Source organism: Symsagittifera roscoffensis, chromosome 5, assembly GCF_963678635.1.
Source record: "Symsagittifera roscoffensis chromosome 5, txSymRosc1.1, whole genome shotgun sequence".
NCBI lineage: Eukaryota > Metazoa > Xenacoelomorpha > Acoela > Convolutidae > Symsagittifera > Symsagittifera roscoffensis.
Window position 1 is genome coordinate 17,683,962 of NC_087066.1, and position 140,139 is coordinate 17,824,100.

At 41.8% G+C, this 140,139-nt stretch overlaps 6 protein-coding genes across 9 annotated transcripts; all 6 read right to left on the reverse strand.

Moving 5' to 3' along the window:
- Window positions 1-16,494: 16,494 nt before the first annotated feature.
- LOC134845835 (glutaredoxin domain-containing cysteine-rich protein 1-like) lies at window positions 16,495-25,754 on the reverse strand. 3 transcript variants are annotated; one of them, XM_063862923.1, is made up of 8 exons: window positions 25,516-25,754; window positions 24,907-25,122; window positions 24,529-24,672; window positions 22,428-22,928; window positions 21,977-22,092; window positions 21,429-21,672; window positions 21,237-21,302; window positions 16,495-16,788 (listed from the first exon to the last, which is right to left on the reverse strand). In XM_063862923.1, the coding sequence occupies exons 1-8, from the start codon at window positions 25,591-25,593 to the stop codon at window positions 16,597-16,599; spliced, it is 1,557 nt and encodes a 518-aa protein (XP_063718993.1). In that variant the 5' UTR covers window positions 25,594-25,754; the 3' UTR covers window positions 16,495-16,596. The 3 variants fall into 3 exon arrangements, with proteins under 3 accessions (XP_063718993.1, XP_063718995.1, XP_063718994.1); XM_063862925.1 differs by having other exon boundaries at window positions 25,524-25,608; XM_063862924.1 differs by having other exon boundaries at window positions 24,907-25,753.
- A 7,501-nt stretch (window positions 25,755-33,255) lies between these two features.
- LOC134846325 (kanadaptin-like) lies at window positions 33,256-39,366 on the reverse strand. The gene is made up of 8 exons (XM_063863630.1): window positions 38,677-39,366; window positions 38,133-38,306; window positions 36,388-36,557; window positions 35,586-35,742; window positions 35,072-35,239; window positions 34,414-34,863; window positions 33,737-34,220; window positions 33,256-33,487 (listed from the first exon to the last, which is right to left on the reverse strand). The coding sequence occupies exons 1-8, from the start codon at window positions 39,358-39,360 to the stop codon at window positions 33,438-33,440; spliced, it is 2,337 nt and encodes a 778-aa protein (XP_063719700.1). The 5' UTR covers window positions 39,361-39,366; the 3' UTR covers window positions 33,256-33,437.
- Window positions 39,367-40,666: 1,300 nt separating this feature from the next.
- On the reverse strand, window positions 40,667-43,928 carry LOC134845459 (uncharacterized). Of its 2 annotated transcripts, none has more exons than XM_063862349.1 (3): window positions 43,658-43,928; window positions 43,401-43,570; window positions 40,667-40,806 (listed from the first exon to the last, which is right to left on the reverse strand). In XM_063862349.1, exons 1-3 carry the CDS (start codon window positions 43,845-43,847, stop codon window positions 40,705-40,707), a joined length of 462 nt encoding a protein of 153 aa, XP_063718419.1. In that variant the 5' UTR covers window positions 43,848-43,928; the 3' UTR covers window positions 40,667-40,704. The 2 variants fall into 2 exon arrangements, with proteins under 2 accessions (XP_063718419.1, XP_063718418.1); XM_063862348.1 differs by having other exon boundaries at window positions 43,401-43,585.
- A 155-nt stretch (window positions 43,929-44,083) lies between these two features.
- On the reverse strand, window positions 44,084-112,797 carry LOC134845460 (uncharacterized). The gene is made up of 3 exons (XM_063862350.1): window positions 112,771-112,797; window positions 50,753-51,014; window positions 44,084-44,431 (listed from the first exon to the last, which is right to left on the reverse strand). The coding sequence occupies exons 2-3, from the start codon at window positions 50,960-50,962 to the stop codon at window positions 44,189-44,191; spliced, it is 453 nt and encodes a 150-aa protein (XP_063718420.1). The 5' UTR covers window positions 50,963-51,014; window positions 112,771-112,797; the 3' UTR covers window positions 44,084-44,188.
- LOC134845458 (methionine synthase-like) lies at window positions 45,250-49,473 on the reverse strand. The gene has a single exon (XM_063862347.1). The coding sequence runs from the start codon at window positions 49,121-49,123 to the stop codon at window positions 45,323-45,325; it is 3,801 nt and encodes a 1,266-aa protein (XP_063718417.1). The 5' UTR covers window positions 49,124-49,473; the 3' UTR covers window positions 45,250-45,322.
- Window positions 59,224-60,301, reverse strand: LOC134847025 (14-3-3 protein beta/alpha-A-like). Its single transcript, XM_063864511.1, has one exon. It carries the CDS (start codon window positions 60,260-60,262, stop codon window positions 59,504-59,506), a length of 759 nt encoding a protein of 252 aa, XP_063720581.1. The 5' UTR covers window positions 60,263-60,301; the 3' UTR covers window positions 59,224-59,503.
- Window positions 112,798-140,139: the final 27,342 nt, after the last annotated feature.

Here is a 140,139-nt window from a genome sequence, read left to right on the forward strand (position 1 = left end):
TTGAAAAAATACATTATGCTGAAGCTCTGTGAAATTCCATAACAATTTATGAAAGATTTTTTTTTGATCAGACAAAACCAATTTGATTTCACTGGATCAATAGGTAAATTTTTTTTTTTGCTTGGAACTATGACAATTAAATTCTTTTTTTTTTGAAATTAGAAGCCGATCACGTTTGTTGTGACCTTTACAGTTTTGCTGTTGGATAGTTGAGTTTGCTTTTATTTTGACAAATGAAATCAATTGAGGTAAAAAAAGAAACCAAATGTGAAACCGTGAAAGACTAAATTTGAGTCTGAACTTATCCTAGGACTTTTCCTAAAAAGGCTCAAAAAATCATCACGACCTATATAAGAGTCTGAACTACGTTCATCAGCTCCTAATAACATATTTCGTATATTCATTTCTTATTTGAAATAATTTGAATTATAAACCGACTGAGCCTTTTAATTAATTTTTTTTCATTTAAACAATCTCTTTTTTAAAAAGCTACTGGAAAACTTGCCTTTATTTGGTGGTTAAATTGGCTTCTAAAAGCCAGAGATTTGGAAGCTTTCAATGACAAAAACTTTGACTTCAACTTAACTTTGAATTCATGAGTAGCACATGATTCCTTTTACTCCCTTTTACTACAGTTTTCCCCCCTTCAATTGATTTTTTTCCGGCCTTTGTTCTTCACAAATAAAACCATAATTTTAGAAAGATAACTTTGGCGCAATTCTAGACAAACTCGAAATTTTTTTTTTGGTTATAATTATTATAATTGACTGAGAGAAAAATAACCAATTACTCCATGTACGCCTTAAAATATATTCAAATAATGTTGTTCTTGAGAAAATCAGTTAAAAATTGATAATGTGCTATTTAAAAACATTTATTATTCGTTAAACTTCACGTATAACTAGAAAAAATGGGTCCAACCGACTTAAAGTTCCATTTCGGACCAGAATAATTAAATTACTCGAACATTTTGCAAAAGATGGAAATCTAAGATATCAAAAAGATTGAAAAAGTTGAACTAGTTCCTAAAAATTGTAAGTTAAAAAAATAACGGGAAAAATTCTTTGTTAATTTATTGATACACTTTCAAAAACTTGCTTTGTTCCACCAATGCCAACTCGTTGATCTTCGATCAATCATTTTTCTTTATAAACAGATTTCACATTTAATCGTTTTTTAACAGCATTTCTGCATTCTTCAAATTAGTCGATTTTTAAGCTTCCTATTCCCTATTTGATTTTGTACTACCCTCACTAGATTATCGTTTCGGGTGTATACATTCCCGCAACACCCAGTGGCTATAATAGAGGCGGGTTGGCATCATCGGTTATGTATACTAGATATCCTTGATTCAAGTGTTGTGAATTACGCAGTACTACGAAACGTTTTTATGCAGTACTAGGGTAGTACTAAATCTCCTTGGCTTAAGTTTTTCACCCGGTTGCTTTTGTGTTGCTGCATAGCAGTTAGATACTCAAACGTCCTTTTTCACAAAATTCCGCAACCAGTTTGTTTGCAAAAGTAGTTGAATAGTTTTTTGGCCGTTTTTCATTTTCACCAAGCTCATCAATGTATGATCAGCTATAATTGGAATTTAACTTGAATTGAAATCGTTTAACAGCCTCGATGGAGTGAGAGGCAGAAAGTCTTGAGCATCGTCTGAAATTTTTGTGATTGGCCTTGAGTTGAGTATTGCTTCTATCTGAAAAAAACCCTGCACATCTCATCCAAATTTGGGGCTCTTTCATTGCCGAATGGTGTATGATAAAGTTTTTTTGTGGTTATCGTAGCTCATAATTTTGGAGGCCTTGGTTGTATAGTAGTTTAGTTATTTCCTGAATCTCGAAGATGATCAGCGAGGCTGTCTATCATGCGCTTATTTTGTAGTTGTCTCTTCGTTGGATTAAGCTTGTGGAGTGATCCAGTGAAGTTCGTTCAGCTAGCGAAGAGCATCTGCTTGGGGCATCCTCGTCGAGCAACGAATTTTTTGATTACCTTCAAGCATACTTCAGTGTTCAAGGTTTTTGAATATCCAAATCAATTTTTTATGAAAAAAAGTAAAATAAAAAATGTCAAATAACACCGGCTGAATTAAACCCAGAGTATGAGAATGATTGTGATGATTGACTCTCTCACCGAGACAATCTGCCATTAACTGATTCATTAGTTTGAGTGAAACCTGAAGCAGGTGATGCAGTTACGTTTCATTACTCACGCCAGTATCTTGACTCGTATTATCCAAAATTGCTGTAGAGTGTGAGTGACATTGACAGTCTAGTTTAACAACTTGATTATGGCGAATCGAAGTTCTCGAGAATTGAGTAGTCGGAGACAAGATCATCTGAAATTTTGCTTTAACATCAGGCACTCTGCTACTTCGATTCTTCTATCAACTTTTATTCATCCAACATCGTCTGGGACGGTATGTAGGTCAAAGCGGCCTAAATTCCAGCTAGTGTCTTGGCCGTGTTTGATTTTTTGTTTCTTCGTCGAAATGCTGCTCTTGAACGTCTATTACAAGAAGGTTGAGTCCTAATTTAAAAAGTTGATTTCCATTGCCGCTGTTCTTCTTTAGAACTTTCAGGGGAAAATTTGCTACTAAGGCTTCGATGCGCTTTTTATCAAAAAATCCCCATCTTATGAATTTGAACAATTTTCCGTTCTTTATTTCTATCCTACGTATTCCTGGGTGCTTTCACTGCTTGCATATTTTCCTCCCCACTAGCTGTTTCAGTGACCAGAAGAGTTTTGTCAAATTACCTCTTGACCTCCTTCTTATTTTCATGTCTTTGTAGGTTGAACTGGAACACAAACTTCATTTGTTTGCAACAAGTAAATTACTGATCACCTAGGTCGCAGTTCAACTGCAGCTACCGGTCGAGTTGTATGATTGGTTGGGCTTTGATCAATCGGGATATGTTTGCACTTGTTGGCTGGTATCATATGTTGCCCTTTAGCAAGGCGGTTAGTAAAACTAGAGAATAAGTAATTTTTAAGCTAGTGCTACTCTTGAATTGCTCCAAGCGTCAATATCCACCGCCGATTGCAAAAGCTTGATTGACTTCAAGACACACTTCAGGAGTTAACGGCTCGGGAACCGCTGAACAAAGCTCAAGGCTTAGAATGCACACTGTCTTCTTCGATGCTAGTAGTCAATTGGCGGCTTGCAAAATAGTGTGGGTTCTGCTTCAGTTAATGTCCTGGTATCAATAGCTGCTCCATAAGCTTTCTCCATTGCATCGCAAGATAAGATGCTGGTCAACTTGCTGAAACAAACAAGGCCAAATCCCGTGGTACATTTTGTGAGGAGGAAAAACTAAAGATGTATATTCAGCTCTGAAATTGTTTTTGCTACGTGCCTCAATATCATCATCCGATCCTTTATCTCCCACCCATGTTTTTTGGAAAAGAAACCTTGGACTCATCGTTATAGGTGTTACTTGTCCTAGGGAATCAAAAAATTGTCGTGAGTTGTTGGCTATCATCCGGCGCGTGACCGCAGTTAGTCGAAAGCCTTTGGACATAGTTAATGAGTTGCTTTCATTTCAATCGACAGAGTTCTTTTTTTTCTTCTTTTTTATAGCATTTTAGCTGACCAGAGGATGATGGATAAACTCCTGATTTTTTGGAAAATGAACCAATATGGTTAACTTTTTGTCCGGAAAGAGCATCGGGCCAGGTTGAAACCCAATCAAGCTCTTATTGGGGGGGGGGGGGGGGTTGAGTTCTAGCTCATCTGGGGGTTGATTTCTAGCCCTTTTGGGGGTTGTAGTTTTTCCTTTTTAAAAGTTCCGTCGAAAATGACCCTGTTATGGCCTGTTTGAAATCGACTTGATCTTTGTAAAAAAGTTTTCGTATGAACATTTTGTACGGCTCCGGTCGATAGGCCAGCCAGTGAAGCGTTGAAAACGGTTTGTTCACAATTTCCAAATTTTACAGCTCGGAAAACTTTGCTCAATATTCGCCAGTTGTTGGGTTAAACTGATCTCGAAACTTGAACAAACTCTTTTTGACTCTGGATAATGAGATTGACGTGGGAGTTGACCAGAGTTGCTCAGAGTTTGATGTGGGAGCTCATGAAATCTTTTTTATAAAATTTTTTGCTCATGGCAAAATTCCAGGCGCTTCGTTTGGCATCTGTAGGGTTCAGAATTTCCTGAGTTTGATTCATCTGGTGTTCTGAACGTGGCCACTTTTAAACTCTTTCTGCAGCAGTTGGCATTGCTTCAAAATCAACACTCGAGACTTTGGCTGGCCTGAAAACGCTTGCTGTGCCATGGATACTGAAAACAATCAGAAACTGGATGCCAATTAAGTCCAAGAATTTTGAAGTTGTGGTACTTTTCTGCTAAACATAATTCTTCATTTATTAGAGTGTGTTTGGTAAACCATTCAAGGCACCCGAAATTGAAGCACTCCATATCCAAAGTGTTCTTGATGGCTGTTTTCTCACTACTTGCTTCACTCATATAAAATTTTATGAATTGCCAGCTTTTTTTTCGCCTTCTTTTTTATCGGTTCAAATTCCCATAATCTGTTAATTGTTGTTAACCGGCTGTAACTGATTCCAGGAAACTGGTCCAATATATCGGCGAGTGTTTTTGTTGTGTGATTTTGTGATCGGCATCAGCAACACTGAAACTGTCTAATCATGCATCCTGTCAGTCACCAGTGCAATTCGTTCCCTGACGTTCCGTGATTTCTGATTGTGGGTATAGACGAATTGTCCAAGCAGTAGGTCAATTTCTTGGGGCTTACGAAAGCTGGATCTGATACGTTGTAGTTGTAGACTTTATATATATATCTGTGGCTGCTTTTTTGCCTTTATAAATGCTCATGATCCCTGCTGGTTAACTCTATTTATGCGATCAGGAGCTGCTGTTGATTTGATATCAAGCCGGTGCTTGACCTGTAGGCTGATGACATTCGTCTGTACGCAACTGCAAACAAGCACCCTCAAATTTCGACCGCTCTGAGAACGAACTTTGACGTTTGCTATTGGAAAAACTGTAATGGTTGCAGTTTGGTTGATTCGAAAAGCATCTATTGTTGCCGTGAGATGATGACTGGGTGGGGTAGAACTCCGATGAAGAGTTGTATGGAGCTTTTTTGACATGTGTTACACAATGCAGTTGAAAAACATTGCTGGATACCGTGACTGGCAGACAAATAGTTGAAGCTCATCTGAGATGTGCAGGGTTGAGATGTGCAGGGTCTACCCAGTGGCTATAATAGAGGCGGGTTGGCATCATCGGTTATGTATACTAGATATCCTTGATTCAAGTGTTGTGAATTACGCAGTACTACGAAACGTTTTTATGCAGTACTAGGGTAGTACTAGATCTCCTTGGCTTAAGTTTTTCACCCGGTTGCTTTTGTGTTGCTGCATAGCAGTTAGATACTCAAACGTCCTTTTTCACAAAATTCCGCAACCAGTTTGTTTGCAAAAGTAGTTGAATAGTTTTATTGGCCGTTTTTCATCTTCACCAAGCTCATCAATGTATGATCAGCTATAATTGGAATTTAACTTGAATTGAAATTGTTTAACAGCCTCGATGGAGTGAGAGGCAGAAAGTCTTGAGCATCGTCTGAAATTTTTGTGATTGGCCTTGAGTTGAGTATTGCTTCTATCTGAAAAAAACCCTGCACATCTCATCCAAATTTGGGGCTCTTTCATTGCCGAATGGTGTATGATAAAGTTTTTTTGTGGTTATCGTAGCTCATAATTTTGGAGGCCTTGGTTGTATAGTAGTTTAGTTATTTCCTGAATCTCGAAGATGATCAGCGAGGCTGTCTATCTTGCGCTTATTTTGTAGTTGTCTCTTCGTTGGATTAAGCTTGTGGAGTGATCCAGTGAAGTTCGTTCAGCTAGCGAAGAGCATCTGCTTGGGGCATCCTCGTCGAGCAACGAATTTTTTGATTACCTTCAAGCATACTTCAGTGTTCAAGGTTTTTGAATATCCAAATCAATTTTTTATGAAAAAAAGTAAAATAAAAAATGTCAAATAACACCGGCTGAATTAAACCCAGAGTATGAGAATGATTGTGATGATTGACTCTCTCACCGAGACAATCTGCCATTAACTGATTCATTAGTTTGAGTGAAACCTGAAGCAGGTGATGCAGTTACGTTTCATTACTCACGCCAGTATCTTGACTCGTATTATCCAAAATTGCTGTAGAGTGTGAGTGACATTGACAGTCTAGTTTAACAACTTGATTATGGCGAATCGAAGTTCTCGAGAATTGAGTAGTCGGAGACAAGATCATCTGAAATTTTGCTTTAACATCAGGCACTCTGCTACTTCGATTCTTCTATCAACTTTTATTCATCCAACATCGTCTGGGACGGTATGTAGGTCAAAGAGGCCTAAATTCCAGCTAGTGTCTTGGCCGTGTTTGATTTTTTGTTTCTTCGTCGAAATGCTGCTCTTGAACGTCTATTACAAGAAGGTTGAGTCCTAATTTAAAAAGTTGATTTCCATTGCCGCTGTTCTTCTTTAGAACTTTCAGGGAAAAATTTGCTACTAAGGCTTCGATGCGCTTTTTATCAAAAAATCCCCATCTTATGAATTTGAACAATTTTCCGTTCTTTATTTTTATCCTACGTATTCCTGGGTGCTTTCACTGCTTGCATATTTTCCTCCCCACTAGCTGTTTCAGTGATCAGAAGAGTTTTGTCAAATTACCTCTTGACCTCCTTCTTATTTTCATGTCTTTGTAGGTTGAACTGGAACACAAACTTCATTTGTTTGCAACAAGTAAATTACTGATCACCTAGGTCGCAGTTCAACTGCAGCTACCGGTCGAGTTGTATGATTGGTTGGGCTTTGATCAATCGGGATATGTTTGCACTTGTTGGCTGGTATCATATGTTGCCCTTTAGCAAGGCGGTTAGTAAAACTAGAGAATAAGTAATTTTTAAGCTAGTGCTACTCTTGAATTGCTCCAAGCGTCAATATCCACCGCCGATTGCAAAAGCTTGATTGACTTCAAGACACACTTCAGGAGTTAACGGCTCGGGAACCGCTGAACAAAGCTCAAGGCTTAGAATGCACACTGTCTTCTTCGATGCTAGTAGTCAATTGGCGGCTTGCAAAATAGTGTGGGTTCTGCTTCTGTTAATGTCCTGGTATCAATAGCTGCTCCATAAGCTTTCTCCATTGCATCGCAAGATAAGATGCTGGTCAACTTGCTGAAACAAACAAGGCCAAATCCCGTGGTACATTTTGTGAGGAGGAAAAACTAAAGATGTCTATTCAGCTCTGAAATTGTTTTTGCTACGTGCCTCAATATCATCATCCGATCCTTTATCTCCCACCCATGTTTTTTGGAAAAGAAACCTTGGATTCATCGTTATAGGTGTTACTTGTGCTAGGGAATCAAAAAATTGTCGTGAGTTGTTGGCTATCATCCGGCGCGTGACCGCAGTTAGTCGAAAGCTTTTGGAAATAGTTAATGAGTTGCTTTCATTTCAATCGACAGAGTTCTTTTTTTTTCTTCTTTTTTATAGCATTTTAGCTGACCAGAGGATGATGGATAAACTCCTGTTTTTTTTTGGAAATTGAACCAATATGGTTAACTTTTTGTCCGGAAAGAGCATCGGGCCAGGTTGAAACCCAATCTAGCTCTTATTGGGGGGGGGGGGGGTTGAGTTCTAGCTCATCTGGGGGTTGATTTCTAGCCCTTTTGGGGGTTGTAGTTTTTCCTTTTTGAAAGTTCCGTCGAAAATGATCCTGTTATGGCCTGTTTGAAATCGACTTGATCTTTGTAAAAAAGTTTTCGTATGAACATTTTGTACGGCTCAGGTCGATAGGCCAGCCAGTGAAGCGTTGATAACGGTTTGTTCACAATTTCCAAATTTTACAGCTCGGAAAACTTTGCTCAATATTCGCCAGTTGTTGGGTTAAACTGATCTCGAAACTTGAAGAAACTCTTTTTGACTCTGGATAATGAGATTGACGTGGGAGTTGACCAGAGTTGCTCAGAGTTTGATGTGGGAGCTCATGAAATCTTTTTTATAAAATTTTTTGCTCATGGCAAAATTCCAGGCGCTTCGTTTGGCATCTGTAGGGGTCAGAATTTCCTGAGTTTGATTCATCTGGTGTTCTGAACGTGGCCACCTTTAAACTCTTTCTGCAGCAGTTGGCATTGCTTCAAAATCAACACTCGAGACTTTGGCTGGCCTGAAAACGCTTGCTGTACCATGGGTACTGAAAACAATCAGAAACTGGATGCCAATTAAGTCCAAGACTTTTGAAGTTGTGGTAATTTTCTGCTAAATATAATTCTTCATATGTTAGAGTGTGTTTGGTAAACCATTCAAGGCACCCGAAATTGAAGCACTCCATATCCAAAGTGTTCTTGATGGCTGTTTTCTCACTACTTGCTTCACTCATATAAAATTTTATGAATTGCCAGCTTTTTTTTCGCCTTCTTTTTTATCGGTTCAAATTCCCATAATCTGTTAATTGTTGTTAACCGGCTGTAACTGATTCCAGGAAACTGGTCCAATATATCGGCGAGTGTTTTTGTTGTGTGATTTTGTGATCGGCATCAGCAACACTGAAACTGTCTAATCATGCATCCTGTCAGTCACCAGTGCAATTCGGTCCTTGACGTTCCGTGATTTCTGATTGTGGGTATAGACGAATTGTCCAAGCAGTAGGTCAATTTCTTGGGGCTTACGAAAGCTGGATCTGATACGTTGTAGTTGTAGACCTTATATATATCTGTGGCTGCTTTTTTGCCTTTATAAATGCTCATGATCCCTGATGGTTAACTCTATTTATGCGATCAGGAGCTGCTGTTGATTTGATATCAAGCCGGTGCTTGACCTGTAGGCTGATGACATTCGTCTGTACGCAACTGCAAACAAGCACCCTCAAATTTCGACCGCTCTGAGAACGAACTTTGACGTTTGCGATTGGAAAAACTGTAATGGTTGCAGTTTGGTTGATTCGAAAAGCATCTATTGTTGCCGTGAGATGATGACTGGGTGGGGTAGAACTCCGATGAAGAGTTGTATGGAGCTTTTTTGACATGTGTTACACAATTCAGTTGAAAAACATTGCTGGATACCGTGACTGGCAGACAAATAGTTGAAGCTCATCTTATTGCTGATAACTAAATTCTTTCGTTCTGATGCCGAGATAGGTCCGTATTCTCACACTGCGAAATAGGATGTCTTTTTGGACAGATTGTAACTTTATCTTATGACAAAGAGAAGCCATTCTTGTGAGATTGGATCTTTTCTGTTATGAACATCACACTCAGGTTTGTGGAGTCTAGCATGAGATTCTTGAACAACCTCCCAAGATCTTGAACCACCTCCCAAAACTCTGCTGTCTAAGAATATTATGAGTCGCTCACAATCAAGAGCTCTGGTTCTATCGTTAGCAGTTTATGTCTTCTCTGATTCAAGATCGAGATTCTCAAAAAAAATAAAGTGCCACAAATCTTTTTTCTCGACCATCCGAGTACTTTGATCCATTGCGAGGTCTGTTGAAGACTGAGTTTAGCCGACGAATTTAAGATGTTTTCTCCGTTTGAACAGCTGTAAATCCATGATTCCTTGACAAGAGCTTGCGATATGTGACTCGATCAATTTTGTATCTCTACTCTAGCATGTGAAGCGCTACTTCGTAATCGTTTTTGTCGTTTTCAAGTTCCTTGTATGTTTGGAAGCATGGTTCATCAAACAAATTTTGAGGTACCTAAATGACGACAGCTTCTTATTCTCATGGACAGTTGAGCACAACTGATCATTGAAGCTTAGCCAGGCAGTGAAATCTTCTCTGAAGCTAAGAAGTTGACAATTTTGGCAATTTTGGTCTGATCCTTGTAGGTCCTATCTGTGTGCGTTGTTAGAAAAGGGTCGATAGGTTGACTCAAAGTGGCTATCATTCTCATTATTGCTTGTAGAGTTTGGCGAGGAGCTTTCTGTGAATTATGACATTGTTCAAATACTTGATCATATTCGGCATCATCAGTGATTACTTTAAGCAGCTTGTGAACAGCGGCTGAGGATTGATCAAGCAATGCTCAAGCTCTGTCTGTTCTGATGATACATTGAACTACATTGTACAGAATAACATTGATACATTGAACTGATGATACATTGAACTTTGTAGTCGGCTTAGCCAGTGTGCGTAGTTTCTTTAGGTTATGAGGAGGATTAAAATGAATACTTCGCTATAGTTGGAAAGCGATTGTGTCAAACGAAAATTGAATTTAAAATAATTTAGTAACAGAAACAAACAAAAGAAACAAATAAAAAAACAAGAGAGAAAATATGCGTTTCAAGTTGAGTTTAGATATGATTAAATTATCTTATCTTTAAAAAATGTATTTTGTTTGCTCCAACAATACTCTTTAAAAATTTCTCAGTTGGTTTACTCTGCTGTTCAAACCTTCCGTTAACTTCCTCTCTCCTCTTACATGACTTACTCTTACGGTCGCTTGAACAACTTTTCACAATCTCAAAATCGAATCTCTTAAGCTACGATTGCGCGCTCGCTAGCATGATTGGGTTGAGAAAACGACCCGGAGCTGCACAGATTCAAAGGGAGAAAAACGCAGTTATTGATTGGTTCATCCCTATTTTGGTAATTTTGTTTAGTACTTCTGATCGCCATTATGCACACATAGGTCTGCATTATAGTTTTGAAAAAAGCGTAGCGAGGAAGCATATATTGAACAATTGTTTCTGTTTTGCTACAGAACATACACTAGAAAAGCATGATCGCCAAATTCAAAAGCGCAGATACAAAAAATACCAACTTTGCCTAATTATCATGGTTGAAAAGACAGAAAATGGAATTGTAAACAAATCGAACACCTCGCGATTCGGGTTGCAAGTTTTTACAAACTTTAGCTCATTTCAAATTTAACTGGTTTAGTCCTATTTTCTGACGTTTCAACCATTTGATGAACTGAATGAATAGAGGAAACTTGTATTGTATGTTGAAAGGGGAAGGGGTGGTTTTTAGTTTTTGAAGCATTTTGCGGGACACTTTTGGAGTCCGTTGGGGTCGCACTGGGTGCATTTGAGACAGTTGAACATGTCTGTGAATCCATTGCGCACACTGCTTGACTTCTTACTCCCATTGCACTGTCTGCAGAGAATGTAGCAGTATCCCCAACACTCATTGCACACGTTATTCCCAGTGCTGATTTTCTTCAAGGAGAAACAAGCACAAAATATCAACCAAAACAAACACTTGACGTTTGGAAAAGTGTCGATGATCTTAGAGACCCCGAAAAAAAGATCGTTTCAGAAAACAAAATATATACACAGAGGCAAAGCGGATCTGAAGAATGTTGAAATAATTATTCGAAAAAATTGAGAAAAATTGAAAAAAATTCGAGAAAAATTGAAAAAAATACAGCTAAAAAACTTCTTGGTTGTATAGAAAAAAATTCATAAACAGCCTTAAAAATTGAAAATAATTTACCGAGCGGGCGGCAAAAAAACTTATTTGAGCCGAAAGCAAAAGTGTTGTCATGAAAAATTTCATGAAGCTTTAAAAAATTGTAGGAACCATCCAATCGGAAGCACATAATCGCATCTGGACATATTTGCCCTCGAAATTATGCAATTTATGTTGGCTGAGCCGATACAACATACACTGAAACTGTTTAAAAATTTTAAAAAAATGAACAAAGTGACCCAAAATGAGACTGGGTCAAATTCACAAATTATTGAACTTTCAGTTCTATTTAAAAAAATGTTTAAATTGGAAGAAAACACATGCTCGAAAAAGTAAGACAATAAAAAGCATATCAGATTAAAAAATGGTGTATAAAAAAACAGGAAACGAACGAACCGACAAAAATTAGGACGAAAACCACGAAACACAAAAAAAGTAATTACAACCTGAAACGGGCTTTACCTAACTACTAATTAAACTATAGAAGTTTTATTTGAATTTTTCAAAAAAAAAATTTAGCATGTCAGAAGATGAAAGAGTCCAGGAGATATGAAATCAGCCATGTGAACAAAGTTATTTACGGGCAAAAAGTCTAGTACCCGATTGCAATACCCTTGCTGATTATCGAACATAATGTCTCTTATAATTTGGAAAAGACTTTAATGGTTGAACATCTTTTTGGCAAAAAAACAGAATTTGAGAAAACGGCATGTATAGTTAATTTTTATTCCTCAGGGAAATCTAATAATTAAATTCCCTTTCGTAATTCCCTTTTTACGGAAATTCAAAAACAAAAGGTTGAATAGAAAATAAGGCCGAAATATTTCTGTGAGACTGAATATGAATAAATAACGTTGTTTATCCGCCCTTCTTTAATTAATGAGTCTCCTAATCAAACGAGTTTGGGTGAACTATTCCTTTTTTAACTTTTGTAACAAAAAAGAATTGCATCAGGAACAACCCAGACTGGACGAACTAGCATCAGCTGCAACAATGAACTTGCAAGTCTGGGTCATTAAAATTGCTAATTACTTTTGCATGAAAGTTTCCAGGTTTTTTCAACAAGCTAATATTCTCAGGTAAAATATTCCGGACAGAAGTAAGGGACGTCTATCGCGACGGCTTAGCTGAAAGTTGATGTACAGGTGGCCCACGCAGATTGCCTCGAACACGATTTTTTAAACTTTTCTTCAAACCATGAAGCAAACAAAGCACAAGGTTTTATACTAACTTACAATTAACTTTAATGTGCGCCGTTATTTATAAATCAGTTAAATTTAAATGATTTTTCGAGTCTGGCTAATGAACTAGTTATTTGCCCGTTTTGTTACACCCAGGCGAAGCTGCACTTTACAAAGACAAGCGAGAAAAGGGCAAAAAGTAGCTCTTAAAGGGTGAAAAATGGGGAAAAAGAGAAAGAAAACGGTTAACTAAAACTCTGATATGTGCGGGAATCGAACCACCAACCTCGAGATTAAACGCCACAAGTCCAGGCATTTGCAATATTTCCCGTTCCTAAAACCTAATTATTTACTAGGGGTCCAGCTAAAACTCGAGCAAACTGTTTGATAAATTTTTTGAATCAAGCTGATGCGAAAAAATTATTTCCAACGAATAACATTTTTGTTTCCAAAAACGAATAAAGTTTTAAAAAATGGATTTTTGCTGGGTCCAATATTGCTCATATAAAACAATTAGACCAAAATCACTACGAATAGAAGTTCCTTGCGCATGAACTTTTTTTAAAACTCTTAATCTTAGATAAAATCAAAAAGTTTTCAAAAAACTGGCAAAATATTCAAAATGGACAATTTCTATGACCAGAACATGTCTCAAAAAAATGAGCGTAGTTTTTTAAGCAATGATGATTGCCAGCATTAGCTTCTTGCGATTGAATCATTAATCTATGATTTGGCATTATAGATTTCGAGAAAAGGAAGAAGCTTCCAAAAAAAAAACGTTCAGATGTTCAAAATTTGGACAACTTCTAAGATTATAATTCTTTTTCTACCAAGATTATGACGTATCAGCGTATGAATGGGCAATCGCCAGAACATGTTGGAGTGAGTCCCATAAAACTATCACTCAATCTCAGATTTAGCAGGAAACTTTTCAAGAAACAAAAAAGTAATCCAAAAAAATGTAGAAAAAATCATTGGAAAGTTTTGAAGGCTGTAAAGCGTCGATTGAAGTGAAAAGAGACACGTGGTGTATGCAATAAGACAGGCGAGCTTTTCTTCTTTCTTTTGGTACCAGTTTTTTGAAATCAGCAAATTAACGTTTTTGTGAAAAAAGCAAACATTTTCCAAAGCTTCTAAAAAAATATTAAAGCAAATCCCATATACAGGTTTAATTTTTATGGCCTGAAAACGCTTGCTGTACCATGGGTACTGAAAACAATCAGAAACTGGATGCCAATTAAGTCCAAGACTTTTGAAGTTGTGGTAATTTTCTGCTAAATATAATTCTTCATATGTTAGAGTGTGTTTGGTAAACCATTCAAGGCACCCGAAATTGAAGCACTCCATATCCAAAGTGTTCTTGATGGCTGTTTTCTCACTACTTGCTTCACTCATATAAAATTTTATGAATTGCCAGCTTTTTTTTCGCCTTCTTTTTTATCGGTTCAAATTCCCATAATCTGTTAATTGTTGTTAACCGGCTGTAACTGATTCCAGGAAACTGGTCCAATATATCGGCGAGTGTTTTTGTTGTGTGATTTTGTGATCGGCATCAGCAACACTGAAACTGTCTAATCATGCATCCTGTCAGTCACCAGTGCAATTCGGTCCTTGACGTTCCGTGATTTCTGATTGTGGGTATAGACGAATTGTCCAAGCAGTAGGTCAATTTCTTGGGGCTTACGAAAGCTGGATCTGATACGTTGTAGTTGTAGACCTTATATATATCTGTGGCTGCTTTTTTGCCTTTATAAATGCTCATGATCCCTGATGGTTAACTCTATTTATGCGATCAGGAGCTGCTGTTGATTTGATATCAAGCCGGTGCTTGACCTGTAGGCTGATGACATTCGTCTGTACGCAACTGCAAACAAGCACCCTCAAATTTCGACCGCTCTGAGAACGAACTTTGACGTTTGCGATTGGAAAAACTGTAATGGTTGCAGTTTGGTTGATTCGAAAAGCATCTATTGTTGCCGTGAGATGATGACTGGGTAGGGTAGAACTCCGATGAAGAGTTGTATGGAGCTTTTTTGACATGTGTTACACAATTCAGTTGAAAAACATTGCTGGATACCGTGACTGGCAGACAAATAGTTGAAGCTCATCTTATTGCTGATAACTAAATTCTTTCGTTCTGATGCCGAGATAGGTCCGTATTCTCACACTGCGAAATAGGATGTCTTTTTGGACAGATTGTAACTTTATCTTATGACAAAGAGAAGCCATTCTTGTGAGATTGGATCTTTTCTGTTATGAACATCACACTCAGGTTTGTGGAGTCTAGCATGAGATTCTTGAACAACCTTCCAAGATCTTGAACCACCTCCCAAAACTCTGCTGTCTAAGAATATTATGAGTCGCTCACAATCAAGAGCTCTGGTTCTATCGTTAGCAGTTTATGTCTTCTCTGATTCAAGATCGAGATTCTCAAAAAAAATAAAGTGCCACAAATCTTTTTTCTCGACCATCCGAGTACTTTGATCCATTGCGAGATCTGTTGAAGACTGAGTTTAGCCGACGAATTTAAGATGTTTTCTCCGTTTGAACAGCTGTAAATCCATGATTCCTTGACAAGAGCTTGCGATATGTGACTCGATCAATTTTGTATCTCTACTCTAGCATGTGAAGCGCTACTTCGTAATCGTTTTTGTCGTTTTCAAGTTCCTTGTATGTTTGGAAGCATGGTTCATCAAACAAATTTTGAGGTACCTAAATGACGACAGCTTCTTATTCTCATGGACAGTTGAGCACAACTGATCATTGAAGCTTAGCCAGGCAGTGAAATCTTCTCTGAAGCTAAGAAGTTGACAATTTTGGCAATTTTGGTCTGATCCTTGTAGGTCCTATCTGTGTGCGTTGTTAGAAAAGGGTCGATAGGTTGACTCAAAGTGGCTATCATTCTCATTATTGCTTGTAGAGTTTGGCGAGGAGCTTTCTGTGAATTATGACATTGTTCAAATACTTGATCATATTCGGCATCATCAGTGATTACTTTAAGCAGCTTGTGAACAGCGGCTGAGGATTGATCAAGCAATGCTCAAGCTCTGTCTGTTCTGATGATACATTGAACTACATTGTACAGAATAACATTGATACATTGAACTGATGATACATTGAACTTTGTAGTCGGCTTAGCCAGTGTGCGTAGTTTCTTTAGGTTATGAGGAGGATTAAAATGAATACTTCGCTATAGTTGGAAAGCGATTGTGTCAAACGAAAATTGAATTTAAAATAATTTAGTAACAGAAACAAACAAAAGAAACAAATAAAAAAACAAGAGAGAAAATATGCGTTTCAAGTTGAGTTTAGATATGATTAAATTATCTTATCTTTAAAAAATGTATTTTGTTTGCTCCAACAATACTCTTTAAAAATCTCTCAGTTGGTTTACTCTGCTGTTCAAACCTTCCGTTAACTTCCTCTCTCCTCTTACATGACTTACTCTTACGGTCGCTTGAACAACTTTTCACAATCTCAAAATCGAATCTCTTAAGCTACGATTGCGCGCTCGCTAGCATGATTGGGTTGAGAAAACGACCCGGAGCTGCACAGATTCAAAGGGAGAAAAACGCAGTTATTGATTGGTTCATCCCTATTTTGGTAATTTTGTTTAGTACTTCTGATCGCCATTATGCACACATAGGTCTGCATTATAGTTTTGAAAAAAGCGTAGCGAGGAAGCATATATTGAACAATTGTTTCTGTTTTGCTACAGAACATACACTAGAAAAGCATGATCGCCAAATTCAAAAGCGCAGATACAAAAAATACCAACTTTGCCTAATTATCATGGTTGAAAAGACAGAAAATGGAATTGTAAACAAATCGAACACCTCGCGATTCGGGTTGCAAGTTTTTACAAACTTTAGCTCATTTCAAATTTAACTGGTTTAGTCCTATTTTCTGACGTTTCAACCATTTGATGAACTGAATGAATAGAGGAAACTTGTATTGTATGTTGAAAGGGGAAGGGGTGGTTTTTAGTTTTTGAAGCATTTTGCGGGACACTTTTGGAGTCCGTTGGGGTCGCACTGGGTGCATTTGAGACAGTTGAACATGTCTGTGAATCCATTGCGCACACTGCTTGACTTCTTACTCCCATTGCACTGTCTGCAGAGAATGTAGCAGTATCCCCAACACTCATTGCACACGTTATTCCCAGTGCTGATTTTCTTCAAGGAGAAACAAGCACAAAATATCAACCAAAACAAACACTTGACGTTTGGAAAAGTGTCGATGATCTTAGAGACCCCGAAAAAAAGATCGTTTCAGAAAACAAAATATATACACAGAGGCAAAGCGGATCTGAAGAATGTTGAAATAATTATTCGAAAAAATTGAGAAAAATTGAAAAAAATTCGAGAAAAATTGAAAAAAATACAGCTAAAAAACTTCTTGGTTGTATAGATAAAAATTCATAAACAGCCTTAAAAATTGAAAATAATTTACCGAGCGGGCGGCAAAAAAACTTATTTGAGCCGAAAGCAAAAGTGTTGTCATGAAAAATTTCATGAAGCTTTAAAAAATTGTAGGAACCATCCAATCGGAAGCACATAATCGCATCTGGACATATTTGCCCTCGAAATTATGCAATTTATGTTGGCTGAGCCGATACAACATACACTGAAACTGTTTAAAAATTTTAAAAAAATGAACAAAGTGACCCAAAATGAGACTGGGTCAAATTTACAAATTATTGAACTTTCAGTTCTATTTAAAAAAATGTTTAAATTGGAAGAAAACACATGCTCGAAAAAGTAAGACAATAAAAAGCATATCAGATTAAAAAATGGTGTATAAAAAAAACAGGAAACGAACGAACCGACAAAAATTAGGACGAAAACCACGAAACACAAAAAAAGTAATTACAACCTGAAACGGGCTTTACCTAACTACTAATTAAACTATAGAAGTTTTATTTGAATTTTTCAAAAAAAAAATTTAGCATGTCAGAAGATGAAAGAGTCCAGGAGATATGAAATCAGCCATGTGAACAAAGTTATTTACGGGCAAAAAGTCTAGTACCCGATTGCAATACCCTTGCTGATTATCGAACATAATGTCTCTTATAATTTGGAAAAGACTTTAATGGTTGAACATCTTTTTGGCAAAAAAACAGAATTTGAGAAAACGGCATGTATAGTTAATTTTTATTCCTCAGGGAAATCTAATAATTAAATTCCCTTTCGTAATTCCCTTTTTACGGAAATTCAAAAACAAAAGGTTGAATAGAAAATAAGGCCGAAATATTTCTGTGAGACTGAATATGAATAAATAACGTTGTTTATCCGCCCTTCTTTAATTAATGAGTCTCCTAATCAAACGAGTTTGGGTGAACTATTCCTTTTTTAACTTTTGTAACAAAAAAGAATTGCATCAGGAACAACCCAGACTGGACGAACTAGCATCAGCTGCAACAATGAACTTGCAAGTCTGGGTCATTAAAATTGCTAATTACTTTTGCATGAAAGTTTCCAGGTTTTTTCAACAAGCTAATATTCTCAGGTAAAATATTCCGGACAGAAGTAAGGGACGTCTATCGCGACGGCTTAGCTGAAAGTTGATGTACAGGTGGCCCACGCAGATTGCCTCGAACACGATTTTTTAAACTTTTCTTCAAACCATGAAGCAAACAAAGCACAAGGTTTTATACTAACTTACAATTAACTTTAATGTGCGCCGTTATTTATAAATCAGTTAAATTTAAATGATTTTTCGAGTCTGGCTAATGAACTAGTTATTTGCCCGTATTGTTACACCCAGGCGAAGCTGCACTTTACAAAGACAAGCGAGAAAAGGGCAAAAAGTAGCTCTTAAAGGGTGAAAAATGGGGAAAAAGAGAAAGAAAACGGTTAACTAAAACTCTGATATGTGCGGGAATCGAACCACCAACCTCGAGATTAAACGCCACAAGTCCAGGCATTTGCAATATTTCCCGTTCCTAAAACCTAATTATTTACTAGGGGTCCAGCTAAAACTCGAGCAAACTGTTTGATAAATTTTTTGAATCAAGCTGATGCGAAAAAATTATTTCCAACGAATAACATTTTTGTTTCCAAAAACGAATAAAGTTTTAAAAAATGGATTTTTGCTGGGTCCAATATTGCTCATATAAAACAATTAGACCAAAATCACTACGAATAGAAGTTCCTTGCGCATGAACTTTTTTTAAAACTCTTAATCTTAGATAAAATCAAAAAGTTTTCAAAAAACTGGCAAAATATTCAAAATGGACAATTTCTATGACCAGAACATGTCTCAAAAAAATGAGCGTAGTTTTTTAAGCAATGATGATTGCCAGCATTAGCTTCTTGCGATTGAATCATTAATCTATGATTTGGCATTATAGATTTCGAGAAAAGGAAGAAGCTTCCAAAAAAAAAACGTTCAGATGTTCAAAATTTGGACAACTTCTAAGATTATAATTCTTTTTCTACCAAGATTATGACGTATCAGCGTATGAATGGGCAATCGCCAGAACATGTTGGAGTGAGTCCCATAAAACTATCACTCAATCTCAGATTTAGCAGGAAACTTTTCAAGAAACAAAAAAGTAATCCAAAAAAATGTAGAAAAAATCATTGGAAAGTTTTGAAGGCTGTAAAGCGTCGATTGAAGTGAAAAGAGACACGTGGTGTATGCAATAAGACAGGCGAGCTTTTCTTCTTTCTTTTGGTACCAGTTTTTTGAAATCAGCAAATTAACGTTTTTGTGAAAAAAGCAAACATTTTCCAAAGCTTCTAAAAAAATATTAAAGCAAATCCCATATACAGGTTTAATTTTTATGAAACCTATTGTGTGTCAAACAGGTGCTGGCTGCTAAAAAACCATATGCTAAAATGTTTTGCTATGCAGCAAAAAATAAACCAAATCTCAAAATGCAAAAAGTGCCACTTTTTTGAGCACTTTTATTTGCGATTTAGGTATGAAAAAAAGTGGATAGAATGAAACAAGACTGCTCGTATCAGGGCGAAGCCCTCAATGTTCCGACTGCCTTTTAAGATTTATGGAGCAGAAAGAACATAGAAAAATTTAAATGAAATAAAATAAAATGAAAATCATCCCCCCACACGCCAATTAAAGTACAAAAGGATAGATTTCGTTCCTTGTACAAATCAATTATGGCAAATAAGCTTCGTTCAACCAATTTGGAACTATTTCTAAGACGGATTAAATCTCCGCTTACGCGTTAATAGTGCGAAATATATCGCGCGTTAATTGTCCCAAATTGGTCAAAATGGCCTAAATGGCAATCTTTAAACCCCCATAACTTTACGAAAAATAATCACAGGTGAAATATCTTTTCAAAATTAAGCTCAAAACAACAATAGCTTTCGAATGATATTAAAAAAATTCCGTCGAAAATGGCTAGTTAAAAAGTCGAAAATTGTCTGAAGAAAAAAAACCCACCCCGAGCACAGATATTCCGTTACTTTCGTATCGAAAGTCGGAACAAAATTACTACGTTGCGTTGCGTAATCACGTAGATTCACTTTAAAGTAACTCAAAAATAAGTCATTGAGCAATTTGAAGTTACTTTGACATGATATTCCACAAGGAACAAATTTCTGGTCGTATTGTTATTGTACTAATTGCATGATGATTTGTTACAAAGTTATGAGTTTGCGGAGATTGGCACAGATTTTGTCCTAATACAAATTTGGTCCTATTTATTTATATAATAGATTTCGTGTCACACAGTTTTCGTCCCATATCCAACATATTTTGTCCTATTTTAGGAAAATTACTGTAATTGCGGATTAAGTAGTTCTCATTAGTGTTAATCGCGTCCCGCTGTGATTTGAAGCATTGAATTGCTTTGATTATTTATATTGTGAAACGCATTTTTTTTTTTAATTACTTGCTTTTGAAAGCGCACACTTTACAAAAAAAAGGACGAAATATGTGTACTCCTAAATTTGTGGGACGAAATCTGTGTACGCTTTGAAATGTGACGAAATCGAATGAAATTAAAATGGGACGAGATCTGTCATAAGACGAGATCTGTCACAGCCGTTTGCGAAAGCATTTTCTTCGAACAAGAAAGCTTGCCTTGTTCGATAATAGTTTTTAAATTTTTCAACACATTCTCAAAGAAGCTAAATTGTTTTCGTCTTTGTGCTATCAAATGTTTGCTCTGCAATTTTTTTCATGGACGAGCGCTGTTATGTCCTTGATTAAGTATTATATGGGCTTTTTAGCTCAGTTTTCCGGGCGGGGTAATGTTGCATCACCCTTAAGCAATTAGAGTGGATAATGTGCACCTCGAACATCAAAGCTTTCCATCGCGAGGCTCAGAATTCTTCATTTTACTCCCGCTCCCTAAATCTTGTAAAAAGTTCGCAAAGATTAATACCAAGACTTGTTGCTTTATCATAAATACAGCGGTCGAAGTATTCCGTACTACTTGCTCTGCAACCCTTGTTCACATCTGGATTAACATCGTAGTCGATGCACAAAAGTATGCATTTTTTTAAAAACTTTGCTTCGGTCCTACACAATGCAGGGTCTTCCTTGGGAGGGAAGTGCCATACATTTCACCGTAGCCGTTCCCACCTCGAGGAGGCGGATGGCATTGGGAACCCTTCGACCTGGTTTAAAATTGGAAGGAGAAGCTTACCTCAAAGCGTTTCAGTGATTTCTTCAACTCTCCACTTTCGTTCAGCTCTTCTATCTTCTTGGCATTCTAAAATGTATAATTTCAAACAAACCAAAATTAATTGTTAACAAATATGAAAAAATAGCACGTCAGTTCAATGTTTTCAACAAATGACAAAAAAATGCATCTTTTTTTGCAAAAATGTTAACTTACTCCTAACCAGACTCCGTCGATGAACACCTGTGGGACATCTAACTGACTGCCCCCACCCACTGATGGCAGACTAAGACTATTGTTGCTCACACTTCCCCCCGTCCCTGTCCCCGTACCTGTCCCTCCCCCTCCACAGGCCTTCATCCTCATCTCGAACTCACTCACATTCTCCTTGCTCAGAAACAGATCCCTCTCCTCGAATTTCACCCGGTGGTTCATCAGGATTTTGCGCACTGCCAAACACCTGAACAAAACAGTGGGCAAGTTTTTCAGAAGAGTTCAACGGCAATTTCTTTACTGCTAGTTGAAAAAAGACTCAAACAATTTTAATCAATTTTGTTTCTGTTAAATTCATCCCTAGTATGCTAAATACCAGTTTGATAATTGTCCTGAAAAATTTATTCAAATAATTGCCGTTTCTCATAGAAACAGTACCTTCAAACCTTTGACAGAAAAAAAAGGCTAATTGACCGCACAATACAGAAAAAACGGATTTCTCCAAGTTAAAAAGCGACTAGAAAAAATTGATTTTGTTCTATTTTTCTAACCTGTTTCCGACCTCGGGAATAATTCCATTAGATGTTGTGTACAATACCACTCTTCCCTCTTCGTCTGGGAACACTAGGGTGGAGTTCTTGCCCTGGTCACTTCTGATTTTGGCCTTCTTTAAAAGACACCACCATCAGGAGTTTGGATATTATGTGATCATTTTGTATCAAAAATTCAGAGGGATTGAAAAAAAAGTTGATTCTAGAGATTTGTATTCATTCTTTTGACAGTTTTTTTTTCTATTCATAGTTTTCGAAATTATGACATTGAAGTTAAACTGATAGTAACCTGTTGTTTTTGACAACAAGAGTTGTTTTTGACAATAGTAATTTATATACCATATAATTTATTTAAATACCTTTATAAAACTAATAAAAACTTGAGAAAACCTTCTTCATGAAAATTTCAATCTAACATAAAAAATGACCACTTTTATTCATCATAGTTTACCGTCTCAATATCTGGCTCGTAGTTGAACGCAATCAGCGCCGTCCTCACTTTATTCTGCACTCCCCTTATGGTCCCCTTGTGACTCACAATCCCCTTGCCCTCCGCCGACCCAGACCCTGGACTGGTCCAGGTTCGAACCCCGCTCACTCCGGGATCCATAACTGAACTACTTCGGCTTAGACTCCCCGAGTTTAGAGACGAGCGGTCCTCTTCGGTTAAATTGTCTGAAGCATAGCCGCTGCTAGATTCAGTCCATATATGGACATTACTTCCGCTTCCGAATGAATCGGACAAATTATTCCGGTCTTTGTCGCTCGTCAGTTTTTGTGGCCCAGTCGTGGAGTTAGCTGCTTGGAAGTAAATCACAGGCGTGGAAGTCGTGTGAGGATTCTGATTGGTCGGCGGTTTGCGCTTTGTGGTGCCGGTTTGTGACTGGTTGCTTTGGAAGATCATGAAGCTGGTAGGCAGTTGGTCTGGTTTTGAATTTTGATCAGAGGAAGACTAAAAAATTAACTAGCTTTAAAATCGATAATCGATAACTTTATTTTAAAATTTTTATTTAAAATTTTTATTTAAAAAAAATTGCGTTGAAAATAATAAGAAAAAAAGGTTCGGTAGATAGGAAGCAGTGTCTTGCAAAAAAAGAACTGCTCGTATCAGGGCAAAGACCTGAATGTCCCAACTGTCCATAAAATGGTCTCGAATATTTTTGGTTATTGAATTATTGACAAACTATGATTTTTAGGCGGATAATATTACACAGAGGCAAAGCGGAGCTTCCAATCACTTGTTACACCACAAAAATAGCATTGCAAGCTAGAAGATCGGAAAACAAAAAAGAACCACTATCTTCAACGAAAATGGAAAAATTTTCAAAGAAACCACAATTAAAAACTTTAAGATGCTTGGAATGATGTTCTATTTGCGGAAAACACGTCCAGAAACATATTCAACGGCGTTTAATGAATATTCAAAAACAATTATCAGGCGAAAACAAAATTGTTGTCATGAAAATTTTGAACAATTAATTCTATTTTGAGATTTTTAACGTTTTGTGCGATCCGGCAGAAAGCATACAAGTTATGTTTCCTTCAAACGACCCAAAATTAGGTTAATAAGTTGACATAAAATCCGAAATATTTAAGGCCACAAAAATTTTTAAGCAAAAAAAAACAAAAAGAGAAAATATGCGAAGTCAAGTTTAGTAGAATTACAAATTGCAGGAGTAAATGAAAACATAGAAAGCAACTACAATGAAAACTGCATACGGCAAAAAATTCTAAGATGTGGCAACTAAGCTGACAAAGCATCAGCAGACAAATAATAGTCCGACAATTTTTTTGAAACTGAATATTTCCCGTTTGAAACAACAAGCCCTGGTCAGATTGGAACTCAGAACCTTTGCCGTCCCAGGCGTATTTGTTACCTCCAGACTAAGGATGCCGGAGACGCTTAGAAATTTGAATTCATTATGAACCAAAAGATTATGTTAAACAAGTTGTTAGCTCGAAAAAATTCTATAACCCGATTTGATAACGCTTGGTAATCACAAGTGTAAGGAGTTGTGTATGAAATTAATAAGACCAATTAGCTTGCCTTAATTGAATTTGGAACAATTTTGTGGCGCTGGATAATAAGCCACGCGTCAATATTGTGCGTAATCTTTTCAGCATCAAAGTATTACAGCGCTCGTATAGTCACGTTAGTATGGTAGTGAGCGGTTAAAACGGCTAAGAAGTCAGGGCAGAGCTAAGAACTAAGTGCGCCTCTACCTCCTGGAACACAAAGATCCATAGATCGATCCTCCGAGAGAAATATTTTGAGCGTTGGTCTCAAATACTAAGCCACCCCGAGCATACATGTATTCCTTACCTTCTTCGAAAGTCGGAACAATAAAAAAAAACGTTTCAGCAGATAAGAGGTAGTATCTTTTACCTTCTCATTTTGCAAATTTAGTTCTGTTACATTTGTATCCTATAGATAGATAAAGGCCCACCGGCGTGCCCAAAAACTTCCTGGGAACTTTTTTTCGTCGATAGACATTTTAGCGAATAAAAACTAGTTTAGTTACAAAAATGAGTAGTTTCTAAGCCCAACTGACTTTGTTATGTTGGTTTGATCTCGGCAATGTCTGGCTCTTCTGTTCTCCTGTGACCTGACTTGACCTTTGATTGGGGTCACCATTTGCCATGGTTCCCTTGAGAGGCACTTTTGTAGTCACTGTCTCAGAGGTCAACTGCGAGATCTGCGAGTGGAATCAGAGACAGTTGTTTAGGCTGTGATATGAAAAAGGTTAGAAATACTTCAATCTTCGGAAATGAACTCGTATCTTCCTATACATCATGCAGGTATGTTTATTGACCACAAAAAAAGCTGAAATATTTGTATTTTTTGTTAATTTTGCTGAACAGTTTTTTGTGACTTATTGTGCTGAAAATGACACCTGTTAAACTTTATCTTTGATAATCCAGTATTTTACCTGTACTGAAGTCAAACTCCTGTTCACGATTTCCACATTATTCGTTTTCTGATCTCCACAGCCTCCGAAGTTGTTCACCTGCTTCACTTGTTTGTTCATACTTCCACCAACAGCAGAAGTGGAAGAAGACGAAGGACTATTATCACTCTTCTCGTGCTTGATTTGGTCCACGTGTTTTTTGTGGAACTCGGCTATTTTGGCACGATGCTCCTGCAGCTGTTCAGTCGTTATTCCAGTATCAATCACCATCGTCAAAACTTAAGTTATGATTCTTATGATTTTTAAAAAACACACTAGTTATCTGGTTATTAATACTCAATATTTCTAAAAAATCAATTTCTCGTTTAAGCGTGTCTCGAAAAAGGAGCCGCTATTGATCTAGAAAGAAATATAAAATATCTGAATTTTTGAACAAAGAATTTTACTGTTTTACAAGGTTGTCAAAACCATTGATTCGTTCACCACTATAGAGGCGTGCTGCAAATTTGGAAAAATTGTAGAAAAACTGAGTTTATGTGGAAAAATGGGAAAAACGTGGAAAACTGGTTCTACAAATAGGTATCGGGGAAAAATTTGACCAGTTAGAGGAAAAGGCAGGTGACAAATAACAATCAGACTGCTAGGCACAATTAGAAAACAAGGCGAAATTCTACGGCACCAGTCGTAAAGTTCTGCCAAACGTTTCATCGCCCCAATAAACACATTGTTTGCAAAGACAGTATAACCAAAATGCTGTAAACATTATTGTACAACAAACCGCTTTCGGCGTTTTTTTTTCAAAATGCATTTTTTAAAACCAAAATCAACTTGATAGATTTCTTTTCTCACTTAAAAAATCCATATGAGATTCTTTCAACCAGAAACGCAAACTGGTACTTTAAAGTGGCAAAAAACGGAAGCATCTGACTTTGGTATTTTTAAAACCAAATTTCCAATAATTTGCTTCACAAGTTGCTATATATTTTTTTGACTATAATATAAGTATTAATGACGTTGTGGTATTGTGAGAAAAACAATGAAGGTTTAAACCACAAACTTCAATATCTGGAGAGTTCAGCAGCATTTTTTGGTTTCTCAATTTTTTTCCGAAATCATACAACTTCGATGCCTTATCAAACCTATCTAAAATTTTAATCAAAGCTGTAGCTGATAAAAGTTTTTAGTTTTTTTTCCCAGTTTTTCGGTACAACAAAAACACGTCAAATGGTGTAGTGTCAGAATGGATTCCTTTTAATTTTCATTCGAATTCAAATATAGTTTTTTTAAAAATCTTATTCCGACTACATAAGTACGTAAATGTTATAACCACATGTATTTGGGTGTCTTTTTTTCCGCGTAAACCCAGGCACTATAACATATTGATATATCCTATTGAATCTGTTCCGATAGTGAATAGATCTGCACTGATAAATTTAAATTTTTTGACTATTATTCCACAAGAGAATAGACCACTGGAGAATCCCTGTTGTGCCTATGGTTAAGATATACATGTAGTATTTGGCTATTTTTTGGGGCAGAGTTTTGTTGCCACACTATCAAGCAACGAGTACAATTAATGGTGGGCCTCAAACAACCGGCTTCTCCGTGGCTAGGCGGAGAGGTACCCGTTTCACCTCCACTAACATTTCAGAAACGCTTCCCCGATATCGCGAAAAAACGTCCGAATTATTTTTCAAAGCAATTTCAATCTTTGAAGCCGAATTTTTCTATCAAAAACTTTCATCTGGGTGCGTGAGAATTTGGGCAAAAAAAGAGAATGCGGATTTGAATGCGCCATTTTTAGTATATGTTCTGGTTTACTTTGCGTCACTATTAAATCCGTAGGCTTATTCACCTCAGCGACAAAGGAAAGCAACTATGGTAAAAAGTTTTCTTCATGCAAGTTTGGATAAATCAGAAAACCTTAGCATTGTCAAATAATCAGTTTTGACTTTTTGATCTTTAAGTAAAAATTTTACCACAAAAGCGAAGCTGCGCTTCGCAAACATTATCGAGAACACGACAAAAAAAACAGCTCTAGGATTATAAAAAGTGCAATAAGAGAACGTAAATATAGGCGACGTTTCAGACTCGAACCTACGACCTACTTCGACCTGGCAAGTATGAGTCTCACGCACTAACCACTCAGCCACGGACGCTCAAATCATCATAAGCACTAGCCACAAATAAAGCCGAGAACAGATGCTATAAAAATTCCAATGCTACGGATCGTAATCAAATGTTTAGCGTTTATGTGAAAGCTTGATTTTCCATTTCACTATACATGATTACAAATGAAATTAGAAAATTCTTCTTTTTTTGCACTTTTTTAAAATCAATTTTGCCTAATTTCTGGTCTGGTAACGTTATTCTCAGCTGGTAAAATAAGTATCACTAAGTGCAATTTAAAAAAGGGAAAACCATGATATTAAATCACTGTCCAAATAGAGTGTTCAAATTTCAAAAACTGAAAACGCTAGTTGGTTGAAAAAACTATATTTTTTAAACTGTTAATGATAGAATCAATTTGAGAAAAAAGCTGTTTAAAACAAAAAAAAATAGTTGCCCACAATAAAAAAAAACAATCCAGCAGAAAGCAGACTTTTTAGTTTTCGTTATGCGATAAAACGAACGTACTCTTATAAGGTCGAAAGCCTTCTACAACTGACATTTCCGATGGAACTGAGCTTAATTGAGAATTCTGAATAAAATGGTATTGTCTAATTCCGCTAGGGTCTACAATTTTTTAAATTAATTCCATTTTGAAGTAATTTCTGCTGCGATATTTGAGTTTTTAATATTGGTGCGCTTTTTGTCTTCAGTTTAACAAACGAATCTGTCGATTGTTTAAACTGTTAATAATAGAATCAATTTGAGAAAAAGGTTGTTTAAAACAAAAAAAAATAGTTGCCCACAATAAAAAAAAACAATCCAGCAGAAAGCAGACTTTTTAGTTTTCGTTATGCAATAAAACGAACGTATTTTATAAGGTCGAAAGCCTTCTACAACTGACATTTCCAATGGAACTGAGCTTAATTGAGAATTCTGAATAAACTGATATTATGTAAGTCCGCTAGGGTCTACAATTTTTTAAATAAATTCCATTTGGAAGTAATTTCGGCTGCGATATTTGCGTTTTTAATGTTGGTGCGCTTTTTGTCTTCAGTTTAACAAACGAATGTGTCGAAAAATTGTCCTGAAGTCAGAACAAAACACGCGACTCATGGCACTTAACATTCAGTTTACTAACTCAATTTAAAAAAGGGTTCACATTTCAAAAGTTTTCACTTTCTTAATTCAGAAGCAGCAACTTAACTTGAACTCAAATTAACTAATCCCCATTAAACCTTCTTCGGTTGAAATTTTCAATAAAAAACGGGGCATTGAAATAAGAACAAATGATTCAGCTGAAGATAATTTTGTCTCATTATAATACATTCTACGAACTGTTTTTATAATAAGTAATTTTTTAACACAAGGGCCAAGCAGCACTTTTTAGCTCTTGCGACACAAAAATGCATGCCAGAAAATCTTCTGTATGATCTGTTTTTGACATATGCTCATTTGGTGGTACTTTTCAAAAATGGGAGCTTTTTATCAGAAATTTTCTTCAAGAAAAACACAAAAATTGCTGTGAGTATATGCAAAAGGAAACAAAGAAATTTTCGCTTTCTTGACTGAGTGAATTGAGTGATTTTTTAAATTGATTTCATCAAACAAAAAGGGAAATCAAATAACAGCAAAATAAAAATTAGCATGTTGAAAAGGTGTAAATCAAAAAAAAAATGCGCTGTGAAGTTAGGCCGGCATTAAAATAGGAGAATTCAAAATCATCAGCAGAAAATTAGTCTCAAAACTTTACACAGAAGCGAAGTTTAGCTTCGCACCACTTGCGATACAAAAAAAGAAACACGCTGTCGAAGAAAAAATCTTTAATGTCCAAAAAACTAGATCTATCTAAATGAATAAAGCTGGCTTTGAAACGTGCCAAAAAATTGAAATGTAAAATTAGCATCAAAAGAAAACTTACAAGCTACAATAAAGCTAAAAATGCTTTAGCAGAAACCCATTAAGCTGAAAAAAATTCAAAATTTGAAATTTTGTATTAATTCCCCCTCAACCTCATCACACACACACAAACAAAAACAAAGTTTATTTGTAGGTGAAATGAAACAATATGATGTTATTGAGCCGATATTATATAGGCCAAACATATTACGCCGAAAAAAAACAAACATGCAAAAAAATCAAGAAAATTTAAGACTAATAAAAAGTTATTTATCCCCCTGACCTCCAAGTACACATGAACAATCAATTTTTCTCTTTGAATGACGCAAAATAATTAAGCCGAAAAAAAGGGAAAAAAGCAAAAAAAAATAAACAATTCAAGACCAATAAACTGTTATTTTGTGCCCCTCACCTTCAAAACACATACACGCAAAAAAAATAATAATTAGAGGCCACTAAGTTGATAAGAAGTTCGAAATTTATCGAGACAAAAAAAAATTTAAAAATGAAGTTTTTACAAATCGATTTGGCAAAATTACAAACGTAAAAACAATCGAAAAGGACAGCTATTTAAAAAATTAGTATGCACTTAACCGGTGCATGGTAGCATTTTAGAAGCAGTAGTTTTGTTGCTAATAGGGGTAAAAAAGCCTAGTACCGATTGCAATACCCTTGCTTATCGCAAGGAAAACAATTTACATACACTAGTTTGAGTTCTAGATATACCATGCAGTAGTAACTAGTACCCCAGAATGCGGTAGAGATAAATGAGTTTTTATGAAATTGGGAATGTCAGCATCATGATTCGACTGATTTTGTTAAACTAGTGGTTAAACTGAAAAAGAAAGTATATAAATCGATTTGATACCGCTTGCTAATTGCAAGCACAGTCAATGATTATTTTTCACAATCTACTGGAAATTTTTCCCTTGGTTCAATCTTTGGGCCCTTTCCCCGGTGAAAAAATTAAACGAAGCCAACTGACAGTTGGAAAAGAGTAATGAACGGAAAAAAACCCTATTTTCGAAAAAAAATCTATTTTCGAACTATAAAGAAAAATTTTATGAACCCTAAAGTCCTTTGATTTCTACGAACAATTTATGAACAGTGCTTTTCTGATAAAAATTCTATCAAAAGGTAAAATTTTCCTTTCGCTCTGAAATCTGATATTTGAATTCCATCTTCAAAATAAGAAGCTCATCACATTTTTTGTGACCTTTACATTATTACTATTGATAGTAAAATTTGCTTTCTTTTTAAAGAAAAAAACTGAATTGACCTTTAAAAACTATAAAAACGAAAAACAAAACAACGAAAAATCAAAATTGGGCTTGAACAATTTTTAAAAATTTTTGCTGAAAAAAAATCACCAAGACCTATAAAGTACTCATTACCTTCATTACTTGTTCAGAATGAATTACGAGTAAACAATTTTTACCCATGAAAATAATAAAAAAACACTAGTAAGCGAGAAAAGGAAAAAGAAAATGGTTTATCCATCAGAACCGCTATCCCGAAAGATTTAAGCAACTTTGCTTAACTGGTTGTTAACCCTAAAACAATTATGTCTGAATTTAGCAAGTAGGGACTAATATTTCAGTTAATTTATTTTATGAACATAGACAATATAATTGAAACAGTGTTGAGCTCAAGGCAGAAAAATTTATTGACTTTCCAAAAACTTCAATTTTTGAGTGTTCGCCAAAAAACTTTTGCGTTTTGCAGAATTTGAATGATTGCATTTTTATCTAAACTGAAACAAAAAACTGATTTAAGAAACCTCGATCGATTGATAATTATCTAAATCCGCTGAAATTTCCGAAAATTACAAGGTAGTTTTGAAACACAGTGGGAAAGCGGAGCTTTGCACCACTTGCGTTACAAATTAAATTTAAAAAAAAAATTGTCGGAAAAAAAAGAAAAAAGTTAAAAAATAGATGAACCAAATTTTTGTGTGTGTCTCGATAAAAGACAACCAGGGACCCAGCTAAAGCTGGAAGTACGTGTTTAATAATTTTTGAAAATGTTATACTGCTGCTGGATGAATTGGGTAATTTCAAAAATTGGACTTTGTTCAAAATCTTCGTTATTCTCTACTAGAATAAATGAGAATGACCATTTTTGAGGCATATGAATTTTCCCAAGAAGGTAGCATTTCTCTTACAAAAAAAAGATTCCCCATTTCTGCAAGAGAAATTCTTGCATCCTGATCTTTCCATCGAAATTTTTATCTCAGATTTGATAGGGTAGTTTTTGAGAAAATTTAAAATATTTGCCAATAAACTGTAAAAAATTCCTTCTGATTTTTCTAAGATAAATTTGTCTATAAAAATTGGGCATAGAAAAGTATCAACAGAAGCGAAGTTGCAGTTTGCATATACAAGTAAAATAAATAACCGATAACTCTACTAGGAAAAACTGAATGAGTTAAACTTTGAGCCTATAATTTTTTTAAAGTGACGCACTCAATTATGACGCATTAGCAGTACCAGCAGATTTGGAGAACAAAAATTATTAAGTCTATGGAGCAGTCATAACTTAAAAAATTAAATGTAATGAAAAAAAAATGAAATTCTTTTTTCTTTAATTTGAGATTTGTTTTTTGTGAAAATCATCTCCCCACACGCCATACTTAAAACAAAGTGATCCATTTTGTTTCTAATAACAAATCAATTCTGGCAAATGAGCTTCCTTCAACCAATTTGGAACGATTTCTTTGACGGATTTAAGCTCCGCTTACGCGGTAATAGCGCAAAATATATCGCGCGATAATTGTCCCAAATTGGCCAAAATGGCAATTTTTAAACTCCGATAACTTTACAAAAAATGATCATAGGTAAAATATCTTTCCAAATTTAAGCTCAGGACAACAATATTTTTGTTGTGTAAAAAAATAGCGTCAAAAATAAGTAGTTAAAAAGTCGAAATTTGTCTGAAGAAAAAAAACAACCCGAGCACAAATATTCCGTTACTTTCGTTACGAAAGTCGGAACAATATTAGTCTGTGTTAAAATACTAAGCATTGGCTGTACTTAACAGTTGGTTATTGATCAAAATGAACACTTTTTAGCGCAACAAAACTCGTGTCGCAATCAAACGGCACAATATGAGACGACTATACCAAAATAAAAAAAAATCAGCATATCAAGCTACAAAATACCAAAAGAGAAGTTTACACAAAAGCGAAGTTGCACTTCGCCTACACCAGCAAAAATATGACCGATAACGCAACTGGGAAAAACTGAATGAGTAAAACTTTGAGACTACAAAATGTCTTAAGTGACGCACGCCAATTATGAGCCAACATAATTGCTAAGTGACGCAAGCCAATTATGACGCATTAGCTGTACCAGTCAATTTGAAAAAATAATTGCCATCTAACACGCCTCAATTTAAAGAATGGACGCATTTCAACTATTATACGAAAAATATCATTAAGAACATTCACCCTGCCCAGGTTCGACTTCTCTCATTTTGCTGCTGGTCTCCGTCCCTACCTCTACGCTACAGATCCACGATGTCTTGAAGCTAAAGTGCTATTTATAATATAAAAGACTGTTCTAATATCCTTAGCATTGGCTGTACTTAATAGCTGGATCAAAATGAACACTTTCAAAATGAACACATTATGTCGTAACAATTGCATCGCAACAAATTTTGCTACTTAGGTTAAAAAACGTTCATACTATAACACAAGCTATGCTTGTCTTAAGATAGATTTTCAATAACCTGTTGTTTCAAGAATCAGACTTGACAAGATAGTTATCGATAAAAGTCCAAAAAACGGTCAACAAATAGAAACTTTGACATTTCCGAGAATCAAAGCTTTGTTGTAAAAAAAGTTTGGGCGTAGCCACTTATGCAGAGATTCGCGCAAATTTTAATTTCGATTGAACCCAAAAACTAAGATTTGGGAGTGTAGTTCTCGAGAAAATTAAAAAAAAAATAGAGGACAAAAACGCTCAACAAATCAAAAATGTGAAGTAACATTATAGTTGTTTACAGCACAAAAGAAATCCGTGGCAACTAAGCCACTAATATGTGGCAATTAAGCCGACAAAACTTGAGCAGTAAAACAAAAATCCGACGAATCAATTTTAACCGGAAACTTTTTTAAAATTACATACTTACTGAGAAAACAGCAAGATCCGGCTTGGATTGCAACCCCGAACTTATGGTGGAAAAGCGACGGCGTTAGCTCAAGGCCAATTACGAAGGAACCTGGAAGTTAATTAGATTCGATAAAAAAAGTCAGTCAAAAATTTGTAAGTTCAACAACACCTATATAAGTGTCTTCACTACGTTGATTGACACTCGAAAATCTTTAAATGAGACAAACAGACAAAATAGTCAATTCACATATCTTTAAAACTAAATACTGAAAAGAAAGGAAAAACAGGTACGCCGAAGCGAAACATAGTTTTGTTTTATAGTTGATTTTTCATTATCTGTAGTTTTTCGACTAGGGGATAACTGCAGGATTCCATCATCACTAGTATCGAATTCTCAGCCGACAAACACTGGAATATGATCGAACAAGTTCTTCAATAGCCAAGCAGGTCGTTTAAATTCGTTTTCCCGTCTCCTTTTTGGTCTAAACAGGCATTTCTTTGAGAAAAAAAAGGATTGCCAAAAAAATGTTTCAGAACATCAGAGAGTTTAGGTGCCTCCTTTTCAAACATTCGGTCATAAAAAAGATCCTATTGATAGACTATTAAAAAAATTCAATGTTGTCCGGCCATCTTGATTTTTTTTCAAAAGGGAATAAAAAAACAGAATCCATTCTTGAGGACATACTTTTAGTTGTCACTCAGACCTAATGATTTGCTGTAACGTATACTACCTGAAGGCGGAACCCATCCAGAAAAATCATCTCCTTCCTCCAAAGCTTCTTCTTTTTCACGCTTCTTTGGTTTTGAAATCAACTCTTTACTCCGGATCTCATTTACATTATGCTGTCTCGGTTCATTCGTTTTATCTGTTCGACTTTTTGATTCAGCTGATATGCCATTAGAATGATCTGACTTCTCCCGTTTTTCTGACAAGTTTTTCAAAATATTAGCAGTCGTTGAGGCACTTGTGGAGTCTACATTAGAATTTTCTTGTGTTTTAAAAGCAGAACTGGTTGCTTTTGACTTGGCGGCATTTGATGTTAAGGTGATCGCAACTTTGGATTGGTCAGGCTGTGTTGTGATTCCAGGTTTCTCTGCGGTACTTTTCGATGTCGTTTTGATATTGGATTCTGTTGCATTTTGTAATTTCGTTGTTGTTGTTGTTGTTGATGATTCATCTTCGTCCTCTTCGTATTCAACGCCATCTTCGCCTTCCTAAAATTCGCTACAAATTACTTTCATCGTATTTGAAAAGTGCGAAAGAGTAGATTATCTTATCTTTGCAAAATTCAGAGTGAATTCGAACTTCAGTTTAGTAACTACTTGTTAATTTTTCAACTTAAGAGCATTAAAAATTTGAACCATGTGGAGGGATTATGGCCCCGTGAAATCTTATTTAAAAACATACCTTTACAACGCATGATTCGTCAGCATTAATCGCATTTTTTCTCGCTCCAGCTAACAACGGGTTGGCTTCAGAGTTATTTTCTTGACTATTGCCGAAAGGGTTTGTATTAACTGACATCTTTTTAGCGGGCAATGAAAACCCAAATCTTGAAGTTGCACGTAAGTATTTATTCTTCTGGGATGCACCAGTTGTATTGTTCCTTAATTTAATATCGGCTGGCTCCGCCGCTTTTTTCATCTTTTCAATCTTAGCTATTTCTTTTTTCAACTCAATCGTTCTCATTTTCATTTTTCTTCTGGTCGTCGCATCAATTTCCTCGCCGCTTTTCATTCCTTGCATGTATTCGTCCAGGGTATCCAACGACGTCATTTTAGCCACATGTGATTGACTACTTTTGATTCGCTGTTCCAGCTTCGAAAGCTCTTCTTGAGCTGCCAACAAATCTGCAGTCTAAACAACAGAACACGGATTTAAATTGAAAAAAGGTTAAAAAAAACAAAAAAAACGTGACATTTTTCACAAGAAGCACAACCCAACTACTCAACGTGAACACTAAGACACATAAATCAACAACATAGATCCCCTTTGTTCCTATGAGAAGTGTCTCAAATTGTCAGTTCATTTAAGAATTCGACGCGCGTTTACTTAGTAAACTGACCAGTGACTCATCAGTGTGCACTTTGTTATGTCCCTCCCCCTCGCCCTCCTCTGCCCCCAGTCTCTCCATCCTCCTCTTCCTCTTCGCCTCCACACTCCCAGTCCTGTCCAAATACGTGTCATCATCGCTGTCGTAGAAGTCATTCTCGGCCCAATTACGCTTCTTCACCTATTAGAACAGCCATTGTATTTTTCCAGAACTTCAACATAAGAGTTTTATTTTAAACTGTTTAGGTCAATTTATAAGGAATTCAACTCAAAGATTATTATATTGAGTTATTTCAAATATTACTACATAGTACCGAGTAAAAGATCCGATAAACTTCTAGGATCATCAAACTTTTTTTTAAGGTTCCCTGCATTTTTGGCGCTATCAACATTATATAACCAAAATCAAGGATATGCGCAACCTCTATCGGTTGGTCTCCAAGTTTGCTTCTGGGAATTATATTTTTGCTTGTTTTTGTATTTTTTTCCTCAAAAATTTTATATCGTTGATTTTTATCAAGTTTTACCTCGTGTCGTTCGTGTGAGGATGCCCTGAGGATTCCATGTGCGTCTAGAATGCGACATGCCTCCAGTGCACACTGTACCTGGACGTCTCTTCGCTTACCCTTGTTCACCACTTCTGCGAACACTGGCCGCCCATCCTCTGAATCCACCATTGGAAGTCTAAACGAAACTACTTTGCCACTGAAACCCACACTAACAAATGATGAACATAGCCAACAGACAGTAGGAAAAGAGTCATGAACGCAAGAAAACCGATCAAAAATTGACTGGTTAATGAAAAAGCTTCAAATTTCCAATTTGAAAGAAAAAAATATACATGGCATTAGGGCTCTTTTGAATTTCGAAGATAATTTATGATTGACACTTTTTTGATAAAATGACCCATTTTGAGAAAACTGGATCAAATAGGTAAATTTTTTTTTATTTCGCTGGGAAATCTGAAAACTAAACTCCACTTTCGAAACTAAAAGTCGATCACATTTTCGTGACCTCTACACTTTTGCTGTTCGATAGTGGAGCTCGCCTTGCTTTTAACAAAGGAAATGAACTGAACTTCAAAAGAAATCAGAAGTCAAACAGCGAAAAAGTGGATTTGAATCTGAACGAATTTCAAAGGTTTTTCCTGAAAAAGAACGGAAAAAAATCATCGCGACTTATATAAGAAACGGAACTATGAGCTACGTTTATGGCTCTGAAACACTTCCTCTCGTTCAGTATGCTCAAAGAGCTACAACCATTCGAAATTAAAAAAAAAAACCCGCCGCAAGAAAGGCTCAAGCTAAAAGAGTCAAAATCCATACTTACTCTATTTTGCAAATGTGTGTACCGAACTGTTCCTCCTCGCAGATGTACTCTAATTCAAACCCCTCCCTTTCAAAACAACCCTTCAATGTCTTCTTCGGGTCTTCCAAGTTCAACTCCTCAGGAACTGAGAAGGGATTGACAGCTTTAGGATTTTCGTCGTCATCTTCATCCTAAAATTAAACTTCTTGAAAAGTTATTTTTGAATCTTTACAAGCATTATATCTGTATGTGCGAAATTATATTTTTTGCGCTTAATTTTTTCTTTCCTGATAACACATTTCAAAAACTTCAATTTCACCAAGTCTGCACTGCTTTTTTCTCAAATTGGGTTGACGGAAGACAAAAAAACAGTAAAAAGGTTCCTTAAAACTCACCAGAACTAATCTGAGGCAATTTATTGAAATTCGAACCCAAAACTTGACTGGGTAATTTTGGGCTCCTTTTAGTCAATAAAACTTAACCTTAAACTATCGAGTCAACCGATGGCAAAAATAGATCAAAATGAGGCTCCTATGTAGCCCAAAAAAGTTAGAAAGGATGGTATGATCACCAAACTTTGGTCAAAACGTTTCAAAAGTTTTTAAATGAAAAAATTGGTATTGAAAAATTAGAAGACTACCCTTCTTTAAAAATTTTGGGCTACATACGAGGCTCACTTTGATCGAATTTGCTCAGCAATTGACTCAGAGTAGTTTTCGATTCACTAAAAGGAGCCAAAAATTACCCATTTTTGGCGTAAGAGTTTGGGTCCAAATTGCGCAAAATAAAATGCACGATATTAAATCGGCTAAAACTTAAGTATACTTTTTTCTGATCTCTTTTGTCTACAATCAACTGAACTAAAGAAAAACCATTAGAAAACTTAGTTCAATCCATTTTTTTGAACTTCTGTTCCGACTTTCGAAGAAAACGTAATATTTATGATTGGGATGGTTTTTTGTTCCGTCAATTTTCGGCGATCAAAATAATTTTTAACAAAAAAAATTATACTCCATTGAAGATATCGACTTCTTGGAATCAAATGTAAAAAGATATTTTACCTCCGATCGTTTTTTGCAAAGTTCTGGGAGTTTGAAGATTGCCAACTGGGCCATACTCTGGACTAATTTGTGCGCGCTTTGAAAAGTTTATTCATAATGCTGAAAGCGTAACGCAAATTATGTATGCGTGGCGAACTATCCCGCACAACAAAATCGGTCCAGATTTACTTGAGGCTAGCTTATCGGTTGTATTAATTTCGTACGACTCAAATTTTCACACTTGAGTTTTAATTTTGTCCAAAATTTATAGTTTTTCAGTATTTTCTTTTCATAAAAAATCATTCGACATGGATTAAGGGACAGTCGGAACATTCAGGGCTTTGCCCTGATATACGAGCAGTCTTGTCAAGGTTTAATATCAAAAACTGCATTCGAATTTCAGCATGCCTTGAGCTCATCATTGGAAAATTCAATTTAACCGATCATGTGACTACAGGTCACCATTATAGCTATCAACTGGATACTGATAAGCCATCTTGAGTCACGAGATTATATTGGAGTTTAAATTAAGTTCATTGAAACTCAAACGTTGTTGAAATACAATGTTGGGATTGTTGAAATTAAAAGCCAGGACAAAGAAAATTTTATTTCTCTGAACAAAAAATGTCAGCTTTTCTCAAGAGTTACTATAAAACACTTAATATGACTTAATACTTAATGCCATATTCATCAATCAAATACTATTGATATGCAAAAGGTACCAACAGACTGTTCGGCGTCCTCCTTGAAACCCCAGCTGATCCCACTCTCCTTCTCCTTCTCAATCTGCTTCTTTCTCTCCTCTATCAACTCCTGCTGCCTCCTCTTCATCTCCGCATTTCTCTGCTTGATCTCCGTGATAGAGTAGGGACTGGCTGCAGGAGTGTCACTGTCCGGGCCCTGGAACGAGGAGAGAAACCAAAGCAAATTACTGTGAGAGATATTTAACTGTTGAGTGAAAACGGTTCAATGAAATGATCATGAAGTATGTTATTTCAATATTTGCTTTTCAAGGCAAGAAAAAAGTATATTTAAAAAACAGAGCTATTTGCTTTGCAGTTATCTGGATTTCGATCACGCTTTGCCCCCAGAAAAAACTGAACACTTTTTTAATCATCAACTGGCGAATTAAGATGATTGAAACAAAACAAAACAAACATTTTTACACTGAGCAGTCATATTTGAAAAAAGCTAAGCGCCTAGTATGCTAAGTGATAATGATCGCTCAAAAATACTAAGAAAAACTTAAGAAAATCATCAGTAAACTTACGTGAACAATAAACAGCCTCGTACTGTTTCCAAACTTGATCACATGGCCAACTTTCACTCTGCTGTAACAGTTGGCTTCAATTCTTTGCTTGTTCAGGAATGTACCATGAGTACTTCCGCAATCATACAAATACAATCCAGGCTCCTCGTCCCCTGATTCTCCCAGGGTAGGTCGCATCTGGAACACGGCATGTACCCTGGATATCGATGGGTGTTCCAGTACTATATCTACATGTTTAGATCTCCCAATTGATGCCATCGGTTTGTCTAGCCAAAACTTCTCGATTACCACGCCGTTTTTGATAGTTTCGACCCAGTAGTCTTCGGCTAAAAGGCCACTCCATAAGGGTTCCCTGTATGTAACTGAAGACACGTTCGACTCTTTGAGTAGTTCTGCTGGGCTCATTCTGCTAAGAGCACGAGATTTCAAATCCGAAAGTGAAAAAACTACATTCACAGACTTGGTTTTCTCTTCAGCCTGCTTAGCGTCTGGTTTATTTTCAAGGACATCTTTACAAGGCACCAAATTAGCTTCTGTTGACGTTATCGTTGGAACTGGAAGAACTGGCACTTTGAAATTATCTTCTGTTGTATTTGGGATATCATCCAAATCTGTTTGTTTCTCACTTCCATTCAGCTTTGTTCCCGACTCAGAATGAGGGTGTTCAACACAATTATCTTCCATTTTCAAAATCTAGAAACGAGAAACTTTCGGTAATTTTTGTCAAAAATCATGAAACTGATTGAATATAGCTTGCAAAAATGAAGCGCAGTGATGCCACATTTTAATGCTTAAGTCATACAAGGCAACTGCCATATGCAATATTTGAGCCAGGGAAAAGTAATTCGTAACAGAAAACAATTAGTTGACCGCCCATTTATGCATCTTGCGTTCTGAATTATTGTTTGAGTTCTCGGCCAGATTGGTCGCTCTCAAGACTAATCTGTGGCTTTCTCAATAATTTTTTTTTGGATGTCAGCCCAGACTCACATTCAGAATGCAAAGCATGGAAACATCCCAAAGGTAACAAAAAAACCTAACAGAAATATCAAGATGCTCTGCAATCAGCATGTAGAACAAAAATTGTTGACCATAGACATGTTTGCACAAAATGAGAAAAACGAGGAGCTAACGAAACATTTTAATTTGTGATTGACGGGGAGGGGACTGAAAAAAGCTATAAGAACATGGGCGGATTTATGGGAGGGGGGAGAGGAAAGACGCCCCCTCCCTCAGAGATTTGACCCCCTGCCGACCCAAAAGGTCCCCCCTTTGTACTATCTAGAGATATTCATTTTTGGCGACGGACCCTAAAAAATTTCTAAAGGCGCCTACTAATTTTGAGGGGGAGCGCGAGCCGAAATAACGCAAATAACTCTGTTTTTGGCCAACATTTTCAAAAAGTGCCTAAAATGCTATTTAAGGCCTGTTTTTTCAAAATTTTGACTGCCAAAATATTCAAAACGTGCCTAAAAATGCTTTTTAAGGCCATGTTTTTTCAAAATTTAGACTGCGGCGCAGATATCTCGGCCAAAACAGAGTCTTTTTAGTGCTTTGGGAGGGACATTTTTTGAAACCCCCCTCCCTCGAAAAATTCTAGATATGCCCCTGAATTCAATTCCCCTCAAGAATAACAGAGCTTCAATATATACAACACTGATATCCAGTTATGTATTTTCTGCAAGAGCCAATTTTCCAATTATTGTGCAATCTACACGATTCAAGTTATCGTACAAAAATTAGACTTTTTTCAATTTTATGAGTACTGATTATCCCTATGCTTAAGAAAAATTAACATGATAAACTTTTTTCGTAAAATATTAGCTACGCTAAGTTTCTTATTGGGAATCTTTGCCTAAGCTCTGATTGATGATTACAAAACAGCGGAAACAAACTGCCTCTTGACAAACTGTTTATCAAGGAGTCGAGACAAAACGTTTACTCAAAAACAACAATTAAAAGTATGAACTGAAGAACAAAACAATATGATTTTGATCTCTCTCAACTCATCGATAGATGAATAATTTTTTACTGTTCGAGAAACTTGGTCATCTGTGTTATTTGTGCCGTGAGAGTCTTCTGCATCGATTCTATTTCTTGGATCATCCCGTCGAACTGATCTTTCCACTCCTGTAAAAATAACAAAGAGAAGATCTTTATTAACTGTAAGTGCTTAATGAGTCATAATAACAATTTTAAGTCAAGAAATCTTGATACATAAATTTTGAATGTAACAATTTTTTTACTAATGTAGACAATTTTTCAACTTTTTGCAGATAACACTAATACTCCCCTCGTTTGCAATCGCGAAAATGATATACTGGGAACAAACAGTTGACACTGCTGAATTGTTAATTCAAAAAATCTAATGTGAGAGGATACTATGACCGGGTTCGACTCTATACCACGAATTCAGAATCTCAAAGACGTTTTGGTAATCATTCAAGTAAAATATGATTTTTGAGAAAAACATTTGCATTTGCATTTCTATTTGAGACTAGACTTGGACTGAATCATTTCAGAATTTTAACGTGTTTATTACGAGATAAAATTTCTGAAACAGAGTTTTTACACAGAGGTGAAGCTGTGCTTCGCAAACACTTGCGAGAACACGACCAAAAAGCAGCTATCAAGTGACAAAAGAAAAAAATAAATACGCCTCGATTTTGCAAAAACTCGAGGCTTAGCAAAAACTCGAATTAGCAAAAATCTGCGACCTAGCAAATTTGAGTCTCACGCACTAACCATTCAGCCACGGATGCTTAAAATCCCCAAAAACTATCCACCAATAATGCAGCTACATATGCTAATAAATTGCTAATTCGATGCAGCAAAAGTAGCATCAAACACAAAAAAAAATAAAATTTAGCATGTAAAAAAATCGCAAATGATAAAGCCACATTATGGATAAATTAAGCATTTCAAAAAAATTACGAGATATATTGAGTAAGAAAATTTCGGAAATCGAGATTTTAGTAGTGTTCCGACTTGCGTAACGAAATTAGCGGAATATGTGCTCGGGGTGGGTTTTTTTTCTTCAGACAAATTTCGACTTTTTAACTAGCCACTTTTGACTGAATTTTTTAGAATCATTCGAAAGGTATTGTTGTCTTAAGTTTAAAATTGAAAAGATATTTTACCTGTGATCATTTTTCGCAAAGTGATAGGGGTTTAAAGATTGCCAATTCGGGACAATTAACGCGAGATAAATTAAGCGCTCTTAACGCGTAAGCGGAGATTTAATCCGTCTTAGAAATCGTTCCAAATTGGTTAAAAGAAGCTTAGTTGTCAAATTGATTTGTTAATGGGAGCGAAACCTATCACTTTGTACTTCATATGGCGTGTGGGGTGATGATTTTCACAAAAATCTCAATTTTTATAAGAAAAATTCATTTCATTTTATTACATATAATTTGTTTCTCTATGGACCTTAAAATGCAGTCGGAACAATCAGGGCTTCGCCCTGATACGAGCAGTCTTGTTATGTTGTTTGAAACAAAAAGCTGCCTTCGGTTCACTTGATGAATTAAAAATGCATCAACTGAGTAAATTTATAACTTCGTACGTCAAAGCACATAATATCAATAAGCTGAACAAAGGTGCAACAAAATATCTTCTTGCCAATTCAAAGGTGCAACTGAATTTCAAAGGTGCAACAAAATATCTCTTGCCAATTCAATGCAGCGAATTCGATGCAGCAAATATTATTACTTTCAGTCGTAACAATGATTAAGATGACGCTAGTGTAAATAGGCCGAATTTTATTAAAACGAAAAAAAGGAAAAGAACAAAAAACATGAAATTTTAACAAAATTTTTTTCCAACAGGACAGATATTGAAAATCCCAACAAGCACAAAATATATCTCAAGTGGTAAATGACCTTTTCATCTGGACTCATTTCCATGAAGCATCCTAGCAACTAATTTACCACTAGAGATATATTTTGTGCTTGTAGGGATTTTCATGTGGCATGAAAACTTATGCGTCCTTGGGACTCATGCGGCCTTCAAGGAAATTAGTCCTGTGAACAAAGTAAAAAGTCTAGTACCCGATTGCAATACCATTGCTTATCGCAAGGGTAAAAAGCAACTGATATGAAAACTGTGTACATAAAAAAATGTCTACATGGCAACTAAGCCGACAAAACATAAGAAGACAAGTAATAAGCCGACAATTTTTTTGAAACGGAATATTTCCTGTTTGAAAAAAAAAAAACAGGTCCTAGTCAGACTCCAACACAGGATCTTTGCCGTCTCAGTCATATTAGTTACCTCCAAACCAAATTATGAAACCACTTCAGCTGGTGTCATACTTAAAAAGCTACCGAGTATTTATGTCAGTTTCAGAAAATTTTTACGTGAATAGTAAATGTAAAAGATTGAAAAATAGTAGATACTCCGGATTCGCAAAAGCAGACAACCCCATCGAATCGAAAGCAGGCAACCCAAGTCTCGCGTGTTTGAAGCTCGGATCATCTAAGCTTCAATTATACGCCTTACTGGTTGAGACCGCGGATCTTGAACTATTGTTCCGACGACCGCAAGGCACCGCTGAGCTCGAACTCAAAAACTGCGCTTTTTAGACACCCTTTTATTTTTTTGTGATTTTGTAAAATTCTTTGTCCTTGAAAAATTTACAACTCTCCTGCGGCACATGGTGGTGTAGAATGTGGGATTGAAATCGCATTTAGTTTTGACTATAAATGGGTTCTGTTACTACTAACCGCGTACGTTTGCTTCTCCTTGACCCTTCCATGGCCCATTAGCACTGTGAACTGCTCAGAATAGGCCACATAATCTGTATCCGACAATAAAGCTTCAGCATACTTCACATCAGCCTGCATTTTGTCATTAATCGAGTTGAAAACTGTCTCAAGCGTCTTTTTGAAATACCCTGAGCAAGTTACATCTACACGTTAAAATAATCACAACAAAAAAGTCCTTGAGTTATTTTTACTTGAAATAAAACATGAAATCTTACTCAATTTGAAAGACTTCGAATCGCTTCTAACAGCCTGAGCCAGTTCTTGGATAGATTTTCGAAGCTTGCTGTCAATGTTTGCATAAAATTGGTCAATTTCTTGAATCCTATTGCTATTAATCGCACTGTTGTCTTGATTGTTTTCATCAGAGGTGGCATCACTTATTCCATCGAAACATTCTTTCGGCATTTTGACTAGATTTAATTTATGAACTTAAAATGCTTGAATAGTAGGTGCCGTAGAATAAGCGGCAGTTACTGAAAAGTTACTACAAATCAAAACCAGTGAATATAATCAGGAGCTTGAAGAATCATATGCGAAGAATCGCTCAAACATTTGAAATTTGGCTGCGATTTCTTTTAAAAAAACTGGGCAAATATTTCGTTCATAACTACTTTTGGACTAGATCTAATCAAAACAGATAATTCCTGTAAACTTTTATTTGTACAAATCTAATTATGACAATGCATTTCGTTATCAAGTGCTTAAAAACAGACTCAGTTTAAACATTATTCAATGACTCGCAACTTCTACACATTGAAGATGTACGATTTGACTTCATTGGCCAATGAGCCTCGCGACTCGAATGGTCTCACTTCTTGCGTGTTCACTGCCCCCATGAGGTTGTGGGGCCACCTTCGGCTGAAGTAGTGCGACTCCCCCACCACCCAGCTGGGGTCGTCTTTCATCAAGTCAGCCTCCACTTCTCTCGCCTCTCGCATGTCCCTCAGTTGTCGTCTGCCGTTCTCGGCCATGAGCAGCGCGTGAACCGCCTGAAGTACAAACACCCTTCTGAATGTTGATTTCTACTGTACTTGTTCGCCACTTAAGGTTTCTGTGATTATTCACATTTACCCGATTGAAAACCAAGATTCAAACCTACTAAAATCATATGAAAAAAAAGATAGCTGATTGCTGCGCAATTAGCCCAGAATCTTCGGACCACAAAGTATTTCAAAAAATGTCGTTGAATTTTTTTTATCGGCTGTTAAATTAAGCAACAACACAAGAATTAGGTAAAAATCAACACTTAGTTCAGTGTAATCATATTTTCTGAATTTGGTAAGACCAATGGTTTTCGACACAATTGCTTTGATTTTTTTTTGTCATCCGAAACACGAATACAAGGGTTAATATGATACCACATTTGACCACCTATGAGCTGTTTATGAAGCAGTGAAAATTCTTCGGACAAAAAACCTTCCTAAAGTGGTCGGAACAAAAATAAACTTTCTGAAGAACTCTTTTTAAACTCTTTTACCTTTAAACTCTTTTACCTTTAAGATAATGTTCGGTTTCAAAACTTAGGTAGGAAAACGAGGTAAAAAATTTTTCAACAAATAATTGTTCAAAAACTAGATTTTGTTCCCACGACTTCCTTAAATAGTATCTAGCTAAAAAGTTGCGGCATCATTTGGCAAAAAATTGTTATGAAACAAATTTTGGAGACTTTTCCTCGCGACAAAATTGTTAACCAGTACATCTTTCTAAATAATATGATCAGACCACTTATGCATTTCATGAAGCGACCTAAAAATTTTCAAAATCTTTTTTAACACGCTACACACACATGCTTGAACAAAAAATGACAAAGAGCAGAATGTATTAATTGAAAGAAATAGAATATTTGATACAAAAAATTTATAAAATAAACCCGTTTCTTGTTAGCAATCATATGACAAGTTTGACCTTAACCATCGCTCCACCTCTTCTGTTTTCATGTTTTTCCTCGCTGCATAATCCTCGGTTTGATCTTTGGCAATTTTTCCAACTGAAAAATACTCGCTTTGAGGGTGTGCCAAAATGAGCGCGCAAACAGAAGCTGCGGGATTCATAGCCAGGGATTCCGTCAAAGTGATTCCTGTCTTTTCCTCAACTTGCATTACCCTCCACATCGTTATTTTCTCTGTGTGGTCCGGTTGTGTCGGGTATCCAGGGGCTGGTCTGATTCCAGAGTACTTGACCTTCAACAAATCTTCGCATGCCAAGTTTTCATCCAGAGAGTATCCCCAGAAATCTCTCCTCACTCTAACATGTAGGTACTCAGCGAACGCTTCCGCAAGACGATCTGCAATAATTTTGATCATGATTGAACTGTAGTCATCACCGTCGTTTTTAAAATTTTCTGAAATTTCCTCGGCACCCTCGCCTGCTGATACGGCCATGAAACCCACGTAATCTTTCAGTCCTTTGGGAGCGACAAAATCTGAGAGGCAATAGTAATTATCCGAGGCACTTGGTTTTTCGCCTTGCTGCCTCAAACCATATAATGTGCAGAGTTCTTCTGATCTACTTTCGTTGGAAAATAACGTTATATCGTCTTCGCAGCTCGAGCTTTTATTTGCAGGATAGAAACCGACAATTCCTCTTAGCTTGAGCCAGTTTTTAGCAACAATCTTGTTCAGCATATTTCTTCCGTCTTTGTAAATCCTTTTCGCCTCTTCTCCAACTTCTTTATCGTCAAAAATTTTGGGGTAATGACGGTTTGGATATTTTCCACGCAGCTGCCAGATATCGAAAAAAGGCTTCCAGTCAATGTACGGAATCACCGTTTCTACTGGAATGTCGTTTAGCGCCCTCGTGCCCAAAAAAGAGGGAGCGCAAACTGGCGGCTCAGCTGCCCAGTCAATCGCGGGAGCTTTTGATCTTGCCGCTGATATCGTAAGGTATTTTCGGTCGCGAAGGGTCTCGTAATATTCATCTCGGATTTCCTCATACTCCTCGACAATGTCTTCTACAAAATCTTCTCGTTGTTTATCACTCAACAGACTTGAACAAACAACGACCGATTTCGAGGCATCCAATACATGAATAACGGGCTGTGAATACGCAGGGTCAATTTTAACTGCCGTATGTTTTTTTGACGTTGTAGCTCCTCCGATCAGCAGCGGTACTTTGATTCCGTTCCTTTCCATTTCTTTAGCAACGTGAATCATTTCGTCTAACGAAGGCGTGATTAAACCCGAGAGACCCACAACATCAGCTTTATTTTCAATTGCGCTCTGAAGAATCTTTTCACACGAGCACATGACGCCAAGGTCAATGACGTTGTAATTATTACAACCAAGAACAACGGCTACGATATTCTTACCAATATCATGTACGTCTCCCTTCACAGTTGCAATGACAAAGGTTCCCGCATTTGAAGCTTCATTTTCAGAGCCCACAGCTCCTGCCAAACGCCTCGCTTCTTTTTCCGCTTCCATAAATGGAATCAAATGAGCCACTGCTTTCTTCATGACCCTCGCACTTTTAATGACCTGGGGCAAAAACATTTTGCCAGCTCCAAACAGTTCTCCAACCGTGCTCATTCCGTTCATGAGGGGACCCTCAATTATATTCAGAGGTCTAGGGTACTTTTCATTACACTGTCTTGCTTCTTCAGTGTCCTCGGTAACGAACTTGTCAATTCCTTTTACAAGCGCATACTCCAAACGATGCTCCACTGTTTCCGACCTCCATACATCCGCAACTTCGTCTTTCTTTCCGCTTTTTCCATACAACCTGGCAAAATCCAGCAACTTCTCAGTTCCCTCTGGATCTTTATTCAAAATCACATTTTCGGCTAATTTCAGCAAATCTTTGTCGATGTCATCATAAACAGGCAAGTTACCAGCATTAACAATTCCCATATCCATTCCCGCTTTGATAGCATAGAACAAAAACACACTGTGCATAGCTTCTCTGATTCTTTCCATGCCTCGAAACGAAAACGAGAGATTTGACAACCCTCCGCTGATTTTACAATGCGGCAACGTTGCTTTGATAATCTGACAAGCCTCGATAAAATCGACAGCGTAGTTATTATGTTCTTCCATCCCAGTCGCTATTGTGAGAATATTCGGATCAAAAATTATGTCTCGAGGATCGAATCCCAGTCTCTCCGTTAGGATTTTGTATGATCGAGCACATATTTCAACTTTTCTGTCTCGATCGGCCGCTTGACCGTCTTCGTCGAAAGCCATGACGACAACAGCGGCCCCGTGGTTCTTGATGATTCTCGCCTGTTTCACAAACAATTCCTCGCCGACTTTCAAAGAAATACTATTTACAATACATTTACCTTGTGTACATTTCAAACCTGCTTCCACCACTTCGAATTTCGATGAGTCAATACAAAGAGGCACTTTTGATATCTCCGGTTCTGAAGCGATCAGGTTGCAGAACTTCTGCATTGCAGCAATTCCATCCAACATTCCTTCGTCCATGTTTATATCTAATACTTGGGCTCCGTTCTCCACTTGAACTTTTGCTATCGTTAGTGCTTCCTCGTAATTATCATCGACTATCAATTTTGCAAACTTTCTTGAACCCGCAACGTTACACCTTTCGCCAATGTTCACAAACATACTTTCCGGTCCGATTGCTCTCGGCTCTAAGCCCGACAACAGCATGTTAGAATCGGTTCTAGGAGGCGGTGGAACTCGAGGTTTGATAGGGCGTACCGCTTCTACGACCGCTCTGATATGATCCGGCGTTGATCCACAACAACCTCCAATGATGTTCACCAAACCATCTTTAGCAAATGAATAAGCATGCTTCGCGAATATTTCCGGCGTTTCATCATACCCTCCCATTGCGTTTGGTAGACCAGCATTTGGATAACAGATCACAAACTTTGATGTATTTTTGCCGATAGCTTCAATAAAAGGTCTCATTTCAGTAGCTCCCAAAGCGCAATTTAGACCAACACACATTGGATTAGAATGTACAACACTGATCAGAAAAGCTTCTCCAGTTTGACCGGAAAGCGTCCTGCCACTCCTGTCGACAATAGTTCCGCTTATGAAGATTGGAACCGGTTCGTACTCTTCGAAAAAGAGATTCTGAATTGCATACAAAGCTGCTCTTGCATTTGCAGTGTCAAAAATTGTCTCGACCATCAAAATATCCGCCCCTCCGTCTAATAAACCTCTCGCTTGTTCTCCATAGGCGTCGACTAACTCATCAAAGGTAATGTTTCTGAGCTCGGGCTTCTCAACCGAGGGTGAAATTGATAGCGTTCTGTTAGTGGGTCCCAAAGCGCCACAAACAAATCTTGGTTGCCCATCAATTGCTGTTATGTCATTTTTCGCTTTGCATGCTAACTCTGCAGCGGCTCTATTCATGTCATAAACCACGTGTTCCAGTCCATAATCAGCCTGAGCAACCCAAGTGCCGCTGAAGGTATTTGTTGACACCATGTCAGCACCTGCTTCGAAGTATTGACGATGGATATCATAAATGATGTCAGGTCGAGTCATTGTCAGAATATCGTTATTCCCTTTCAGGGGTTTTTCGTGCTTGGCAAACTGCGTGCCTCTGAAATCATTTTCTTCCAAGATGTGTTTTTGAATCATAGTTCCCATAGCACCATCGCAAACCATGACACGTTCACGCATCGTACGTTCGAGAACGTCGAAAATATTTCCAGTCGAATTTCCATTAGTGTAGCCATTCGTGGCAACACACTCTCGAGGTGACATGATTTCCTTTTTTGTTTTCAGTTAGACAACTTTAACCCAGCATTATAGAGTAATGAACGATAGAGTTTGATTACAGCCTGAAGCCAAGTCAGATACGAACAATTATTTGATCTAAAAAAATCAAAAGTGTTTCTGATTATGATTTATTACACTTTGTTTATGAAGAGAACATGTAAACGCAAAACAGAATTTTCGGTGGTGGTATTATCAGCAAGTGTAGTGTGACTTGGTATTAAGGGCCAAACTGATATAGTGATATGAAGAAAGCGAATGCTGATAGTATTGCTGTTCTTGTTTTTCCACTCAAGTTACAATTGTCCTTGTGGTTTGTACCGCCAATATTAGATTGGGTTAGACTAAATATTTAATGGCCCCTAACAGTGGAAAGTGCCATTAAATGTGAACGAATTAGAGACCATATTTCCCCGTATTTGCTACAGAGTGACGCTGCGTGCATATGTATACTCAAGGGTGAACGACATTTTCACGATACACGTTCACATATATCAGAATCACCACTGGGATTAATTTTAATCAATCAAATCAATATTTACCAACAAAATTACATTTAAAACTAGTACATCATGTAAAATATTAAAATCAAACATACTTTTATCAGAGGGGAGTTCGGATTAAAGTAAGCCAACATTGATGACTGGCGCCATTTAGAGAGCTAGTTCTAATTTGGATACTAAATATTTCTAGGCATTCATCCGTGAGTTGACCGATTGGCTACAAAAGTAAGCTTTTGATGAACCCAGTGAAGTGGTGATAATCAGTTCACGTCTGAAGGTGAAACGAACTTTAACAATCTCGACGAAAACTTAAGGTCGCCCTTTGTCAATTGCAAATTCGGAGATTAGTTATAAGGGCTAAATGTTTTCAGGCTTAACTATTACACTAGTACTAATTAGGGTTGCTTCTTTACTGAGTTTGATGAAGGTTAACTAGGTTCAGAAGTTCACATAAAATGACTTGAATTTTGGGGAAGTCATGAAACAGGTACTAATGCAACTGCAATCAGAAATCCCCGAAATAGAAAAACTGCTTCCTGTTTACCGTCCTATCGCTACAAAGAAGTGACTCAATTCCTGGTCATTAAAACCACGTACAAGTCAGTGAATATTTAGTCGCCGAATTGTTGCAAAGAAGCTGAATACAGATTACTTAAGTTAAATTCGAAGAATGGGGAAATTTTTAATTGCAAGATGGAAACGCACTGCGATAGAAAAACAAAAAACGCCCGATTGTTCTCGAAAATTTAGACTACAATTGTCATTTTTCATTACCTTGTAGACAGAAAGAATAAGGCAACAGTAATTTCTAAAGCGACACGGGCACATTATTCATTTAAAAGACGTAACATTCATCTGTCCTTGACATTCTTGGATTCTTAGTTGGAGCAGTAGAAGTTCAATGGTTCCTTTCGAGAGTGCACATTGCCGAATAAATTAGCTGATTTGTAAATTCAGCGAATTAACATCAAAAGCGCGAGCTCTTGATTGGAACAAAACCGGGTTCATTCGAAGAGAAAAAATGAATATCAAATTTATCTTATTGGAATGAACATTTATGAAATATTATGCTTTTTTTGAAGAAAGATGAAGTATTATGCTTTATTTGACTAACATGATGAACTTCGAATTCCTCCCGCTGATACTCCTTGTACATCTGGAACTGTCTCATTAGATGGTAGTTGCCCCAGGCAGTCAACCCCACCGTCACTGCCAGCGCCTTCCAGCCCCACCCTGCTTTGGCCCACTTGCCCAGGTTGCGAGACCAGCGGAACACCGGGTAGCCGCCAACCGGAGGCATTTCCTGCTTCGAAGCTGACGACATCAGTACTAAGGGCCGTGAAGGTCTATCTCATTAATTCACCTATCAGAACTACCTGAAAGAATACACCATAATCAACTAGAAATTTGAAAAATTCTAGAACAAATGGATTTCTTTAACTATCCCCCCTATGGTACCTAGAAACGAATCTCCCCCTGCAAAGAAATAAATCAACGGCTAAGCATATGAAGTTTTGAGCCTTTTAATGAATCTCTCCTTTTCCGAAAAGGGGAAATACAGGGTGATCCAAAACCTATGACACTTTCGAAAAGGCTGTCAGTTCTAAGCTGACACGTGGATTTTTGATAATTCGTTAATCAAAACTTTCATTAAACAAACCCATAAAGTGTTTTGAGCCATTTTCTTGCTTTTCAATCATATTTTTGTGAACTATTTGTGCTAAATTCTTCAATTTACGCGCTTTCTCGCAAAAATCAAAATCAAAAATGGACAGCGCCCATTTCTTATTTGCCAGTGTGCCAAAGAATTGTTCTCGAAAAAAAATGCCATACTAGTGAGGCAAAAAGGCAAGTTTACTCTAACAGATTTTCGACGCGAATAGGAACGTTTCCGAGACAGGACGGATTTTAGGGACAGGTAACCAACAGAATTGGTGGTCCTAAGTTTCGCATTGAGAGTTTCAACACACTATGAATTCTCAGAGTTTCAGCACACTATGAAATCAAGGCGAAATCATAGGCCCCTTCTGGTTCAGAAATGAGAACGGAAGACCAAATAGGGGTCAACCAGATCGTGTATCTTAGGATGCCCAGAGACCAAGTATACACCCGCGTGTAACACCGCCGAGATATCAGGAGACTTCGGTTTCAACAAGACAGCGCAAGGTGCCATACTACCCCAGCAGCATTGCAGCATCTACCGACGGTTTTTTGTGACCGCATTTTCAGTCGTCCTTTTTAAATTCTTTGGCCCGCCCAAAGTCTTGACCTGAATCGCCTGGCTACTGGTTCAGAGTTTATGGTTGCGCTTCAATTCATCGCGAAAACCCCGGATCACTACCGAACCCATCACAAGTTTTAAAAATGTCTGTCGTGAAGTGACACGGGATCAAGTTTTATCAGCTACAGCTTCAGTCCGCGCCGCGAATGCATGATAAAATATCAAGAAAATAGCGGGAAACAAGAAAATCAAGCATCTCTTAGATTTTTAAAAAGAATTTTCATTTTCTACATCTCTTCTATAAAGATTAAAATTTATGGGTCAACGTCAACTCAATTATAAATGACAGCTTTTTCAAAAATTTCATAGGTTTTGATTCACCCTTAAAAAATTTCCGAACTATTTAATTTCAACAATTAGTTCTAACTTACAAATTGGTGCAATTCGCATTACCCTAAGACTGAAATCGAAAAACATATAAGCCAAACCACTATTACACAACAGCTTTAAGAGAAAAACTTCAAGACTAACATGCATAGCGTTAAATAAGAGAGAAAAGTCGATTTTCAAAAAATGTATCGCCATTATGTAAGCCTGCTCGCTCGATTTATTAGCAAAAATTTCCAAACGTCGTTTCTCGAAAATGAGTATTTTTCGAGAAATAATTTTAAGATTGTTTGAATTACGAATGAGAGGGCTTTAAAATGATACATCATTCGAACCATTCCGATAATTATTTGCGGTACTCGAGTCTGTGTAGAAAAAAAACTAAAGCACAACCGAAGACAAAGATCTTTCCCACTTTCAGTGATCGGATCAATAACTCGGTGATATTGGAATAAAGTTCCTGGGAAAAGCTACTTTATTAATTGAAATACTCCCATTGAAAAGCTCAAAAGCCAAATCGACTTGTCACTTGTCCCAAAATTTCTTGCTCAAAGCCGAAAAAAAATCGTGGAGGCCTTTTTTGTCGTATTAAATAGTTTATATAGCAGGATCATGATAAGAGGAAAAACCACAACTTTCCACACTGGTATATGCTAAAAAACTCAAAAATTGAATAAAATATTGATAAAAAAAACAAATTGAACAAAAACAAAACAAAAATTGATCCAAAAAACAAGGATAGCCGTTTACTGTGCAAGTAGCACAGAATGTTCCGACCATTGTCATTAGAAAACTACGGTTTAGAAAGTTTTTCTTTCCAAATTAGTGTAGTTGCTTCTACTTGGTGTGATAAAAATATCTGACGTAAAAATATGATTTAGGCATCTTAGACAGTCATAGTAAAATAGGCAAAATGGACAACAATTTTGTAGAAAAATGACTACAAAAACTATAAAAAATTGCGGAACATTTTTGAATATTTTAGTTCCCAAAAAGAGACTAAAAAAACTCAGAACTAGTTTTACTTGCTTAAAATTAAGTTTTAAGGTCTTAAATAAGGCATAATTCAGCTTTTATGAGCCTGCTCGCTTGCATTATTCGCTAAAATTAAAATAAAAAATCAAAAAATTCAAACCGGTTTTTCTTGACAGTCGGAAAAATGTTTTGGAAGTTTTTTAATGTGGTTAAAATCACGACTGAAAGGGCTTTAGTAAGATATATCACTCAACCCCGTCCAACAATTATTTTGGTGCCTGCATTTGTGTGGAAAACGAAAAGAAAAAAACTACAACACTCGAATTACAAGTTCCTCCCTATTTTTCAAACAATCGGAACAAAAATTAACTGATCGATTTGTTTTTTTTGGCGTGTCTGTCTCACACAGATAATAGCAAGGATAGCCGGTTTCCGTGCAACTAGCACAGAATGTTCCGACCACAGTCTTAAAAAATGCAAAAACTTTTTTTTTTCAAATCAGTGTCGTTTTTTTCCGCATAGTGTGTTAAAAAGTTCTGAACGAAAAAAAGAACTGAGGCATATTTGACAGTCATAGTAAAAAGGCCATTTGTAAAACAGTTTACTTCAAAATTTACGTTTATTTGACTACAAATGAGTTTTCACGGCTTAAAGTCAGCTTAAATAAGCTATTGTAAACCTACACGCTCACACCATATTAGTTCGAAATTAGACAAAAATCAAAAACTTCAAACCTGTATTTCTCAACACTCGGAAAAAAATTTTTGTCGTTCGAATCACGATTGAAAGAGCTTTAATATGATATGTCACTCGACCCGTTCTGATAATTATTTGTGGTACCTGATTTAGCGCGGAAAACAAAAAGAAAAAAGACTAGAACAAGAACCGAATACAAAAATCCTCCCCATTTTTCAAATGGTCAAAACAAATTTATTATGCAAAAACACGAAGACTAAAAACTGTAAAGACTAGGCGCTACCACTTAAATAGACACAAAATTATAGTGAGAAGAACATAAAATCTGATCTTTGTTCAAAAATGACAAAACTCACAAAGGAAAACCTTTTTTAGCTAGTTTTTTAAATTATTAGCAGTAAAACATGTTTTCGAGATAGAAATTTCTCGATTCGAAGTAAAAGGAGCTAACAGGATCAAAGGAGCAAAATTCAAGCTATCGTGACAAAAAACAAAACGATGATACATAAGCCGTTTTTTTGTGACAGGATGAGGAAGACATTGACAGAGTAACATGTTAACAGACTAATATTAAACTTGACGAACACAGACAACTGCAAAAAGGAGCATTTTAAAATTCGATGGGATACGAAAATCAGCATTGCAAGAAATTAAACTTCATTAAAACGATCGCGGACTGCCGGGTTTCAACCTAGTTCAAGCAGATTCAAAAAAATAAAACGGCAGTTAGCTGAAGGAAAAAAAAGGACGAAAGCCACTGAGACGGAAAAAAAAACGCAAAAAAATATCGAACAATTTCATAAAAATTTCCTCGAATGTGGTTCAATAAGAGAAAAAGATGTCGAGATTGCCCATGTTAAAAACAGAGCAAACAAATAGTTAGAAAAGCGCCAATAAACGCAAGTAAAGAAAAAAACAGTTATTTGTTTTTTGAAAAAATCTCAATTTTGAGAAAACCAAATCACTAGGTAAACAAACCTCTTATTTTGCTGGTAAATCAAAACTAGAAATCAATCACGTTTTCTTGCCCTTTACAACACTTTTGGCGTTCGATAATGGTTTTACTTTCGAAACTAGAAGTCAATCACGTTTTTCGTTAACTTTACACTTTAGGTGTTCAATAGCGGAGTTTGCCTTCTGAGCATGGACAATTTTTAAGATTTTCGTTAAAAAAAATACATCACGACCTATATGAAAGTCTGAACAAGTGTCGAGGTTGGAATAAATTTCGAGATGCAATATAAACTGCTGCTTATCTGGCATGAAACACGTAAAAAATTGAACAAAGCACTACTTTGAAAAACTTTTTACACTAACACGTGATTTTTTCTTGCTAATTTATTTTGGCCGATCGCTCTGGGAAAGATACTGTACTAGTGTTTCAAATAATGCACTGGTGCTTCAAATATTGCACTAGTTTTTCAAATAATTTAAATATGGTGTTTCATAGAAAAATGGAAATGGACAAATTTCAGCAAAAAATTTTCATCTACTTTTGTTTTATTCTCAAATCATTACACTATGTGCTGCTTGCACAGCAACCGTCTGACTTTGTTTATAATTTTCTGAACCTCAAGGAATCTGCTAACACATACATACATTGACAGCTCGAAACGAGGCCAGTACCTAAGCCGAAAAAATAGATATTTAAAAAAAATCAGAAAAACTTCCATTCTGTTTTCGGTTTACCTTCAAACCTACAATGAATCGCCTGCAATGTCTACAAAACACAACTTAAATCAAAACTTGAACGCACAGTACACTTTGAAAAAACAAATTTGAAATCATGATAATAAAATTTAGGCCATTGCAACCAGACCTGAAAAATGCGCCATTTCTCTGCGACAATTTTGATGATTGTTGATTGATATAATTATTTTGCAAAAACTGCCATGGTTGTTTAAGCCCAAACTTTGGCAAAAAACAAGCTGACACTAAGTTGAAAAAATTTGAAACGAAAACCACGAAGCCGAACAAAATCCGATTACCTTGATTAAACTTTCCAAACTTTGGTTATCGTTCTCGGAGAAAGGGAAAGAACTATGGATTACGTTCTTTCTTAAAAGATGTTCTTCCAGCCAACTTTGAATACATCAAGGAAAACTTTTAGGGGGGTCAAGGGTTCAATTTAAGAACTATTGGTCGTGATTTTGATTCTTAAAACATTCAAAAAAGTTCGCTCAATGTCGAGAAAAACTGGTCTGAAATCAACGAAACTTGCAAGTCAAGAAAAATACTTTTCGGCGCAAGAACATTTTTGACGCAACAAGTAGGCCGACAAAACACAAAAGACCACCAAGGCCTTCAATGCAATTTTTCGCATAAAAAACTCAATTTCAAAAACATACGCGAATGACAAAAATCAGATAGGGACGCGAACCCCATACCTCAGGCTGCAAAAGCATAGCTATAAATAAACTTTGAAAACCCGCAACAAAAGAAACAATCAATTGTTTCTCAAGTGGAAGTCATTGCTAGCAAAAACCTAAAACAAACGCAACACTACTTTGATCAACTTTTCACAGTGATGCGAAGCTGGGCTTCGCATCACTTGCGATACAAAACAAAAAAACCACGAAGCCAAAAAAACATTGAAAAAATTCAAAAGCGTTAAAAAAAACTATTCCTGCCAAGATGATATACAAAAAAACATTCCTGCCAAGATGACAAAACAACTTTTAGAAAAAACATTCCAAGACGATAGATTGTGAAATTAGCATTCAATCAAGAACAAAACTTACCAAGTGGTAACAAAGCCAAAAACACCTTAGCGGAAACTCTCTAAGCCGAAAAAATTCAATGAAACTAAAGACTTATAAAAAAAACCCGCACCCTCAAAACACACACGCACGCATACTTTTTTCGCTCATCGATAGACACATCATGTGGCCATTAAGCCAATAAACTAAAGGGCAAACCTTTCAAGCCGAAAAAAAAGCCGAAAAAAATTAGTGTCTTGGAAAACTTGAAAAATAAATTCTACACAGAGGCGAAGTTGCACTTCGCATACACAAGCAAAAACATGACCGATAACGCTACTGGGAAAAACTGAATGAGTAAAATTTTGAGTCTGCAAAATTTCTTCGGTGACGCACGCCACTTATGAGTCTACATAATTGCTCAGTGACGCACGCCAGTTATGACGCATTAACAGTACCAGTCAATTAAAAAAAGAAATTTACCAACTAACATGCCTCAGTTTATAGAGCGGACGAATTTTAACTAGTATACGAATAAGTTCATTAAAACATCCGACCCTGCCCAGGTTCCAAACCTCTTATTTTGCTGCTGGTCTCCGTCCCTACCTCTACGCTACAGATCCAAGATGTCTTGAAGCTAAAGTGCTATTTATAACATAGAAGTCTGTTCTAATATCCTTAGCATTGGCTGTACTTAGTAGCTGGATCAAAATGAAAACTTTCAAAGTGAAAACATTTACTCGCAACAATTGCATCGCACCAAAGTTTGCGGCTTAGGTTGGAAAAAAGGAAGTTCACACTATAACACAAGCTATGCTTGTGTAAAAACATCCGACCCTGCCCAGGTTTAATCCTTTTTATTTTGTTGCTGGTCTCCTTCCCTACCGCTACGCTACAGATCCATGATACCTTGAAGCTAAATTGCTATTTGTAATATAATACTCTGTATTAATATCCTTAGCATTGGCTGTACTTAATAGCTGGTTATTGATCAAAACGAGCACATTCAAAATCAACACATTTTGTCGCAACAATATTCGCATCGCAATAATATTTGCAATTTAGGTTAGAAAAATAGAGAGTTCATACTATAACACAAACTTTGCTGGTGTAATTAAGATTTTTAGCACTTTGCGCGATCCAGAGTTGAGCATAAAAAATATTTGAACAGAATAAAGCAAAAAAAAAATGAGAATATGCTACTTCCAGGCTCGTAATATAACAAACGGCACAGAAGTAAATCAAAACCTTAAAAGCAATTACAATAAAAATTGCAAGCAGCAAAAAAATCTGAACCAATAGCATTAAATCAGTCGAAATAGCAAGGAAATTAGACAATTTTTCGCGCGATACTTTGTGATATTTTTTTTTGGAAAACGAATCACAATCTAAGAGTGCGTGGAAGAAAATGTGCTTGAGGTACTTCAGATTCCTACTTACACCTGGTGATGCTGAGAACAATAGTTTATACCGAAGCGTTGCTTGATGAGCTTAGCAAAATTTAAAAATCGAAAAATTTTATTACAACCTTAATAAAGTTTTTTCAAAAGGTCCAAATCAGGTTGATTTTGAGCATTCGAAAAAAAATTTTTTTAAGGTAAATAAGCCAACAGAATTAAAGCCGACAGCCAATGCGCTGAAAATCAACCCAAATTTTTCGTGAAACTCTTATTGGAAAAAATATACGTATCCACAAGTACCATATATGTACTAAATAGAAGGTGGTAAACACAATTCGGGAAACTAAACCGAGAGCTGAATCGCTAACCCTAGAGTTCAAAAAGCATCAGCAAAAAATAATACCGAAACTCATACCCAGAAAACATGCCCGAAACTCTATAATAATACATACAGCTATATCTCTCAAAATTAATGAAAATAAGTGAAAAAAAACATGCCGACAAAAAAGGAAAATACCCTTCGGCATCGGAAGAAAACTTACCAACGGGTAACAAATCTGAAAATACCTGAGCAGAAACCCTTCAAGTCGAAAAAATTGCAAACTAATTTAAAACAAATAGTAAGTCCCCCCAAATCAGAAACACAAAAACTGGCTTGGTCCATCAAACGGCAAAATATGCGGCGACTAAGACAATACAAAATAGCTCAACCTATTGAGCTAAAAATACAAAAACATAAATTTTAAACCAATCGACTTGGTAAAATTACAACCAACTATAAAAAGCATATTTCTGAATAAGACGGATATTTGAAATGCTAACATACTAGAAATATGCCTGCTGCAATTTTTCCAACAGAGTGGACAAGATGAATGAGTCCAGGAGATGCGTCACAAGAGTAATAACAAAGTGATTGGACCCTAAAACTCTAGAACGTTCGAACTTCCTCTAACTGAGAAAAAACTTTAGACACAAAATTTTGGTGAAAAACAACGTACTCTCAAAAAACCTGATACATTGGTCAAAGGTCACCAAAGACTGCATTGAGACCAGCTGTTCATCAAGCTACAGAAGTTTGAGAGCTATTGGCAGTACAATTCACAGCCAATACATTGACAGTATCTGTCCACTATCTTCATTATTTTCCAAAAAATACCTGATTCAGAAAAAATTGCGTGCGATGAAGGACTAGTTATCTAAAATGATATCGACACTCACAGATTGTATTATCATTTAACAGTTACGCATAGTTGGTTTACAATAGTCAATTGATGCGCGCATAAATAGGTTACATTCGATTTAATTCAGTACCAGAGTCAGTTGTTGCAAGTCTCGGAGTCGTCAGGAATTGAAATCATTATTAGGTGTTTCATGCATGCAGGCGGTTGTCGTATCAAAAAAATTCTTGGTGGTAATTTTGCTACCAAGTGCTTCCAAGGTGTTGTAATGAGTTCTTTGACAAGCACTAGATTAGCGCCATTTGCATTTTACTGGTTTTCCTCCTGCTCGTCCTGAGCGTTGTCGGAAGTCCACAGAGTCAAGTTGTCTCGCAACAACTGCATGATGAGTGTCGAGTCCTTGTAACTGTCTTCCTTCAAGGTGTCGAGTTCAGCAATAGATTCGTCGAATGCTTTCTTTGCCAATTCGCAGGCCTCTTTGGGCTCATTCAGGATTTCGTAGTAGAAGACTGAGAAGTTCAGTGCCAAACCCAGGCGGATTGGGTGAGTTGAGGGCAAAGTGTTTGCAGCTTCAGTAGCCTTCTCATATGCCTTTCTGGCGGGAGTAGTAGTAGATTCGGCATCCTCGCTCTTGACCTCAGCCAAGTATCGGTAGTAGTCACCCTTCATCTTAAGGTAGAACACCAAGCTCTCTGTACCCTTCGAGTCCTCATTTTTCTTCTGCTCGGTCTCAGAGTTGGGAATGAGGAACTTATCAAGCAAGCCAAGAACTTCGTTGCAGATATCCTTCAGCTCACCCTCAATTTTTTCTCGGTATTCCTTGGCTAGGTCCGTTTTTTTCTGATCAGCGGTGTGCTTTTGTTCAATGCTGCTGATAACCCTCCATGACGCCCTTCGAGAACCAACAACATTCTTGTAAGCAACTGACAAAAGATTCCTCTCGTCAGTAGAAAGAAGCTCACTCTCACCTAGCAGCTCAGTCACCTTCTTCATAGATTCTGCCATGTCATCGTATCTCTCGGCCTGCTCGGCGATCTTCGCTTTCTGGACAAGTTCTTCGCGAGACATAATGAGAATGTTAAGATGTTACGAACGAGCAAAGATTCTAAAAAAATGAGGTACAGATAAACCCATGAATAGCATTTTTCGCGCGTCCTGTCTAGTTGAATTAATTTGAAGCTAGCAAAAACAAAGTTCAACACAGAGCTATGTTTTTTTTCTATTTTTCTTTTTTTTAAATCTTTTTTTCTCTCTTTTTTTAAAGGTAATCAGAAGGTCAAAAGTATCATAGTAACCGAGGTTACAGTCATGAGTCTCTTCATCATGTATTCCAGTCAAAATCCTTGGAATTTTCTAGATATGGAAGTGATAATGATAAAAGAAGATGACAAGTGTTTAAGTCCTTTTCAATTAAAATCGATACGGGTTACGTTTCTTCAATAAGAACACGCAACTCGACACGAGATAAAAATTTCTGAATCTGGATGGCTACTTTCTGTTTTTTCTAGAGCGAATACTACTATGACATAGACTAGCAAAGTCAGACTGAAACGAAAGTAGCCAACCTTTGGGTGCTCGTTAATAAGTGTGCCATTCCGCCGGATGACACAGTATAACCTTCCCGCGACGGAAAAAAAAGTGACTAAAGGCCTTACGAACAGAAAAGTGTTGCGACGGAGGGTCAGAATGTTCTGGAATTTTTATTTTTAAAATTTCGATTTGAAGGAGAACATTTCTGAGAAATAGAAAAAAGACGGCCATTTTGAATAAAATAGAGAAAAATCAGAACGACGCCATATTTTGTGACGAACGGTTGTATCCGAGAAGAGAAAATTACGGAGCCTCTTATCGTGGCAATAACACACGATAAGGACCTTAGTGACGGATATTTGTGGAGACGGAGGCTTCAGTGGGGGGAAGAGAAATACCACGGAACCCTCCCGGGACACGAAATATAGGAGATAAGAGTGTTGTCTCAAGAAAATCACGGGAGCGGAGGCTTGGTCCCCCAGAGACTGTTATATGTGAAGGGACTGTGTAAACTAGCCATAACAGTTGCTGTAATGTCCTAGATCTGAATTAAACACCGTTATTATTTAATATTTCAGAGCATGAGTAGATAGAGAAAGGAAAAGGTCAATCCATCTCCAATGGATTTAATATAAAACTGTCACACAAAAACATATAGAAATAGGTGGTTCGAGCCGTGTTTTTAATGACAATCACGTAGTCTGAGGATCCGAGACTCAGCTATGTGGTTGTGTTCGCATGCAAACGAAAGCTGATCAAAAGTCGTTTGACTGATGGCCTAAAAATAGTAACTTTTTACTTTGCCCTAGACAGACCAGAAAATCAACTGGCAAGGTCGAGACGGTGAAAAACGAGTGGAATTAAGGTAACTGACGCCTGCCAGTCGTCAATAGGTACTTTTTCTACGCTCCGTCGCTGTGTGATATTTGGGCGAATGTTACATAGACGTTTTTATGGCGCTCCTGGGTGGGCCTGTTAAAGGCATGAAACCATCATGATCAGCAAGCGTTTCAGCGACGTACCCTCCGCTCCGGGCGTATGCCCGAGTTAGAGGCCTTAATGACCGTTTTCGTACTAGGGGGAAGGTGCGTACCCCTCCGTCTAGTACGATTTAGCTTTTTAACTTAGTTAACACCGAAAATTCCGGGGGTCGGAGGGTTAGGTGGGAAATCTAGAGCCCGCTTGTCCTGAGGTCCCAGGACCAAAAACAATTAAAGAGAAAGCGTAAAACCAAACAAAAAATAGTGTATAACCAAGAAAAAGCCAAAAATAATTATTTAAAAACAAAAAAAGTACAAAAAACAGTAAAAAATCCAAAAAAGACCAAAAACAGTAAAAAAACATAAAGTGACAGTTTATATGTTATTTCCGGACGAGATGTGATCTGACCTTCCTATTTGTTGTTGTTTCAGATTGATTTATATCGTTTCTGATAGAGAGATTGTGTGTTTTGGTGAAGGGTTGGGTACCCTCCCTCGAGTGTAATTTGAGTGTTTAAGCACGTTAATGGTGATTTTGCCGGTGACCGGAGGGTAGAGTGGCAGGCTGATCAACGTGTTCCACACTCAACAGGGACATCAAGGACAACATCCGCAACGACTGTTGGGTATCGTTGAAGCAATTTTAGTATCGTTCGGGTACTATTTCCTTAAAACTTAAGTGGTGGGGGGCACGATTGGCGCGGTCCGATTGTACCCTCCATCGATTACAAATTTCCGAGTTAAGGGTCTTAATTCGAATATTTTGGTGCAAAGGAGGGTATAGTACTATTTATTAACGACTATTTATAGATTATTGTCCTTACTATATATTACTTATCTCCTATTTAGACCCAAGAAACACCCATTTTTGTCGAAAATTACCAATTTTCGACCAAACTGTAGACCCCCAAATTTTCGGATATCCGAGCTTTTCCGATAGGCAAAAAGCTTTCATATAGAGAGTAGCCACGTAGTTCGATCCCCTTTATTAAAGAAACCGCGTGAGCAAAGATTCAGTAGAAGTTAGGAAAACGAGAATTTTTCGACCAAAATTTTGATAATTTTCTGTATTTTGTCAATCTGTTTTGGGGATCGATTTTTTGAGTTTTTAGAGTTAGAGCAATAAAATTTTTTGCGTTAGGAGCGTGCTAGCATAACGTGCTCGGTTACTAGAGAAATTTTTGGGTAACCCTCCGAGTAGCTCCGTGGATAGAGCTAACGACTTAAGGTTTGGAAAAGGAAGGAATCGGAGGGTCCAAATTTGATAGTTTTTGGCCAAATTTTTGTTTCTAAACCAATTTTGGTCCGGTTTTTTGCATTATTCCAGTGCCGTACAGGGCTACTACGCTCATTTCAAGTATTTTTAGGCACTTTCGACCGGAATTGCGAAAAAAGTCTTTCAGATCCTACACAGGTGGTGAAAAAGGCCATTTTGACGAACGCGTTGTTGGCGATTTCTCAAAGACTAGTTATCCGATCGGGATAATTTTGGTACCATAAGTCGACGTTTTTGACCACTTTTCCGAATCGCAACCGTTTTTGGGTTGATTATTTCGGAAAAGAAAAATTTTTTAGAATTTGTTGGTTCGGAGGGTCCAAGTAACGGGCAACCCTCCGAGCGGCAGAAAATTTTATCAAAACATCTTTTTATTCAACTGGGAAGGTTGACCGTGTCAGCCAACCTAGTCTTAAGTCAGGTAGACCGCTTTCAGAGGCTTTACTGCGGTGATTTAACCCTTTTTCTTGATTTTAGGGGGAACCCTCCGAAGTGACCCTCCGGAGTCAGCTAAACCCTTTAGCAACCCTCCTTAGTGGAAAATTTCCACGAGATCACCCTAAGAAGTTGAAACAGCTCCCCCTAGAACCCTTAGCTTATTTTGACGCTTTTTGAAGCTAGTAGGAGAACCTTCCAAGTGAGATCAGAAAATTTGAAAATTTTGGAGGTACCCTCCGAAGTGACCCTCCGGAGCGTATTAAGCATCTTATTGACCCTCCTTAGTAAATTTAAGGGGACCCTCCGAAGTAACTTGGGTGATTAAGATACCCTCCTAAGTAACTTGAGTGATTGAGGTACCCTCCGAGGTAACCCTCCGGAGTGTCTTAAACCTTCTAGCGACCCTCCTTGTAAGAGACTTGAGTAAACCTTCTGTGGCAATTTGGGAAACGGAAAATATCCATTTAATTAGGATCATATTAGGATATTAGGCGTGCTTATCAGGATCATAAGAATCCATTCTGACCCGGAAATTCGTGATCAACTTTGGATTCTATATTGGGTGTATTAGAAGTACCCGAACAAAATTTTTTTTTGATTGTGATTTTGGTTGAGTGGTTGCCTTGAGCTACTTAATAGGAAAGTTCGGGCAATCCGGGAACAAATAAAGGAAGACCTCGGTGGGTGTATTAAGCAAATACACACCCACTTGAGAAGAAGAATTGTTCCCTACTCTCGTGCACTTGGAGCAGTCCGAGTGTGGGAGAGCTTTTTCATAGATTTGACGAATTTTCGACCAAGAGGTTGCCTTGAGCTACTTAGTAGGACAGCTCGGGCAATCGCAGGACACCTAAAAGAAGACCTCAGTGGGTGTATTAGGCAAATACACACCCACTTGAGAAGACTGTGTCCTGGGCTTCGTTCTTTCGGATCGTTCCGATTGGGGGAAGTCTTTTTCTTTAAGACTAAGTTTTATTTATCTATTTCTGAATCATCACTGCTTTTTATCGAAGATTGTTTAATTTTAACAAAGCAGTGACTTGATAAATTGTGTGGCGATAAATTGATACTGACAAAAGGTCGCTGTCACCTGTAGGATATTCTTATCTGATTATCGATTGTGTTTTGGGTGTCGATTATATCTTGTGGAAACTTAGTGATACTGTTATACTATACAACCGGGTTGAGTTAGCATTATATCAATACTGGGTAGACCCTGTGTGTAACTTTAGCTGAGTCACTAATTTAGTCGTGAGAGATCTAAGAGACATTTTGATACTGACGGAATCGAGTAGGCAGCGTTAAGTGATTTAACTAGATCTTGTTTGTGGTACGTTTGCATTGCCATCAAATTACGAATACTTTCATTTTGTACAAAACTATGCAGCGCAGGGACTCGTTAGGATCGACTACTAAAATTCCCAGGCTAAGCAAGGGAAGCACGCGGAAATTTAGAACTAGGCGTAGCCAAACCTCGTTTAGCAGCGCTTCCGACGCGTTTGCTGAAGACGAATCGACTAAAGGTCAACCTGATCTTTCAGTGATCGAAATGAGACTAAGGAGCGAGAAAAACTTTGATGGCAATCAAGGGCGGAGCGCCGAGGCCGAGCCTGCGAGCGAAACGCCGGTGGATCCCTTTGACGAAGGGGAGCGAACGCTCATTCGACCCGACTTTGAGCCAGACGGGGTCCTCGAACGAGAGGAAGTCGAGAGGACAGAGGAGACCTCGGAGCGTTCCGAGGTCGAACCTCGGGAGGAGGTGTTGTACAGGGGAATGTCCAAGTCAGAGACTAAGAGCTATAAATGGAGACGGGAACCTTCACATCTGACAAGTGCACACTCATCCTTGGCCAAACAGAGTAACAACGCGATGATGTCGAGTATGAGTCCGGGTAAAGAGCAGACGTTCTCGAAGGCCAAGAAGAGTTGGAAGTCCTTGTACGACGAACGCATGGCGTCACTACCAACCGTAGGTTTGACTTCCAGTGATGACTACCCGGAGATAACCCATCCGGATGTGAACTTCACACCGTGCCCAAGGAACGAGAAGAGCAGGAAGGCGTCATCAGTCTCGCCGACCAGACCCATGTCAGATGGGATAACGATGGGAGCATCATCAACGTTTGACAGACTAATGACGTCAATGCACAAGCAAAAGGACGGTGCGTCATCGAGTACTAGGCTACCGCCGCAGCTGACCTCGTCTTCTCTGGGGCTAACCCCGCCATTGGGGGCAGCTGGTGACATAAGTGATATGTTCGCTGGTGTGATGAATGGCCTGGATGAATTGAGGCGAGACATGACTAAGAGGATAGATCAAGTTGACGAGAGAGCTCACCATGGTCGAGAGAATTTGAAAGATGAGCTAACGCACGTGAAGTCGCAGGCGAGGTTTGATCAGGCTCGATTGATTCGTGACACCGATCAATGCCTGGCCGAGAGCCTGGCACAGGCAAACAAAGAGTCAGAGGAAAGAGAGGCTAGGATGACAAGAGAGATCGAGCGATTGTTGAATGATCATGATAATACCTACGCCCAAACGATGACTGGCCTGGAAAGGAGGTTGGACGCCAAATCTGACTTGATGATGCGGAAGCTTGACGCGATCCTGAATGGGAATAGTTGGCAGGAGCATTCCAACTCAAGGGAGCGCTCACGCCATGCGAATGTTGGAGATGGTACGGGCAACAGTGCCAGAGCCCAGCAAGGCTCGAGAACGAACTACGAACATAGAAACAAGGAGCGGCCAAGGGCAGCCCCGCAGAGGCCTGGCTGGACAAATCCAGTCCCACCGGAGGCAGATGCCACCCCGGAGACAAGATTGCCAACCGTGCCACAAGTCAGTTCAGTACCAGATCTGACTACAGTCTCACAAGACACAACGATGTATGCCTCGATGTTTGAGCCTCTGAACAGATCTCTTGAAACATTCATCACCAAGCTCTCGAAGTCAACCGAGAGAGGAGAGAGGTCAAGAAGAACACTGAAAAAGCCAAAGTCATATAAAGACGAGTCGGACGGCTGCATTGATACTTGGATAGAGGTGATGAAGTTACACTTTGAGGAAGAGAATCTCTCCAAGAAACAAGAGTGCAGCGCGCTGACGAGCAACTTGGAGGGTACTGCACTAAATTGTGTAATGGCGAAAAGAGCCAATGAGAGGGATAGCGCTCGCAAGATATTCGACATCCTGCTGAATCGTTTCGGCTCTGGAGTACAAGGGCACCAGGCCATGGTGAAGTTCGAGAAGAGGCGTCAGAGAGATGAAGAATCAATAGATAAATTCTTGGACGACCTTGAATTGCTCAGGAGGAGGAGCAACCCGGATGAGAGAATATCCGAACGAAACTTGGCGATCGCTTCGAAGTTCATGGATGGTGTAAGGAGTGAGGAGTTGAAGACGATGTTGGCCACTCACTTCACCCTGTCGCTTGACCAGGTACCCACGCCCGACGACTTGCGTATGAAGTCACGCGAGTATTTACTGATAAAACCGAGGGCGCAAAACCGTTACAGCAATTATGGCAACTATAGCGGGACAAACACTGGTGCGAATTCCAGTTGGTACAAACCTCGCGATGACATGGACAAGAGGAGGTCGTGTGCGAATTGTGGTTCGATGGACCATCACGTTTCTGCGTGTTCTGCATACAAACAGAACATGAAGGCCATAGGCTACTTTCTCGAGGACGCTGACGCGACCGACGAGGATCATGAAGAGTACGTGAGAGGGCTCATCATGAAATATGGTCCGAGGTGTTTCTTCTGTAATTTGGAGGGACACTTCAAGTCGGATTGTACTCAATTTTGGGACGCAGTAGCGGACGCGAAACATCCCCGCCACGAAGAGGCGCTTTCGGGTGTCAAGGCCAGTCGAGCACGTCTGATGAACGAGGCTGAATCTCGGAGAAAGGAAACGACACCGAGCACCTTTGCGACCAAAAAGGTTAAGACATGGCCTGACGAGGTGGTAGCCTCGAACCTCGAAGCAGAGTCGTCTAGTCCACTCAAGGTGGATTACGGCCTGGCGGCAAGGACAGCGCTGCAGAATGTCAAACAGGACCTTGCCACGAAAGAAGTGGAGCAATGGGTAAGGTCGGAGCTGGAGAGCACAGATCTTCGGGAAAGTCTTAATGTCCTGAGTAAGACGACAAGAGCAGAAGATGAAAAAGAGCCCAAGAAACAGGGACTAAATCTGAACGTTATATCTGGCAAGACTTTCGGCATGACGAAGGCAGGGACCAAAATAATGTCTATCATCTCAGTCGCAGGGCACCAGGTGGTCAAGAACCTGAGCGAGCCATCCGAGATTACACTGGTCCACCTGGACATCTATGCCGACTACCTGAAGGAGAAGGATCCCAAACTGGACTCCAGGGCAGTGCGAGCGCTGCTCACAACGGGAGGTCCGAGGCTGATGAAAGTGGACGGACATTATATCGATGTCCATGGCCCTTACCCGATTCTGATGAACGTGGATGGCATCAATATCTACACGAAAGCTCACATAACTGATGCGAACGATCAGGTTGGCCGGATATACATTGGTCAAGAGGAACTGAAGGTCAGACGAATCGGACACAACGCGATGCTCGAGCAAGATGCTGTGCATATTGGTTGCGAGGCAGATCTGGCCGCACACGTTCTGGACGTGCAAGGCAGACAGCTTTCAGTAAAGGGACTGCTAGACACGGGAGCAGTAGTCAGTGTCATGCCAGTCAAAACTTGGACCGACATGGGTTTTGAGAGGTCGGATCTCATACCGACAAACATCAGGTTGGCAGCTGCCAATCGGGGAGCGATCTATGTCACCGGGCGAACCCCGATCATCTCACTGCAGCTCGGAGGGAGACATCTTTGGATGAGCTTCCTAGTAGTAGAGAATTTGGACGAATCCGACCAGTTCATCCTAGGAAGGGATTTCGTTCGCAACTTTGACGTCACGATAGATCTCAATGACGGATTGATTAGGATCAGGGATCCTGAAAGAAAGTATGAGAAAAGACCCCTTAATAAGATCTTAATTAATCAGGCCAAGGTGCCGATTTTTCTGGATCGAAAAGTTAGATTAAAACCGAACCAAGCCGTAATAGCAACGTTTAGGATGAGGAACTTGAATGAACTCAGCAATGACAGACAGGTGTGTCTGGTACCAAATCCAAACAGTAAAAGCTCGGCTATTTTAGGAAGAAGCTTCTCGCTCACTCAGAGCGGACTGTGTGTGAGTGTGTTATTGAACACAGAGGCAACAACAGTGACAATACAGAGGGGAAAGAAACTTGGCTACGCTTTGCCTCTGAACACAGACTTTCTGAGTGTGGAGAACTTGAAGAAGTTTGATGTAACTAAGTGTCCATTACATGCGAACCAAGAATGTATAATGAAAAGAGTAATTGAATTGAAATCTTCTAGGAAATTGTTTTCAATGAAGTCGGAAACAGATGATGGGCTGTCTAGTTGTTCCAACTTTCCTGAGAGACCGACGGAAGCAGAGTTAGCAGCGAATAGGCCTGTCCTACCTGAGATAGAGCATCTGAAGGGTAAAATATCCGACAAGGAACTAGATTCGCTCAGGGCGGTGCTAAATCGGAACGCAGACGTTTTTTCGAAACATAAGGCCGACATAGGTTGTTGCAATTTTGTAGAGCACGAGATTGAGATAGAAGAGGGCTCGGTACCTCATAGGGAAGGGGCGAGAAGAATGACCCCAAACAAGTCAGAAGCGTGTAGGAAGGAAATCGAGATGTTAATGGAGTACGACATGATCGAGCCGTCGAAGTCCCCATGGGCTTGTGGCGTGGTCATGGCAAAAAAGAAAGGGGGACAACTCAGATTTTGTTGCGATTTCCGTTATCTGAACGCAGTGACTATAAAGGACGCATATCCGATTCCCCGCATCGATGAGAGCCTATCCAAGCTGGGAGACGCCAAGTTCTTCACAACGTTGGATTTGGGCTCAGCATTCTGGCAAGTGCCGCTCAGAAAGCAAGATCGAGAGAAAACAGGTTTCGCTTGTGAGCTGGGACTGTTCCACTGGAAGAGGATGCCATTCGGATTGTGCAACGCGACAGCCACATTCCAGCGACTGATGGCTCAGGCACTCACGAGCGTTACTAAGAAGTATGGGAATCTCATCATGTGTTATGTCGATGATGTAGTGATCGCGACACCAACCTTGGAAGACCACATCGAAAGGTTGGAAGAGGTGTTTTCTTGCATGAAGCAGGCGGGTCTGAAATGCAAACCCTCTAAGTGCGAAATCCTCAAAGATTCCATAAAGTATCTGGGCCGCCTGGTTGACAAACATGGAGTGAGACCAGATCCCGAAGCGGTTGAAGCGGTGCTGACCTGGAAGGCACCTAAAACAGATACACAGTTGATGAGTTTTCTGGGATTCGCCAATTATTATCGCGAGTTCATCAAGGGGTATGCTGACAAAATATACCCCATGCAGAAGTTGATGAGAAATAAGGGCAAAAAGTTCACCTGGACTGATGAGGCACAAGTCTCATTTGAAAACATCAAACGCGAACTTTGCGAGGCACCGGTCCTCGGCATGCCAACGGAGAAGGGGATGTTCGTGCTGGACACGGATGCATCAGTGGTTGCGATATCAGGCATACTTCACCAAGAGCAGGAGTGGAACGGGAGAACGGTTCTTCGTCCGATAGCTTATGGAAGTAAAGTCCTGAGTGACACTGAGATGAAGTACGGCGCACCAAAAGCGGAGATGTTTGCTGTGATCACGTTTGTGGAAAAGTACAGGGCCTACTTGGGGAGTGCTCCCTTCAAGTTGCGTGTGGACAATCGTGCCCTTGCCTGGCTGAAAACCTATTCGATGGACCAGAGCTACATTGGTCGTTGGATCGTGCGCTTGGATGGATACCACATGATCATAGAGCACCGTACCCGTGACAAGCACCAGAACGCAGATAGCCTCAGCAAAAAGACAGAATTTTATGAGCGCCTCGAAGAGAAGCAAGTTAACCAATCAGAGATCAAAGACGGGTTTTCCTTTCTGGACAAAGAAACCTATGATGAGCTGCCACTTACTAGGTGGTTAGACAAATCAGGACATCCTATACCTGGACACCCTGACCTTCCAGTGGAGACGGCTGCGGAGATAAAGCTTTTAGCCAGAGGCGAACCCGTTCCGTTGGATCTGCTAGTCCGATCCAACTTGGTACAGCAAGAACTGACCAGGCTGGGTATAAACAGCATCGCTTTATTGAATAAGACGGTGAACGTGGCGCCGGACGTCATGGGAAAACTCCGTGACTTGTTGGATAGGGAAGTGGATAGGCATGATCGTGAATGGAGGGAAACCATGCAGAGGTTGACTGTCACCGAGAGAACGGAGAAGAGGCCAGTGTCCATTCGCAGCCGAGGCGTTGAACGGGATTGCAGGTCGATCGTCAACCAGCTGGTGACCTCGATGCCGAAAGAAGTATTGTTGAGAACTTCGTTCACTGAATATGGAACATCGAATCAAAACCAAGCTACTGAGGAAGTCAGGATCAGATCGAAATCTAGCTTCACGAGGAGAGTGCACTTCACGGATGCAAAAGAGGAATACGAGCCAAGCCCAGATTGTTCGTCCATGGACGAGACAATGTCCGGGGAGTCTGACACCTTCGAGCCAGTCAAGGACGTCTCCTCTGATGAGTCAGACATCTTTGAGCCCGTGCAGGACGACTTGTCCGGGGAGAGGTTGACTAGACCACCTAGGGGCAGAATTTTGTCTGGGGAGTCGGGTTCAAAGCGACCGATGGACAGAGTTTTGTCCGGGGAGTCAAGAAACATCTCAGACAACTTGGAATATGATGTTGAGGAATCAGTCGTTTCAAGTGGTGACTCGAGACCCCAGTCCTGGGACAACACGTCTGAAACAACTTCCAATTCCGATGTGTCAGAGATTGCGATCCACTCCTTATTGGTAGACTGGAAGCAGCGTGGGCTGGACCGGGAAATACATCAGGATCCAGACAGGGACAGATACACCTCAGATGAAGAGGGCACTGTGGTAGACAATGCCGCAGACGAGCTCAAACTGATAGCAGTTTCAAAACGCCCAACCAGATTGCTGCCACATGGTACGGTCGTCCGTACCAATCTGGAACCATCTGTGCAAGAAGCGACGCCTTTGAAAAAGATATGGTGTGATCAAGTTGATGGACGATGCTCATGCTCCGGAGATAATGAGTGGGCAAATGAACGTGGTGAAGACGTATTTGAAAGCCAGGTACAGGCTGTCGGATCTCCTGAGGGCTCAACGAAATGATAGAATGACGAGCAGTCTGAAAAGATGGATCGAGAATGGAGCACCTGACAAGGGAGACTTGGAAGAAGACAGCTACAAAATCCTGAAGCAGTTTTACCTGAAGAGAAAAGACTTGTTGTACCTGAATAAGGACGGAATCGTAGCCTGTAAGCGCAAGGAGGAGGACAAGGTCCTTTATAAATACAACTCAATAGTGTTACCACAGTTGTACCAGACTGAGTTGCTCTTTCGCTCACATGATCAGATGGGACATCAAGGCGTGGACAAAGTGTATAACAGGATACAAAAACGATTCGAATGGCCGGGGTTGAAGAAGGCTTGTGAGAAATGGATAGCCGCATGCCTGTCTTGTCAACAGGCAAAGGATCCCAGGAAACTAAGGTTCCCCCTACAGTCAATAGAATCGTCAGGTTTCAACGAAGTGGTGCAAATTGATCACCAGAAAATCTGCATGACAGCAACGGGCTATAATCAGGTGCTGGTAATGATCGACCATTTTACGAAGTATGCGGAGGCGGCACCCTGCATGACAGCATCGGCAGAAGAAACGTGCGATCATTTGATAAACGTGTGGATAGCAAGGCATGGCTGCCCCATCACGTTCCAATCTGACAATGGCAAAGCATTCGTAGGTGATCTCACGAAAGAGTTAATGAAAAGGTCGCAGGTAGCGCAGGCCCACTCGACCACTTATCACCCGCAAACGAATGGCCTAGTCGAGAGGCAGAATCGCACACTGGTATCCATGTTGAGAGTCTACTGCTCACGCTACATGGATGACTGGGACAAGCACTTACCGCAAGTGATGGGTGCTTACAACAGCACGGAGCATTCCACCACGGGAATAAGTCCGCATATGATGCTCACGGGTCATGAAAAAGCACTCCCGTTAACGTTATTCTACCCTGAATATGAAGGGAAGAGGACAGCACCGCAAACGTACGTGCGGGACGTTATTAGAAGACAACAGGACCTCAATGACTTATGCAGGAGGAATACGCAACAGGCGCAAATTAGACAAAAAAGGAGGTTTGATAAAAGAACAGCCGATGCAAAAGCCTACTCAGTTGGCGATTACGTCTGGGTGTTCCAGGAAGTGGTTCCACCAAAAGGAACCAAGAAACTATTAAAGAAATGGCGTGGTCCATTTCAGATAACAGAGGTGCATCAAGGAGGTCGTTTTTATCGGCTGAGCACCGGAAGAGCGGCTCATTACGAGAATATCAAACCACACAACGCCTCGTCCGAGGATTGGTGCATCCCAGCGGACATGCAAGAGGGAGACTATTTAATAGTGGATCCTGCTTGTGAAGTGAATGAAAGGGGTACTCGCGACAAGAACGACGGGAATGAGATGGTGGACAATTGTGATCTACCACTGGATCTCGAGTTGACTGAGCGAGTAGAGGTGGACGATGAAACTCTACCATATGCCGAAGAAGACTGGGATTGCCCAGAACAAACCGAAATTGACAAAGGAATACAGCCTGACTTTCCGCTCACTATGGAGACACGCCAAAGTAAGAGGGGAAAAAACCAGAAGAAATACAATCCGTATGGCGAGGACTTCGTTGTAGACCGGATAGTAGTGAGTGATGTCATAGACTCGCTGGTGGGGCTGGACGAAGTAGCAATCCTAAAAGAAATCGACCTTGTGAACGATATGGATCAAGATTGGATCGACGATCGATCAGAACCGGAAGTGGAGTTCGAACCAGAAGCGGAACAGACTCATGAGCAAGAACTAACAAACTTGCGCGTGCTCGAATGGCTCCACGATCTGCCGACAGATCCAAAAGAGACGATCCTGACGATTCAGGACGTCGACAGAGATGGCGTCAGATACATCAGTCATGACAATACCGAGTCCAACTGGGTCGCCCCAGATGGTCCTCTACGTGTTCCACAATCCAACCTCGGTCTCCTAGACTTTGGGCGATCGACGGGGACGTCGATGGATATTTTTGTCCGGGGAGTGGGGGTAGGACTCACCCACACCGAAAATCTCATGATAAAAAAATTAAAATCGGCAAGGGAAACCGGAGAACTAGAGACAGAGGGCGAGAATGCTAAGGAACCACCTTTTGGACGAATCTTTGAATCGTATTTTGATCTCCCGAACCATTATTCGAACAATATCGTGATAACGGACAGCGATTTCATACTCACGGAACGCACATGCGCCATAGCGATAACTGCGGACGTAAGCTTCAAAACAGCACTAGCGGCCGACTTTAAAAGGGAGTACAAGAATATCGAGTTTTTGTGGAAACAGAGGCCGGGTGTAGGAGGAGTGATAGCGTTGCCCCCTGTTGCATCACAGATACCAGGGAAATATTTGTGTTTTTTGGTTACGAAAGCTACTGATAGGCAACACGTGAATCCGGAGAGCTTGGTGTTGGCCTTGACTCGACTTAGGGATTTCCTGGTTGAGAGAGGTGTGACCTCTCTCTCGTTGCCAGTGTACGATCCTAATAGGGGAAAGCTACATCCGAGAGAGTTGTACGCTCTTGTGCATGTGATATTTTCAGAGACTGACATAGAGGTTTACTTACATAAAAAATACTATCTGAGCATATGCTAAGAATTGCGCTCGGCGATAAGTGGTTTTTATTAAGTTGCTCGATAAGAATTAGAGTCAAGTTTTAGATTAGGTTAGGTCTTAGGTACAGTATTAGGGATTAGGTTTTTATGTGATGTTTATGTTATGTTATTGTGATGTTATGTTTTATGTTAGTGTCATAAAAGACCTGGGGCACCCCAGGTCATCAAGGTGACAGCGTACATTCATGCTACTCTGACAAAAGTAAAGGTGGACGATCCACCTTGGTGCTAAAATTTTAAATCAGAATTGAAAAAGAGAATTTCAATGGAGAGTTTTAGAGAATTGATTGATGTTGCATCTTAAAATGATGATTCTAAGTCGCGACCTGTCTTTTAGATCTTGATTGATCGGAAATTGTTTACTGACACTGAATCAGAAGAGATTACACGAAGAATCAACACGAAAAGAAATGGGAGATACTAACGAACTCATGGAATTCCTCTCAGCGAGTCTAGGAGCGACTCTAGACGAGATCTATCAGCGGCTGATCGATTGTGACTTCACACGAGAAGACCCGGGGTTGGCGATGTTTGTGGTCGCACTCCTCAATGCACTGGGAAGAGAGGGTCGAGGGAATCGCCCTACGGAAGTAGTGTTGATGTTGGCCTTCGGTGAGTCCGGGACCGCCGAGAGAGGCCGAAACCGATTGATGAGATGGAGGCGCGGAGAAATGTCCGGCCACGACCTGGCTCGTGAGCCGGGACTAGGCGAGCAAAGGGACCACCGGCTAGGTGAGATGCCCTTACCTGTCCAACCTGCGCAGCCATTAATCGGAGCGAAGAGACAGCGTGATGGGCCAGGCCCGTCACACTCGGTCGACTCTCCAACAGCTGCTCCCCCCCTGAAGAGAGTGAGAGTGAGCGAGATAGAGATCCAGACGTCGGAAACGATTGAAACACTGGAGAAGAAGGAGAGGGACCAGAGTGAGCTGTGTGCCAAACTTCAGGAGTACAGGACCATAGCTCGGGAGAGAGACGAATGGAAAAAGAAATTCGAAGATCTGCAGGTGGCCTACAAGGAGGATGAGATACAGCACCTGAAGGAGCTGTATATGGCGAAGGTGAGCCAAGTGTCACCGGAAATCCTGGCGAGCATGAGGTCCTCGGAGGGATCTAACGACACACGCCCCAGGACAACCGCGCAGGAGCTGTGCGCATCGAGAGGACCTGAGGTTCTGGATTTGCATGCATCAAAGGGGCACGAGGCTCCTCAGCAGACACGACCGTCTGCTTCGAGTCAGAGGTTCACGATACCAGACCCTTCTGACACCTATCTAGCTCCTCAATTTCAGGAATCATTTAACCAAGTGGCCAGAGCCGCGATGGATGAGATCAACAGAGGCACTGAACGGACACTGGCTAGGATCGTTCCTTCCCAGCGTCGTGATCATTCATCAGATGGCTCTGAGCGGGCAACCCGCACGATAGCGTGCTCTGCGCCTGGTGGAGTCTTCAAGAAGTCTCGCGTGGTAGATATCAGGAAGAACCTGATGACACGTCATCAGTTCACGCAAGTGCCAGCCGAGCATCCTCGGGCCTGCTTGAACGACATGAGCTGGAACCCCGCCACGAGCGACCAAGTGATTCCCCCAGGGAGTCGCCATTTGATCATTGGAGACAGTCTGGTGAGAGATCTGAATGAGATCTCCGTCTATGGCCAGACTACCACTCTGTCCTTTGGAGGAGCCTCAGTGGCTCAAGTGATCAAAATGATGGAGTTCCAGGGCGAGGATCGTCTGGATACATTGATAATAATGCTGGGGACTAATGACGTCTCGAGAGCCCCCGTAACCCCAGAAAACAAGTGGGAACCTCTGTTGGTGTGTCTGTTGAATGAATTGAAGGAAAAGTATAGACCCAGGCTCGTGATCCTGTGTACGATACCGCCAAATCCTTTGGTGGGTACTACAGCTGCGGATTTTATGAATGGCAACGTAACGCGGTGGAATGAAATGACCCGCAATCTGGTGAGGAACAATCCTGGCGAGTTGCGACTCCTGGATCTTGAAAACATGCTACGTATGACTGATCACATCGAGCTCACCAGAGATGGAGTGCACTTCAATAGCCAACGAGGGAGACATTGGATCAACGATGTGTTTCAAACGCAGTTGAGAGAAGTGGAGCAAGAATTAAGGGCGACCGGTTCTTTGGCTCGGACCAATTCGACCGGAGGGAGTAGAGTAAGGGCAACCGTGCCCGAATCCCTCGCCAACCGCCTAGGGCCCTTGGCAACGGAGACGGTTGGAGCCGTAACCGTCGCTCCGAGCTTAAATGTGAGAGACAGGCTGGGGACTGCCCCTCCTCCCAGGCCGCAATCGATTGGAAGCCGACTCGGCAGATCGGTGGAACAGAGTAATAGAAACAACTCCCAGACCGCGTCTAGGAGGAATGATTCGCCTGCCACGACGAATCCTGCTTCGACGGCAGGATCGTCGACAAGCACCGTGCCAGCGGAGGGAATTGAATCCGGCAGCAGGTTGCTTTGGAATAGTTCAGATCCTAGCCATTGGGGTCAGTATAAGACGGACATGTCGGCGAAGTTGAACATGAATACCCTGACGTGTCGGGAAGATGTGATGAGAATGACTGGCGGTGAAAGTCCCACAGTGTCGCGACTTTATCGGATACCGGGCGTGGATTGGCTGCTAGCAGAGCAGGAGAAATTCAGCTCCTCGACCTCACTCCGACATGCGGACTTGGATGGATTGCCTCATGACAACACCTTTGGACCTCTAAACACCCGGTCGCTCACCGACGTTCGAGATAGGGCACGGGAAAGGACACCACCAGTGCGCAAAGGCAAGTTTCAGACGGAGAACAAACCCAGCAACAAGCATCACAAGATGTTTAGACAATTCTCTAAGCCACCCGGTCAGACGCCGGGCGAGTATTCAAGGGATTATCCCCGAACCACAACAGTGTTTGGAGACGACAAGAGATATGGGAATCTGAAGGCCCCAGTAGGTGATGGCCTTTTTGCAGCGTATGATCCCTTGGACATGAAGGCTGCCAAGTATCTGGTTGTGGCCGGCTCCGATTATCTCTATACACCCCGTTCTCTATTCTGGCCTGATGTGATTTTCTTAACGGCGCCTAAGCTGGACTGGGGACAGGCGATAGGCATGATGATAAGTGTACGGAGAGTGGTCAGCATGGAGCCGCAGGTGATAGTGGTTGCAGGCGCGAATGATCATCTACAAAGCAGAGGCCTATTGTCACGTCTGACGGATGGATCGATCCCGAGTAACGAAGTTATAGGGGAAGCGATCATGACACTGCTCTCGGCGATGGCCGAGGTAGAGGCAGCAGCAAGACAACGGTTCACCATGAATGTGGTGAAGGTGATCTTTGTATTGTCACCAGGCTACGCTGCGTTGCCTGAACCCCTTCAATTTGTGTACACGATGGTCACGACGATAGCGGAGGGGATATATAACGTGATAATTCCTGCCCCAAACAGAGTGGTGGACCCGGACAATTATTATCCGCACCGATCTGAGCTCCCCGCTGTTTGGTCTGACATCTCGAATGCCATACAGGGACTCAGAGATTGTAGCACAACTCGGTTGGTGCTAGACGAAGTTCTGGGGTTGGAGCTGTCCAACTTCGCAAGATTATTGAAGCTAAGACCAGGGGTAGGTGACGATCATCTGTTAGTACAACAGGTGGCTGATGATCTCTGGTTCAGGCAGATGGATCATAAAGAGAACGAGCAGGGAAGGATGATCAGGAAGAACATGACGTCAGCAGAAGAGGACCTCATGGCAATGGCTTTGCGTACGAAGCCACACAACAACATATGGTTGTATCTGTCACCGAGGCTGTGCACCTTGGGTGAAGACGCGTTTGAGCATGCGCCGGCAATAATTAAAGAGATACACGCGTATTTGAAGAGTCTACTTGATGCCCGGGAGTTGGCTGGAGGCAAGATGTTGAAGCTGATGCAAGACGTGAATACGATGTCGCTGGACAAGTTCCAAGCGGACGTGCTGGCCACGAAAGCACAGTACGAACGATCGGATGCTATCTTGGGCGGAATGGGAGTGGGATGGACGCCATCTTTCCTATCGACGTGCTACCCGAGGGCATCTAGGAACCTGATCGCAAGTTTTGTCAAAGACATCAGGAAGTTGTCGATTGGCCTGGTGTTAGCCTTATACGTGACATTTGGTCATGAAAACTTTGTGAAAGGACCGGCAAACCTCTTTACCCAAGCGTTGGCCGATTTGAGGTTGGATGGACTCTTGACCCTGATTGCCATGACCTATGGTCGGCTGGGAGACCTGCTTGTGCTATTGCGTTACCCTGAACAACTGCAGGGACCCAGTCGTGAGTTCAATGCACAGTTGGAAACCGCCTCGCTCAGGAAGATGAAAGACTGGAGGACTCTCCTACTTCAATACCTCCTGCAACAGAACAGAAGCGTAACAGGAGAGGACAAAGTGGCGACGAACGCAAGCGAGTGCAAACAGTATTGTGGCATGCCCTTATTAACAGACTTAGCTGTTATGATGCGGATTGATCCGTTGGCTCTGGTCCACGGACTAAGGGAATTCGTCACAGTGGTTTATGGACCGGTGATGTCCTTTGCGTTCCCGGATGTACAAGTTAAAGCGTACAGGAATTCAGTGTTGTACGTCAACCTGGTCTCAGTAGTGGATTGTTCAGTGCTGAATTGGGTAGAGCAGAGTGAACTGAGAAAGCTGGCTAGCGATGATAGGCTGTTCGGAAGAATAGCAGAGCCAGGTTGGGTGTTGATGGATTTCAACAACCACTTCAAATGCCGAATGGGTCGTGAGGATCTGTCCCACATCCAGTTCAACCCAAAACTCTGGAATCTGAGACCAGTGGTGAAAGATACAGGAGAGGCTGTGGGAGTACCTCAATTGCCGGGAGCCTATGCCCATGCAAAAGAGAATCAACAGACATGGCTTCCTGGGTCCAGGCCGCTGCCGGACCAATGCCATCGATATCCACCGATAAGGAGGATGTTGTTGGGAGTCACATCTCCCATCATTGCCCCTCGTATCGGAGCGGCTCGTGACGCGGAGAAGAGAATGCAGAAGTGGAGTGGAGGGATGGAGCCGCGCTTCATCAGCTGGAACGTCGCTGCCGCGCACACGTTCGACTTCTCATTTCCTGATGCCTGGAGCAGGAAGAAGATCAAAGCACTACCCTCCAGGAGACCAGAGGTCTCGGCTGAAACGTGGAATGAAGTGTATTCTTCCGCGGACGACTTATCAAGACTGAAGTGGTCAGGAGAAGCGAAGGTGGTGATGCTGGAGGTGGCAAGTGAGAGCAGAGGTGGCTCATATGTAACGATAGAGGACCTGGCCCCACATGGTGAGGAGTTAGTAGAGTTCCTGGTCGATGATGAGTTGTTTTATCATGCAGGAGACATGGCCGTACCGGCTCGGCCGGATTCGGGCGCAGACGCACGACAAGGACCCTCGGGACCTAGGCCGAAACCTGATGCGGACGACGATGAATTGATGGATCAGGACGATAACGATGAAGGGACCGGAAGCAAGACGGAGAAATCGGGAGAGACCGATCTAGGAGCGTTGGAAAGGGACTTGCTAGAGTACCGGTTCAGCGAAGATGACGATGGGGAAGTCGATGGGAGTCTATTGTTGATGGCACCATCGTCCTTCATGTCTCCTACAAAGGAGGCGTCAGCCGATCTATCTCCGATAGACCCAATAAGCCAGGCTAGAGAGTGCCGAAGCAGGGATCCACAGAAGCTGCTTTATGAATCGCCAAGGAGGAGGAAAATCGAAGAGTCTATGAAGATATCGTTCCTCAGCACATTACCAGAAGAAGAATGGGAAAGATATCAAATGGAGTTGGAAGGCAAGACAGGAGCAATCTGGAGTCGAGTAAACTTCATGGAGAAATCTTGGGACGTGATAAGGCGATATGGGACGCAGTCCATAATGAAGGTGGGATTGAACCAACCCATCATGCGTGAGGTCCTGGAGAAAATAGTGAGCTCCATGGAGTCGGATGTGCTGACCGAGTCAGTAACAGAAGACAGTGCCGATGATCAGCATGTTGCAAAGAAATTACCTGTCAGACGAGCCAGGAAGGGGCTGAAGCGACTAAAAGGGAAGACAGGAAGTCGAGCCATGAACCCGAAAGTGGTGAAGTCAAGAGCCAACGCAGTGGTGACCTCTTTAGCGAGCGCAGGTCGCTCAGGCGAGAGCGGGCAGGGAGATACTACAACGCTGACAGGGGGAGAAAAAGAGAATCTGATACCCCCTATGCTCTTGGCAGGTCTGACCGTGACCGCCACAAGGTCGAAGAAGACGGCGCGAACCCTGGCAGACACCAAGTTAGAAATGGAAGTAATCAGTCAATGTGGATCTGGAGGACTTGAAGATTACAGGCCCTCGCGAATCAACATGGCCAAGTTGAAACTGGAAGGACAACTCGACGTGGTCGAGTACAGTCGAATAACTGTGCCGGAATCGGTCCACATGGGAGATCCGGCAGGGGGTTATGTGGAAATGTTGAAAGCGAGGAACTCCGCGAGAGGGCACCTGATGGCTTGGAACGAGAAGCGAGCCATGCAAGAATACTTGAAGGGGCTTACGGAGAAGTCCAACTTCAATCGAAAAGAATATGGGACAGTAATATCATCAGAAGCGAACGAAATTGGATTAGAAAAGTTGCTAGAGATTTCTTGGAGGGCGGCCCTCCAGAAATACTTTGATGAGACGATGAATGCACCTGCGACTGTAGCAGCATACCTGGCTCATCCTTGCGTGAGAACTGATCTGCAAGTACGACTGGCTTGGTGCTTGATGGGCATCAAAAGGGCGGAGTATGAAGCCAGCAACGACTCGAAATCACGAGAACAGGAGCTAGAATTGATGGAAGCTTTACGAACATTGATCTCAAAAGACGATTCAGCGATAGCATGGGCTAAACGGAAGGATGCCCTTTGCTTTGTCAGGTTTGTGGTGGGTCGCATCCCCACTCCTGTGTTGGGAGAATGTATAAAGATCATTCGGGAAAAGGGAGTTGATTGCGAAAGGAACTTCCTTAGGGCACTCCTAGAGCTATATCAGGACATGCCATTGACCGTGCCAAACAAGGAGTCGAATGATATGGAAAGCTATCGCAAGTTGGAAGAAGTGAGAAGATACTCCAACAAAGAATTGAAAGTGAGTCGAGACTTGATTGAAGCGGTCAGAGGACAAAAAGAGTTTGCAACCCTAGGGAGACTGAAGTCGTTCCAATACGTGTCTGGCATACCAGGGATGGCGTATAATCCCTTCGTGAACGAAGAAGCCAGGGAAGCATACTTCGACTACGAGCAAGTCACAGTGCTCAACTTCTGGGTTGAACGAATTAAGGAGATCGGAATGCTGATGGTGGAACAACCCAAGCTGGGAATTATTTTGGAGGAACGAGTAGTCGAACCCTCGATTCCCGAGCTAAAAGGGCAAGTGAGTTTTGATTGTGGTTCTTGGGACGGTCCCTTGAAAACCAGTCTAGTGGTGATGTGGGAACTCATGAAGCCTTCCTGGTGTCCCCATCCTAACGCAGGCTTAATCTGGGACATGACCGCGGATGTCATATTGGAAAGGGATGATGATGCGAGTTTACATGATCTGGCCATGATACATCACCTGCTAAGCATGAGATTGATGAAGAAGAAGAGCAACCCGTCCACGGAGCTGTCCGAGGAAGGTACGTCGAGTGATTGGTTGGAGCAAGGCACATGCTTGGCTCAACACAGTGGGATGGAAGGACATGTTTGTAACGTGGGACACTGCCTGATTACGCTGAGCGAGCAGCATCGACAACTGGCACGATTGTATGGAAGATTAAGCATGTCAGATAAGAGTGCCATGGAATTGGTCGCAGACTGCCATGGGGTGACGGACGTAAACCTGATCACAGCCTTGGGATTTTGTAGCATGACGAGTTCGATAGAATCGCTCGAGCGCTTGGAGCGTGCCCATGAGCTAGTGGCGTCCCTCAGCGTGGAGATATTCCCTGGAGCATTACAGACAGAGCAAAAGATTGGAGGCTGGCGAGAAGCCCTAGAGAATGAAATGAATCTGAGGGATAGTGAAGCCTATCACAGACCTACTGGTTCAAAATATATGGTGGGTTCAAGCTCCGCGCCATACTGCAATAGCAAGTATCCTACGCACATGGTGGTGATGGATGCGAGGACGCAACAGGTGTTGGTTGACCAGCTTTTCTCTGTGCCAAAATGCGTGAGGTTGGCCAGAATGTCAGAGAGGTCATATGACTTGTTGGCAAAGATCTTTCGGGCAGTCCCGAAGAGATCCGAAGGCGAGTTGCAAGACGTTGTGGGTGAAGAGTTCATGATACTGAACGAAGGCAACGTGAGTGAGTTCCAGAAGCAGAAAGCGAGTGGAGCGTTACCCACTGAATTCCCCACCATAGAAGAGAAAGACGATCTACATAGAATCCTGATGGAAGTGGAACCGTTGCTGGGAGCCTCAGGGTATCGAACCCGAAGGAACATAGTGAGAACCCACGGGGAATATCCTTGCCACTGCCTAGCGCAGACGTTGTGGTACCCCAAACGTGGGAACCTGATCCTAATTTGGGACGTGGAGGAGTTGTACTCCACGGGGTTGCCCGATCAGAATCAACCAGTGTCAATCGTGGTGGTTAGCGCCATGCTAGCAGTGAGATGGTTGGAGGCTTATGCGGACACAAATGAGCAGGAGACGGCCGTGCCGACTCCTGAACAGCTGAGCAACGTGAAAATGAGTAGTGAATTGGATCTTTTCAGAACCACTTGCAAGGTTCTGAGAATACCTAAAGCCATTGAAAGAATATGGTCAAGGCAAAGATTGATGCCTTGGTTCCGTGCAGTGATGACATCTTGGATGTATGAACGCGCGAAGCGTCACATGTCAAGGAACACGGAAGCCTATCAATCTTTCCAGCTAGACATAGGACCAGGAGCCTATAAGAGAGCTTTCCTGACGCATAGAAACGCGGTCACCACTGCGGTGAAGCGAGTAGCTGGAGCGCCTTGTGTTACTGAAGATGAAAAGAAAGAGGTCTTAAGAGCTGACCTAGAACGAAACGTGAGCCTGTGTCTTCACAACAGCTTTTGCAGGAACCGGGAGCAGAAGGTGAATGTGGACTTACTACCTTGTTGCAAACCGAGGCTGTTGGAGCAGGAGGGTTGGGGCACGGCCCGCAACTCTCTGGACATGTTAGAGAAAGTTCTGGAAGACAGTGACGCTGAACATCAGGATGGAGAAATGATGGAATGAAGATGACGGAGGAAGAGAAGAGAAGGAGAAAAAACTTGATTGTCTTTGTGTGTAAAAACTTGAACAAATCAACCAAGTTTTGATTATTGAACTTGTGAAACTTTTTGTTTTGATTTAGTTTGGTCAGACCAAACTTTGAAAATTGTTGCAATTGTTAAAATTGTTGAAATTGTTGATTTTAGTTACTACTATCTATGTATGTATATAAGGAGCATAGGTGAGTATATTTACCTATTTATTCCCGACTGAAGTTTTTAACCTGTGTAAGACACAAATTCACTGTGTGGCGACATGGTAAGTTTGAGTAAACTCGCTCGAGAAGGGTGGGTAACTCAATAACTTTCCTAGCCACAGAGTTTCTTAGTTTTAATATGGAAAGGACCGCATAAATGACTGATTATACTTGGTGAGTGAAGTTAAGTTAATTTTAACGGGTGCGTGGCCGTGCCACGTCCCACTTTTTAATCAGAAGCGAAAAGAAGTTTTATGGCGAGATGACGTAAGTAGTCAGAAAGGAAATTTTATCTAGGACACTCCTCATGGTGCAACTTTTGTGAAAATGTTGAAAGGCAGTGAGATGTAGTACGATGCCATTTGTGAACACGTAGTGAGTTGAGGTGGAGTAGATAAATTTCATTTTCTTATGCGATTTGTAAGATTGGTTACAGAAAACTGGATACCTACTTGACGATAACCCGGTGTTGTGCGATCAATAGGGACATTGATGGAGACTTGTCCGGGGAGTATGTGCCATTCCGCCGGATGACACAGTATAACCTTCCCGCGACGGAAAAAAAAGTGACTAAAGGCCTTACGAACAGAAAAGTGTTGCGACGGAGGGTCAGAATGTTCTGGAATTTTTATTTTTAAAATTTCGATTTGAAGGAGAACATTTCTGAGAAATAGAAAAAAGACGGCCATTTTGAATAAAATAGAGAAAAATCAGAACGACGCCATATTTTGTGACGAACGGTTGTATCCGAGAAGAGAAAATTACGGAGCCTCTTATCGTGGCAATAACACACGATAAGGACCTTAGTGACGGATATTTGTGGAGACGGAGGCTTCAGTGGGGGGAAGAGAAATACCACGGAACCCTCCCGGGACACGAAATATAGGAGATAAGAGTGTTGTCTCAAGAAAATCACGGGAGCGGAGGCTTGGTCCCCCAGAGACTGTTATATGTGAAGGGACTGTGTAAACTAGCCATAACAGTTGCTGTAATGTCCTAGATCTGAATTAAACACCGTTATTATTTAATATTTCAGAGCATGAGTAGATAGAGAAAGGAAAAGGTCAATCCATCTCCAATGGATTTAATATAAAACTGTCACACAAAAACATATAGAAATAGGTGGTTCGAGCCGTGTTTTTAATGACAATCACGTAGTCTGAGGATCCGAGACTCAGCTATGTGGTTGTGTTCGCATGCAAACGAAAGCTGATCAAAAGTCGTTTGACTGATGGCCTAAAAATAGTAACTTTTTACTTTGCCCTAGACAGACCAGAAAATCAACTGGCAAGGTCGAGACGGTGAAAAACGAGTGGAATTAAGGTAACTGACGCCTGCCAGTCGTCAATAGGTACTTTTTCTACGCTCCGTCGCTGTGTGATATTTGGGCGAATGTTACAAAGTGTAGCCCCAGATTTGTAAGGATTCTTAATCAAAAATCTCGAATAGACTGCTCGTACAGCATATCAAATTTAGTATTTTTTTTCTAAGTTTAGTCAGGAATCCCTTCATCACGTTATCAGCAGGCAGTCCTTTCATCACATTACCACGAGTCCCATCATCACATTATCCAGTCAAAATCCTAGGAATTTTATAGATATGGAAGAGTGAAGTATAACATAAAAAACTTAAATTAATCAACATGTACAAAAGCATATAAATATTCAATTGGAATCTTACACATCGCGTAATAACCAAACCAATAATTACATCAAGAGGCAATTTTGTAAAAGCAACTAATGGAGTTTTAAACTGGATTAGATTTGATTGTGGTTCTTATTGGTGTCAATTCAGTTTTCAAAAGGTGGTCCAGGCTTAATTATTCGGGCCTAAAACAAAATATTGTGTACTGAAGTGAAGGCTTGAGTGTTTGAGAAAGCAAAATATATGAGGCTCAGTTCTCTAACGTGCTCTGGGTCAAAGAGTTTGATGTTTCGATGGCATAAGGATCCCAAGCGCGAGCTGGGGCTTTCGACCTCGTGTAACATTCGTCTACTGCAGTCACACATGAGGCTTAAGAAAAATAGGCCCTATAACCACTGGCTCAAGGGTCAGGGACACTATCTCTTGTGTTTTTCTACCTCAAGAACGGTCGGAGCCAGTTCGGTTCGCTTGTGACATGAGACAACGACCCGTTACAGCTTAAAGGCTACTACTAAAATATCCCCCCACTCTAGAATTAGAAACGTCCCCATACGTAGGTCTCTAGATACCCAAAATACATGAACGCCGTTAAAAACCGGGTTGGAACAATCCGTTAAGTTACTTTTTATTAGACAGTGTAACTTTGATCCATTTCAGATGGATCAACCTAAAACTCGCCTTACCTCAACATCACAATTATAAAACACACTCTAGGAATTTAAATTAAGTACTCACATTGTAGCACGCTCAAGAACCAGGAAGTAAATAAGTCGGTAAGCAACTCAAGAATTAATAAAGTAACTAAAATGAGTCCAATGTCAGTCAGTTTTAATAATAAGAATAAGTTTTTTCTCTAGACTGTAAGTTCTCGTGAACCATTGGGACACTCTAGCTGTCCACCTTTCCACCGAAGGTTCACTCTAGTCCAGTTCCGAATAATACTCCAGTCGTTATGATCCAATTCGAGGGAATGCTCTCGTCTCTGTCACAGATGGGACAGCTCTACTCTCGATTATTATAGTGATGGAAATTGCGAATAGCAATTTCCTACTGCTTTTTCTTGCGACTTTCCCGCGTTTTCGACTCAATTGTTCTGATCTCTTTTTCTGATTTTCAGTTCTCGCGAGAAAATCGTGCATGACAGGTTCCATTCGAAATTTTGAAAAATTAAATTTCACTCCAAAATCAAGTGTTTTTTTGCTTCTCTCAAGGTCAAACTTCCAAATATGACCGACTGGCACATCGATCGTGCACCTCTCAGACACATGATACAGGATCGAGTGATGGCCATGCTCAATCGGTTCCGTAGCCAGCTTGTTGTGATAGGGCGTGGAATGTCGAGTTTTTCTGATAGTAGGGTGGCAAGTCGTTTTACTAGTGCTTGTGTGGCGGGAGCCTGACCCCCCGAGGTGGATAAGACTATTGGGCAGAACGACGCACCTTCAATTTCGAGCACTCGCGATTTGTAATTCCTCCTTTTTTCTGTCTCATGACGTCGGTATGTCTGTTGAATTGGTCCACTGTTGGTTTTACAGAGTGGACTGAATACTCGAACGTCAAACAGAGTTTTCTCAAATCTACCTCCCCAAACACCACTTGCACTGATGTCCAATCTTGCGCCAGCTTGAGAATTTGAACCTGGTGTTAGAGTCCGGTCTACTTCTTGCAGCTGAGGTTCAAGTGCTACATCGTGGCAAACTTGTGACAGAACATTTGCAAACAAATCACGTATTTCGTTGTGGCGAACTATTGGGAAGCCGCCCTTTGAGCAGCTCAACGCATGTTCAACGTTAAAATCTTTGGAACAGGCACATTTGACAGGCATGGGATCGGGAGTCAGGCCGTATTTCAGACATAACGCATCACGAAAATTTGACTTAGTTAGTGAGAAACCTTCAGTTTCAATCGGTAACATCGTTAACCATGCAGAAGCCCCTCGTTCACTTGCTAGCAGTACCATTCTTTTGAGATCATTCGAGCATTCATCAAGAACTTCGGTCAAACGTTGCTTTCATTCTGCTCGATTGCTCTTGTACACTTGATTTTTTCTTCTTTGCTGTAGGCTGAAGATACTTTCCATGAGTTCAAAGCTTCCAGAAACAACAGACTCGATTAGAGGTTCACTGATGTAGAGTGACTTTTCAAGAAAACTCTGACGAGTCAGATCAATAATACCAAGGCCTCCTTCTTAATATTTGCTTTGTTAAAATTTCTTTTTCGTGAATCCAAGTTTCACTCGGATCCACGCTCAAGCCCCCCTTCCCTCTCAAGACTCAAGATCCATCCGATTTGCCCATTCATCTCGTACTCTTCGCCTTGGAGGTACTGCATCCTGAAGTGCTAGATGCGGCAAACTGTCTCAACAGTTCCTCTTCATCATCGGAACTAATCACAATCTCCTCCCAAGCCTTCAGCTGTTCATAGGATCGCATCCATTCTCTCTGCTCCTGCAATCTCTTTGCTTGGTTGGGTAGTGCCTTCACCCTAGCTTCTCGGTTCAAGCAAAAGGAGTTGTGCAGGCTCAAGCTCACGTTCTTCGCCAGGTCTTCCTCTAGTATCGACTCCCTCGCTTTGGTATTGTCTCTAGACATCTTACCCACTCTTTTCCATCCCGTCGTGATCGCATTACGATGGGTTAGCAGGGGTCTCTTGAAAGCTTCCGGCCCAATCTCGGCCTGGAACTGTCGATACTCTTTTTGATGTTTTCTCATGTGATCTTTCGTTGTCATGTACAACCAAGACGTCAGTGTCGCCCGAAACCATGGAAAGTACCTCAAGCGACTCCATACGTGCCTGACTTCCGTCGGTATGGCGAATACTTTGCACGCAGTCTCAAACAACTCGAGTCTCCTGCTGTAGTCTATCGCGTATATTGACTCAGCCGTTGGCGTCGTCGCCTCCCGATACTTCGTTATATTCTCTTCTATCCATCTCAGAGCTAACATCGTACTCACTACTAAGAGCGTCACCTTCTGCCGGTGATCCGGTAGTCCGATCGACCGAATCTCTTCCACATCCCACACCAGGCAAAGGTTCTTGTGATCTGGATACCACACCGTTTGTGCCAAACAGTGGCATGGGCATTCCCCATGAGAGGTCTCAATGCTCCTGAGATTACGCTCCCCTGAGGCTTCCAAGAGAGGCTCAAGCTCCATCATTTTCTCGTGCATCGTGTCGTTGTCTTCCAGGTTCGGAGTACTTCCCACAGGTTTCCCGATCACGTTTTGTCTCTCGTGATCGCTCGTGTTTTCTCTTTCCAACTTCAGAAGATCTTCTCCCCAGATTTCGCTTAAGTCATCTCTCAATTCTTTTGGTACTGTCCCTTTGATTTTTCTCAACAACTTGTGCGAGTGATGCGACATCCGAGCCAACCTCACGCACTTGGGCACTGAGAAGGCCTTGTCCACCAGTATTCTCTGGCTGGAAACTTCCACCATCGCCATGTGTAGCGGGTAGTGACTTCCGCACAAGTTGGCCATCATTGACCCTATCAGCGATTTCGCGTTCAATGGCAAGCCATAAGCTTCGCTCATGGGAAATCCCATTTCCGCCTCAAGACCAACCTTCCAGCTCCGGATGTGTTTTTGAGTCACCTGCAACACCCCGGGCCATGATTCTACGCTCAACGCCGTCACTAAATGATGTTCAGACTCCAGTCTCTCCAGTGCCTGCAGACCACACATTCTCGAGAAGAATCCGAGAGCTGTCGCTATATTCACCGTGGTTCTCGCGTAACATTCCGCTATTATTTGCACTTCACTTTTCTCCCTTTCTGTGATGTCTTCGAACCAAGTGACCAGGTCTTCTTTTTGAAACGACAGTATTCTGACGCATGACCGTCCATCGCAGATGTGCTCTCCGTTCCCACACGTCGAATCCAGACAGCTACCCGGCTCCAATTTCTTTGCTGACCCGGGGTCGCTCGTCCTTTCGCTTGGCTCTTGCATCTGGGGCGTGATTAGCTTATGTAGCACACTCAACTTCGCCAGATCTTCATCTTCCGTTGGTGCTAACCTCACTCGCTCTGTGGTTTCCTCGATTAGACTTGCATGGGGATGTGGACACCAGGAGGGTCTTAGTAGCTTCCATATCACTCCCAAGTTCGTGGTTAACAAGCCATTTCCACCGCCCATGTTCACTTCAACTCTCTTGTTTGAGCGCGGCATGCTTATCACCTCTGGTGTTTTCTCAAGAATCAGGCCCAGGCTCGGCCCCTCTTTTTCCACCGCGTCTATTTCCATTATTCTTTCTGTCCAAAACTTCAGTAGCTCCGCTACCTCATGGTTTCTGTGGGCTCCTCCAGCTTCCGAGTCTAAGAAGGGATTGTAGGCTATTCCCATCACTCCAGACACATATTGGTATTCCCCCTTCTCACTGAGTCTCGAGTACTGTTCTGACGAGGCCAGGTTACGGTGAACATCATGTTCTTCCTCGAACTTCTTATTAGAGAACCTCCGTACCTCGTCCAGCTTTCGATGGTTCTCTAAGGATAGTCTGGAACCATCTTCTTTCTCTATTCCTGTACTCTGATATACGTTCAAGATGATCGTTGAGACTCTTTTCTCCATGGTTTTACTTCCACTTGCTCTCTGGTGGCATGCCAGGATGGTGCTATCAGACATCATTGACATTGTCCATCTCAAGAAACATGTGGCATCTTTTCTTCTAGCCAGGCTCAAGCCTGAATTGTCCCTGGCCACGTGTTGCATCAGTGCCTGATACACCTCTAGCTTCTTGCTTCCCAACTTCAGCCTGTCATACGAGGTCAATGTCTCCAACTCTATTCCCACCAGACTCCAGGTGAACATTAATTGTCCCGCAGTTCTAACGAAGGGATTCGCCATTAGTGGCGGTGCTGATGAGGATGTTCTCATCGCCTCTTCAAAATGATCCTTCAACAAACTCTGCCAGGACCTCTTCAGATGACTCGCCATCTCTATCTTATTAACCTCGGCTTTTTGCTGGGTGGCCCAATTGCGTCGCCTGCGAGCTATTCCACTGTCCAACTTCTTCAAGCAGTCCTCCATTTCCTTCAATGTTTCGAGGGCCACCCACCACGTCCGGGAAGTGTTCCTCGTCTTGCTCCTCTCCAATGGATCACTCGTCACTTGTTTGCCCATGTCCTGATGTGCCTTCGAGATCCATTCTTTGCCGATCTCCACTTCCCCTACCTGTCCGTTCGTTGAACCTCTCTTCACGTTTACCTTCTGAGGCTTGAAGTCTTCTTCTGACGTCGAACTGGTGGAAACCTCTATTTCCTTTTCTACTTCAAGTGGTTTCCTGAGCTCCGAGCTGTTCTTGTATGCCGCCGTCTTGCATCGGGCCAAAACGATGGGCGCCGTCTCTCTCAAGTTTCCTTCCGAAACAGCATCCACTGAAGGACTACCCCATCCTTCCACTTCTCTCTTCCTCTTGCGAGTCTTCACATCTCTGCTCGAGGGTGTTGTGGCTATCATCATTGATTCGACCTCTCCATCCACTCCTTCCAACTCTTGCCTCCCCCCTGCTCGAGCCTTAAGGATATTAGTACTTTTAATCATATTACTAGTCCCAACCTTATCCCTTTTTATATCATCAACCATTTTATCCACAGTTTTTTGTTTCAGAGTAGAGCTGTCCTCACATTTCTCTTTTCTAGTCTTCGATCGTGCGTTCCTCAGCTCCACTAGCTTGTTCAGCAGCTCTTTTCTTGCTTTCTCATCCAGGCCCGTTCCTATCAGGAGCGGTTCCCCGAATCTCACTACTGCGTCCCACAGTTCCTTCTTGAACTTGTCCAGCGTCGTCTCGCTGCCCACTTCTCGATTGAATTCCCCCAGGAATTCCTGCCAAGCGTCATCCTCGAGAGATCCCAAGAATATGTCCCTGTTCCCTTCGAACGTGTTCTTCTCCCTTTCCTCCGAGCTCAAGAGTAACATCCCCATATTGAAGGTCTCACCTGCCAATGGCAACTCTAGGTTCTTCCGCGGGGACGGGTTCAGAGGTGGTGTGGCAGTATCTGCCCAATTCTCTTCGCTCAAGTCTTTCAACAGCTCTTGAGTGGTGAGTTCGTCCCCTGATGGCCCTGGTTCAGGTGTATTCCCCACCTCCATGTCTTCTCCAGCTTCACTGAGAGTTTCATCCATACTCTCTTCCTCTGATTCATTTCTTCTTCTCTCGAGAATTCTTTTGTATCGATCCTCAACGGGTCCACTCCTCTTGTCTCCAGGCGTGTCTACAGACAGTGGTGACGGTGTCGTAGGATCCAGCTTTTTATATTCCGTCAGGGCTACATGCAGTTGACCTGCTGCATCTAGTTCTGTTCCCTCCTGTGTCACTTCTACTTGTTCCAAGCCATAGGGTGCCTTGTATTTTCTCGTGGCAAATTTCATTTCGTCCACCAATGCGACGTGTCCCTCCATCACGATCATCCTGCCATCATCCCATATGGGTAGCATATTCTCAAGTCCTTCCTTCTCAAGAGTCCTCAAGACTTTCCGCACCTCATAGCCAGGGGGCTGCGAACCTCTACTCTTTTTCGCTTGCGTCGTCCACGAATTTACCTTCATCTCGCTGGTGTGGAAGTAGACTGCCGCCGTGTAGCCGATGAACAGGGGATCCCAGCCATCCGTGAAATGCCTCTGCGTTTCCTCCGTCATCATCTTCGCCATTATGGAGGGAACCACCAAGGGACTATTCATTCCCAAGGTCATCCTCCTGACTGTCGGGAACTCAGGCATGGTGGCTGGTAGGATTTCTTTCTCCATTATGGCCTCCAGCTCCCTCTTGACTAGTGCAAAGCACTCCTTCCAGGCGGGGATTCTCAAGACTTCTCGTCCGTTGGCCGTCAATGGGTTTAGGTTCCAAAACTTTGGATACATTTCAATGGGGCCCTCTCGCTTGCCTCCCATTCTACATTGCATTTGTCCCCTGAAGTTGCACACCATCATCTCGGCATCTTTCACTTTTCCGAAGAGTACCGTGTTGCTCATACGCGCCCTGAGCACCTCCTGCTGACACCAATTCAGCGCTGTACCATCCAGTACGCTGATGAGACTCAAGTGCGTCACCGAGTGACGATACGTTATCACCAGGGGATCTGGAAACGCGTACGTCACTGCTGGACCATAGATGCAGGTCACCACCTCCTCTAGACCCCGGATTATCCCCATTGGGTCCGACCTCATTGCCAGGCACAGGTCCGTCAACAGAGGCATCCCTCTGTTCGCCTTCTCCCATTCTTCTCTCGAGGTTGGGTTCTCATCTTCACCCGTCATGTATCGATTCTGCATCATGAGGTATTGCACCAGCAGTGTCTTCAACCCTGCGGCACACTTGTAGGAGCTGGTTTCAATGCTCGTGTGGACTCTCCCCATAGACAGAGGTTCTCCATATTCCATTAACCGATGAAACGATACCAATTCCCCATGGGTCAAGAGTACTAGTGCCAGATACCCATCAACTCGAAGTGTCTCCACTCCTCGACTAAACATGTATGCTGGGCCCATGTTGAACAAGTATCTGGGGTAAACCAAATACAGGGCCAAGAGCAGGCTGATGGACATGCCCAGTATCTCCTGTACGAAGGCTCCGAAGATAGTCGCCGTGGTGCCGAACACTCCTGCCAAGAATTCTTTCTCCCAGCAAGGACTCAAGAACTTGAGAATCTCGTAATCTCTCCTAGTCTTTAATTCGCCGTTGGCGTGCTCTCTCCAAAATCCTCCAATCGTCCCTTCATTGGCGGCCGAGACAAATCTAGCCACCGTCATGTCTCTCGTTTCAGCTAGCTCCAGTTGCTTCTCTAGAAAACTCCAGATTTGTTTCACGAGGAGTGGTGCTTCCTCCCTCGTCTTATTCGTGACGTTCTCCAGCCTTGGTGTCAGGAATGGCCACCAGCCATTCTCTTGAGTCAAGCGATATTTCATCGATTCTAACTGTTTCTCCGTCTCGACCACATTTCTTCTCTCGTTGCTGGGACCTCTAGACCTGCTGGTGGAATTTGCGACTTTCACATCCATACTCCGGAACCACAGGCTGGCCGTCAACTGGTTTATCGCCGGGTGGTCGTCCCCGATGACTGGGCTGAACTTGAGTTGTCTAGCAAAGTTCGATATCTCTAGCAAGAGTACCTCATCCAATACAATCAGGACGTCGGCCAGTCCGTAGAAGCCCCTCAGTGCATGAGATATGTCAGCCCATGCCGCCGGCAATTCTGATTTGTAAAGCCTCAAGTTCAATGGCTCCAGCTCTCGATTGGGGGCTGCCATCAGAATCCGCCATTCACTCCCTTCTGCTATCAGGATCAAGACCGCGTACACGAATTGTAGGGCGGGTGGCATATTTGCGTATCCTGGGGATGTGGTAAACACCACCTTCGTCTTGGACCCAAATCTCGAGGCTACGTTCTCTTGTACCTCATTCATCGCCGCAAATAACGCCTGAATAGCCTCCCATATCTTCCTTGATGTCGGAATCTCCTTGCCCTTCAGTTGCTCAAGAAGTCCCATCGCGTGCAGGTGATCATTCATTCCTGCAAACATTAGCAGCTCAGGTTCACAGGGCATCTCCGACTTTATTGCCACCACTAGAGTCAACATCTGGTTCAATTCGGCTCCTGGCAAGGAGTATACCAGAGTCTCCGGCCAGAACAACTTGGGAGACGTTCCTTCGAAGTCCGATCCCGCCACAATGACTACTCTTGCAGCAGCTGGATCTGCTCTATCATAAACTGCCAGAGTTTTGGCCAGTTGGGTGCCACCACAGGGCTTCCCGTACCTGGGATCTTCTGCCAACTTCGGACCTTCGTAAGCGGCATCAGGCAATTCCATTCCCCCCGGATTGAGTAGCTTGTCTACCACCTTTAACTGCGCCGGGGTTGCCAACCTGATCCTAGCGATGCCAGTTCGGTGCTTGGGAGGTTCTGTTATAAGTCCAGGACCCCCCAACAGTTTGAGAGGCCTGTAGTTAATGGGTCCCATGATCGTTTTTGTGGGAATTCCAGTCAGGTCTGTGGTCTCCATTAACTTCGCTCTCGAGAAGTGCGCTTCGTGAGCTTTCAACCAGTCTATGCAATGATGTCTATTCAAATCCTCGTGCGACACTCGTTCGATCCCCAGGGTTTCCGCCAACTCTCGTCTGCATTCCAAACTCTCTAGATCCAGTTCCTTCACCTTCTCAGGATATCTCAAGCGGGCAGTCTCCATAGACTTCTTTTCTCTCCTGCCATCTGCCACCACCACAGAGGACATCGCCGAGCCCGGAGGTGTTGATGACTCTACCTCCTCCGACTCCATTGGCGTGGCACTCTGCAATCGGGTCTGATTGCTCCTTGAACTGTCTCTAGTATCAACTCTCGCTCCCAAGCGACCAGCCAAGGCCCTCGAGGCAAGGAATGGTGGGTTGGGAGGTGGTCCTAAAGTGAATTGGGCTGTCTCCAGCAGGTCCGCCTCTAGCGTGTTAATGTGTTCCTGGAAGACGTCGTTCAGCCACTCCGCTCCCCTTGGCCTATCGAAATGGATTCCATCTTTTGAGGTGTCTTCAGGGAATCCCTTTTTCTCCATACGTTCTGCTATGTCCAACAGCCTGAGAGGAAGCACACTCTTCCGGTGTATGTCTCGGATCATCTTGTTCAGGCTCCGCACCTTCTGGTTCATCTCTAGGGCGTGCTGATCAAACATCATGTTGTAGGGGACCGTGCATACCGTCAGCAGGATGGGGTCCATCTGGATCCTCAGTTCCTCAAGAAGGCAGCTCATCTTGTCGCACAGCCTCGCTACTTTCCTCGCTTCTCCCCTTGACACGTCGTTGGTCCCAACCATCAGGGTCACTGTGTAAACTTTGGTCATCCCTAGCATGTCCAGGGTTGCCAACATCTGTGGCGTGGCAGCTCCAGCGAAACTCAAGACTCCTGTCTGCCAATGTGACCGTATCTGGGTCAACACCCGCACCAGGCTATCCCCTATAATTAGGTGAACTGCACCCTCTGGCACACGAGGTGGCGCTAGATACTCCACCCAGGCTGCGTCATGGAAGCAGTTCCTCCTGGCTCCCTGTTCCGCACTCCAGTCCAGCCGATTGTGCCTGTGGTAGTTCCCTTCTGTATTCTTCTTATAGCTTGCGATCACGACATTCCTGACCGGCTGTTCTCTCCAAGTTGGGGGAAGCTCTGGCCTTGTCGATCTTTCACGACTCTGCTGCTGCAATTTCTCGCCTAGCTCCTTCAGGCGCGATGAGGCGCCACTCACCTGACTGCCACTCGAGGTCGAGGTTGGGGTATATCCTGGTAACACCACATCCATCAGAGGACGTACAGGTTGTGTCTCTAGGTTGCGCAAGGAAGGCGTCACGTCATTCGGTATCCAGACCTCTAACCCTTCGCTCATGTGTTCTCTGGCCTCGCGGTCAAGGTTGAACCGTCCTCTAGCCCTGGGAGCTTCATCCACCTCCATGCGCGACTCTGGCCTCGAGCTGGTCACCACTCGTTCGTTTGACCTGGCTCCCTTCTGTGCGTCAAGCTCGCGTTGTCGCTGTTCTATCCTTTCCAACTCCGACTTCAGTTGATCACGATTTGCGACGTTCTCCCGCACCCTCAGCTCCTGCTGATGTTCAGCCCTTAGCATCTCAAGTAATTTCGACGTCTGATCTCGCTCGTCGACTGCCTGGTCTCTCTCCAGCTGAAGCTTCTCCCTGTCCAGCTTCGCCTGATCCCGATCGAGGTTCGCTTTATTCCTTTCCTTCAGCGCCTTCTCGAGCTCTTTCTTTAGAACCCCCAGATCCGGATATGCCTCTGTCGTCTGTTGCGCTCGCGACATCGACGGCACCTTACTCGAGCTCTGGCCTGTGGATCTTGCTGTTGGTCTCGTCGGTAGCGGAAACTCTCCTGCGCCGTGTTCGGTGTTGTTACTCAGGCCAGGATTTCTTGCCAAGTCAAAACCCCTTACTCCTCCATCCGCATTCCAAGATAACCATCTGGTCTGTTCTCGATTTGATATGCCCTCGGTGGTGTAGCCGACCATCAAGACAGCCTCCGTCGCAGACTCCCTGCACTCACCCTGGTCCTCCAACTGGAGGATCGCATTCAGCATCACCGCCATTCTCTCGTCTATCTGGGTGTAGTCCAGGTCCCTCAAGCGTCTGTACAGCTCGTCAAGAGTGGGCTTCTTCAGAGCCGCGGGCACGGAGTTCCAGAATCGGTCTGCCATTTTTGCAACTTCGGGATGTATATAGGTAGATGTTAACCAGCTCAAGAATTACCTTACCAACTCAAGAATTACCTTACCAACTCAAGTATTACCCAATTGAAGAATTCTCTAGAAATGTTCTCTTGCAAGTACTTGCTGTAGATTCGGATTATCGCGTGTTCAATCAAGATTCTCTCTTTCTGTTTCTCGCTTGAGTGTAGTTGGATTTTCAACTTTGTTTTTCAAACTCGATCTGAAAACAGAAAGCTCATTAAAACTTAGCATGTCACGTTCCTAACCTAGAGACCCCCTTCTACCCATATCGTTAAAATCTTATCATTCTCATATCACTTAAAGCAATTCGATTGGATTTTCCCTTAAGAACATGCAGATTCATTTTGTGTTTTAGCACCATCAATTCTTTCTTTTAAAATTCAATTGTCATGCCAATCACATCTTAAGATCCCTTTACCTGCGCCGCACCCCAGTACCTAACTCAAGACTCCTCCCTCACACCCGACCTGATACCTCCATGTACCCGACTCAGGCGATGCTCAAGTAGTACTTCTTGTGAAGATGCACCATTATCTCTGTTTCTGCAAAGACCACATGTAGGATAGCGTACAATTCTCTCGAGCTCAGTTTGCCCCTGTTTGGGTCGTACACCGGCATCGAGACCTCCACTATTCCTCTTTCAATCATGAAGTCACGTAGTCTTGTCAGTGCCAATATCACGTGTTCGGGATCAATTGTGTTTCTGTCGTTGACTCTCGTTACTAGGAAGCAGAGGTATTTGCCCGGGACTTGTGCCACTGACGGTGGAAGCGCTGCTATGCCTCCCAGTCCTGGCCTCTGTCTGAACAGAAACTCTACGTTCTGGTACTCTCTTTTGAAGTCAGCCTCCAATCTTGATTTGAAACTCATGTCCGCCGTGATGCAGATCGCGCTGGTCCTGTTTGACAGGATGAAGTCGCTATCCGTTATCATGATGTTCTCTGAGTATTCATTGGGTATTTCGAATTTCGTTTTGAAATTCCTTCCTATGGTAGGCTCTGGTTCTTCTTCCTCCAGTTCCAATCCGCTTGTTTCCCTCACTTCCTTGAGCTTCTTTATCATCAAATTTTCGGTGTGGGTAAGTCCTACCCCCACTCCCCGGACGAAAATATTTATCGACGTCCCCGTCGATGTAGTCGGGTCTGAATTGTCCTTGGGGATGTCCAGTGGCCTGTCTGTTGCTGTCCATCCGAAAAGAGGGTCCTCTGTCTTCATGTAATTTGCTGCTGATACATCGATTTGCTGAATGCTTTGTCCTTCGCGGCTCTCGTCTTTGACATCACGCATCCACTCTAGAATCCTCAAGTTCGTGTTCTCCCTCCTTTCTATTTCACTCTGCTCGAGATCCGTCTCCAATTCTGGCGTCGAGTAATCATCCTGCGGATAATGTCCACCATCGTCAATGACCTGCCATTCCTCTTCGGCTTCCAGTTCGCCTGCGCTTAGTAGTTCATCGCCCAACTTGTCTGGCTGTATCTTATCGATCAAGAAGTCATCCCCGTACCTATTGTACCTCATACCTGTTCGTTTACGATTGCCAGTCCTGGTTTCCGGTGGTGTTGGTCGATCCGGCTCCATCCACTTCGGTACCTCGTTTTGCTCTGGGTCGTTCCAGTCTTCTTCTACAAATGAACCTGCATCCGACTCCACTTCTATCTTTTCGTTGTCGTCCAAACTCAAGTTCTCATTACCATCATTTTTCTCTCTAGTGCCTTTCTCATTCACTTCGCACGCTGGTTCCACCACCAGGTACTCAAGACCTTCCATGTCTTTTGGTAGGCACCAGTCCTCCGGGGACGGGACATGAGGCTTCAGATTTTCGTAATGTGCTGCTCGCCCTGTACTCAAGCGATAGAACCGTCCTTGTTGATGTACTTCCGTAATCATGAACGGTCCTCTCCATTTCTTGAGTAGTTTCTTTGTTCCCTTGGGCGGTATGACATTTTGGAAGACCCACACGTATTGGCCCACTTCGTATGGCTTTGCTCTTAGTATCTTTTCGTCATATTTCTTGCGTTGCCTCATTTGCGCTTGCGCCGTGTTTCTCCGACATAGCTCGTTTAGCTCTTGTTGTCTTTTGATCGCTTCCTTCACGTATGCTTGAGGTGACGTCCTCTTCCCCTCGTACTCCGGGTAGAAGAATGTTATAGGCATTGCCCTTTCTCTGCCTGTCAACATCATGAAAGGACTGATACCCGTCGTTGAGTGCTGAGTACTATTATAGGCTCCTACTACCTGTGGCAGGTATTTGTCCCAGTCCGTCATGTATCTCGAGCAGTACACCCTGAGCATGTTGACCAGTGTCCTGTTCTGTCTCTCTACCAACCCATTGGTCTGTGGATGATAGGTCGTCGAGTGCGCTTGAGCAATGTGTGATCTCTTCATCAATTCTTTTGTCAAGTCCCCCACAAAAGCCTTGCCGTTGTCCGACTGGAAAGTCAGTGGACAACCATACCGCGATATCCAATGCGTTATCAGGTGATCACATGTCTCCTCTGCTGAGGCTGTCTGGCACGGAACCGCTTCCGCCAACTTGGTGAAGTGATCTATTATAACTAGTATTTGGTTATAACCCGACTCCGTCATGCAGATTTTCTGATGGTCTATCTGCACCACTTCATTGAATTCCGAACTTTCGACAGACTTGAGGGGAAACTTCATCTTCCTTGGGTCTTTTACTTGAAGGCATGCTAGGCAGGCATTCACCCATCTCTCGCAAGCTTTTCTCATTCCCGGCCAGTCGAACCTGTGAAGTATCCTTTGTTGTACTTTATCTATCCCCTGGTGGCCCATCTGGTCGTGTGATCTGAAAAGCACCTCCGTTTGGTACAATTGTGGTAGTATGATGAGGTTGTGTTTGTGTAATATTTTTTCCTCATCTCTTCTCTTGCACGCTACCACCCCTTCAGCTGTGTGATAAAGTAAGTCTCTCTTTTCTTTGTAGAACTGGCTCAAGATCTTGTAGCTGTCTTCCTCAAGTTCCCCCTTCTCCTTGACTCCCGAATGGATCCATTTGGAGAGGTTACTTGTCATTTTGTCATTCTTCTGGGCCCTTATTAGGTCAGACAGCCTGTATCTCGCCTTAACGTGCTCCTTTAGCGCCATGATCTGTCCATTCATTTCACCAGGGTTGTGGATGTCATCGCTCAGCTTCACACATATCATCCTTTTCACGATTTTCATGTCGTCTTCTGGTACCAGATTCGTTCTGACGTTTGAGTTGCACGATAGTTCCCTTAGTGGTTTTCTTGAAACTGCTATTTTCTCGAGCTCTTCACCACCTCGTACCTCTTGTATTTCCAGATTGTACGTCCCTGAAGATGGATCCGTCTGTAATTCCCTGTCGTGCTGTCTTATCTTCTCTTCCGCCAGTATCATGCATAGACTGTCTTGGTCTTCGCTGCTCTCATCCGAGTCTTCATCCCATTCTTCACGCTCCCCGGACAATTTCCCTTCTCCGGTTTCGTCTTTTTCCATGAATCTGGACCACTCCCCGGACTCTTGATCTAGTCCCAGGTGTTCAACTTCTTCTCTGAATGTTACTTTCTTATCCTTGACTTTTGTCTGTTCCAGAATTTTTTCGGGGATTTTTTCAACTAGTGATCGCACAACTTCCCTGCTATCAGTGATGCTTCCTTTTGAGACGTCAGTATTGTTCACTGTTTCTTCTCTCCGAAGTATGGTTAGTTCCGGTGCCTCCTGACCTTTCCCTTGGATCACGGGCTTGTCATCTGATAGTTTCTCAAGCAACCTCATTAAGTCTTCATCTATTCGGACCGTTCCCTCCTCTACCTGGATGAGATGATAACCTTTTGCCTTAAGTGTTTCCCTCACGATCTTGGACTTGAGCATTATTCCTATCGGAATCCTTCTGCTTTTCTTCAAGATGGTCTTTTCAAGAGGCTCTTCCGGCAATTCGGGATGATCTTCAATCGGTTTGGCTGATTTGTCCAGCCATCTCGTGAGTGGAAGACTGTGGTACGTTTCTTTGTCCATGAAGGAGAAGCCGTCTTTGATCTCAGGTCTGTCCGCCTCTCTTTGTTCTTGCCTCTCGTAGAACTCCGTCTTCTTACTCAAGCTGTCAGCATTTTGATGTTTATCTCGTGTTCTGTGCTCAATTATCATGTTGTATCCATCCAAGCGAACTATCCACCTCCCAATATAGCTCTGGTCCATTGAGTACGTTTTCAGCCAGCTTAGTGCTCGGTTGTCGACTCGCAGCTTGAAGGGCTCACTGCCTAAGTATGCTCTGTATTTTTCGACAAAGGTGACCACCGCAAACATCTCTGCTTTCGGTGCTCCGTACTTCATTTCTGTGTCACTTAGGACCTTGCTCCCGTATGCTATTGGTCTCAAGACTGTCTTCCCATTCCATTCTTGTTCTTGATGGAGAATCCCAGAAATAGCGACTACTGACGCATCCGTGTCTAGCACGTACATCCCCTTCTCAGTCGGCATACCCAGTACTGGTGCCTCACACAGCTCTTTCTTTATTCTCTGGAATGACTCTTCTGCCGCGTTGTTCCACGTGAACTTCTTGCCCTTGTGTCTCATTAATTGTTGCATCGGGTATACCTTGTCCGCATAGCCCTTGATGAATTCTCTATAATAGTTGGCGAAACCCAGGAAGCTCATCAGCTGGTGCTCCGTCTTCGGTGATTTCCAGGTTAGGACTGCTTCCACGGCGTCTGGGTCAGGTCTGATACCGTGTTTATCTACCATCCTGCCCAAGTATTTAATCGAGTCCTTGAGTATCTCGCACTTTGATGGTTTACACTTCAGCCCCGATCTTTTCATGCACGCGAACACCTCGTCAAGCCTCTCAATGTGGTCTTCTAGTGTTGGCGTTGCTATTACCACGTCGTCCACATAGCACATTACCAGGTTGCCGTACTTCTTCGTCACGCCTATCAACGCGTGTGCCATCAGCCGCTGAAACGTGGCTGTTGCATTGCAGAGTCCAAACGGCATCCGTTTCCATTGAAACAGACCCAACTCGCAGGCGAACCCTGTCTTGTCCCTGTCTTGCTTCCTTAATGGTACCTGCCAAAAGGCCGAGCCTAAATCAAGAGTCGTAAAAAATTTCGCATCACCTAACTTCGAGAGGCTCTCATCAATTCTAGGTATGGGATAGGCATCCTTCACCGTGACGGAGTTCAGGTATCGAAAGTCACAACAAAACCTCAACTGGTCGCCTTTCTTTTTGGCCATCACTACTCCACACGCCCACGGTGACTTGGATGGTTCTATCATGTCATACTCTAGTAACGTTTCGATTTCTTTTCTACACGCGTCCGATTTGTGTGGGGTCATGCGCCTCGCCCCCTCCCTGTGTGGCACCGCGTTTTCCTCAAGTTCTATTTCATGTTCAACAAAATTACAACACCCGATATCCGCCTTATGCCTTGAAAAAACCTCCTCGTTCCGCTCTAGTACGTCCTTGATAGCTTCGAGCTGTTCATCTTTCAGTTTGCCCCTTAAATGTTCAATCTCCGGCAGAACCGGTTTATCAGTTTGCCTTTCATCTAGTGTGGGTCGCTCTGGAAAGTTCGAACAGCTCGAAAGCCCATCGTCCGTTTCTGACTTAAGTGATTTGATAAAACTTGAAGAATCTTTTATTCTCTGCAATCGTCTCAACATACCAATTTTGTCCCTGTGATTAGGACAATCAACAACTTCATTTTGTTTTGAGTTTTCAATTGTTTCGTATCGAGTTTTAACTGGTAAAGCATATCCCAGCTTCCTCCCTCTCTGTATCGTGATCGGTATATCAAGGGTATTCAACAAGACACTGACGCAGAGGCCGCTCTTCGTTATCGAAAATGATCTTCCTAAAACAGCAGCGCTTTGACTATTGGGATTCGGAACTATACACACTTGCTTGTTGTCACTTAGTTCATTATAATTTTTCATCCTCAAGCTTACGATTGCCGCTTCATTAGCTTTTAACCTCACTCTCCTACTCAAGAATACCGGTGCTTTGTTTTCATTCGCCATTATTAAATTTACCGGTTTGATTGCGTACCTCCTATCCGGGTTCCGTATCCTGAACATTGCATTATTTAGATCAATCGTTACGTCGAAATTCCTGATGAAGTCTCTGCCCAAAATGAATTGGTCAGATTCATCTAGGTTTTCTACCACGATGAAGCTCATCCACAGGTTACGTTCCCCCAAATTGAGGGCTATTATCGGCGTCCTGCCCAACACCCGAAGGGCCCCTTTGTTTGCAGCTGACAGCCGTATTCTCGAGTCTATCAAGTCACCTTTGTCAAAGCCCATCTTTTCCCATGTTTCGATTGGTATGACGCTCAAGACTGCTCCCGTGTCGAGTAATCCACGTAACTGAGTCTTTTTGCCATTTATGTCTAGCACGTGCCCTGTCACGTCTGCTTCCGTCCCGATGTGCATTGCATCTTCTTCGAGCATAGCACAGTGTCCAATCGATCTTACTTTCAATTCTTCTTTCCCTACATAGATTTGTCCAATTAGGTCTTCGTCGCATGTTATCATCGTCTTGGTATAGATGTTGATTCCATCTATATTTAGCATGACCTCGTGTGGACCATAAGCTTCAGTGTACCTATTATCAACACGTACCGATTTGCTGCCCCCTCTCGTGAGTAGTGCCCTGAGCGCTCTAGAAGTCGTTTGTGGACTTATTCCACTCAAGTAGTCTGCATACACGTCAATGTGCATTATCGTCTGGTCGCTCGGCTCGCTCAAGTTTCTGGTTACCTCGTGTCCGCCCACTGTGATTATCGACATTATTCTTGCTCCGATTTTCGATATTCCAAAAGGTTTACCTGTCACCATTTTCACGGTGTTACAATTCCCGGTCTTCATTGAGCCCGTTCTAGCCTCTGGTATTGAGTTCGATCCGGTTAATGCTTCGTTAAAATTCTGTCTTTCGATCTCCAACTTTAGTCGTTGCTCTATTTCTTTCGCAGCCAGATCTTGTTTCACTTTGGCAATTGCTTCCGTCGCCGCTTTCTCATAATTTATCTCTAGAGAGCTTCCGGCCGCGGGCTCTAACGCACCGCTAACATGTGTAACAGCTTTCACTGTCTTCGTCGGCAATTCGGTGTTTGGTGCCCCCAAGTTCCTAGATTCAAACTCGTTTTGCCTGTTCCGCTGATTCTGCACCGCCGCTAATGCCAACTTATGTTTGGGGTGATTCTGGTCCTTGACCGCTTCCCAAAACAAGGGACAATCCATTCTGAAGTGCCCCTCCTGGTTACAGAAGAAGCATCTGGCGCCTATCTTGATGATTAAGCCATTATAGTACTCGTGTTCCTCCATCTGGCTCATATCCTCTTCATCCGGTGCATAACCTAGGCTCTTCATGCCTTGTTTGTACGTTGTGCAGTCAGCCACATGATAATCCGCTGACCCGCAGTTCGCGCATGATCTGCGCTTGTCCATATCATCTCTAGGTTTGTACCATGATGACCTCTGGGGTTGGCTTCCCCCTTGCGTGTTCCTGTTTTCGGAATATGAGTACTTCTTAGGTTTCATCAGCATGTATTCTCCTGATTTCTGTCTCATTTCTTCTGGGGTGGGTGCGCTGTCCTTCGACAATGTGTAGTATGTTGCTAACATTGTCCTTAAGTCATCACTTTTCACCCCATCGATGAACTTCGAGGCAATGCTAAAGTTCCGTCTATTTGTCGACTCCTCTGGGTCACTCCTCCTTCTCAAGCTCTCGAGGTCATCTAGGAACCGATCTATTGACTCGTCGTCCCTCTGCCTTCTCTTTTCAAATCGCATCATCGCTTGGTGACCCTTCATGCCTGACCCGAATCGATTCAGCAATATCTCGAAGATCTTGTCCGCGGTGTCGCGTTCTTCCTCCTTCTTTGCGACCACGCATTTTAATGCCGTTCCTTCCAAGTTGCTCAGTATGGCTGTACATGCTTGTCTTTCGTCACTCAAGTTGTCTTGTTCTAGATGTAATCTCATCACTTCCACCCAAGTGTCAATGCATCCATCGGAGTCGTCCTTGAATTCTTTTGGCTTCTTGAATGTCTTTCTTGATTTTCCCTCTCTCCTGTCGCTCGAGTCAGTGTTCCTCGTGGCGAAGGCCTCTAGAGTCCTGTTCATCATCTCCCAAGTGCTGGCCCATGTCATAGCATCCGGTCCTGTGTTGCTGTTAGCTGTTGAATCTCCCGGAGCAGTCGTTGTATTCGACGTTCCATTCTTCATTATTGTTTTCGCAGCTGTTGGTGCTATGCTTCTCGTATCCCTGGTTAAGGGCAACGGTTTCGATTGTCGTTTGTTCCTTTGTGGTTCTACAAAGTCAACTCTGGTGCTTTGCGTACGATCCGCTGCCGGTCTTTCTTGTGGAGTGGAACCTCTCAAGATTGCATCCAACTTCGCCTGTATTGCACACGAACTCTCAGCTTGACTCTTGCTCATTGTGTCCATTCTCCTTTCCAGGCTCCCTAATTGGCTGTTGACATCATCATATCGGTTCTTCAACTGTTGCATGTCTGTTTTGATGTTCTTTTCCCGTTCTTCATTGGTGGCTTCTACCTTATCTGACATTTCCTTGAGTCTCTCATCTGTTGCCTTAGCTAGGTTAAAATAACTGTCTAGATACTCGTGCTTGTTGTATCTTATCTCCTTTTTTATCACCTCTCTGTCTTCTTCACTGTGCTTAAGTCTTTTGTCAATCTGATTTAATTTCGCCAACAAGTCACCCAGCTCAATGGTAGTCTCTTCATGGTCAGCTGTCGGTCTCTCTTCGGCCGTAGCCTCTGCTTTAGCTTGTTCCTCTCTTGAATTGGCTTCTGAGGTCTTCGTGCTTACTGTCCCAAATGTTCGTGCTCTTTCTGCTTTTGGTTCTTCAGTCACGTTTTCTTTTGTTTTTATTCCGAACATTATTCCCAATTTTTCCGTAAAAGATGTCCTCTTTACTTGAGAGTCTTCTTTCACCGTTTCTTCGGTGTTGCCTATTGCATCTTCAGCGTCGTCTATCGGTGAGAACTCTATGGGTTTCTGGTTCGGTTCCTCTGCATTGGGCATTGGAGTTGACTCTGTCGCCATCTTCCTTGTTTCATCCACACTTTGATCGGGTGTCTCTAGATCAATCTCGATGGTGGGTTCTACTCGCTCCCCTTCCATGCCCTCTTTCGCCCTGTTCTCCGCTGTACTCCTTGTGCTGACCATGTTAACTGAAAAGTTCGTCTTCGTTATCTTTGGGCCCGTTGATGTCGTTCCGCGCAGCGATGAATTATATTTCGTGTTTGATCCAATTGACCTTTTTTCGAGCACCGGTACCCTACTCCGCCTCATTATTTCTATTTACAACTGCTCCTATTTACAATTTTATTATATACACGATTCTATTCTAAGGGTAAAAAAAATATTTTTTTTTTTGTGGTAACAAATTCTGTACAACGTGTTAAAAACCTTATCCAATTCTCTTTCTAAAACCTCCGTTAAACTTTCCTTAATTTGGTCTTAACCGTACCTATTTCGATTTGTCTTATTCTGTCTTAAGACACACTTGTTGTGATTCTACTTCAATTTTTATACCGTCCCAAGACTATTCGTCACTATCACAGTACTCTCCGCTAGTGTCCTAAGACCCTTGTACCAAGACTACTGTCCCAAGACTAGTGTCCCATGGCTAGTGTCCCAAGACTACTGTCCCAAGACTACTGTCCCAAGACTAGTGTCCCAAGGGTAGTGTCCCAAGACCAGTGTCCCAAGGCTAGTGTCCCAAGACCAGTGTCCCAAGGCTAGTGTCCCAAGACTAGTGTCCCAAGACTAGTGTCCCAAGGCTAGTGTCCCAAGACTACTGTCCCAAGACTAGTGTCCCAAGGGTAGTGTCCCAAGACCAGTGTCCCAAGGCTGGTGTCCCAAGACTACTGTCCCAAGGCTAGTGTCCCAAGACTACTGTCCCAAGACCAGTGTCCCAAGACCCTTGTCCCAAGACCACTGTCCCAAGACCACTGTCCCAAGACCCTGTCCCAAGACCACTGTCCCAAGACCCTGTCCCAAGACCACTGTCCCAAGACCCCTGTCCCAAGACCCTGTCCCAAGACCACTGTCCCAAGACCCTGTCCCAAGACCCTGTCCCAAGACCCTTGTCCCAAGACCACTGTCCCAAGACCCCGTCCCAAGACCACTGTCCCAAGACCCTGTCCCAAGACCACTGTCCCAAGACCACTGTCCCAAGACCACTGTCCCAAGACCCTGTCCCAAGACCACTGTCCCAAGACTTCTTCGGTACTGTCCCAAGACTCGTCACGGAGTGTCTTCCTCGTTGTAGGGTCTTCTTGTATCACCGTACCTTGTACCACCACTCAAGCTCTAGTAAAATTTTCCCAAAAACCCTCTCTTAAAAGCCAAATGCTGACCCCCCTCTTTTTTTTTTTTTATAACCAAACACAAATCTTCACTAAAATGCAACAAAAATCTAAGTAAGAAAAATAATAAAAACAGAAAAATGAGCCCACCTGAAATTCAAAGGTGACCAATGTCTACCTTTCGTCGAAAAAAAATGTCTGGTACCTAATTGCCACGCGTTCCTCCCCCCACTAGTGATCTTGTGGGGTATCACAAAAGCTGTTTATATCCGGTCCCCCCTACCAAACCAACCAGCGTACCAGTCTTAACTCGAGTTGAATTTTGGATCTCCACCTAATATTACCAACGCGTGTTAATTTCTAATGTAACTAAGTCAACGATGTCGACTAATTAGTTACTCTAATTTCCCCCTTTTTTACAATTTACAACCGCCAACCTCTAACTTAACCAGTCCCCCTTCTAACCTCCCCCCTTTCTAGCCCCCCTTCTTAAGCCTAAAAATTACTTTAAGCGCCGGGTGCTAAACCTCTCAAGAGAAAACCGTAGACCTGTTTCCAGGCCTGCTCAAGTAAAAACGTTCCTCAAAACTGGGGGATTTCGCTTATCCAATTTTACACTTATCTCCTATAATGTAATGTGGATTCTAACGATACCCGTTCTGCCCAACTTGAGAACTCGAGAATTGCCAAATCCTTCTTGGCTGCTTTCCCACTCACTGGTCACCTGTTCCAGTCCAGTCTCCTATTGGTTCAGCTCAAGTGTCCCTGAACCACTTTCCCACTCGGCTGGTCACCTCTTCCAGTCAAGTCTCCTATTGGTTCAGCTCAAGTGTCCCTGAACCACTTTCCCACTCGGCTGGTCACCTCTTCCAGTCAAGTCTCCTATTGGTCCAGCTAAGTTCCAAGCTATCTGAAAACCCTTGACGACGCCCCACTTCGGGCACTTTATTCAGTTTACTGGTTTAAATTGCTAGGTTGATCGAAACGATCGATTTTGTAAAACAGTATGGGTATACTATTTAATTAATATAAAGGTTTGATCCAACTAATCTGGTGTCAAAGTCACTGTCTTTTTTCGTTTTATGGTTTTTGTTCCTTTTTCTATTCTTTTTTGGTTTTTGTTTTGCTTTTTGTCTTTTTGCTCGTGTTTTTGTCTCCCTAGTTGCCCCCCTTTACTCGGTTAGCTAAGCCTCGTTCGGAGAGCGTACCAGGAAATTTTCTCGAGTTTTCTTAAAAAGCTATCACGGTACAACCGGAAGGTTTGCACGTTCCTGTCGAACCGTACCGCCGGTACTCTAGAATGGGCATTCAGCCCGAAGCTGTCTCAAGTGGGTTCGACTCCGTAGTCTTGATGTCGTAAACACCCAGGAGCGCCATAAAAACACTATGTAACATTCGTCTACTGCAGTCACACATGAGGCTTAAGAAAAATAGGCCCTATAACCACTGGCTCAAGGGTCAGGGACACTATCTCTTGTGTTTTTCTACCTCAAGAACGGTCGGAGCCAGTTCGGTTCGCTTGTGACATGAGACTACGACCCGTTACAGCTTAAAGGCTACTACTAAAATATCCCCCCACTCTAGAATTAGAAACGTCCCCATACTTAGGTCTCTAGATACCCAAAATACATGAACGCCGTTAAAAACCGGGTTGGAACAATCCGTTAAGTTACTTTTTATTAGACAGTGTAACTTTGATCCATTTCAGATGGATCAACCTAAAACTCGCCTTACCTCAACATCACAATTATAAAACACACTCTAGGAATTTAAATTAAGTACTCACATTGTAGCACGCTCAAGAACCAGGAAGTAAATAAGTCGGTAAGCAACTCAAGAATTAATAAAGTAACTAAAATGAGTCCAATGTCAGTCAGTTTTAATAATAAGAATAAGTTTTTTCTCTAGACTGTAAGTTCTCGTGAACCATTGGGACACTCTAGCTGTCCACCTTTCCACCGAAGGTTCACTCTAGTCCAGTTCCGAATAATACTCCAGTCGTTATGATCCAATTCGAGGGAATGCTCTCGTCTCTGTCACAGATGGGACAGCTCTACTCTCGATTATTATAGTGATGGAAATTGCGAATAGCAATTTCCTACTGCTTTTTCTTGCGACTTTCCCGCGTTTTCGACTCAATTGTTCTGATCTCTTTTTCTGATTTTCAGTTCTCGCGAGAAAATCGTGCATGACAGGTTCCATTCGAAATTTTGAAAAATTAAATTTCACTCCAAAATCAAGTGTTTTTTTGCTTCTCTCAAGGTCAAACTTCCAAATATGACCGACTGGCACATCGATCGTGCACCTCTCAGACACATGATACAGGATCGAGTGATGGCCATGCTCAATCGGTTCCGTAGCCAGCTTGTTGTGATAGGGCGTGGAATGTCGAGTTTTTCTGATAGTAGGGTGGCAAGTCGTTTTACTAGTGCTTGTGTGGCGGGAGCCTGACCCCCCGAGGTGGATAAGACTATTGGGCAGAACGACGCACCTTCAATTTCGAGCACTCGCGATTTGTAATTCCTCCTTTTTTCTGTCTCATGACGTCGGTATGTCTGTTGAATTGGTCCACTGTTGGTTTTACAGAGTGGACTGAATACTCGAACGTCAAACAGAGTTTTCTCAAATCTACCTCCCCAAACACCACTTGCACTGATGTCCAATCTTGCGCCAGCTTGAGAATTTGAACCTGGTGTTAGAGTCCGGTCTACTTCTTGCAGCTGAGGTTCAAGTGCTACATCGTGGCAAACTTGTGACAGAACATTTGCAAACAAATCACGTATTTCGTTGTGGCGAACTATTGGGAAGCCGCCCTTTGAGCAGCTCAACGCATGTTCAACGTTAAAATCTTTGGAACAGGCACATTTGACAGGCATGGGATCGGGAGTCAGGCCGTATCTCAGACATAACGCATCACGAAAATTTGACTTAGTTAGTGAGAAACCTTCAGTTTCAATCGGTAACATCGTTAACCATGCAGAAGCCCCTCGTTCACTTGCTAGCAGTACCATTCTTTTGAGATCATTCGAGCATTCATCAAGAACTTCGGTCAAACGTTGCTTTCATTCTGCTCGATTGCTCTTGTACACTTGATTTTTTCTTCTTTGCTGTAGGCTGAAGATACTTTCCATGAGTTCAAAGCTTCCAGAAACAACAGACTCGATTAGAGGTTCACTGATGTAGAGTGACTTTTCAAGAAAACTCTGACGAGTCAGATCAATAATACCAAGGCCTCCTTCTCTACAAGGTAACTTCGCTACTCTCATCAATTCGTCAGATATAGCTCGACCAAAAATGTTGGGCAATAAGGTATCCTCTATGAATGTTTGTATTGGCTGAACTAACTCGATGATGTCAGGTGTGGTTCTGAGTAAGAAAGTGTACTTGCTTTGCAAGCCATGGGTCAGACAAGATAGTGCGGCCTGTGGCTCCGTTTTTGCAATGTCGCTAAGCGTCTGTAGCTCAGCAAGCCATTCTTCCACCAAACCTGATACGTATTGTTCAACAAACTTCTGGCTTCCAACAACCGATCCAAGAACTCGCTGTCCTTCCGTGAGAACTTCTACGCTCGATTTCTTGAATATCTCCCTGGCTTTTTCCTCAAACTCTGGTTTGACAAGAACTTTAGTTTTCTTCTCATTCGGATAGTACCCAAAGCTCGGTCCGAATGTAGAGATTTTGTCCCACCATATCTTGAGGGCGTCTATGTCTCCTATCCCGGTTGCATCGTCAGCAATCCAAACTTGCTTGCACCCAGGTGTTTCTGTGGCATTGATAATGGGCATTGCTGAAACTCCAAAAAAAGGCATAGCTAACGGGTCACCTTGTGTGGTTCCTTCTTCTGACTGAATGGTATCACCAGAAAGATAGAGTTGAGAAGGCTCTCGATAAAAGTGCAAATTTTGGAAAATCCAGGGCACAGTACTTGAATGTTTCTCAGGGCTGTTTGTCTGTTGAGTTCATTGAACGCATTCTCGGCATCCACTAATAGCAATCCTTCGCACTCATGGTCCGTAAACATTTTTCTGATCGCGTGAATAGCGGCTTCACATCCAGCTTCATGGCCTGCAGAAAGTTGTTTGTTACCGGCAACTTCACGGATATATGGTTTCAAAACCGATAGAGCAGCTTTACCAATTAGTCTTCGTAAAACTTCAGTTATGCCAATTGGTCTGATGCCTGGCATCTTGTCCAGTGGTATTAACCTACTATCACGGAGATTGTTTATGTAATCAGGGGCAACGTGCTGTGTGCACAACTTTCTCGCTACCCCGGCCACAGACTGGCAGAGCGTATTTGACGCTTGTTTGTGTTCTATCAAAAACCTTTTCCATTGGACTGCGTCAGTTGCGGATGGCCCAGCTGCTCCTCTGAGTTGCATCGCGGATTTTCTTATAAGACCTCCAGTTATTCTGTCAAATAGCACGGGATGAAAGATATGTTCGTCTTCGCAATTGTCGATTACAGCTTCTGACTGAATGGTGCGTTGTCTTGGATGCAAATCTAGTAGATGTTCTTTCACAGTTTTCTTTTTATTTTTGTTCACAACCTCTTCTTGTAACTGCAATACACCTCCGCCCGGATCTCCCGATAAATTTGCTATGGCGGCGCCAACTTTTCCTCGTTTCATATTGTTTGCGAACGTTTTAGCGACACTTTGATTTCCGCGCTTCTTTTGTTTTTTCAATAGCGCTTTTTGTATAGCTGAACACTCAAGTAGCAGTTCTTCAATTTCATCTTTATCCCACAAGACAAGACGTCTCTAAAGATTTTTGATATCTGCCCTTTGGTTTGACTTGTCGGACATTTGCAACAACAGTGGAGCCATTATCATTGCCGCATTCAGCGAATATTCGGAATTCGAGCCATTTTCTGCAAATGAGTCTAGTAACTTACTCATTTTTTTGAGGAAGTCGGTGGCTGCGTTGCATCTGGGGAGGTAAAACAAATTGGGCTGCCAGTCGGCGCATGTTTGGTAGGCCCTGCGAAAAACCTCTACAGCTTGTTCATGACTTAAAATTCCAAATCTCGAAGTTTTATTTGTTTTCTCGTAGTCGGGCAGTGGACGAATCAACAGTGTACCTTGTTTTGGGGGTCGTAAAACGCTTGCTGACGCTTCGATATTCATACGAATTGAAGTTTCATTCAGCGTTAAACGGTCCATGAACTGTGATAAGCCTGTGGTTTGTGATAAGCCTGTGGTTTGTTGGCTGCCAACTTCCAGAATTTTGCAGTGTTGACACAAAAAGCCATCTTCCCAGGCTTTGGACGACGAAAGACCGCTACATCGGACGTGTACATACCCACAATTTCCACACCACACGCCACCACCTCTGAGATGTGTCTTGCATTGACTGCAGTACGCCTGCGTACTCTCCTCTTCTGTCTCCATTCCCTCTGTCGACGGATCTCCTCTTCTCGTCGTCGATGAGGATCCACCTGTCTTCTTCGGCATCACCCGTTGGCGGGTCCACCCAGCACCCGTTGGCGGGCCCACCCAGTACCCTTTGGCGGGTCCACCCAGAGAGGTAGAGTGGATATAGTCTGAGAAGCCCAAAAGTCCGGAGTATCAACCGCGAGTGAACTTTAGCCCAGAGCGAGGGGTTAAACAAACAACCAAACTACTCCTGTTCTTTGTCGTCGTCTGGGTCCGCCTCGCGTCGTCGCCTGGGTTCGTCTCGGGTCGTCGCCTGGGCCGGTCTCGCGCCGTCGTAGGTGTGTGTTGGATGTTTTTACTGGAGGTCGAGCACGCGCTGCAGGTTTTCATCGATCATATCCAACATGAAACTATTTAATAAGTTTATCACAACAATTAGGATTGGATAACTTGGATAGAAGTAAAGAGAGTCACATGGTTGGGAATCATGCCAAACAGATTCAGAAAAAACCAACACCGGCACAGAATAAACCGGAAATAAAAGACTCAAAAAAGAGAATAAATAAAGAGATTACGTAATAAATTTCAGGCAAAATGTTTGAAATTGTTACATAATAGTTGTTACATAATTTCAGTAATATTTGTAAAGTTTTGATTGGTTGAATGTTTAAAATTTTGAAATGATGATGTGTAGGACACTTTTTATGATCTTTGATTGTTTTTTACAGATAGTTTAGAATTTTTAAAACCTGAAGATGCACAAAAATGTGCGAAAACGTTTGCTTGAAATTACAATAATAAAGCCTTCTCAAAGTAATTTATTATGTAATTACATTGTTTAAATTTGATTGGTCAAAAAGTTTTAAAGCATCTATAGACATGTTTCTCATTTTCCAGATCTGTGATCGTTTTGTAAATATTGTAAAACTTTTAATCCTGATGATGCACAAAATGTGCGAAAACGTTTGAAATAACATTTTAAATTTCTTATAAATAAAGAGACCTGAGATGAGACTACGGGTCTTTCATAAAACTTATAAAAAGCTGCGCTGTTGTTCCCTTGGCTCTATGAATAAAAACGTCTTCGAAAGTAGTTTCATCATCAAAAGGGCCGAGTACATAGTCAGCGTTCGCAACCTGTTTTGCAAGGGAGATTCTCTGCTTAAAAAACTACCTGCCCTGGTTTCCTCGGTACACGTGCTCAAGTTCTTACAAAGTTTATTCAGAAAAATCTCAGAGCTGAAGCCAGTGGCATACTGAACTTCAAAAGCCATTGGTTGAAAAATATATTCATTATTAATTAAATCGCTACATTTGTCAGTCTTTCGATCTTCCGCCTCAGCCGTTCCGGGGGTAACAAACCGAGCCTGTGCTTATTCTACTAGGGGCTAGGGAGTCCATACAGTTACATCCCACAAGAGCTGCCTACCATCACTCAGAGACGAGCGTCAAACCATCTGGTCGCTTCTGATCTGTCATGTGGAGGTGTCGTGGCTTTGAAACAGAAAAGTGTAAGTAGAATCGAGCCCTTGCTTTATTAGGACATTCAAATTTGAATTACTAAGGAATCTCCATGCAATTTGATGCAAAATTGGCAATGTTATCCAGCTTCGGTTGCATCTTTTTTGCAAACGCAATATAGTTTTCCACAAATTTTTGAACCTAAGCGGAGTCCAAAAGCAATTCTAAGCAGCCGATTTGACAATTTCAATCTTAGAATTTTACGCGGTATGATATTCAACCATTGCGATCCGAACTTATCCTTGTGAGCATTGAAAATGTTTTACATCAGTATGTCCTGTATGAAAAACATCTGAAAAATTTCCTTATCAAAAATGGGCTCTGTCCAATGTTTTTGAATTTCGATTACAGAGCTACCGGAGCTACTTCAAATTCTGCCGAATCAAACCCAAGTTCTAGCATATCGTTATATTTTCCATTCTCGTGCTCCAAACCCAAAATTTCAACGAAAGTAGCTTTCACTCCTACTGCTGAAGCTAAAAAAAAAACGGGTAAATGTGACAATGGACCAGACTGGTCAAAACGCAATTTCGCATTCGAATTTTTATTGCAACATCTAACCTAGAAGATTGATTGTTTTTGTGAATTAGGGAAGTTAATTGAACGGTCAGACAAACCGGGAACGGTCAGTTTTGACTGACAAGCTAATTTTTAATTTTTCGATTTGGACGTGAAAGACACGTAACCTTTTTTTTTTTTATTTCGCACACAATGAAACTGCGAAATCAGAAGGAGAGAATTCTCAAGGACAAGAACAATGGAGAAACGACAGAGGATTGAGATTGTGATTAGAAATTGTCAGAAACCACTCCGGGTTGTAACGATTGTGCCGCTACAATCGTTACTGAGCAGTTCACGAGAACTAGGAAGGGTGTTGAGACGACATGTCCAGCCTTCCGAGAAGAAATAGGAGAAGTCGGGCCCAGAACTCAAGTTGTTATATATAAACTTTTAGCTTACTGGTCATGTCCTGAGTCGAATATAATTAACATCCAAATTCGTTTTCAGATCATGAGAAGCTAGGAGTTAACGGAAAGGGTTGATCCATCTTCGATGGAGATGATGATTTTTATCTATGGAATAAAATTAATAGTAAAATAATAAATAAGCAGTAGCCCTGTTTTGAGGAGTGATTTTGTGGTCTGGGGATACTGAGACCCAGCCATGAGCTCACTATTTTTGCATGTAATTAAGTTAAATAGAGCGTTCTGATCGAAGACGGAAATAGTAACGTTTTTGTTTGTCGACCCGATGTTGGGAAGACCACCAAATGAACTGGCTTTGGCAGAGACGGTGAAAAGCATATAGAGCTGTGTTTAGACGCTAGCCAGTCATTTTAGAACTTAGCTTTATTTTCCGTCGATATGTACATGTGGGCGAATGTTACACAAAGCTTTTCAAAACTCGCTACAACGAATCAGACACATGCACTTGGCGCATTTTATGCGAATGCAACAACTGTAGAGACCTGAAGAAACTTAAACTTATAACTGAAAACTAAATTTTGAACAGTGCAATGACTGGGTTTTATGCGAACCCTTGGATTATGTTCCTAAATCCTTTGTTATTATGATTATTATTATAGATGTTTTATGGCGCTTCGGGGTGTTATTCTTTTTAACATCATGACCAGCAGAACTGTTAATGAGCACTCCTCGCCGAGCGGATGCTCATAACAAGGCCCTAACTATTGGGCGGAAGGGTAATTCGGAACGCGGAAGCCTTCCGGATTCCCGTGAATAGCTTTTTAACCTACTTAAGACCGAAAATTCACGTTTCAGGAAGGGTGGGGGGATTGGCTGTCCCGTCGTTCCCTGAGAGGTTTGTGACCAAAACACTTAACAATATACAGGAAATCAAACAAAAAGTAGTATAGTACCTAAAAAAAAAACAAAAAACAAATAAGTAACCGAAAAAACCAAAAAAAGTAAAAAAAAAAAAAAAGTAAAAAATCAGTAGAAATCATCCCCCCAGACGAGATGTGATCCAACCCTCCCGTTTGTTGTTGTTAGATATATCAACCAGGATCGTTACGATCAGAATTGTGGCACGGTTCTGGTGCCTGTACGGGTTGTTTGAGTATTTAAGCACGTTAATGCTAATTTGCGCTCAATCTGGAAGGGTCTCGGGATTAGAGAAGGAGTCTGATCCGGCAAGCAGTGCAAGGAGCGACAAGAAGGGCCTCAAGGACAACAGCAATCGGTTCCTGGGTATCGTTAACAAGTTTTGTATCACTTTTGGTACAAAAAGTAGGATATTAATCTGTGGGGGGCTCGACAGTGACTGCACTGTAGTGACCCATCACCGAACTGCGAGTTTCCGAGTTAAGCACCTTAGGAGGGGTATAACATTACCAGTATTACTATTTATACAGCCTATATTAATACTCTTAAGCCGTTTTTCAGTGAAAAACACAGTAAGCAGACCGGTTTTTGGGGTCTAAATAGCGATAGTTTGACCCCCACAAGTCGCAATTTTTGAGATATCAATTTTTTTTGAAAAGGGTAAAAACGCAAAACTACATCGTGACCGTACTAGTTCAATAGCTAGAACCGGTGAGTTTAGTTAGGAAGTGGTTGGAACTAATTGGGTAACAAAAACCGAATTTTTTTGATTTTTCAAAAAACGAAACGCTACAAAATAATTTTTTTTTTAATTTTTGAGTTAGGACAGTAAAAATTGTTGTCTGGACAACGTTCGCTAGTAAATCGACAGGTTTTAAAACCCGTTTGCCGATAACCTTCCGGGTTACAGAGAAATCGATAGGCCCTTCACGTTTTGTATTTTTTTTGGAAAGCCCTTATACCCCTACCAAAGGGTAGTAACGGTTGAAAAAGGCAAGTGTGCGCTGTTTTAGACAAAAAGGGAGGGCTAAGGAACCCAGAAAATCAAAGTCGAGTCAAAACAAGGCTAATTACAAGACCCTTCACAGTTGAGTAGAATAGCAAAATAAGAGGCTTAGCTTCGATCCGGAAGGGTCTAGAGACGGAAAATACACCCTTCCTAGTTAGTTCCTACACTATAATAGCATCGGAGAACGTATCCGGAATGGTTTCGGGTGAAAATTTTAAAAGTCCCGGAAGCGCTATTTTTACAAACTCGGAGTGGCCCCAATCCGGAAGGGTCCCAATTTTTGCCAATCCGGAGGGGTCCTATTTTGCCAATCCGGAAGGGTCCTTTTTTGCCAATCCGGAGGGGTCCTATTTTTGCCAATCCGGAGGGGTCTCAACTTTGCCAATCCGGAAGGGTCCTATTTTTGCCAATCCGGAGGGGTCTCACTGTTGCCAATCCGGAAGGGTCCTAATTTTGCCAATCCGGAGGGGTCCTGTTATTGCCAATCCGGAAGGGTCCTAATTTTGCCAAACCGGAAGGGTCGTATTATTGCCAATCCGGATGGGTCCGATTTTCGCCAACCCGGAAGGGTCCTAATTTTGCCATTCCGGAAGGGTCCTGTTTTTGCCAATCCGGAAATGTCCTATTTTTTGCCAATGCGGAGGGGTCCTGCTTTTGCCAATCCGGAAGGGTCCTATTTTTGCCAATCCGGATGGGTCCTAATTTTGCAAATCCGGAAAGGTACTAATTTTTGTCAAAACTTAAGCAGACAAAAGAAAAGTAAATAGTAAAGAACATTAGGTTATTAAGTGTCAGGCTAGAAACCAGTGACTGCACTGGTAACTTGCCTTTTATAGAAGAGTAGACTAAAACAAAACAGGTCTAAACCCGGATATTCGCGACACTAAGTCTAACTTTAACAAGAGTTTGTCACTGATTTGTGTGGGTTGAAACCAAATTGGTTTTCGGAAAAGTGATTCCCTTGAGGATTTTAGTAGGTCTAGCTCGGGCAATCCGAAGGCAGATTGGTAGCACAGGACTCGGTGGGTGCAATAGAGGCCCACTTGAGAAAATTACTGCCTTCAAGATTTGTCTGTTTGGTGCAGCACCAAACAGGGAAAACTTTTTCTTTAGAAACAAGTTTGACTTTTACATTGCGACTGAATAAAGTACAAAATACATATGTTTTTCATTGAAATTTTTATATTTTCCTTCAATTTTGGTTTTACATCAATAATATCTGTTCTTGATTGGGTTGTGAGATCACTTTCTTTTATAAATTTCGATATGATCAGACTGTGCTAGCTTCATATTTTACAACTAATAATCAATTTTTTGTAAATAAATTGTATACACGCTGCAGTGTGATAACATAGGAGGTTTGTGGTCACTATTTAAGTGAAATTTTTGGAATTTATTGTGATGTGTTATTATTATCAGTAGTCAAACAATAAGGACACTAGCAATCGAACTGAGTGTATAGGCAGTAAGAAGTGATAAAATGAAAATGAGTCTAGACAAGTCAAGGATACTCAAACTAAGTGATAGCTCTAGGAACTAAATACCAGAGAAACATAGAAAGGCAATGAGCGATCCTTTTGTGGAAAGGATCACACGAACACGGACCGACAAAGGGAGGAGTATTTAAGCACGTTAATGCTAATTTGCGCTCAATCTGGAAGGGTCTCGGGATTAGAGAAGAAGTCTGATCCGACAAGCAGGGCAAGGAGCGACAAGAAGGGCCTCAAGGACAACAGCAATCGACTGTTGGGTATCGTTAACAATTTTTGTATCCCTTTTGGTACAAAAAGTAGGATAGTAATCTGTGGGGGGCTCGACAGTGACTGCACTGTAGTGACCCTTTACCGAACTGCGATTTTCCGAGTTAAGCACTCTAATTCGGGTATTGAACAATGCCGGAGGGGTATAATATTACCAGTATTACTATTTATACAGCCTTATTAATACTCTTAAGCCGTTTTTCAGTGAAAAACACAGTAAGCAGACCGGTTTTTGGGGTCAAAATAGCGATAGTTTGACCCCCCAAAAGTCGCAATTTTTGAGATATCAATTTGTTTTGAAACGGATAAAAACGCAAAATTACATCGTGACCGTACTAGTTCAATAGCTAGTACAGGTGAGTTTAGTTAAGAAGTGGTTGGAACTAATTGGGTAACAAAAACCGATTTTCTTTGATTTTTCAAAAAACGAAACGCTACAAAATTACTTTTTTTTTAATTTTTGAGTTAGGACAGTAAAAATTGTTGTCTGGACAACGTTCGCTAGTAAATCGACAGGTTTTAAAACCCGTTTGCCGATAACCTTCCGGATTACAGAGAAATTGATAGACCCTTCACGTTTTGTAATTTTTTTTGGAAAGCCCTTATACCCCTACCAAAGGGTAGTAACGGTTGAATAAGGCAAGTGTACGCTGTTTTAGACAAAAAGGGAGGGCTAAGGAACCCAGAAAATCAAAGTCGAGTCGAAACAAGGCTAGTTACAAGACCCTTCACAGTTGAGTAGAATAGCAAAATAAGAGGCTTAGCTTCGATCCGGAAGGGTCTAGAGACGGAAAATACACCCTTCCTAGTTAGTTCCTACAGCATAATAGCATCGGAGAACGTATCCGGTATGGTATCGGGTGAAAAATTTAAAAGTCTCGGAAGCGCTATTTTTACAAACTCGGAGTGGCCCCAATCCGGAAGGGTCCCAATTTTTGCCAATCCGGAGGGGTCCTATTTTGCCAATCCGGAAGGGTCCTTTTTTGCCAATCCGGAGGGGTCCTATTTTTTCCAATCCGGAGGGGTCCCAACTTTGCCAATCCGGAAGGGTCCTATTTTTGTCAATCCGGAGGGGTCTCATTTTTGCCAATCCGGTAGGGTCCTAATTTTGCCAATCCGGAGGGGTCCTGTTATTGCCAATCCGGAAGGGTCCTAATTTTGCCAAATCGGAAGGGTCGTATTATTGCCAATCCGGATGGGTCGTGTTTTCGCCAACCCGGAAGGGTCCTAATTTTGCCCATCCGGAAGGGTCCTGTTTTTGCCAATCCGGAAAGGTCCTATTTTTTGCCAATCCGGAGGGGTCCTGCTTTTGCCAATCCGGAAGGGTCCAATTTTGCCAATCCGGAGGGGTCCTAATTTTGCAAATCCGGAAAGGTACTAATTTTTGTCAAAACTTAAGCAGACAAAAGAAAAGTAAATAGTAAAGAATATTAGGTTATTAAATTTCAGGCTAGAAACCAGTGACTGCACTGGTAACTTGCCTTTTATAGAAGAGTAGACTAAAACAAAACAGGTCTAAACCCGGATATTCGCTACACTAAGCCTAACTTTAACAAGAGTTTGTCACTGATTTGTGTGGATTGAAACCAAATCGTTTTTCGGAAAAGTGATTGCCCTGAGGATTTTAGTAGGTCTAGCTCGGGCAATCCGAAGGCAGACAGGTAGCACAGGACTCGGTGGGTGCAATAGACGCCCACTTGCGAAAATTACTGCCTTCAAGATTTGTCTGTTTGGTGCAGCACCAAACAGGGAAAGCTTTTTCTTTAGAAACAAGTTTGACTTTTACATTGCGACTGAATAAAGTACAAAACACATATGTTTTTCATTGAAATTTTTTTATTTTCCTTCAATTTTGGTTTTACATCATTAATATCTGTTCTTGATTGGGTTGTGAGAACATTTTCTTTTATAAATTTCGATATGATCAGACTGTGCTAGCTTCATATTTTACAACTAATAATCAATTTTTTGTAAATAAATTGTATACACGCTGCAGTGTGATAACATAGGAGGTTTGTGGTCACTATTTAAGTGAAATTTTTGGAATTTATTGTGATGTGTTATTATTATCAGTAGTCAAACAATAAGGACACTAGCAATCGAACTGAGTGTATAGGCAGTAAGAAGTGATAAATTGAAAATGAGTCTAGACAAGTCAAGGATACTCAAACTAAAAAATAGCTCTAGTAAATAAATACCAGAGAACATAGAAAGGCAATGAGCGATCCTTTTGTGGAAAGGATCACACGAACACGGACCGACAAAGGGAAGAAAGTTTCAGGCGGAATGATTGAAACCAGGAGTCAAAAGTCCTCAGAAGGACAAAGGCAATTTTAGAGGTAGGTGTCCATCCGGAACCTGCCCTGGATGAGCACCGGGACGGACATTGACCGGAAAGGGAGAGGAAACAGAATATTGGCGAGTGAATCTACTCCCTTTGAACAATGACAAGATTTTGCCACTTCCATCGGGACTCTGGACCGATAAGAGATGTCGGAACTGTCCGACATCTTTATTGAAAATGTGGCGACTACAAGATCACCTACAGACAACACTAGGATGCTTTGCGTGATGGAGAAAAAGGCAACGTCCTTATCGTTTTCAGGAAGAGTGAAAAACACTTTGGGAAACTTCTTTCCATTTACCATGGGAACGGGTACAGCCAATGAAGTAGAAACCCAGGAAGAGGAAAACTTGACTTCGGATCTAAAGTTAGCCTCAATAGTTCGACTCAGGAGAATGACGCATACACGATAGAGAGACTGGCTTCATGGGACAATTTGGTGTAGTGAGGACAATAAGCAAGACCACAATTGGATCAGGCCAGTCAGGAGACTTTGTGACCATGACGAATTCGGAGATACGAACTGGGAAGAAAGAAACACAGGGCTATGTAACCCACCTGCGGATCAAGAAGTGGATCATGAGGTCGAAGCAGAGAGGCAGAGAATCAAGACCCGAGTCTCGACCAGCAACAAGCTACCTGAAACCGACAGAGTGACACCGCCACTTGTGGCGCCAATAGTGCCCAATGGAGCATCAATCGAAGACGCCTTGACCAATATAGTGGACAGCATAGGAGAACAGAATAAGCACATATCCTTAAGAATGAGTGAACTAGAAAGGGCTGTCCACGTCGAGAGAAAAAACTTGCGGGAAGAGATCAACCGCAACAGATAAGAAGTTAGCAGAAGCGAAAAGCGCATGAAGGAGAGAACGGATAAAGACTTGGCCAAGAACTTGTCACGAATAACGAGGGAAGCTGAGCAGAGAGCGTTACGGTTGAGAGATGACATGGACAAGTTGAGAATTCAACAAGAGCAGACTCTTGGGACTCTTGACACGAAGAGAGACGCGATGATGGAGAGGCGAACTCAGGCTATCATGGATAGGTTGGATGGGCTACTAGGCAGCAGCAGTGGATCGAGGAACGGGGAACCGAACTCGGGAGAACCCAGCAGGGAGCCGAGAGTGAACTTCAATGAACAACCGAATAGGAGAAGGACACATGGATCCACTAGAGCTAGAGGAAGAGGCAGTTCATCCAGCTATACCACAGGGGAGAAAAAGCCACGGGGCCCAAACATCAGAGGAAGCTCAACTGGCAACAGACCGACTTCAAACGAACGACCGACTCAAGATACACATGCGAGGGGGGAGATGTGATTCCAGGAACTGGAGTCATGCGAATCAAGGAAGAAGTCACCCCAGCGATTCGGACAGGAGGGAAAAGCCAGAACCTCTCTCAGGGGGCAATGATGCTCAAGCGGGGCATTCAAGGGACGCTACAACAATGGCCACAGCCTTTGAACCTCTGAACAGGTCCTTGGAACTATCCCTAACGAGGTTGTCTAGAACCAATGAAGGCAGTGAAAAGTCCAGAAGGGTTTTTAAGAAACCAAGATGCTACAAAGATGAATCTGATGGCTGCCTTGATACCTGGATAGAGGTAATGAAACTGAATTTTGAAGAGGAAGACATGTCAGAAATACAAGAAAGCAGTGCTCTCACTAGTAACCTGGAAGGGACAGCCCTAAACTGTGTGATGGCCAAAAAGCAATACCAGCGGGACACTGCTGAGAAGATCTTTGAATTCTTGTTAAATCGTTTTGGCTCAGGGGTGCAAAGACACCAAGCAATGATACGCTTCGAGAACGGAAGCAACGTGAAGACGAGACAATAGACAAGTTTCTAGACGATTGGGAGACGCTGAGAAGGCGTAGCCAAACCGACGAGTCGAATAGAAGGATGAACCTGGCAGTAGCCTCAAAATTCATCGATGGTGTGATGAATGATGAGCTTTGAACGATGTTAGGACGCTTTCAGCTAAAGCGCCAACACCGGAGGAGTTGAGACTAAAGTAAAAAGAATGTCTCCATCGAGATACAAAAACATTTATGGCAATTATAACAACGGACCAGCAAACCAAGGTAACAACTGGTACAAACCAAGGGACGCCCTTGTGCAAAATGCAGTTCAACGGACCATCATGTGTCAGCATGCCCAACCTACAACAGGGCATGAAAGCAATAGGCTTTAGACTCGAGGATGAAGATGCGTCACTGGTCGATCATGAAGATTTCATGAGAGGAGTAATTGCGAAATTCGGCCCAAGGTGTTTCTTTTGTAACTTGGAAGGTCATTTTAAATCGGATTGTCCACAATTTTGGGATGCTGTGGCAGCCATCAAGCATTCAAGGCATGAGGAAACTTTATCGGGTTTGAAAGCCAGCAAGGCTTGCCTGCTGAGTGAAGCGGAAGCAAGCAGAAAGGAAAAACCGCAAGAGCTGACAACGAAGAAGATGCAGACAGTAACGGAAGAGATACGTGAATCGGAACCGGTGAGTGCGGCGGATGACTTCAAGATCGACTATAGGGCAGCCGCGAGAGATGCTTTAAACAGATTCCAGCAGGAGTTGATGACGGAGGAGATCGAACAAAAAGTGAAGCTCGAACTAGATAATGAGAAAATTCGGGAAAAGCTAAATGCCTTCGAGGCATCAGAAGTTGAAGAAACGAAAGCACCAAGAAGTTTGAGCATGAAACTTAAGTTGATCTCTGGGCAGACGTTCTGAATGGTGCCACCAGAAAGCAGAATACACTCGATAAGTTCAGTTGCGGGACATCAGGTGATCAGGAACCTAAATGAACCCTCAGAGTTCACTATGATGCATTTAGACACATATGCAGATTATCTGAGACAGGTAGAGCCACGCATTGTGTCGAGAGCTGTACGAGCGTTGTTGACAACGGGTGGCCCTCGAACAAAGAGACTCCACGGGCGCTACGTGGAAGTCTATGGACCCTATCAAGTGATGTTGAACGTTGACGGGATAAGTATTTACACTAGGACCTACGTAACAACAGATAGCAACCAAATGTGGCAGATCTATTTGGGTCAAGATGAACATAAGGTCAGCAGAATTGGCCATGATGCCATGATGGAGCAAGATGCAGTACACATAGGGTATGAGGCAGATGCGACTGCACATCTGCTAGATACCAATCGGAAGAAAATTGGAGTAACAGGACTACTGGAAACAGAAGCAGTGGTAAGCGTGATGCCAATAAAGACTTGGGAAAGAATAGGCTTCACGACGGACGATCTAATTCGAACGAATCTCAGATTGGCGGCAGCCAACTGCGGAGCAATCTACGTGGCCGGAAGGACACCAATAACGGTCCCTCACATGGGAGGACGCGATCTTTTGGATGAGCTTCCTGGTGGTTGAGAATTTAGACGATTCAGACCGATTCATCCCGGGCCGTGATTTTGTCCGGAACTTCGATGTGATGATTGACTTGAACAACGGTCTAATAGGGATTAGAAACACAGACTGGAAACATGTTAAAAAACCAATTATTAGAATAATAACAGATGAAAACAAGGTACCAATCTTTTTAGATAGAAAGATAAAACTACAGCCGGGACAGGCTGTAATAGCAACTTTTAGAATGAGAAACTTAAATTCGTTAAATTATAGTAAACAAGTTTGTTTGGTACCCAACCCAAATAGTCAAAGCTCAGTGATTTTAGGCCGGAGTTTTTCCGTAACACGAAACTGGCTCTGTGCCAGTCTGTTGTTGAACACACTAGAAGCTACGGTTACAATCCAGCGTGGAAAGAAACTTAGTTACGCTTTGCCGATGAAAACCGACTATGAGGAGACACAAGTCTTGAAGAGATATAATGTGAAAGACTGCCCGAATCATGCTGATAAGGATAAACTTTCAAAGAGAATTGATGAATTTAAATCTATTGATAAACTGTTTTCAATGAATTCCGAAACAGATGACAGCTTGTCGAGCTGCTCGAATTTTTCGGAAGATCCCTCGTCATACGAACTGGAATCCGACAAACCAGTTTTGCCGGTGATAGAACACTTGAGAGGCAAAATAGGTGAGGGAGATTTTGAGTCACTAGGGGCGGTTTTAAGTTGGAATGCGGACGTGTTTTCAAAACATAAGGCGGACTTCGGCTGCTGCAACTTCGTCGAACACGAAATAGAAATAGAAGAAGGCGCCGTTCCTCTAAGGGAAGGCGCAAGGAGAACGACGCCTCATAAATTGGAAGCGTGCCGAGCGGAAGTAGAAATGTTGCTCGAATACGACATGATAGAACCCTCGAAATTACCTTGGGCGTGCGGGATACTCATGGCCAAGAATTAGGGGGGCAGTTCAGGTTCTGTTGCGACTTTCGTTACCTGAACGCAGTAACAATGAAAGATGCGTATCCGATACCGCGAATAGACGAGAGCCTCTCGAAACTTGGTGACGCCAAGTTCTTCACCACACTGGACTTGGGTTCCGCCTTCTGGCAGGTCCCTCTGCGGAAAAAGGACAGAGAAAAGATCGGATTTGCATGTGAATTGGGGTTGTACCATTGGAAGAGTATGCCCTTTGGCATGTGCAACGCCACGACCCTTTTTCAAAGACTGATGGCTCAGGCTCTGACCAGAGTGACGAAGAATTACGGGAACTTTGTGATGTGTTACGTGGATGACGTGGTCATAGCAACACCCACCGTGGAAGACCTTATTCATCGGCTCGCTGAGTGACAGGACAAGACTCACGAATAAATACAATCCTTACGGAGATGACTTCATAGTGGATAGAATAGGTGTGAAGAAGATAGTGGAAGAATTGGTGGGTGTAGAAGAAATAACCGTGTCGCAAGACATCGACATAGTCAAGGACTGCAATGAGGAGTGGATCGATGACCGGTCTAAGCCCGCCGTAGATTTCGACGACGAGCAACAGCAATCCTGCGAACAAGACTTGACGAATCTGCGTATCTTGGAATGTCTGAAAGAAATTTTGTCGGACCCAGAGAAGACTAGTGCCACGATTCAAGATGTAGACCGTGAGAGCATGAAAACAAAAAAAAACGAGAGGGATGATTCTTCCTGGGCTGCCCAGGAAGAGCAATTACTCATTCCTGCCTCCAACTTTGGTTTATTATCCGGTGACGAAGAATTACGGGAACTTTGTGATGTGTTACGTGGATGACGTGGTCATAGCAACACCCACCGTGGAAGACCTTATTCATCGGCTCGCTGAGGTCTTTGGCTGCATGAAAAGAGCAGGCTTGAAATGCAAACCATCGAAATGCCAAATCCTTAGGGATTCAATCAAATATCTGGGAAGAATGGTGTACAGGCATGGCGTGAGGACGGACTCGGAAGCAGTGGAGGCTGTGTTGACATGGAAGGCTCCCAGAACGGACACACAACTCATGAGCTTCCTAGAGTTTGCCAATTATTACATTGAGTTCATAAAAGGATACGCAGACAAGTTGTATCCCATGCAGAATCTGATGCGCAACAAAGGAAAGAAGTTCGAAGGAAACGAAGAAGCTCAAACTGCCTTCGAGAACATAAAGCGGGAGTTGTTTGAGGCGCCAGTGCTAGGCATGCCTACAGAGAAGGGCATGTATGTTCTTGACACAGTTGCATCAGTAGTAGCCATCTCACGAATAATGCATCAGGAGCAGGAATGGAATGGAAGAACAGTTCTCCGTCCCATTGCATATGGCAGTAAAGTGCTAAGTGACACTGAAACGAAGTATGGTGCACCGAAAGCAGAAATTTTTGCAGTAGTCACATTCGTGGAAAAGTACCGTGCTTACCTGGTGAGCGCTCCCTTTAAGTTACGCGTAGTCAACAGAGCGTTATCCTGGTTGAAGACGTACTCGATGGACCAGAATTATATTGGTAGATGGATAGTAAGATTAGATGGCTACCACATGATAATCGAGCACAGGATGCGTGATAAACACCACAATGCTGACAGCCTCAGCAAGAAGACTGAGTTTTATGAAAGATGTGAACAGAAGCAAGCCAATCAGGCGGAAATCAAGAAAGGGTTCTCGTTTCTGAACAAAGAAACTTATGAAGCGCTTCCCTTGTCGAGGTGGTTAGACAAGTCTGGATATCCAAACCCAGGACATCCTGATATACCCGTAGAGAAATCAGCTGAAAAAAGGATTCTATCCAAGAAGGACCCGGTGCCCTTGGATCTGTTGCTGCGCTCAAACCTGGTCCAACAGGAACTCTCTCGCATGATCAAAAACAGCCTCTCATTATTAGATAAAACGGTGAAGGTCACACCGCAAGCGATGCGGATGCTAGATAGATTGTTGGAGAGAGAAGTAACTAGAGATTACCCCGAGTGGGCAGCAGCCATGGCATCACTGATGTCAGTGAAAAGGTGAAGATCATGCCGTCAAGACGACAACACAAGGGAAATGAAAAGGATTGTAGAACAATAGTTCAGCAACTAGTGTCCTCGATACCCCCAAGACGTTTTAACAGGTACTTCATACAAACGGAAAGAACAGGAGAACGGTTCACTAAAGAAAGCCGTTACTTTTGAAGACCAGGATAAAGAAGGCGAAGAGGTTGTACGAAACCTGGCGCAAGATTATTTGTCCGGGGAGAAGTACGGTGATGAGAGCAGGCGAGTGATGGAGCAGGCGAGTTATTTGTACGGCGATGAGAGCAGGTGAGTTCAGGAACAAAATCTGGGACTACAAAGTTTATCCGGGGAGTCTGATGTGGAAGAGAATGTTCTTGATGAAGAACAGGACTGGAGGATAAAATTTTGTCCGGGGAGTTCACATAGATAAACAGAACATACAAAACTGATCCGGAAAAAGGAATGTGCTCCATCGCAGACTCTTCAATTGATGACAACTCCCAGAACTAAGGAATCGACACCTACTCAGAAACTCGAGCTCAGGATCGGAATTGTCAGAGCTAGCGAACCATACACTACTAGTGGAGACTCGAGCAAGAGATCTAGACAGGGAGATATTTCAAGACCCTGACAGTGATCGCTACCTCATAGCAAGCGAAAGAGTCTTCGACAACGCAGCGGATGACCTGGAAACAATAGCGGTTTCGAAACGTTCGATATGTTTGTTGCCACAAAAAGAGGTAGTCAGGACTGATCTTCAACCGTTCAGACAAGAAACTCAGCCATTGGCGAAGATTTGGTGCGTTAAGCTGAATAGTCAAATGAGGGTAATGAAGACGTACTTGAAGGCGAGATACAGACTCTCGGACTTCCTAAGAGCGCAGAGAAATGACCGCATGACGAGCAACCTGAAAAGTGGATCAAAAATGGAACTCTGGACAAAGGTGACCTAGAGGAAGACAGTTACCCTATTCTGAGACAGTACTTTATGCAGAAAGAGGGAAGGTTTTATCTGAACAAGGACGGGAAGAGAAGAGGAGAAGACAAAGTTCTGTACAAATAGAACGCCGCAACTCTATCACACAGAACTTTTATTCAGGTCGCATAATTAGATCGGCCATCAGGGAATCGACAAAGTATATCAGGGGATTTTGAAGCGCTTTGAGTGGCCTGGAAGTCATAAGGCATGCCAGAAGTGGGTAACAGCATCTCTGTCATGCCAACAGGTCGAGGATTCAAGGAAATTGCGATTTCCCGTGCAGTCGATCGAGTCATCTGAATTCAACGAGGTGGTGCAGATTGACCATCAGAAAATATGCATGACAGATAGTGGCTATAATCAGGTCTTTGTCATGATAGACCACTTCACGAGGTATGCAGAGGCCGTGCCCTGCATAACTGCTTCATTAGAAGAGACATGCGATCAACTAATCAATACGTGGGTAGCTAGACATGGTTTCCGATGACGTTTCATTAGGATAACGGAACAGCTTTCGTAGAAGAACTCACGACATACCATCCCTAGACGAATGGTTTAGTGAAAAGGCAAAATCGGACCTTGGTGTCGATGCTGAGGTTATATTGTTCCAGATACATGACCGATTGGGACAGATACCTTCCACAGGTGATGGGAGCTTACAACAGCACGCAACACTCCATCACCGGAGTTAGTCCACACATGATGTTAACCGGACACGGGAAGTCTTTGCCCTTGACTTTCTTTTAGCCAGAGTATGAGGGGAAGAAAACATCAGAACAAGTCTACGTAAGGGATGTGATTAGACGTCAACAAGAACTAAACGACTTTTTTAGACGGAACACTCAGCAGGCACAGGCAAGGCAGAGGAAAAGGCTTCGATTAAAAAGCAGCTGGTGCAAAAGCTTACTCGGTAGGAGACTACGTATGGGTATTTCAAAACGTTATACCACCGAAAGGAACAAAAAAGCTCCTAAAAAAGTTGAGGGGACCCTTCATGATTATGCAAGTGCACCAGGAGGGACGTTTTTACAGACTGAGTGACGCTCACGACGAAAACATTAAGCCACACAACCCGTCGACGGAAGACTGTTGTATACCTGCAGGCATGGAAGAAGGGTATTATCTGATGATGGACCCTGTCTGTGAGGTCAAAGAGAAGGGCACAAGGGGAAAGAATGATGGGAATGAGGTCGTAGAGGAAGGATCAAGTCCACCATTGGACCTGGATCCCAACGAGGTGATTGAAGCAGATGAAGAAACCTTACCCTGCGCAGAAGAGGACTGACAAGATCCCGACCAGATAGAGGTCCCCGAGAATTTGGAACCAGATTTTCCGTTTACGATACAGACTCGACAGAGTGACAGGACAAGACTCACGAATAAATACAATCCTTACGGAGATGACTTCATAGTGGATAGAATAGGTGTGAAGAAGATAGTGGAAGAATTGGTGGGTGTAGAAGAAATAACCGTGTCGCAAGACATCGACATAGTCAAGGACTGCAATGAGGAGTGGATCGATGACCGGTCTAAGCCCGCCGTAGATTTCGACGACGAGCAACAGCAATCCTGCGAACAAGACTTGACGAATCTGCGTATCTTGGAATGTCTGAAAGAAATTTTGTCGGACCCAGAGAAGACTAGTGCCACGATTCAAGATGTAGACCGTGAGAGCATGAAAACAAAAAAAACGAAAGGGATGATTCTTCCTGGGCTGCCCAGGAAGAGCAATTACTCATTCCTGCCTCCAACTTTGGTTTATTATCCGGTATGCAATCGACGGGGACGTCGATGGATTTTTTTGTCCGGGTAGTGGGGCTAGGACTTACCCACACTGAAAAATTGTTAATAAAAATAAATTAAGAATAGCAAGAGAGACAGGTGATTTAGAAGCAGAAATAGGCGAGGACCCTAAGAAACCGGTCATTGGTAGAGTAGTTGAGACATATTTTAACTTGCCGAACGAGTATTTAAGTAGCATAATATTGACAGATAGCGATTTTATACTTACAAATAGGACATGTGCGATAGCAATCACAGCGAAGATGAGTTTTAAGACAGCGTTAGCGTCGAATTTTAAGAGAGAATATAAAATTGTAATATTCCTTTGGAAGCAAAGACCAAGAATAGGAGGCGTAGCAGCCTTGCCTCCGGCGGCGTCACAGATACCGGGAAAACTTTTATGCTTCTTGGTGACGAGAGCGACGGAGAAGCAGCAAGTGGACCCAGAAAACCTAATCTTGTCCTTGACGAGACTGAGAGACTTCCTTGTGGAACTCTCGCTTCCAGTGTACGACCCAAACCGAGGACGACTGCATCCACGGGAGCTATATGCACTGATACACGTAATCTTTTCTGATACTAACACACATTATATATACAAAAGAAATATCATTTGAGTATAGGGTGAGTTTAGGTTGCATGCAGGAAGGTGTCATACTAAGAGTGTTGTGTGTTATAGTTTTTGTTTTATGTTAGTAAGACCTTGGGTAAGAAGGGATTAGTGACCATGAATAACCGAATGACGATCTTAGGAATAGATCCAAAGTTTGGACTGTCCATTCTTAGGTCGAATTCCTAAATTTTAGTAATAAACTGATTTTAATATATTTTAAGATCAAAATCTTTTTATCTGACTGTTTTAAATAAATTTTAATAGTAAATTAGAGTAATGCTGACAAATGTGATATTCGTGACCTTTTTTCTTGATCCTGATTGATCGTTTAATTATTCACCAGATTTCAATTGGTCAAACTGTTATTAGAATCGAATCTAAAAGAAGATGGACAACCTCGACTCGAACAAATTGATGGGCCTGGCGGAGGCATACGTAGGACTGATGATAGATGCGATATATCGTCGGCTGATGGATCGAGACTTTGCTCTGGAGGACCCAGAGTTAGTCATGTTGCTGGTCGCCACTTTCATATTCGTTTTTGATATAAACAATTTTGCCTGCCACTTTGTTGACCGAAACTTGTGATATTATGCTGAATAATAATCGTTTGTGAATTTAGGTGTGTATTTTGGATCACTAGCTCTATCCATTCATAATATTTTGTTCAGAATTTTCTCACTGTATTGCACTCCTTGCTTAGGCTTGAAAAGGTGCCCTTTTGTGTAATAACGCATTTGAGTGCAGAGTTACTGTTTTTGATAAGTTTTTCATTTTTTCTCGGTACGATTTACCCAGTACAAGTGGACTATTGAGGGATTGGCATAGTGTTGCTTCTAGTTCGTGCTGTGATTTTGAAACCAGATTTAAATATTTCGCGTACTCTGGAAATTTGAGTATTTTGAGCTCATGTATTATGGGGGTTTTGGTGTAGTGTATTTACACTTGATCCGCCCCCAACTTGGTTGCAGATGTCCTTGATCTGTCTGTAGTCCTCTTTCTGATTAGACGGATCTGCATAAATTCTATAAAGGGCGTTTATCAAATTCCACTCAAAATGATTTATGGCTATATATAATTAAGGGTCAATGAGGAGATATTTTAAAATCATATTTAAATACTGGTTTCGGATACGTTTTATTTATCGTGAGAATAATTTAGAAATTATTTTCAAATTTTGCAGGATTCAGACGCAAAGAAGGCTGTTTTCCGGTTGCTATGCTAACAATGAACCGTATGTACAATAAATCGCAAATGTTATTTGTTTCAGTTTGAAAAAATTGGAGGAGCTTTTTTCAAAAGAAGCAAAAAGAAGAATAGTTGAAAAATATGAAAAAAGCAGAAAGAAGTAGTTTTCTTTTGTATGTCTTAGAGCTTCAAACATTTCGTGCAGTACACTCACCCAATGTTCTAGTCACTCTAAATTCAAAAACAAGTCTTTCAATCGAATATTTGTCCAAAACAAATCCGAATAATGAAAGAAGATGCGTTCAGCCGAAAATTGCCGCTATTGCGGTTTATGGCTTTCAGTGGGCGCGCTTTGCGGCAAAAATTGGCTCCTATGTTCGTATAGAGATGCAACTTCTTTTTGGCAAGGTCGCAAAACGCTTGTGCTGCTGCGGTAGTTATTTCTGCAGTTATTGGGTGAGCGGACCGGGTGTGCTTTCAGCTTGCGGCGGAGTTGTTCATAGTTTCCGACTGAATTTTAGGCGGAGATGTTCTCAGTTTTAAAAAATCCTCTCCTTCGGAAGGTTAAAGTTCGGGCATTGTTTTTCTGGTTAAGTGGTTTTTTTTCTGATTAAGTTAGGCATAGTTTTCGTTAGAAAATAAAATGTTATTTTTTGAAGTTTAAACATCAATTTTAAACCCTGGCTGACAGTTTGACTGAAATGAAATATTAATTTGATGAACAAACTTGAGGGCGTAAACGCTAAAAACAACACACTAGAAGCCATATAAATTTTAGAGAATTATTCTTGAGCCCTTTGAAGATGCTCAAATTGCTTACTTATAAATGTCTCATTCAAAGAAGCCTTGGACATAGCATGCTCAGGCATGATCATGTATCCTGCAGATGTGAGCATGTTTCGTTCAGGTATGATCATGTATCCTGCAGATGTGAGCATTTTTAGTTCAGGTATGATCATGTATCCAGCAGGTGTGAGCATATTCAGTTCAGGCATGATCATGTATCCTGCAGATGTGAGCATATTCAGTTCAGGCATGATCATGTATCCAGCAGGTGTGAGCATATTCAGTTCAGGCATGATCATGTATCCAGCAGGTGTGAGCATATTCAGTTCAGGCATGATCATGTATCCAGCAGGTGTGAGCATATTCAGTTCAGGCATGATCATGTATCCTGCAGATGTGAGCATGTTTCGTTCAGGTATGATCATGTATCCTGCAGATGTGAGCATGTTTAGTTCAGGTATGATCATGTATCCAGCAGGTGTGAGCATATTCAGTTCAGGCATGATCATGTATCCTGCAGATGTGAGCATGTTTAGTTCAGGTATGATCATGTATCCTGCAGGTGCGAGCTTGTTTAGTTCAGGTGTGATCATGTATCCTGCAGGTGTGAGCATGTTTAGTTCAGGCATGATCATGTATCCTGCAGATGTGAGCATGTTTAGTTCAGGTATGATCATGTATCCTGCAGGTGTGAGCATATTCAGTTCAGGCATGATCATGTATCCTGCAGATGTGAGCATGTTTAGTTCAGGTATGATCATGTATCCTGCAGGTGTGAGCATGTTTAGTTCAGGTATGATCATGTATCCAGCAGGTGTGAGCATATTCAGTTCAGGCATGATCATGTATCCAGCAGGTGTGAGCATATTCAGTTCAGGCATGATCATGTATCCAGCAGGTGTGAGCATATTCAGTTCAGGCATGATCATGTATCCTGCAGATGTGAGCATGTTTCGTTCAGGTATGATCATGTATCCTGCAGATGTGAGCATGTTTAGTTCAGGTATGATCATGTATCCAGCAGGTGTGAGCATATTCAGTTCAGGCATGATCATGTATCCTGCAGATGTGAGCATGTTTAGTTCAGGTATGATCATGTATCCTGCAGGTGCGAGCTTGTTTAGTTCAGGTGTGATCATGTATCCTGCAGGTGTGAGCATGTTTAGTTCAGGCATGATCATGTATCCTGCAGATGTGAGCATGTTTAGTTCAGGTATGATCATGTATCCTGCAGGTGTGAGCATATTCAGTTCAGGCATGATCATGTATCCTGCAGATGTGAGCATGTTTAGTTCAGGTATGATCATGTATCCTGCAGGTGTGAGCATGTTTAGTTCAGGCATGATCATGAATCCTGCAGATGTGAGCATGTTTAGTTCAGGTATGATCATGTATCCTGCAGGTGTGAGCATATTATATTCAGTTCAGGCATGATCATGTATCCTGCAGATGTGAGCATGTTTAGTTCAGGTATGATCATATATCCTGCAGGTGTGAGCATATTCAGTTTCGGCATGATCATGTATCCTGCAGATGTGAGCATGTTTAGTTCAGGTATGATCATGTATCCTGCAGGTGCGAGCATATTTAGTTCAGGTATGATCATGTATCCTGCAGGTGTGAGCATGTTTAGTTCAGGCATGATCATGAATCCTGCAGATGTGAGCAGGTTTAGTTCAGGTATGATCATGTATCCTGCAGGTGTGAGCATATTCAGTTCAGGCATGATCAAGTATCCTGCAGATGTGAGCATATTCAGTTTAGGCATGATCATGTATCCTGCAGATGTGAGCATGTTTAGTTCAGGCATGATCTTGTATCCTTCAGGTGTGAGCATGTTTAGTTCAGGTATGATCATGTATCCTGCAGGTGCGAGCATATTTAGTTCAGGTATGATCATGTATCCTGCAGGTGCGAGCATATTTAGTTCAGGTATGATCATGTATCCTGCAGGTGTGAGCATGTTTAGTTCAGGCATGATCATGTATCCTGCAGATGTGAGCATGTTTAGTTCAGGTATGATCATGTATCCTGCAGGTGTGAGCATATTCAGTTCAGGCATGATCATGTATCCTGCAGATGTGAGCATGTTTAGTTCAGGTATGATCATGTATCCTGCAGGTGTGAGCATATTCATTTCAGGCATGATCATGTATCCTGCAGGTGTGAGCATATTCGGTTGAGGCATGATCATGTATCCTGCAGATGTGAGCATGTTTAGTTCAGGCTTGATCATGTATCCTGCAGGTGTGAGCATGTTCAGTTCAGGCATGATCATGCATGCTGCAGGTGTGAGCATATCTTCAGTTAGCACACCTGATGCAGGTCTGATGCAAGTATGTGCATGCCGAACATAGACATGCTGCACATCTGTTACAGACATGAATTTTGCATGATTTTCCAATGATCAGATATGATTATGGCCAAAAAGTTCGGTACGGGCATTCATAAAGGCATATTAGCAAGATTGGTGCGAAACCCTTGTTGAAACTGCTGAACAGGACAGGACCTTCACCGTCAACTCACGTTCAGGGGCAACTAAACAGTTTAACTAGTGTAATCAGAACGTGGTTTGGCTAAGAGGACATCTCTTGCAAGTAATTTGGCAAAGCCGTACAAACTTAACCTAATGATCATGTATCCTGCAGATGTGAGCATATTTAGTTTAGGCAGGATCATGTATCCTGCAGATGTGAGCATGTTTAGTTCAGGCATGATCTTGTATCCTGCAGGTGTGAGCATGTTTAGTTCAGGTATGATCATGTATCCTGCAGGTGCGAGCATATTTAGTTCAGGTATGATCATGTATCCTGCAGGTGCGAGCATATTTAGTTCAGGAATGATCATGTATCCTGCAGGTGTGAGCATGTTTAGTTCAGGCATGATCATGTATCCTGCACATGTGAGCATGTTTAGTTCAGGTATGATCATGTATCCTGCAGGTGTGAGCATATTCAGTTCTGGCATGATCATGTATCCTGCAGATGTGAGCATGTTTAGTCCAGGTATGATCATGTATCCTGCAGGTGTGAGCATATTCGGTTGAGGCATGATCATGTATCCTGCAGATTTGAGCATGTTTAGTTCAGGTATGATCATGTATCCTGCAGGTGTGAGCATGTTTAGTTCAGGCATGATCAGGTATCCTGCACATGTGAGCATGTTTAGTTCAGGTATGATCATGTATCCTGCAGGTGTGAGCATATTCAGTTCAGGCATGATCATGTATCCTGCAGATGTGAGCATGTTTAGTTCAGGTATGATCATGTATCCTGCAGGTGTGAGCATATTCGGTTGATGCATGATCATGTATCCTGCAGATTTGAGCATGTTTAGTTCAGGCATGATCATGTATCCTGCAGATGTGAGCATGTTTAGTTCAGGTATGATCATGTATCCTGCAGGTGTGAGCATATTCGGTTGAGGCATGATCATGTATCCTGCAGATTTGAGCATGTTTAGTTCAGGCATGATCATGTATCCTGCAGGTGTGAGCATATTCGGTTGAGGCATGATCATGTATCCTGCAGATTTGAGCATGTTTAGTTCAGGTATGATCATGTATCCTGCAGGTGTGAGCATGTTCAGTTCAGGTATGATCATGTATCCTGCAGGTGTGAGCATATTCGGTTGAGGCATGATCATGTATCCTGCAGATTTGAGCATGTTTAGTTCAGGCATGATCATGTATCCTGCAGGTGTGAGCATATTCGGTTGAGGCATGATCATGTATCCTGCAGATTTGAGCATGTTTAGTTCAGGTATGATCATGTATCCTGCAGGTGTGAGCATGTTCAGTTCAGGCATGATCATGCATGCTGCAGGTGTGAGCATATCTTCAGTTAGCACACCTGATGCAGGTCTGATGCAAGTTTGTGCATGCCGAACATAGACATGCTGCACATCTGTTACAGACATGAATTTTGCATGATTTTACAATGATCAGATATGATTATGGCCAAAAAGTTCGGTACGGGCATTCATAAAGGCATATTAGCAAGATTGGTGCGAAACCCTTGTTGAAACTGCTGAACAGGACAGGACCTTCACCGTCAACTCATCTTCAGGGGCAACTAAACAGTTTAACTAGTGTAATCAGAACGTGGTTTGGCTAAGAGGACGTCTCTTGCAAGTGATTTGGCAAAGCCGCACAAACTTAACCTAATGATCATGTATCCTGCAGATGTGAGCATATTCCGTTTAGGCATGATCATGTATCCTGCAGATGTGAGCATGTTTAGTTCAGGCATGATCTTGTATCCTGCAGGTGTGAGCATGTTTAGTTCAGGTATGATCATGTATCCTGCAGGTGCGAGCATATTTAGTTCAGGTATGATCATGTATCCTGCAGGTGCGAGCATATTTAGTTCAGGAATGATCATGTACCCTGCAGGTGTGAGCATGTTTAGTTCAGACATGATCATTTATCCTGCACATGTGAGCATGTTTAGTTCAGGTATGATCATGTATCCTGCAGGTGTGAGCATATTCAGTTCAGGCATGATCATGTATCCTGCAGATGTGAGCATGTTTAGTTCAGGTATGATCATGTATCCTGCAGGTGTGAGCATATTCGGTTGAGGCATGATCATGTATCCTGCAGATTTGAGCATGTTTAGTTCAGGTATGATCATGTATCCTGCAGGTGTGAGCATGTTTAGTTCAGGCATGATCATGTATCCTGCACATGTGAACATGTTTAGTTCAGGTATGATCATGTATCCTGCAGGTGTGAGCATGTTTAGTTCAGGCATGATCATGTATCCTGCACATGTGAACATGTTTAGTTCAGGTATGATCATGTATCCTGCAGGTGTGAGCATACTCAGTTCAGGCATGATCATGTATCCTGCAGATGTGAGCATGTTTAGTTCAGGTATGATCATGTATCCTGCAGGTGTCAGCATATTCGGTTGAGGCATGATCATGTATCCTGCAGATTTGAGCATGTTTAGTTCAGGCATGATCATGTATCCTGCAGATGTGAGCATGTTTAGTTCAGGTATGATCATGTATCCTGCAGGTGTGAGCATATTCGGTTGAGGCATGATCATGTATCCTGCAGATTTGAGCATGTTTAGTTCAGGTATGATCATGTATCCTGCAGGTGTGAGCATGTTTAGTTCAGGCATGATCATGTATCCTGCAGGTGTGAGCATATTCGGTTGAGGCATGATCATGTATCCTGCAGATTTGAGCATATTCCGTTTAGGCATGATCATGTATCCTGCAGATGTGAGCATGTTTAGTTCAGGTATGATCATGTATCCTGCAGGTGTGAGCATGTTTAGTTCAGGCATGATCATGTATCCTGCACATGTGAACATGTTTAGTTCAGGTATGATCATGTATCCTGCAGGTGTGAGCATATTCAGTTCAGGCATGATCATGTATCCTGCAGATGTGAGCATGTTTAGTTCAGGTATGATCATGTATCCTGCAGGTGTCAGCATATTCGGTTGAGGCATGATCATGTATCCTGCACATGTGAACATGTTTAGTTCAGGTATGATCATGTATCCTGCAGGTGTGAGCATATTCAGTTCAGGCATGATCATGTATCCTGCAGATGTGAGCATGTTTAGTTCAGGTATGATCATGTATCCTGCAGGTGTCAGCATATTCGGTTGAGGCATGATCATGTATCCTGCAGATTTGAGCATATTCCGTTTAGGCATGATCATGTATTCTGCAGATGTGAGCATGTTTAGTTCAGGTATGATCATGTATCCTGCAGGTGTGAGCATATTCGGTTGAGGCATGATCATGTATCCTGCAGATTTGAGCATGTTTAGTTCAGGTAGGTTCATGTATCCTGCAGGTGTGAGCATGTTTAGTTCAGGCATGATCATGTATCCTGCACATGTGAACATGTTTAGTTCAGGTATGATCATGTATCCTGCAGGTGTGAGCATATTCAGTTCAGGCATGATCATGTATCCTGCAGATGTGAGCATGTTTAGCTCAGGTATGATCATGTATCCTGCAGGTGTGAGCATGTTTAGTTCAGGCATGATCATGTATCCTGCACATGTGAACATGTTTAGTTCAGGTATGATCATGTATCCTGCAGGTGTGAGCATATTCAGTTCAGGCATGATCATGTATCCTGCAGATGTGAGCATGTTTAGTTCAGGTATGATCATGTATCCTGCAGGTGTCAGCATATTCGGTTGAGGCATGATCATGTATCCTGCAGATTTGAGCATGTTTAGTTCAGGCATGATCATGTATCCTGCAGATGTGAGCATGTTTAGTTCAGGTATGATCATGTATCCTGCAGGTGTGAGCATATTCGGTTGAGGCATGATCATGTATCCTGCAGATTTGAGCATGTTTAGTTCAGGCATGATCATGTATCCTGCAGGTGTGAGCATATTCGGTTGAGGCATGATCATGTATCCTGCAGATTTGAGCACGTTTAGTTCAGGTATGATCATGTATCCTGCAGGTGTGAGCATGTTCAGTTCAGGCATGATCATGCATGCTGCAGGTGTGAGCATATCTTCAGTTAGCACACCTGATGCAGGTCTGATGCAAGTTTGTGCATGCCGAACATAGACATGCTGCACATCTGTTACAGACATGAATTTTGCATGATTTTACAATGCTCAGATATGATTATGGCCAAAAAGTTCGGTGCGGGCATTCATAAAGGCATATTAGCAAGATTGGTGCGAAACCCTTGTTGAAACTGCTGAACAGGACAGGACCTTCACCGTCAACTCATCTTCAGGGGCAACTAAACAGTTTAACTAGTGTAATCAGAACGTGGTTTGGCTAAGAGGACGTCTCTTGCAAGTAATTTGGCAAAGCCGCACAAACTTAACCTAATGAGATTATTTCCTGAACTGATCAAATCGGAAAAGAAACTTTATCGAATAAGTCCCAAATGAAAAACAGGAAAGAAGTAGTATTACTTTAAAAATTAGTTTTACACACCGAAAGAAGTAGATGCTGAAGTGTGTTTGAGCTGTTATTACGTAAAATGTGCAGATATATCAGTGAACGGGTACCCAAACATAGATCAAACCCTCTGTTACTCTTTAGACTGCATCGATCCCGAAGAAGTGTTGCGAGCAGCGAAGAAATACAAGTTCTTTTAGAATTCATAATGAAACAAACACCGGACAAACCTGGAAAACTGGCGCTTTTGGATTTATAAATTTATTTTGACAGAACAAAAAAGTAAACTGATGATGGTAGCAAAACTCGACAGATACAGAATATTGGTCATAGAGAACAAAAAACACCCCCGAAACGAAAAAAAGTTTGAAGATTTTGAGATAATTAACTCATAATCAACTCTTGGTTACAAGAACACATACCCGCAAAAATTAATTTAGCCTTGTGATTACTCCCCTTGTTGTTGCTACAGTGATTTTAGCAGTGATTTTAGCCAGGACTTCAACAGTGGCCGTGTTTTTAAGGTTTACCGGGCAATTTACTTAGGGTTATTCCTTTAAATTGAATATGAAAGAAAGAGTTTTTGATAGTGGCCTAAAGAGTAAGTATGCACTCTTAGGTGCGCCTGAACCAACACCATCAGCCTTTCGGTTAACAAAAGCGCCAAAATTTTTCTAAAGTTTTATTACAGTTT

What these genes read in the sequence shown, in the direction of transcription:
- LOC134845835 (XM_063862923.1), bottom strand. Translation starts at nt 25,593, where the DNA reads ATGAAACGTTTGGCAGAACTTTACGACTGGTGCCGTAGAATTTCGCCT. An exon ending in GATCAAACCAACATAACAAA is followed by an intron (nt 22,929 to 24,528) that starts GTCAGTTGGGCT and finishes TTAATTTTTTAG; the next exon opens with TCTTCCTCTGATCAAAATTC. An exon ending in ATTCCCGAGGTCGGAAACAG is followed by an intron (nt 21,673 to 21,976) that starts GTTAGAAAAATA and finishes TGTTTTGTTCAG; the next exon opens with GTGTTTGGCAGTGCGCAAAA.
- LOC134846325 (XM_063863630.1), bottom strand. Translation starts at nt 39,360, where the DNA reads ATGGAAGATAATTGTGTTGAACACCCTCATTCTGAGTCGGGAACAAAG. An exon ending in CGAGGCTGTTTATTGTTCAC is followed by an intron (nt 38,307 to 38,676) that starts GTAAGTTTACTG and finishes TCCTCGTTCCAG; the next exon opens with GGCCCGGACAGTGACACTCC. An exon ending in TGCACACTGATGAGTCACTG is followed by an intron (nt 34,864 to 35,071) that starts GTCAGTTTACTA and finishes TCTGTTGTTTAG; the next exon opens with ACTGCAGATTTGTTGGCAGC.
- LOC134845459 (XM_063862348.1), bottom strand. Translation starts at nt 43,847, where the DNA reads ATGCCGAAAGAATGTTTCGATGGAATAAGTGATGCCACCTCTGATGAA. An exon ending in TTCGAAGTCTTTCAAATTGA is followed by an intron (nt 43,586 to 43,657) that starts GTAAGATTTCAT and finishes TTTAACGTGTAG; the next exon opens with ATGTAACTTGCTCAGGGTAT. An exon ending in AGGAGAAGCAAACGTACGCG is followed by an intron (nt 40,807 to 43,400) that starts GTTAGTAGTAAC and finishes TTATTTTTACAG; the next exon opens with GAGTGGAAAGATCAGTTCGA.
- LOC134845458 (XM_063862347.1), bottom strand. Translation starts at nt 49,123, where the DNA reads ATGTCACCTCGAGAGTGTGTTGCCACGAATGGCTACACTAATGGAAAT.
- LOC134845460 (XM_063862350.1), bottom strand. Translation starts at nt 50,962, where the DNA reads ATGTCGTCAGCTTCGAAGCAGGAAATGCCTCCGGTTGGCGGCTACCCG. An exon ending in AGGAATTCGAAGTTCATCAT is followed by an intron (nt 44,432 to 50,752) that starts GTTAGTCAAATA and finishes TTTGTACTTCAG; the next exon opens with GCGGTTCACGCGCTGCTCAT.
- LOC134847025 (XM_063864511.1), bottom strand. Translation starts at nt 60,262, where the DNA reads ATGTCTCGCGAAGAACTTGTCCAGAAAGCGAAGATCGCCGAGCAGGCC.